Here is a 144,179-nt window from a genome sequence, read left to right on the forward strand (position 1 = left end):
TTCATATTCTACTTTGTTTATATTTCTCATTTCTTTTTTTTTTTTTTTCTGTCTGGTTAGCAATATGAACTTTAAGATTTCTAAATGTCCATATGAATCTCATATTACTAGTCATAAGATACACAGAAAATCTACACTTCTTCTTTGAAAAGAAAAATTGGAGGTGTTCATTGTACACAATAAAACATGCTGTCAATATTCACCATCCTTAGCACCTGTTTAAATTATTGTAATATAATTAATATTATTCTACTATAATTAATTATTATTAGCACCTGTTTTGCAACACTAGGATGATAGCAACATGTCCCATGTAGACAGAAGAACTGTAGTCTTTCTACTTTTAATGGTGAAACTGGGGGAAAGTGTTCTCTCTTCTTCAGTACTTAATTCGCTTTGTAAAAGTGAGAAACTTCGTTTATTCAACTGGTATCCAAAACCATTAGTCATGGACTAATCCCAAATCACAAGTTTCCACTTGGGACTATAGCTGAATAGTAAATCAAACACACATGACATAAACAAGTGTTCTTCATTACAAAGGCTTTCAAGTATAATTTGCATCATAAACCCAATCTGGCAAGCTGCACAATTTTGCAGGCTAAGAAAGACAGTGTGCTGTTTATTAATTTTCCTCATTTTAAACAATGTTATTTCTAGAATTATGTGAGAAAAGCACAACTATTACCTAATGAGTTCTTTTTTACCCTAGTCTGCGGGTGTTGAATTACTCCAAACTGTTTTGTCAGAATTCCAGATTTTAGATCTTATCTTTGTGATAATGATACGATATCAGTGTGCAACTAGGCACTAACTTCGGTTTGTCCTGTTGTTTTTCCTGTGTCCTCTGCGTATGGTTCAGTTACGCATCTCCTCTAGAACACAGAAAATCTTAGACCTTTATACTGCTTCTGGGAACTTGCTGCAAATATACTTGTTATGCAGTCTTGGAATTTCTTCCTAATCTATTCTGCAATCAAGAGGAAAGACAGTCAATATTCAGCAATTAACCTGGAAAACAAGTCAAAATTTCTTTGTTAAGCAGCCTGTAAGTTTAAAAAAATCAGAGATTCCATGTTGAAAAGAGGTGGCAAGCTGTCTCAACTTCCCTTTGGCTGTGGAAGGACTATGACAGCAGATGTATGTTGTCTGCATGCCATTAATTTTATATTTCCTTGCTTTCCAACATTTGTTTACTTAAGTAGAAACTTCCTCTTGAACGGTCAGGCTTTCCAGCATTTAAAATTTGTGAGGTCTGTGGTTTTGTATTTTATCTATGCTGCAATGTCCTTTTAAGGCATTTTCCAAAAAGGTTAGTTTCATGTCTGTTAATAATTTTTCTTTTCGTGACTGAGGCTAAGTAAAGAAGCAACATTCCAATACAGTGTGAAATATTTGGCTATGTTTATTATTAACAAGACCATCTTACAAGACAGTCTTGTTAATAATGCAAGTCACACACCAATGCATAAGCTTTTCTTCTTGAAAAACTTTATTTCCTCTGATGTCTTTTCATCTTATGGGACTACCTTACAACTGTCACTCCATAAACTACTGCTAAATTATGCAGAGGAGTTTGCAGACAGTTTTACTGTAAAGTAAATTTTGCTTAACAATCAGTTCTGTAACAGTTTTTATGAAAAACAGATAAGAAAACATTTTGTGCATGTTAATGATGTCATAAAAAAAAAAGTTGTAGGTATTAAGGGAATCACATAGCATAAGAGAATTACAGATTGCAGAGTGCATTACTATACTGACTCATTTATGTAGGATTCTCTTTTGAAATTGGGTCCAAGATTAAGGTCAGAGAAATGCTTTCTGCTTATTTCAGTGGGTCTTGCTTTTGTCAAAGATAGGATCTTCATACATTCATATAAGGTCACCTTGCCTGGTCCTATATCTCAAAATACTTCTGGTCCTGGTACTTTTTTATGGTATTGTTTTAAGTATTTTTACTAACACGATTAATAGCGATTGAAACAGGAACATCAAATCTCTACTGAAAAAAAAGTCACATGGGAAAAGCTATTAAAATACCGTTTCTAGTGACACACACTTAAGTTAGAAATTGGCATACATGCCAGATTCACAAAGAATCACTAAGACTTTTTTAAGTGGCTGAAAATAACATCACTAGCCTTTGAAATTATGGCCACTGGCCTTGAGCTAGCCTTGTTACTGACTTCCTCAATGATCAGCAACGACTGTCACTCTCAGCCCACCCTGGCCTGCTCCTGTCAACAACCACTCTGGAAATGAAAGGAGGAACACATCCAGTGCATTGCTGCTGTTTTTATCTTTTTGTCTTGTTGTGTTTCACATTCATATATTTTTCATTATTTGCAGGTGGAAAAACAGTATGCTATTTGAAGATGAAATACAGTTATTGGACAGCAAACAAAAGCACTTTTTTGTCAAGGTTCTTGAGAAAATTCTATGAGTCATCACTTATTATATTTGCATACAGCATAAATTAATCCCACACTAGATGAAGAGACTTGGGTAAAGCAGCAGCAAGACAAGGGATGCTTAATCTGGCACCATCAGAAACTTGGTTGACAACACAGATTACAAGGTGCTATTATTATTTATAGTCTTTTGGACTTCATAGTACTTTTCATAGAGGTTTTCATTTTTTTTCTGTAAATATTGACAGATTGCACCTGTACTGGCAAACACTCTAAATCTCCACATTACTGACAGGATAGGCAAGGTAGGAATTTAAGTAGACACTGGTGATATGACAGGATAGGAGCCATTGTGTTTATGGCCATAACCGAAATATAATGCAGAGAAGTTTTGGATGGAGATTTGTCTTACTAGAGAGAAAAGGGAACTAGAGCTACAATAAAAGGAAAATTTAATTGAACCTTTTTGAAAAAATGAAGTGAAAAAAATTCCTAATTTGATGTATGTGTGGTAAAGAAATAAAAAGGAGTCCCCTTGTGCCCCAGAGTTTGTCCAGCATGCAAGATGTGAGAAATGCTCTGTTCTCCAGGCAATGGAGATCTAGGGCTGTGGATATTCTTCCATCAACACTGGGTCAACATTGTACAGAGCAGTTCCAAATCAGGTTGCCAAGGGTAACAGAGAATGATGCCTTGCTAGGCACAACTGTAGTAGTTAAAAGAAGTTTGATGCAGCATGTAAATTCAGGTCTTCTTTGGCCAGTGATTCATTCCCAGCAGGAGAGATGATAAAGGCACCTCTTGCTCCAGGCATTCTTCTACAACTTTTAATTATTTTTTTTCATGTTAATTTTGTTCCAGCAAATTGATTCCAGTTTAATGATTCATTTATGGTAGTTGCTCACCAGCAAAAGCAATATTCTGGCAAGAGAAGCCTTGGATGGGTCTTCCAAATATGTCAGGTGTTAAAATACTTGCATTGCTTTCACTCCAGCACTTGGCTTCAATCCATACACAGCAGGAAGTTAACTATTCCAACTTTTCTTAAGCCTGTAATTCTTATTAATGATAGAACTAAGCTGTACTGATTTTGTGTGTAGTCCAACACCCTTCACTTTGGTTTCTCAGAAGATACAGAAAACAGCCATAACTTGTATACAGATCAAGGTGAGTAATGGATATAGCCAAAGCCAAATATGCACTGAACATGCTGGACTCAGTGTGAACACAACATAAAGATGATTTAATTGTGCTTAGAGTGGAAGCATCAAAATTGCTGCTTTCAGATTTGGTGTGCTGGTAGGCCTCTGTCTGTGTAGCAACTTTTCTTCGAAGATGACAAAATACTTCAGAAAATATTAGACCAAATCACAGAAGTAACAGAAGATTAGAAAAAGTTTCCTGCTTAGGAAATTGTGAGAGGTACTTAGGTCTTTTATCTTGGACGTCACAAAAAAAGTCAGGACTGGAATTTAATGTTTGGCAATGTGAAATCTGTGGATTCAAGGCATCTTTTTTCTCTTCTTCCTGTTTTGATTTGATTCCTTACATATGTCAAAAGTGCCTTGCTTTTTATCCTGATAATAGGTGGATCTCGTTTTCCATGTGGTGGTCCAAAATCTGTGGAGAACTTAAACAAATGCTTTACCATGGCCTGATAGAGGATAACACCTACAGAATTCAGTGGATGGATTCCTATTGAGCGGATTTTGGAGCACACCCAAGTGAAGAGTCACATTTATAACTTCCATCCAAAATATGCAAAATGTTAGTGCTTTGATACCACTTAAAAAAAAAAAAGCCTTAATATAGCTAAAAGACAATAAGATTTTGTATTCAAAAGCAAAACAATGGAGTCTCACAAGTCTTTCCCCTCCCACCCTTGCTGTCTGTATGTCTACATAATCAATGAAAGTTATACTGTACCCTTTTTCCTTAAGTATTCTCAGTTCTCTAACAAGAAAATAGACCCAATTTTTCTTTTCTAGAAAACATGTTTAACTAGTAGAGATAACCATACTACAAGTGCCATTTTAGTGAGTCTAGGAAGTTGCTTTTGCTCTATATTCAAGGACCGCAGGATATTTAGTATAACAGACCTAAGAAAAAACGTGACTGTTGTTTAAAAATGTGGCAGCTGCATTGTAGTTCACTTTTTATGCCTTGGTTTTTCTATACATTTTTCATGGCAATCTCACTTAGTAATAATTTCTTGATATAGCGCTAGTGTCAAGTCACGATCAAGACCCTTCCATTCCCCCTTTACAAACATAGAGAAAAAGAGATCTTTATTAGAAAGAGGTTGATGTGACATCTACTAGCTTATTCATGATTAAGGTTTAAGTGGACACTTCCGAAGTTAAAACTCACTCCTCTCCACAGAAATGTAACTGATTCACACCTTAACAGGCACAAAGGAGGATAAATTACCCATTGAGAGATTGTAATAGTTTAAGTATAAAGGTTAAAGCTGACTTCAGTTAAATCAATAGTAAAATCCATTTATGTCAGGGTCAGTGGTGAACCACTGCAAGTTTCCCATGCAATAACTCACCGGTAAAATTATTTGTCGGAATAGGAGAGTAGAAAGTTTCTGATCCCACAGAAATTTTCAATAAAAATGAAAGAAACCCACTAGCCAAAATTTTATTTCTCATTTTTTTCAGGTAAACATCCACTATATTCTCCATCTAAATACAGCTACACTAAAAAAACAAAACCTAAAAACCGCAATGTTTTCAATCAATACTGTACCAAAATCCACATAAGTCTCAAACAAAAGGGAAACTCTCAGTGTGTAGTATGAAATGGAATAGTGAGAGAGAGAGAAAAGGAAGTGTTACATTAAAAGAAACAGCAAAGTATTTGCAGCTGCAATTTAAAAATATTTATAGTTAACAGGCAACCTGCCATTTTGCAAATGCAGGAGAATAAAAAGGGGAATTACTGGTAGAGGAGTTATATAGAATTCAGGGTTAAGAAAGAGTTTACAAATCTCTCTAATGGCAATTTTCTCCCACAAAGATAATGTAATTTACTGAATGTCTGTTTATCCTCCATATTTTCTTTTCAAAATAGATTGTCAAAGAAGGGCGTTTCATACTTTTTGATGACATTTTATGACCCCAGATACTCTTCTTTTTTCTGTTTGAAGGTTTCCAGCACTAAGAATCCCATTTCTTCCTCAATGCCTTATGCATCCATGAGGTTTAAGAGAATATTTTGCAATTGGTGTTGAGAAAATGGAGCTCCTGTGTCATTTTGATTGCTTCATTGAGCTATAGCAAGTGTTAGTCTTTTTCTCTTTCTTTTTTTTTTTTTCCTTCAGATTCTATTAATATTTCATTTTTAAAAAGCAAAGAAAACCTTCCTGTGTTTGGAAGTTGCATTCTACTCAATATTGTTTGGAGAGAATCAAATTTCTAATTAGTAATGGAGAGGACGTTAATCAGTATATACACAAGGCCTGTTTTGCCCTTGGGCAGAACATGCCCTTGATTTAAAGACAGAATAACTGTGAGCAATAGAAAGTAAAATTTAACGAGAAGCCTTTACAGTCTCTTATAAAAATCACTAGAACTGAAGTGTTCACAAAATGCTGTCTGTAAGCTAACAATAGCTGAGCTAATGCTACCCATCCATGTTTTTACATCCCTTAGCAAAACAGATTTCTACCTGCAAACTGGTCACACAGACCATCTAAACCAAGAAAATGTGAAAAAACAAGGCTGTATCACTCTAACCCCATTTCTCCCTCTTCACCATTAGTTTCATTTAGCAGGTGAATTTTTAAGACTCTGATTGTCTTTTACTATATGTTTATATGGTATCTCATATAATGGTGAGTTGACATGATCAGGCTTTTTAGGAATCAGTATTACTAATTAGTATTTATTAGTCTTTACAATTATATATTTACAAGCACTTCCAATTAAGCACAATGCTTAAGATTCTGCATCCCCATAAATGAAAAGGCTTTTCTAGACTCATCTCTGAATAGCTGTTAACATGCTTAGGATGTATTATGCCTGTTGTCTCTGATGCCGTAAATTACTGATGTGTCATTAAAGCACTGCTGTCACTTCCTCAAAACACGATTTTCAGGGCCTGTCTGACTGTATGTGTGTGTGTAAGAACAGTGGCTAGCACGTTGTGGGTGTCACTGGAATACAAATGACTGTGATTCTATTGCCCAGCAACTCAAAATGTTGCATTTATCATTATGATTAAGACTACAGATGTTCTCCTTAGTGAGTATCGCATAGTGGGAAGCCATACTGAGAAAGTCTAGCAGCTATCTAACATCTTGTTGTCAGCTGATCGTAAAGGACTTTCCAGGGTTATAAATACCACAGGAGTCATTGTGCAGATGGGGAAATTGAGGCAAAGAAAGATGAAATGTCTTGCTTCTGAGGCTAGTGTTGGAAACAGCAGGAGAAAAAACTGGAAACTCTTTCAATAAAACTTTGTTTTAATTTAGATGTTTTAAAAGCTTGTATACTTACTGCAGCATCAGCTTTTACTAATTTATTAATACAGCTACTAACAAGCAGTATTAAATTTGCTACTTTTTTTGTGCAAACTATAGTACATGATTTTTCAAATGTATTGTAAATATATTTTCCTTAAGCACCAGGTACTTAGGGCTCAGACTGACCTCTCTTTTTCCTTGTGCAAATATTATTGCTTACTTTAGAAAACAAAATGAAGTACAGACATCTCTTATTCCTAAAATAATTTTGATTTGAGGGATTTTCAGAATTTAGAAGTACAGAATAGAACAAATACATTCTCATATGTTCTTTACTAGTTTTCCTCAATGTACGTTTTCACTTTTTTTTTACTTAGAAATCCTATACAACTGCCATTATTTCTATAGCTTTCTTCTACTTGTGACATATCTTTGCTCTCCGTTTTGCTGCCCCCAGTTCAGCAAAGACATTAAATGCAAACCTATGACTCAATGACTATAGATGCTTTAAATACAGTCTTAGCTTAAAGCATATGTGTGGGTGGTTTTATAGAACATACAATAGTGCTGCAGGTTTGGGGTCTACATATAAAGTAGCTTTTTGCCCTGGAAATAACAATCTTGTCTCCACTTTCTTCTTTCAAATTCTTCCTTTAAATATATTCTGGCAGTGAAACTATCAATTTAGCATCCTTGCAGACAAAGTTGTGTCTGTGAATACCTTTATAAATTATTTCTAAAGAGTTACTGTGTCTATAGTCTGTTGGTTTCAGTCATGAGGAATTTAAATTTGTGGTATCATAAAAGCATGGCCATCTGATATAAATTAAAATAGCAATTTTTTTTCCTTCTTTTGTTATTGTCTGTATGTTAATACTCATTGTACCATTTTCTATGCACCTTCCTTATGTATATTTTAACTTTATCTTTTCTTCTACACTATTTTGTGCTTCTGTGTTTGTTTTCCTCACAAGTAATATTTTCATTAAACATGAATTTTAAGCCATCATCAGATAGTCTGCTGCTTTACTCTTTGGAATGAAATAATCTACCTAATATGAGACGTTATGTTAAATACTTCTGTCTGTACTTTGTATGATGACAGTGTTATGCAAATGACATTGGGTGAAAGGCTGTGGGAGGGAGAAGGAAAAGAAGGTGTTACTTATTTTGTCTTTTGCTTTGAAAAAAAGTCTGATTCTAATCATCATGTCCCTTAAAAATATGTGTTACATTGACTGGGTTATCATCGATGTCCTAATGCAAAGCCTATTAGAAACCTGTAGGAGTCTGTCTAGTAACTTTAATGGCTATTGATTAAACCTCGAGTAGACAGTGTTTTGCAGTACTATTTCTGTCTAGTATTCTGAAAATATCTTTCTTATTACACTTCCTCCAAACTGTTTCTTTCTTGGGAAATAGCACGTGATTGGAACATTCAAGACTGCAATTTGAATTACACTTTTGTGTGGTTAAAGGTTACCGAGAAATCGGTCTATTTTTGACATTCAGGTTGATTTGTTGCTGCATAATTTGGATATTCTTACACTAATTGCTATGAGCCACCACGTCTCCTTTCACCTGCAATCTTCAGTGCAGAAAAAGTGACCTTGAAGTAAACAGTAACCTCCAAGCTGCAAGTGAGTATAATCAAATGGTATCTACATGTACGTGTGTGGGAATGCACACATGCAAGTACATACCACGGGCTGGAGCCACATTTGTATTTTGGTTCGAGGTGATGTAGTTTGAAATAGTTACAAGCATAGAAATGGAGCTCTGCCAATCATCACTGTGATGAACCGCTGGAGCATTTAGTGAACTAGAGGCTCATGTGATAACATTTGGTCAATTCATCATATACCTTTAACTACAATAACTTTTCTGTGAGCACTAATCTCTGAGAAGAATTCTAATGTTTCAAATTCCTAACCATTGCTGAACAAATTACTGTTTCTAACAATTAACGCTCCAAAGAAATTTTTCTTCCTTTACTGAAAATCCACAATTTTTGCCATAGTATTATATTTGCTGATGGCTGAGAGACAGTCATACACAAGTGTGTTCATTTAGATACACAAAATCCTTACTTTAGAGTCAAAAACCCTAAATCGTTGGCATGCTAGCAGAAAAAAAGAGATTTTTTTGAGGGAAACAACAGATTATAATCTTCCCTGTGTGAACCAGTATTGTATTTAACTTCTAAAAAAGGTCCAGGACATTGGGTATTTTAAATAATAACATTAATAAGGACAAGAAACCTAGTTTGGGATAATTTGGGCAATCTTTTATATTACAATGCATGTTTATTCCTCTTCTATTGGCCTCACGCTAATGAAAGGATGTGGCTTTACAGGCAGAAAGATACATTAAACAATCCCTATACTTTTTAAAGACTCTCTCAAACAGTCTAAGATAGATTTTCTGTAGCTTATGTGGCACATTCTATAGCCTTACTGATGAGCTGTGACATGAAAATTGTAAGCAGAATGTGGTCTTTGTGAAACGTATTTTGAAAAAGAAATAAGTGCATCATTGTATTAGATATCCTGTGCACCAAAAGTTGTGTTGGCATTGGCATTATCACAGCACCACAAGTGCCAAAGACTTATGCTAGCTGTGCTTACCCTTGTCCATGAGTCCTGCTCTGAAGGTTCCTGCCCAGGCCTCTTCCTTAGGAAATGCAACTGCCCACAGTCCCTTGCTGAGGACCAAATCCACAGATGAGCCCAAACACCTTATTTCACATTTTTTGTGGTTTGGATTTTAAAGCATCATCTGTTTTCCCATTACTAAGAATAGCATTATTTTTGCCAGCAGCATGACCACAATGGCTTTTACACTAATTTCTGTTTAAGTCTCATTGCTGTTTAAGCACTTTGCTGCTGCTGTTTAGTAGTTATAGGTCCCCATTTCCTGAAATGTTCCAGAAGTACAGTAGGCCATATCTCTAAATAAAATGCATAAAAAGGATTCTGCATGAGCTATGTATACTACATTGCTTTGTGTACCTTCCTAAGTTCTTTTTATAGTATAAAACAATTCTATATGGAATTGTATGTCTAAATCTCAAGTATTATAGTTTAAATCAAAAGAAAACAGTTTCTGAGAGGACAAAACAGCCAGACGATTCATGTCCCAAAATAACTGACCCAGAAACAACTCCAAAACCACCAATGTAGCAGCATCTGGAGATCTGTGAAGAACCAGATGCTGCTGCAAAAATATCTTCCACAGTTTGACATTTGGTGCTGTGACTGACGTCCAAAATACAGTTGTAAATATAATGGAACATACCACCTCCCTACTGCTACTCCTTTTTTAATAGAGAAAAACACTATATAACATAATTTAAGACTTCCAAGTAGTTTGGGAGTGGGGAAATGACAAGCAAAATGAGCATCTGTAAACAAAATAAAGCAATAATAATTAAAGTATCTTGCTGTGTTCTTGAGCTTCTAGTGATTTCCACATAGATGAACTCCCATAGAAACTCTAGATCTGACCCAAAGACCTTGAATTAATTCTCAGGTTTTCTCTAAAATGCCTCATATCAGGATTGCAAAATACATTTGTCAAATTTCAGAATACCTTGGAAAATGGGCCTTGCTTATTGCTATATGTTTACTGGACTTGGAAGTTTAGTTTTAGTGAAGGTCAGGAATTAAAATAGACTTTTATCTTAGCTGGCAATATTTATCACTGGTAATCATTTTTAAGCAATTTAAATAATCTTCCTGCTTTCACTGTGTCCCCTTGGAAATACTCGCTTTCCCTTCTCCAGAAGCAGATCTCTTGATGAGGTATACTCTCTGATCTGTTTCCGTTTTACCTATCCTGCTTGGTTTCTTCACTTTATATAAGGTTTTTCTTCTATTAGAGTCAATCTTGTGATCTGCTGAGAGAGACAGGCTGAAGATCGCCAAAACCACTCATCAAGCAGAGAAGAAAAAGAGACTGACCTCGATCATATGTTGCAAGGAGTGGTTTAGGTAGAAGAGGCTCAAAGTAGGATGAGAAAAAGCAGAATAGGATGAGCAGGATGAGATAAGCAAGTTAACAAACAGCTGATGTTTATCAGTTAAAAATAATGAGCATGCATACGGGAATATTGAGCCAATCTTCTCTGAACTCGTTTGAACTAAGGGTTCAAAATTAATTATAAGTTTCTGTTGTTTACCAAATTGCCATGCATTAAGTAGCCTTGGTAACCTGTGTATCTGCTCTGTCAGCCAACAACAACTATGAAATAATTAAAATTATTTTAGTTCAGAAAAAAATATTTGCACCAAGTCATATTGTCCTGCCTTCGCACCAGGCGAAAACTGTGCAAACAGGCAGTTCCCATGGCTCAGTCAAAATGCTGTTACAAGTTAAGGCACAATCAATTGTGCAAATGTGTAATCACTCAGGTTAGCTTGTGTGTGCTGTACGGACGCTCGTAAGGGGAGGGAAATGGGGCCAAACCTTACTGTAGGCAGATCAGGAAATCACATTGGCACATTCTTAACTTTCTTTCTATTAATTCCTGGTTTCTTTAAACCATTTTAGCCTTGAGCACGTGCTTAACTTATTCTGAGTGGTTTCCTGAATAGTTAGAGGCCACTCTTTAATTTAGGAAGAGAAGGACTATGGCATCTTACTATATTTCTAGGTAGTTCATTCATTGTACTGTGACTTACTGAGGCTTACTACGTCAAGCTTAATTGTCTTGCTGTTACTTTGTATTTTCCCCATCTGTTAGTAGCCACCTGTTATATCCCATGCTGATTCCTGATTAGGGCCTCTAGACACTGCTGCAATAAAGAATAAATAGCAGTCAAAATAATAGCAATGATTTTTTCAGGATGCAACGTATAAGTGCATAGGTCCTGCATTCATTTTGTGAGTAAAAAAATCAAACCAAAACAAAACCAGAGATTTAAGAGAATCCATGTACGTTCTTTTTTTTTTTTTTTCCTCCAGTCCAAGAGGTGTTGACTGACTTGCATATTAACTCCTCATAGATGGTTGCATTTGGTGAAAACAATGCTAAGATCTTAAAAACTGATTAATGATCTTTGGTTTTCCACTTGAGATCCTTTAGAGAGACCTAAATGTGGTCTGGAAAAGAAGAAAAAAGACCCTATAAAAACTAGTGCCTAAATTCACTAGCCATTTTTGGATAATCTTGGCCAAAGGAAATTCTCAAAGTAGCAATACATCTTAAGTAAATGGTTTGGGTTTTAGCAAAATCCAAATGTTTTCAATGATGAAATGAAAAACAAGATATTTTCAGGCATTCCTGGGACACTGAGATATGAGAAAAAAATGGAATTGACCTCATAAAACCAGCATATGTGGTTGCTTTAATCCAGGACTGAAGCTGAAGAAATGACTTGCCTCTGCACCCTCTACAATGTGCTGTGACTTAAATGCATAGTTGAGATATAAGTTTCCCAACCAAGTTCTCAGAAAAAAACACAACAGTGCCAAGAACAACTCCCCGTCTGCTGTCTGAACCACAGAACCACATTAAAAGTTTTATTTTGTTTGTTTGCTTGCTTATATTTTGACATTTTCCTTCTTTGTTAATAATTAAATTGGTTTATCATTTGACCATAAATTCATTTTTGCTTTATTTTTCCAATTTTCTTATGACTGAAGTAAACATACTAAAATATAACAAAACCACAATGAGCATTTTTATAAGTACAGCAAACGCACCCTGTGATTCTTTCCTATCTATAATTTGGAAAACTCCAAGTGGTAGTAAAGGAAGAGAGGGCCTGGGCTGAAAATATGATGGGAATTGGATCACCTCAAATTCACTTAGGACAATGGCCAGCATGGCTAACCTGGAGGTGGAAACGGTGGTAACTGAGGCTGCTGTTACAGGAACATGCAGAATGGTTCAAGGCCCAGACAAAAGGGACTTTTTGGTCAGTGTGGTGCAAATGCAATTTTAGAATTTGAAGATTCCATAGTGGTCACTTGAAGGGTGTGAATCATCTGTCTCAACTGATGTTCAGCAGTCGCTCAGTGGGGAACGGGTCTCCTTCCCTGAGATTCAGGGCTCCACATGTGCTCCAGTTATTTGTCCCCACCTGACAGCTTTCATAGCTCTTTGGATGTTCCCCTTGCATACCATTGTGCATAAACCTCCCTATAACCAGAATTCGCAAAATAAGTCCATATGCACTGACTCAGGGTGTGGTTTGGAAAAGTGATTGTTTTGGTGAGTTGGAAGTGTTAACCATGACAGCTGGTTGCAAGTATTTGGCCAGGTCTTTCTCTCTCAGTTGCACTGGAGGTCTTTGCTCATGTAGGCAGAATGCTAAGTGTGTGCTCCTAGTCTCTGCATCTACGAACTGAAATTTGCTTTGGCAACAAAGCTATTGCACCAAGCAACAAAAACCTTGCCATCCCAAGCACATTTTATGAAAGCAGTATGATTAAAGTCCATCTTAATATGGAGGAAAAAGCACATAAGTTTTGTTTTTGAGCACGGTGTCATAAGACTAATATGTTAGGGGAAAGCCAAGACTGTAGTTTATCATCCTATCCCCCGTTGCCCACATGTAGTGCATGCAACATCGTCATACTTTTCATTTATTTATTCCCGTGTGTCTGCAAGAGAGCTACAGCATGGAAAAGTTATTGCATCCCTTATATATTCCTGCCAGACTGTGTCATCCAAGGCATATATCTCCATATCATTTTGCAAAGTTCAAATGGGTAAATAATACCCATCCCTCACATCAGCTCTACTTGTCTTATCATCTTTTCTAGTATCTTACTATATCAAGAAAAAAACCTGCGATAAAAGCTACATAGGATGTGTGAACCTCAGAAGTTTAAGCAGTGCTTCTGCATTCATCACACCCACCTGCAAATTAGATCAGTCATGCAAAATTTATTTGAACTTAGGCAAACCTATTTGGCTTGAAAACTAGGCTGGCAATACTGTGGGAACCAATATATTTTGTGGTATTTCTGACACAGTCACTGCCAAAACCTTGTAGTTCATGAAAATTGACAAAAACAACCAAAAATCTTGAACTTGAGGAAAGGTTCAAGTCATTTCTTATTATATCCAGATGGGATTACTATTCCCTAGTCACCATCAGTGAACAGTAAAAATACAGAATAGCGAGATGAGTAAAAATGAAAACCCGTGTGTTTGGAGAGCCAGATTTTCAGTTCCTCATTGAGGATCAGCTCAATTTCATAGAAAAACATTGTAAAACTTGATCTTCCAATGGTGGCCTGGGTCCCAATTAAGAAAGCTTGAAGGGCTTTTCTTGAAAGTCAAACTGGGCTGTGAGGTCCTGTTTGCCCACCCCCATGCAGTCAATATGGACCATGCAGCCACTTTCTTGGAAGATGTTCCAACTACCTGCTATTCCTCCCTGTATCAGGATCTTGTATTTAGCTGTGACCAAATGTTTTCATTTTTCCTCTCCTGGTTCTTTCCTGAACTTGTTGGTTTATTTGCCCCCCAACACATTCATAAATTTTTCGTTTTCTAGGTGAGTGGCATGAAAATAATCAACAAGATCAGTTATTTGAACAATATCTTGTCATATAGATTCATGAACTAAATTTCTCATTCACCAGTTTTGCTAATCTACTTAGTGAAAAATTCTGTGTTCAGTCAAGCAGTAGACAATATATTGTAACTAGGTAGCAAAGGGAACAGTTCGAGACTTTTCAATAACCTGAGGCTAATACATCACAATGATTTTGAAAATGGTTATGACTTAGCTTATATTTTTGGAGAAAGAAAGACTCAATGACAAAGAGATTATGTTTGCAAAAATTGTTACTAACAGTTAATATTGAATTCAAAATTCTAAAATGCTCCTATACGCTTAAAGCTAGGACAATATAGCAATTAATAATTGTATATTATACAATATTGAAGAAGAAATTAAGAAAATGTTTCCAGAAGATTGACTGGTGAGAAACAGAATGGGAAAAGACACAGGAACAAGTGAGAAGGAATCTAAGTTAGAGAAGGTAGAATATGAATCTATGGAAAGTGAGTGAAATAAAAATCCATAAAAAATACCCAGAGATACTTTTAAAATATGTTAATATTCCATAGGAGGCCTAAGAGATAGTAGGGCAGTGTGTAGGATGGCACGCTCAAGGGACATGAGGACATTGTTAAGCAACAAGATTATTTTTTCATGTCAGCCTTCAGCAAAAAGGTGATGAGCTGTTAACAAATCCTTGAGCAATTTTTTGCAGGTATTTAGGTGAGGCTTTGTCAGAGGTGAGGAGATGGTATGGGAACACTACAGTTACAATTGTTGTGTTAAATAGGCTGATACTTCAGGGATGATGAGAACAGGGTGACTCTGAATCCTTCCTGCCTTATTTTACATCGTGAATGTCAGCAAGGCTATGTGTATCCCAAGCTGCCACGCCACATGCATGTTGTCAGAGCTGCTGTGTGGTAGGACTGTCCCCTGACTTAGAATCTCTCCAGATAGCAGTTTTCTGTTACCTTTTTTATCTGGTCATATTTACTCCTGAGAGTTCCTTCCTAGGAAATATTCCTTATGTGTCCCTTATCTTCTTGGAATAAAAATAGAAACAGAGAATGGCCAAACTTTGGTAAACTAATTGCCCATTACTGCCATTCAATGCCTTTTATTTTTCCAGGATTTATTGGTTCTGGGTTGGATTTTGGTTTGCAGCCTTTACATTTGCATGAACATGGTAGTTTAGTTTCTATGGTTTCAGGTGTTTGATGGTTGAGTCCTCTATGAGCTGTTAAATCAGCCTTAATCTTCACCCTCAGCATCCTTACTGCTTGTCGTCATTTTGGTGGTATGTAATTTTTTGACCTTCTAACATACTGTTTGCATTGTGTGCTAACAGGATTCTCATTAGGTCACTCCCCTGCCCCCCCTTTCTTTCCCATAACTAATTGCTAACAATGTCTTTTACAAAGCCAAATAGTCTTTTGGTGTTTGTTTTAATTTTGGATTGATATTAGAAAGAATTGTATTAGCAAAGTCTTCTATACCAGCATTGAAGCATGCAAACCCAGAAATCAACAACAATGCTGAACTCAAAGATGAATGTAGGTACGTTTGTCAGATATATCAACATTACACCATTCGCTCAAGAATTCCCTTAATTTAACTCTGCAAGCTACTGTACTGTATGGAAAGCCTTGACCTCACACACGTTTTGGTACTACTTCACTACATTCTTGGATATTTTTATGCTACATACTCTCTTTAGAACATAAAATTTATAGCGAGTGACTTTGCTATTACACATTAACAGAAACATGATATAACGAATGATATTGCTAAAACAACATGCAGTGAGTTATTGCAATAACTCCTCAGGACTCCTTGATACCCATGTGAAAGTTCTCAGCCTTGCTATGCTCTCAAAATACTCCGATCAAGTGCTGTGTTGGAAAGTGAGAACCCCCTTTCATTGCATGAACCTCTGAAAAATTACACTAAGGTGAATAACTTACATTATGAAGTTTTGCTTCATAATGAGGTAATTGCTGAGGAAAAATTATTCTTCAGAAGAAAATTTGCAAAACACCAAGAGATGTATAAAAACTGCAAAGGAACACTATTTCTTTCCGATGAGCTCTTTTGAGGAAATAAAAAATACAGTGGATAATTAGACTAAGTAGTTACAATGTGTTAAGGTACTTTAAATCCTTTTGTAAAAATCACTCACAGCTATGTTTCTAGCTCATTTTCACACAAAGAAGAGATAAACTGTAGCTATGCACTAGAAATATTAAGGGACTTGAAGAATGTGGTGATAAATGACTAATTTTCAATGTGAAAAGATATAAGGGCACAAACTGGGTAGTAATAGGGACAAGATTGTGTGTAATTAGGTGTGTATATGTAAGAAATTGAGACCATGAGGTAACAAAAGTCATAGCTGAGGTACAATATTTAAGGCAAGAAGGACTGAAAAATTCAGAGAATTTTGCTAAATTAATTAGCAGAACTAAGGAGGATGAAATTAATGTCATCAGTGTTCACCAGAAGGAAACACTAAGCTGCTCTGACATTGATAATCCTAAATTAAAGTGAACTTGATTAAATTTGAAATTAATAAATAAAAAGGTTTTTTTTGTGGACAGCTCAGCGAGATATTGTCTTAATAAACTGATTCAGTGCCAAAAAAAAAAAAAAAATTAAAAAAAGGGAAGGAAACAGGGAAAAAATCAGAAATAAATGGGAAATTTGAAAATATCAAATTTAAGTTATGCCCAAAAGATGACTAGGAAAGAACAAGAAACATATTACTTAAACACATTAGATCTGTTGAAAGAGTCCCATGTGAAGAAAGGTTTATCAAGAATACTACTGAACTAAACAGTAATAAAATGGTGTTATTATTAATAACTATGGATGAAAGATCTATTATATTGTTGTATTTTACTTTATAACTTCCTCCCCCCAGAAAGAAAATGTCTAATAGAATAAAAATTGCAAATACTTTGGTCTAAATGATCAAATTAACTGTATTTTCCTATTGTATTTTATCTGTGAAAGTAGTTTCAACAGTATTTTATTGAGAAAAATTGCTTAGAATTACAAAACTTTTTTTTGGAGGCATATACATTATAAATATTGTTTACGTACAGTGAAAATAAATACATTATGTATCAGTTCTGGTGTTTAGGTCATAAAGAGAGTGATAACCGTCCTAGACTGGCAAAAGTGCCATCAGATAAAGTACTGTAGAAATCTTTTTTATAGTATGTGAAGTATCACTGTAGGAACAGAATAAGAGATCAGGATGATTATTTGACTAAGATAGCATTTCTATTTCTCCAAGTAAGAAGTGGAAGAACATATAGACAATCAAAGGTGTGTCTTCAAGGAAGAGATTAGGCAGATTTTGTACTTGCTGCATTTAATGCAATTGAAGGTATAGCTCTTCCTGTGCCAATCTTTTTAAACATGGATTAGTTTCAGAATTAATAGAATTAGTTCCTTTTAAAAGCATTCAGATTCAACTTATGTCCTTGAATTTGGTGGGTTTATCAAACTGAGTAACAGCTAGAAAGCTCCACCTAGTTTTGAGTCAAAACAATACAAAATTATGTGGCCATATAGTTTCAATTTTAAAATGATAAATACCTTCCAGGCTTGCATAGACCTTCACAAGTGTTTGTATTACCCTTGTCTCAATGCCAAGTTGATAATAGATCTGTTTTGTTACAAACATTTCAGACCGTTTACATAGTCAAAATTAAAAGCCTTTCAGGTTTTCCACTCACAAAATTTATTTTTGAATTGTCATTGTTTAGCTTCAGGATTGTACAATGCCTAATCGTGTTTGAATGTATGAAGAAACATCGCAACTGTAACAGATCTTAGGAGGATCTGACTGTTACTGCTCCTGTGAAATCCTGATAAGACTCCTGAAAAGGCAACACACGTGCTCCTCCGAGCAGCACGGTACTATTTCCCCTATTGCAATCTCCAGCCTGGCCAGCAACTAAGCAGCAATACTGGATCATGATTACAGCTGCTGCCTGCCTGGCACATTTTGTTATCTCTTATCCATGTCCCTGTGAAATGGATATGAAGGTTTCTTCTACCTAAGTAACTGAGGAGGAGGAAGGTTTTTTCTACTTAAGTGATGGAGGAGAGGCCAAGATCCAGTGCTTGGTTAACACAGATATATTAATACAGGTATATTCCTTAGAGTTAAATTTAGAGCATTGTATTTAAAAAACCCCCAAACCACCAGATTTTTGGGCAAATAATTTTGGAAGCCAATTTACATGGACCTACTTTGCAATTAAAACATTTATTTAGTCCATTCTTTTTTCAATTTGCTTTTTCCTTGTTTTCATTTTCTTTTTCTTTTGTTTTCTCTTCCTTTTTCTTTTGTTTTCTGTTCCTTTTCCTCTTGCTTTTGCTTCTTCTTTAGCTTTTGATTTTTTTATTCACTTTAATTTTCCCTTTTTTCTTTTCCTTTTTTTCCTTTTCCTCTTCCTTTTTTCTTTATTATTTTTTCATGTTTTCTTTTTTCTTTTGTCTTCACTCTTTTTTCTTCTTTCAACTTTCTTCTTTCTTTTTTTTTCTTTTCTTTTTCTGCAGCTGCATTTTCAATCAGGGATTCATATTTTACCATTATGCTAGGATAATCCATCACAATTTTTCTGTATTCTATTTTAGCTTTCTGCTGTAAATACAAAAATCATTAACATGTCACTATGAATCAGCCCAAGTCCAGAAAGACTGGACTGAAAATTGCTGCAACAGTATACAAGATCATACACTTTCAATAAGGACAGCATGGGAATGGTTATATTATAGCTATACTGTATGTATTGTAGACTACTAAATAAGAATATAGACATATGTTTGTTTCACGTTGTAAGTTAGGTAAACTACTTTGTTGGCCTTCCTGACCAAAATCTTCTTTATTCATTCATCATCCTCTAATCTGATTTTTCTTATAAACAGAAATATTTAGTTTTGCCAAAGTTTGTTTGAAATGAATAATTAACTGTCTGTGAAATAAATTTGTTTTGAATGAGTCCCAACAGATGTGGCTTGCTTTATTATCATCTTTAGTTTCTGTTTTCTCTACAGCAAGTCATAAATGAATGAAATGACTACAGAATGACTTTGCCAGGTGTAGCTAAGTAAACAAATGACACCACATCTTAGCACTTTGAAGTAAAAAAAAAAAAAAAGCATAAGCATCCTTATTTTTTATTAACTTTTTTATTGATCATTTTAATTACAAATATGTGTACAGCAGTCCAAAGCATAACCATATCTTGTGTGGTTCTTGAGGTAGGAGTTTTGGATAGGAATAATAACACGACAATTACAGTTGTGGGAGAACAAAGTTGAACACAGTCTGCAAAGCCCTGCAGGATCAATATAGGGTTTGATAACTATGCTTTCACCATTACTGATCAAACCAGGTGAAAGTTAGTAAAGATATTTGTACCTGAGTTTCAGCAACACCCACACTGTCAACCACACAGATGTATCCTAAAAAAGAAAATCAAATATTAGCACTGTCAGTGAGAACGAGTGTCTGTTCTGCAGTTTTCCTAACTGTGGCATCTCCAACAGGCACTGAGGATTTAATCCTTTATATCAGTGGTCGCCAAATCCTCTGACTTTTGTTGCACATACAGGAAATTAAAAAGATAAAACTGAAGCTAATAAGGAGAGCAAAGTATGACCACCTTCTATGAACAATATGCTCAGTATTGTCATTCACCAGCCAACAACAGTGGGTAAGTATTATTTTGATGAGATTGGGGCTTCAGGGATTTAAGGTGCTCATTTCCAAGTAAAATAAAATACATGGGAAAATGCTTTAAAGCATCTTATTAGAGGATAAAAATTGTGAGAAATTCACTGAGCACAACAAAAGTCAGCTAAATAGGATTAAAGCACATCTTAACACCATCTTGGAAGCTTGGGGTTTGGGGGTTTTGTGTTTGGTTTTGTTTTTGTTTTTCCCACCAAGGGAATCTAGACATAGCAAGTCAGAATAACTGAACAGTTGAGTAGCCCATACAAAACACTGTAGGTGGATGTTATCTGATCTATATGTTTGAGTTATACTTAGCAAAGAGGATGTTCAGCAGATTCACAAACTTTGTGGCTAGCGTGGGAGATGGGAGTTTATTTTAAACTTTGTTGCTAAAAATTCAAGCTCACCACAAACAAACAGGTTATTTGTCATTCCTAGGATTAAACTATTCCTTTCTATTTCTAGCAGTGTAAGTGCCAAGAAATAGTACTGCCTCAAACTAGTGTCTACAAAAGTGCTTACTAATATTTTCCCAGAACTTGTCAGAATAAACTAGGTAAGTCAGATATGTCTTTATTGCTGCTACCTCTAGGTAGTCAGCCTTGACTTGATTTCTCAGTGGCTGTTACTGCATAATTTACATTTATAACCACCGGAATTAGGTAGCAACATTCCAAAAGCCCAGAAAAATAGCTTCCAGAGAAGGTGGTCCATGCACTTCAATTGCTGCTGGCTCTGAGTCTGGGTACAGGCTGGTTTAGAGGAACCAGAGAATATTCACTGCAAGAATAAGGAAACATTCCTGTGTTCATCATTCCACCCTTGCTTTATTGTTTGAACATAACTAAGTGTAACAACAAACACTTGTTTTGCAGACAAGCTATTTTTGACAAGTAGTCTTTCTAAATTTAAATTTCAGCCCATGGGTCAAGTCAGACATGGATTTATTGCTCCACAAGATGCCTTATTGTCCTAGATGCACAGGAAGAAAGCTAAGATTCAAGGCATGAGTTTAAGACATAACTTTACTAATTTAACTGCTATGAGAACAAGCAGTAATAATCTGTACAGTACAGATCATGATTCCTTCCTTAAACATTTCCAGAAGCTGCTGGACTCACATCAAACCCTGTCACTCCTCAGCTGGCCCCCAAAGCTGTTGCTTCCTCTTCCATTTCTTCCTCACCATTCCTATATGTGCTGAGTACACAGGGAAATGGGTTTTCTTGTCGTTCTACACATTAGGAGCCCCAGGATAATTCCCTTTTTTCTTTAGGGGCTGCTTTCACCTAGGCCTGTGCTACCAGTTTCAGATTGTCAAGAAAAAAGACATGGAGTGTGCAAATTGCACACCTGCCACTCGCACAGCTGCAACTTTTGAAGCTCGATCTCCTGGCTGTAATATTGGGTTCAGGCAGCTGCAAAGGCAGCTGCTCAGTGATGTGGGAAAACAGGTCCTTCCTTCTGCCATGGAGAGGCAATTAGTGAAGTCCAGAAAAGACCCAAAGACCTTATATTAAAGGGGAGCAGAATGTAAGAAAGAGCATGAAGCTGGGAGGAGGTGGCTTATACACCCTCTCTCCCATGCAGATACATCAGTGGTTTACCATCTATTTCCTGTTATCCTGTCTACATCACCCATTTCCATCATCAAACAAAAAGGAAATGAGGCACCCCAGCACAAAAACATTGTCCATTTCAGTAGGAATTGAAATGGTATTATGAAGAAAAATGTTGCCATAATCTGTCCAGTAATGAGACAGGAAATCTTGCTGCATTATCATATAAAAGTAAAAGTGTAATACATGTACATTTCAGACCATTCATCACTGCTAAGCAATAAAAACTTACTGAGTGACAAGTCCACTGACAGTAAACTATGCACTTTGTGTCCATGATCCAGTTAACTATCCAACCAAGTTAAAATCCATTGTTTTATTTGACCTTCTCTGATTTATCTGTAAAAAAATATTTAATAATTCTCACTTTATAAAGTCTCTTTATTTTATTCATTGTCCTGTGAAAAATAATAATGCATAGACTATTTACCTTTTTGGCAGAGATAATGAATGGCTGCGATGTGCCCACCCATTTCTGAGATCCAGAAATGCAGAATGCTTGATAATATGTTAGGTGTGATATTTATCTCAATATTGTCAAATTAAAACCGGAGTAATTCCATTTTCATAATTTAAGACTTGCTCCAAAGCATAAGATAAGGGAAAAAAGTCTCTTAATTGATGTCATTAGGCTTGCTCCAAAGCATAATATAAAGGAAAAGAGGCTTTTAATTGATGTCATTCACTTTGGGATCAAGTCCAAAGAGCAAACTATAGTTTTCAACTCAAGTGTATTGTTATTCATACCTATATCTTAGGTGACATCAGAAAAAAATTATTGTGGTTGCAGTTTATATTGCTCAAGCTATTATTGATTAAAATAACTGGTGATTTACCAGAACTGTTTTAGCTTTTCTTGACAAAGTCCAGGAAAAGTAATAATTAGCCTGGTTAGCTTCTGTTACTTCAAAAGAATATTAATTATTCATTAAAGGTAATATTGCAGAAAATGGTCAAAAATAAAGTGAATAGTTCAGATTTGAATAATAATATGAATCATACAGTAATTTTGAATACATTCAGTGTCTGGCATTTGCCCATCTTTTTTAAGACTCTTGCACAGCCCAAATGGGAAGAATAAATTTGTCTCATTCAAATATGTTTTATATTTATAGCAATTAGACTGCTATGTCTAACTGCCTTTTTATAACATATAGTGACAATGCATTCTAAATTAAATAACTATGTTTATAAAGCTGAGATCTTTGTCATCTCTCAATACATCATGACTTTGAAAGACGGTAAAAGCCTACGTTTTACTCCTCTGGAGTGACTCCATTCAGAGAAATAAGTTCTCACACATTGTAATAAGTGGGACAGTGAATTTGTGTTTTCCATTTACACCTGACAAAAAGTCAGACTTCTACTGATAATGTTATTTTAACTGTCTATAAGAAAACCAGTAGAGAGAATGCAAAGAAGAGTTTAAGTATTATGACTGCATTCATTCACATTTCCTTTCGGTTCCCCTCACTTCTAAATGTCAAAGCCAACTATTTCATATCAGTTACACTGATGGCAGGACCTTTGCCTGAAGAGCAGCTGACTCCATCTCAGTCCAAGAGATTGCTGAATTATGGCTGGACACTACAAAGAGAAACCTGGAGAAACACCAGCAAAACCAGTTCCTGTTGAGGGCATCTCCCACAGAGCAAACAGTTCATGTTCAGTCCTGTTGAAATAGTTATCGGACCTGAACTTAAATAAAATAATTAATCAGCAATGTCCTAATTTATTTTCCATTATCAAGGCCTTAAAGGATATTATTCTCACTGAGGATCTCCTCTCAGCCTACTTTTTAGCTCAAAACCCAAATTCTTCCAAAGGAACTTTCCCACTGAAAAATCTCTTTCAGGCTTTTATACTGCTCCTGGATGTACAGCTGCTTGGAAAGGCTTGGAAAGGTGCCATATTTCTATTTAGGATATTGTAGATGAATACTCAGTTATCATACAGTAAATCTGATACATGCCAAATGTGAAACTTACCTGGCACATAGAATAGATCCAGCATATCTTGGTACTCTAGACACACAAGTATCCTTGCCTTATCTGTATTATGCATGCAAACACCTGGAGATGGATACTGTCTTTAAATTAAATCAAGACAAAATTTCTGGCTTGAAAGAGGACATGTGTCAGGGAACCCCTATGTAGTACGTGCATATATATGCATATTTGTATAGCGTAGCAAATTGGGAAGCATAGCTCTTTGGGAAGATTCTCACATTTCACTGTCTGCTAGAAAGTTATTTAGAAACAGGGAGGGCATAAGAGCTCAATATTTTTGAAGAAAAATACTATAGCATTGATTGCGCAGCATGACCAAATAGATACTAAAAATAGATGGTATCAATATATTGCAGAAATGAAAACAGCAATAAGAAAATTATTTTTTGTCAAATTTCAACTCATTCATTAGCAGATTTTTCCAGTTTCAAGGTAATTACAGATAAAGGGGAGGTTAGTCCAACACAGAAATTATCCTTATATTTTAAACCCCTTGATTAGACTTTCAGTGAACAGATACATTAAAGACAAAAGAATACAAAATAGCATAAAGAAATCATCCGCTATCATAGGCATCAAATCTTCACATCAATAAAACAAAAGCTGAAATTACCAACTATCACATTATTCTATTTCATGGCTGTAAACAGCACTACTCAGGAAAATTATCTGGAATAGTTCCTAAATACTAATGTGAGAGTAAAATTCAGTATTCAGTGGAAAACATACAATGCAAAGGATTTAAAAAAAAAGAAATCTTTGGACACTTCAGTTAAAGGAAATATCATTCACATTTCTGTTTTGAATCCACCAGGCATTAACTTATCACTGTAATTTTACCTCGGGCCAGTAGACCCAAAGTTGCTTAAGTTACAAGGACTGAAACCACAGGTAAGAGAAATACATATTACAAAATATTCCATTCAAGATATTTCAGGTATTTTGTACATTGCTGGAATATTAACTAGTACACAGAAAAAATGCATGTGGCAGTCTATGATCTCCCTTGGTATGGTTAGACATAACATGAAAAAAATCTGCAGCCAGTAAACTCCCCAAAATATATTGAGAAAAACCCCAGTTATGTTTTCTTCTCTCTGAGCCTGCAGTTTTCTCCATGTCTTGGAAAGCAGGTGTTTCCAGATTTATATTTTCTGTGTACCTGTGTGCAGTTTGAAACACACACCAGTACTGATGCATCTGAAAGAACTTCCCAGTTGGACGTCATACATGCTCTGTACCTACATTTGTGTGTGGGCAAGATGTGATGTCCTCATAAAAAATGTGCATGAGGAACAGCAGAGCTATTGGAAGTCTCTCCAACACCCAAGATTCTCCCTCACGATTTAGCTGTCTGTGTCCACATCCTCTGCTGCCTTGCATCCTGCCCTCATATTCTCCTCTTATTTCAGCCATGGTGGCCATAAAGTTCTCTGTGTCCTTCCCTCCATATCACACACCATTTATTGAAAAATACTGTCATTTAATTTTCATTCCATTCCAGTCAACCATGAGCTGAATCAAATGAGGCTGCTCTGACATAACACTGAATAAAATCGTAACTCCTGATGAGGTGGTCTTTCTTTCTCGTCTGTACTATTTTAAATTCTTAAAGCATCTTACATCTCATAAAGCAAAAATGCATTTTTATCACTATTTGAGGAGTGCCATTTGGGAAGAGACCAAAGTAGAAACACAATTACAGCAACAGTTTTTAGCCATCTGGTGGGAATAAGTCAAAGAAAGTTCTACTGCTTTATACCAACAAAGGTAAAAATCTATTAAAGTCTGCTTGTCCCAAGTTTAAAGAAAGTTCACAAGCTTTAAGTGGTTTGTTACACATCACTTAATACATAGCAATGAAAGTCAGACAATTTGCGTTAAAATGCTGATCTTAAGTTTCACTTTTTCAAACCATCAGTATTTACTGTTCTAGTTCTTAGTTTCCCTTTTGTTCATCTGAGACTGTCTGGTTTTTTGCAAAAGTAATATTTATTGGTGGAATTAGGACTGATCTTGATATCATAAGAATCTATCAAATATATACCAACACTCCCAGTGGAAAATAGCAAAAAATGTCCACAGCCTTCAGTTATTCCACATGAATAGATCACTTCAGAACATCATGCATGTGACTTCCCATTATAACCACAATTATTTAGAAACTTTCCATTTACCTCATAATTGCCATCAACAAGCTTTGGGCGGAGTAGATTACAGTGATTAAATTATCAGCTACAGGCATTAAGGTCTTCAAAACTCAGGAAACAAAATTTTTTAAATACAGAATCACTTTGAAGGAACCATCTAAGCTTACATTACAGTCCATATACAAAACTCTTTGATATATATGAACAGTGTTTTCTGTCTTGTGAAAATCTGATGGTTTTAGAAGAAAAAAGTGTCAGATTAAAACAAACCCCCCAAATTTAAAAGCATTTCCCAAACAGACCTCTGTATGCATGTTTCAAATGAAAAAAATCTCATGTTAATAAATCAAACAGAAAACTTTTTGACATTTTTTATACGTTTCTGAATGGAAATAACTATTCCAAAAGGAAAGTAAATAATTTCACAGTCCTTTACACCTTCTCTAAAACACTGAAGTTGATACAGTATATGCAAAGTTTGGTTTAAAAACATTTTCAGACAGAAATATTTTGACAATTTGTTTCAAAGTTTTTGTAGTTAAATCTAAAGGAACCAGAGCAGTTGAAATATTTCATTCTATGGATCTCACAGGAAAAAAACTTATAGATCTGAAGATTTTATTATTAATAGAGGGTTGTCTCAGACAGGGCAGCAAAATCTCTGTGATGTTCCCCCTCCCACTGAAGACTGATTCAGTTTCCCTGATCTAGATAATAATGGTACGGTTTGCAAATAACCAAAAATTGGGTGGTGTAGTGTGATGGGTTGATCATGGCTGGATGCCAGGTGCCCACCAAACCTGCTCTATCACTCCCCCTCCTCAGGTGGACAGGGGAGAGAAAATATAACAAAAGGCTCATGAATTGAGATAAGGACAGCGAGAGATCACTCAACCAATTACTGTCACAGGCAAAACAGACTTGACTTAGGGAAAATTAATTTAATTTGTTGCCAATCAAACCAGAGTAGGGTAATGAGAAATAAAACCAAATCTTAAAACACCTTCCCCCCACCCCTCCCTTCTTCCTGGGCACATGTAGTAAATAATGAAAACAGTTTACTCTGATATCATGGTCTTCTTCATTGTTCAGATAACTAGTCATGGGCCAAGAGAACAAAATTTAATAAGTTCAAATACAATACAGCATATTATTTGAAAGCAAAAGATGCAGGTTATGTCTACAGGGTGAAAGCCTCTTCTAAAAAACACTGAATCAGAAAAGGATTTATAGGTCATTGTAGATAAACATGACAACATGGACTCACTGCAAAGCTGTGCCAGTAAGAGCTAACTGAGTTATAAAGTATTGTGTAGGAGCAAGGAAAAAACTTGATTCTGTACAAAGCACTACTGACAACTCAATCAAAAAACTATGTGCATTTCTTCTACCCATACTTCAAAGAAAGATATAAGTATATTCAGAAGAACATCATAGAAATGATCACTAGGCTGAAAAAGAAGTCTTCAGGATATGAGCTTAGGGGTCTGAACATCCGACTGTACATCTGGCTCAGTTCTGAGCCCAGGGCTCTGGCCTTCTGAGCATCTGATCCATCTTTGCCATGTCCACATTCAAAGGTCATCAGGCTCTGTTTTCACCTGGAGACAACAGCTGAGAGCTGTACATGCACCTTTCCTTAAAGCAATGGCAGATTATACTAGATTGCTTGACCTTACACTCAAAGAAAGCAATGACTTGACTCATGTTTCCTTTCTTTACCAAGCATGTAAAAAAAAAAAGAAAAAGGAAAAGTTAAGGAGAAATGGAATACAAATTTCTGTTTTGCACTCGAAATACCCTTAGTATTTGCATTTAGAAAATAACTGTGAATAACCGTTGTGCTTCAGGGCAACAACTGACCATCCAGGAAGAATCCTGCTCTCAGTCTCTCTTCCTTTCTCTTTCATTTTCGTCTGTGGAGCATTGGCGATTGGCTATAGATGGAAAAGTGAATGGGAAAACTGGCCAAGCTTGTACCAATAAATCTACGTTTAGCCATCTTAAGTCACACGGTCAGAATCAAACTGTTCACCAGATCAAGCCAGGTTCTTAACTTAGTTTGGCAGGAATCCACAAAGAGTATTTTTTTTACCTTCTAGTGTAACAGAGACCACAATCTATCAAGTAGGATCATTCCAGAATATGACTAATCAATTCCCAGGGGCAGCAGTAGCGACTGTCTCTTTGAACACAACAAAAAAATGTTAATCTACTAAAGACGTGAATGTTTTCTTCTTACTGATGTTGTTAGAATCAGTATATTGGTAGCTGAGTGAATGACCTGTGATTTAGACAACATTCAGATGATTTAGATGTCCCTCTGATTTTAAACATTGTGAAACTATTAATCCAGCTGCTGTCTATACTTCTAGAGATAGATATATTTTGTTTTTCAAGTCTAGAATATCTCTTTTGAATGTGTAAGAAGTATGAGATTTCAAAATTATCTGTTTTCAGAGATGTAAATCTTTCTTAGGCAATCTGCATTTACATTTTTGTTTAGCACCCCAGGCCGTATTTGTTATTTAATCTGCCTAATGTCAGAAGGAAGCACAGTTCTATAAAGCCATGTGGTGATGAATAACACTCCTAATGGAGTTATAAATTGAGACTAATTGGTTTACGTGATTGTTATTAAGTCCCATTTCAGCTGGTTAATGGAATTTTGTTTGGCAGGGGAACAGAGCTAATGTTATCAGATAATTTTCTTTTGAAAATGGCTTAAATTTCAGTCTTCCAGATCTGCAGGTTCTAAATAAGTCAGGGCCATTCCCCCTAAAAAAATCCTTAAATGTACCAACAGAGCACAAGAAAATTACAATGTTATCAATAAAGTGGCTTTAATATTTCAGTGCATTTTCACACCCTATCACCATGTCTTATGTTGCCTCCAAAAATGGCCAAAACATTCCAATCAGTGAAACATTTCAACAGAGACTTTAATCCCATCTCACAATTGCTTGAACGGTTTCAAATGTCACATAATGAACAAATAAATTGACTTTCATGAAAACCAGATTTGGCAGGAATGCATGAGTGCCTAGTTAAATAAGCAAACTGGGACTTAGGGGTACTTCTACCCAATTTGTTGTTTTTCAAGTGTAATAGTTCCTAAATTAGTCTCAAAACATGGACTGGTTTGAAACTTGAAATCAATATCCACATGTGATTTGAAAGCTGATGGCTTGCCTGATCATATTAAGGTTCTGAGGACTTTTTTTTTTTTAATTATCAGTATAATCTAATGATGCAAAAACACGTTGCCAAGTATAATATCCATAAAGCAATTTGTCTGCATCAGGTACTGCTGCTTCTTTTGACCCTTGTTGGTAAGACTAAGATGACCATGTTTAAGATTACGTAGAGTGCAAAGTTCATGAAGATTAACAGTACTAACATGGGTTTCCCTATTTATAAGCCTTAACAAGTTTATACTTCAGCACATTATAATGCCAACACCAGCAGGGCATAGTTTAACAATCACAGATATTTAAAAAAAAGAAAAAGAAAATGAAAAAAAAAAAGAAGGAAAAAAAAGATTGATTTATTCCTATGACCACAAGCAAGAATTAGAACTTGCGATAATAAAATCTGGAATTCCTAGAAATAAAGATTTCCTGAATCAGCTGGGTAGGTAACATTTAGGGAACATGTATGGATGTACCTGTATAAAAAGAAGGTGTTCAAAGATATGTGTGTTCCCTGCTAAAGGAGAGCTGCATGAAACTATGTCCCCAAACATAGGCAGCTGTCCTTAATTGTGACAGCAGTGCAAAGGGAGAGTGAAGGTTCTCAGACACTGCATACTCAAACCAAGAAGCTATTTATAGACCACAGCAACATCTTGAAAGCAAATCTGGAGCCAATGAAGTTTAATATTCTCTCTATAGCTATCATCACCAAGCAACCTGGCCTCTGCATAGCACACCAGCTGTAGCTTCTGAATGGCCTTCAGGTGTCATCCCACATTGAATGAATTACAGTAACAGAATCTGGAGGTTACAAAGACAAGCATAACTTTGGAATGGTGCACACCAGAGAGCTAATTATAACCAGCACAATAAATGCAAATGCAGGGTGGTGATTTTACCCATGCATGCAACTGTGGGACACCAGCATGATAGGGGGAAGGAGGGCATGGAGGGAAATACTGGAATGGTAACAGGTACTGGCAAACCGTTGGGAAATGCCACTGACCTTGGAAGAAGCTACAATTTCTCCCACATTAATATGTTATGAAAATTTCAGCATCAGCTCAAAATAACTCAGTTAAGCCTCAACCAACATATTAGCAGCACAACCAAACACTTCTTTCATTGTATTTCCACCTGTTTCTTTTTAAAGCCTGTTTGTCAGTCAGTGGGCCTTTATCCGTATCGCAGTATCATCTAGACCCTACAGTTCAGATTCACACACCCTAAAGTCTCCAAAATCCTACTATTAGTATTTAGGTTTTAAACCTTAAGAGGCTCCTAGCCATTAGAAAACACTGCCCATATGGATTTATGTGTAAGTTAGGGTGCCTGAGTTCAGGGCCCAGACAATCTTCAGATTGATGAAGCCGAAGCTGTTAAGAGACACAAGTCTGAGAATCAGTATTTTAAAAGATACCTTCATACACCTTGCTTCAGAGTAACTTTACATGACAATTCATCCTGAAAACTAGGGAACCACCTGAGCAGTCACTTTCATATTTGAAATAATCATTCCTAATTGTTTTATTAGATTCTGCGTATTTCTTTCTAAACTTCTCTGCATGTTCTTTGAGAAACACTTGTCAGACAAATAGAAATTAAAATACAACCTAATTAGAAATTCATTGCATTACCTGGTATTATTTTAGAAAGGAGAAGAAGCTGTCTCACACAAGAAGTGATTTCAGTTGCTTTCCCCATTCAAGACAAAATAAAAAAACAGTTTCAAAATACAGTAGTAAAAAAAAAATATAAAATCATACTTTAGGTCCATTGAAAATTTGCCTTTTAATGTTTTGCTACTTTCAAAGGGAATCATGGTAAATTTTTAGGTTTTAAAATCAAATAATCAAAACTTCTTGAAATTACAATGTTCTGAAATTATTTTTAAAGAAAATTGAATAAAAAGTAGGAATGATATAAAAAAAGCTAATTTAATCAATAATATGATTTCAAATGGGAACTTTTTTCAACAGAAATGGCTCTCTTGAGTGGGCTAAAAATCTCTCACTTTCATAATACATGTGCTTTTCTCAGGCATTGATAAAATTCATTTTTAATTTGCATTTTATAGTCCTTTACTTTGAATCTCTGAACATTAAGAATTAATACTTCAAGAAATCTCATCACATTACCATACTTTATCAGAAAATTAGAAAGTAATCCATTTAAAAATTGCTTGCATATTTTATACTTTTACTCCATTTTCTCAATTTGAAATTGTAATTTTGATGCTTATTATTTGATTGGTTGATACATTTTAAAAAATAGACAGCCTTTTGGATTTAGAGTACCTAATTAAAAGAGCATAAGTCCAAGAGTTTATCTATATACCTGCTGGTCCCATAAAAGGTTCTCTCTACTTATACTCTGTACTTTGTAATATTTTTACACCACCACAGCTATGACCAATGTCCAAGAATGATCAATGCTAGAATTTTGATTCTTTTTAAAACAGATAGTTTCATGTAGCAAAGAAGAAAGAGATTTTTTTTTTCCATTTTCTATAGTATTTTTCTGAGCCTACCTACTTTTGAATGTCAGTAATTCTCAGAAAATATAGGTTTTTTCAGTGTTTGACTGGCTTTTCCAAGTCAGAAGACTGTGGTTGGCAGAATAGGGATTCCTCTAGCCAGACTCCTGATTTTCCAAGATGCCAAGTGCCTTCTGTAACCTGCTGAAGGGTCTAAACGATTGGCCTTTAGAAGCAGACTCCATACGATCCCCAAATTCTTAGTTTGCCTGTTCTCCTTACAATATCTTTCCTCAAGGGGACAGTTCTACTGTTAGAATTTTAGGCACAAGTATGTTGATTTTCATGCGGTCACCACTTACTTTGACTACTCATTTTCAAATTGACATTGAAAAAGTTTATTCATTGTAATTATCCAGGAAACAGCACAGAACTTTTGGAACCAGTCTCAGTTAAGCAATGCAGTTGGAAAAGAACGTTTCAAAGAAGTTGATTAAAAAGCTCAATAGTTCAATGAATAACATGGGCTATCAAATACTTTGAAAAATAATCATGATCCTTTCACCAATATTTGTATAAAAGAGAGACAAATTCATAGCATAATGTAGTCAAACTGAATATCCATTATCCATTTGATCCAGTATAGATTGCGTTTTTGTTGCATAGAACAATCTAAATTGTTTAACCACCTCAAAACTCTTAATGAAAGACTGTACATGTGACTTGAAATACTCTTATTACTCCTGACTTTTTATATCATTGCAAATGAATATAAACATGTGAACTTAATATATGAAACAATTTGAGAGCAAGCGTGGTAAATATCATTTGACTGTCTTATTGCCCTCTCACACTATAGCCTGTATCGTGACTTTTCAGATAATAACCTGAGTTTATACAAATAAAGACATGTTAGCAAGAAATAATGAACACTCAACTCCTGTGCTAATTATTCTTAAAGACAGGCATCTTTTACAAAATACTGATTCCAAACAAATTCAAAGGAAACCAGTATCAAATCTTAATTAAAAAGTCTGTTCTGCTCTCTGCTTGGTTGTCACCTCCACATCTGCCAGAGACCAAACAGCAAGGAGGCAGGCATAGATTATAAAAGAAGGAATTGAAGAAATTATAACTAGAACTGGATTTTTTTCTCTGTGTGTGTTATTGATTTGCACTACAAGCTGCAATGGGGGAGGAAGAAGAAAAGAGAGAGGTTCATGTTGGTTCATGTTGAAACTAGACAGAAAGGTTAGTGATTCTGGCAAAAAATATTTTTTGCAGTTACTGAACTCTTATGTTTAACCTGGTCCGTGTTGTGTCCGTCCCGTCCCCCCCCCCCCTTTTTTTTTTCCTCAGGTCTCTTTCACTTCTTTTATTTTAAATCATTTCTGGATTTTGTTACAGTGTCTGCTGTAACTCAGATCATTCACATCCTTCATAACTGCCTCAGGACTGAGTACAACTTCACAGTCCTCAGGGTGCGATCAAAATTTATATCGGGAAAAACAGCAAAGGATATGCATGAGGCAAAAAGAAAAAGAGATGAGTCAGAAAAGAAACACAGCTTGCACAGGAAGGGAGATTATTAAAAAGACTGTCTTTTTGTTTGGAGGAGGGAGGAGACAGGAAAGGAAAGGGAAATCAGTAATTTCCACTGGGTCTTTAGGAAGACTTTTTTCTGATGTTGTCCCTGATGTCTTATTTTTAAAAAAAAATCAAGCAAAACCAAAAAAAACCAAACCCAAAACCTGAAGAGGGGTTAGAGATAACTACGACAGTTTTTATAGTATCTTTTGGCTTCCACAGATGTACTTTTGTACTAACAAGTCCCAGGTAACTTTAGGGTTCCTGTTAAGACCCTAATTGTTCCTGGAAGTTCAGCTACTGTAGCTCTTTCAGCCAGAAGCTTTTTCATTTGTGTTGGGTGAGATGACTGCACCTCATTCTTTGAGATACAAACTACCCATGTCTTGGTCACCATTTAATTAGCTTATTGTAATGTGTTTTACATGCAATTACCTCTTGCTGTCATTTGGAAGCTGCAGGCCATATTTCCCACCATGTCTATTTAACAAATTCACTTGCTCTGCACTGGATGCCACCCATTTTTTCTAGTTGCAGTTTAGAGTGCTGATTTTAAATTTCACAGACACAGTAATTCTGAGATCTGCTTATGTGGGTCACCATGTTTCTTTTGTGTGATTCTGCACTCCTGTCAGAGGAGGCCAGAAGAGGAAATTCCATTTGGTATCCTCAACTCTGGAACTTGCTTCTGGTCCAAATCTTTTGATTTGTTGAACCTGGCAAATATGCTGCACAGTTGAGCTTTAATTTTTTGTGGGGACTTGTGTAATGGATGAGTTTGTAAAATGCAGGGATTTTAGTATTGTAGTAACGACTGTCCTTGAGTACAACACAACTCTTTGTTTAATGAGTCAACACTAATTTAAAATTTGCTTTTATTTTTAATATTTTGTACCTAATTTTTTAAGCACTCAATGTAATTGTTGAAATTTTTTTATAAATTGAAATAAACAGAATAAAATATTTTCAGATATTGTGTTTGTTTCTTCCTTTCATAACAAACAGAAACTTCTTATTTATTAGTATTTGTCCTCCCTTCCTTGACTCCTGTGCTGAAGGATGTTTTGTATTTCATCTCTGTGCTTCTGGATTTTCACTGTTTTTCTAGTAAGGATGTAATCATCAAGTAATTTTTCATTTATCTACATTAAAACTATTAGACTCAGATGAGAAAAAGCCATGTTGGATTACTACATAAAAAATTGGTTTATGCCCTGCATTTCTTTCTGTTTATAAGCAGACACAGAGTAAGACAAAAGCAAAGTGAGCATGAATAAGCAAAGTGGAAATGCATAGCTCTTGGGTTTTCTTTTCATTTCCATTTATTGTGCGTAATGTTTTGGAAGGACAACCTCTCATTGCTAGGAAATCAGCCACCATCCATCACCATTTCCTCCTGTCTTGGTTACCTCTCAGCCAGTTCTGATTCCCTCCTGGTCTCCTCCATGTGCTCCTCCTCTCAGAGGTGAGCGCTCATGTTTCAGCTGTGATGCTAGGACGTTGGCAGTGGAAAAGCCAGACATCTCCAAAGGCCTGCAAATCTCCAACTGCTCCCATTTGCCGTGCCTCGTTCTGCTCCTTGGGGCAGCGCTGTGTCTCTAGGAGACATCGAAACTTGTGCATCCCACAAGTGGAAAGCAGAGGTTATTGAATTGTAGCACACGACCCATAAAGGTTAAGTTCCAGAGGAGGGAACAACAGGCTAGCCTAAGCCTATGTAAACTCACACTCCTGCTGCTTCTCTCCCAGCCGCCTCCAAAATGGCTGGCTGACCCATGAGGCACGTCTTTCGCATGTGCTCAGAGCAACCGGGTGGCTGCCGCGGGACTGGGGACACCTCGCAGGTGCAGGCCAGCACCAAACACAGGCTGCAGCGTGGCGGGGGCACCCAGGGCCCACAGCAGCCCCCGCTGTCCCCAGCACACACTTCTCCCCATGCTCAGGGCCACTGGCTGCCGGAGGGTTTCTCGGTGGATTCTCTGGTCAGTAAGGAGGCAGCTGAACTGTCACCAAACGGCCAACTATGAAGTTGCATCAATAGATTTCAGCTGTGGTGCAGAAACTTGAACAAAGAGGTGAATGTGGAGCTTAGAGAGGAATGAAAGTCAATGCTACCTGGCACTGAAAATGTGCTTGGCTGAAGATGTGTTCTACGTCATTTATGTTATCTCTGCATTTTTTCCAATAAGTCCATCACCACAGGACATGGGAGCTCTCTAAAACATCAGTTAAGGGCATAAATAACTCATAAACATTGCAGCACTGCTTGGATTGCCCTATTTTAATTGTTCCTCCTGTTGTTCCTTCAGAAAATTTTTGTATTTAAAGAAAATTAGTGAAACAGAAAGTTTCACAATACTCATCTGTCTCCTTTTCCTCCACATTTTTCTGCCAAATTACTGGGAGTGCCTGAGTTCTGGCTAGGAAGTGCTCTGATCTCCCTGGTAAGAAACGATACAGCTACAGAAGACATATATAAATAGTTTACAACTTCTTTAATCTGCCTTGCATGGACAGCTTGCTGTTACCAATGCTATTCTTAGTCATGCATCCCCACAAATGGGACCAACAAGTGACACTTTGACCCTAAATAGATTGATATTACTGTCTCTTGCTAAACACGCCAGAATGATATTTAATGTAGCAGGGAGTCAAACAGATCAGGACCGCATATTTAGGAAAAACTGGGTCAGGCTGACTCAGTACTGAAAAGTGCAGGATCAGTTTGGGTATTTAAGAATGTGTAGGAAATAGGGTGATTTTTCGAACAAGGCAGGAAACTTTGTGGAGTGACTGATGTCAGCAGCAGCAGCAGCATTGCCAGTGAACCACACCCACTTCTCTTTTAAGGTATTTAAAATACACTGAAACTCCTCTTTTCTTTAACCCTCAACAAGAAAAACCAAAAGAGAGTTTCCTGCAGTCTTCATAATCCTGAAGGGCAAGAATGTCCTCCAGTAAATTCACTGCACCACACCAATGCCATCAGACTCTAGAAAGTTAAAAGGTTGGGGGTAGTTAATGGATCAGACAGTCCATGATCCCAACTGACAAGTGCAACTTAAACTTTAAAATATGATGAATGAACAATCACAGATGAAGCACAGTGGTGACTTGCCTGTTCCCATATTTCCCTGCTGTCGTGATTTTACATGTTACACCATGGCAGCCATGCAAATCAATTACAACTGGAAATGACAACTCTTCCAGTAATGCATATCATCATTGTTTAAAAGATGCAAAAAGCATTCCACAAGTAACATAAAATCTCTTGCTCATCACTCCACAAAGAAAGTAAAAAAACCATTTCTACTATGCATACAATTAAACCCATGAGAACCAAACATAAGTACTCAGGATACAGCATTTCACAATGTTAACTCTACTATGTGAGTCACATGGTTGTTTACATGGTACATACAGAAATAACACTGAAGAACAAAACAGTGGGACACAAAACCTTGTACTAATATGAGACACCAAATACTCATTTTAATGTGGAATAGAATCATTTTCAGGTAACTGGGGAGGCAATAACAGCAGTTGCAAATATAACTCTCATTCTGATCATAAGTATGCACACAAGCCTCAGATGTACAGTATTTTAAATGAGGGTCTTTGTAAAACATCAACAGGTGATCTCCCGCCTTGTTGGATTTTTGAATGTATAAAATGAACCACCAGGCATAGTCTACTTCTTGTACGGTGTACCAGACATGGTCTACTTCATGTCTGGTTTTCAGATCTCTTACACATAAAGTAATAAATAAAGCTGTACAATATTTTCTTTATGAAGTTTGTCTTGCAAAATGTACCATGTGATGTTCTATAATTTGCAAACTTTCTCAGTTTTATTACAATTTTATTACTATAGGATTAGGTAAATAAGTAAATTTTCAGTTGCCAAGATATTTTTGCCCCAAAATGGGGATTATTTTTGCTCAAAATCAGATGCGTTTTTATTTGAAAATGAACCTGTGTTCTCAGGAAATTAGGGGGCTATTTTTGCTTCAAACTGTTACCACACTTAGGGAAAACACCAGGATAAAAAAAAAGGTACACTTCCAAATCACACAAAAGGACAAAAATTCCTTAAATTAAACAATTTTGTATTTAATTTCTATATTTTGTATATTTCCAGTAGTCAGAGCTTATACAAATTTGTCTGATAGGCAACCTTCCCGTGACATTACATAACATGACACACTGTCATCTTCAAAGGAGGCCTTGTCTGCATTGTTTTCCTATTCTAAAGCCAGAGAGCTAAAAGGGGGTTACAATTTTTCAAAGTGACAGGGCTAGAATATATAATTTACCATTTGCCTTTCCACTCCTACAGAAGAATCTCATGCCTGCAGTGAACTCCTGGCATGTATAAATATTTAAAATAAATATACTTCTCTCCTTCTGGCATTTCTTCAAGCTATGGTTTCCAGCCCAGATATCCAATATAAGCCATGACGATTAAATAAATATATTGTGTCTCACCAGTGGTTTTCACCATGTGCTCTCAGAGACACTTTCTGCTTATGATGACTGTTTATCAAACTCTTAGATCCAGAATCCAAAAGGTCAGGTAGTCAAAACTATACTCCTCCATCTGCACAATAAACAGAAGGATTTCATCTGCCGACACTTCAGGTGCCCCACAGCTTTATTTCTTTTTTACCTACCCCCAAAAAACAACTTTTGCTTTTTCTTTTCTAAAGCATCTGTGCCTGAGAATAAACAAAGAAAAAGCTTGCTCTGATTCTTCCCCCAAACATAGTTACAAAAGGGCTGAAGGCCACAGACCTGACTGCCTGTGCTTCACAGACAGTTACACTTCCCTTACTTACCTGTATTCAGAATGAGAGCTATTTTCAGCCCTTGGAAGATTAGAAAAGTGTATTTCTCAGGCAAAACCAGGGTAGACCAATGTGCCATTAATTGCCATGGCTGCTCTAGTGCTAGAGGATTGATTAGGTGAGAGATGCCTGCTAGGATCATCTGAGAAAGCTACTTTCACGGCTGTAGAAGAAGGTAAAAAATTCCAGCCTTGGAAAAAATCTTCTTGTGAAAGTCAGCTGCACAGAAACAATCTCGCAATCCTCAGTAAATGGGCAAGTGTAGAATGCTCACTGCTACTGAGTCTAAGGAAAGACATGCCTTTAAGGCACTGCTTCTCATACAGTGTCTTTGTTGTAGCTCCAACTTCTCTTTTTTCTGATGTCCTACATGTTATTTTATAATACCTCGTAATAAATTTTCCATGGTTGCTCTGTGATGAATAAAGACTAGATTTGAAAAGTGAATGGTCTAAAAGGTTTTTCCAAGCAAATATCTGTACAGAAGCTAGTTAGAATTACAGCTCACTTTTTCTTCTAAACAGAGGGTTGAAATTCCAAGTTACATCTCTAAATACGTATGGAGAAACTGTAACCAGGGAGAAAAAAAGGCTGAGCCGCTGCAGCACACAGGAGAGATTATATAAATGTAGAGGAAAGTTTAAATTACACATTGTGACAAGGACTGAAACAATGCCCAGAATCTTCCCCATACTGCATCTTCTATCCCACCACCAACATATTGGTTATTCCACTCTTTCCAAGTTCTGCTGCAGAACAAAGTCTGGGATTGTGATTTGTCTGGCAAAGAGTTAGCTTCTCCTTGTTTGGATAGATTGATTCAGAACCAATGAATCCTATTAGGCCTTACCTGATGGTATCATTTTGCATACTTAGGAACCTTTAGCTCCTTGTCTTGCTGTGGGTTAAAATCCAGAGCTGGGGATAGATAATGGCAAAATATATAAAAATAATTTGTAAATCCTCCTCGAATTAATAACCTTTTTCCCTGCTACTCATTCTGCTCTTTTGGGGAAGTATGATTTTCCCATTACCTCAAAATAAGCAGAGTATATTGCCTTGAATATATGAACACATTTTCATACATGTGACTTGAAAGATATCTGCAGACACAGTCACAGACAAACAAGAAATCAAAACTAGCTTGATCATAGAATCATAGAATGGTTTGGGTTGGAAGGGACCTTAAAGATCATCTAGTTCCAACCCCCCTGCCATGGGCAGGGACACCTTCCACTAGACCAGGTTGCTCAAAGCCCCATCCAACCTGGCCTTGAACACTTCCAGGGATGGGGCATCTACCACCCCTCTGGGCAACCTGTTCCAGTGCCTCACCACCCTCACAGGGAAGAACTTCTTCCTTACATCTAATCTAAACCTAGCCTTTTTCAGTTTAAAGCCATTACCCCTTGTCCTGTCACTACATGCCCTTGTAAAAAGTCCCTCTCACATTAGGTCACATCTAAGATCCATATAGGCTAGTATTCTTTCTCTTACAGTGGCCAGGAGCAAATGATTAGGGAAAATTTATTAGAAACAGGAAATAAAACAATTACTCATGACTGTTGTTAGACCTCCAGGTAATCACCCATTTAAGAACTTCCTGAGCTGGAGTTTGCATCCAGGCCATGGTATTTAATATCCCCACTATGCTTTTCTACTATTGTTTTCTCTATCATTGTTTTGAGTTAATTTGTATTTTGCCTTTCATAGCATCTCATAGCAACAGATTCTTCAATTTAATGATCGTTCTTTCCCAGTCCTTGATGCTCCCCTATATCATTTGCACCCACATTAGTTCCTGAAGACTGTACCGAATAAGGCATTGTGCTAGCTTTAAAAAATCTACCTTAGTTTCCAGAAGCAGTCTCTGTGGCAGCAAAAAGCTATAAGCTAGTTTTCCCACTCTCCTGTTCTTTCTATTTTTCATTACTTCTGAGTTTTTCCTTGTTATTCATCTTTTAATAAAATAATTACTGAAAACAAGTCCTGATTTTACAATAGTAGTCCACACAACATCATTTTAGGTTGGAAACATGTCCCATTCACCCTGGTTTTACACAGTGGGAACAAAAAGCCCTTACATTTTTATTCAAAGTCTGTTTCTTCGGTTTAATGAGTAAAATCCCTTTATTCAACCAGTATTTTGCGAACAACCTAAATCTCAAAGCATGAGATTAGTGAATATTTCTTGTAAATCCATTAATATCCAGAGATCCTTTTTCTTTTCAAAATATTTGTGAGAACTGAGTAATTTCCACAGCAAATTATGCAAATGTGCTGTACAAGGTCTCCAGCACAGCTCAGCCAGTGCAAATCCTGACCTTCCAACGCTCCTGCTGTTCCTGCTCTGGGCTTCTCTTCATCAGGCTGCCAATCATATGTTACAATGCCAAGTTTTGCAGTGCGGATAAGTGTCCACTAGAAGCCAAGATAATATCAATGAGCTTATTTACACAAGAGGACTAAAGCTAGATCCGAAGACTCATATGCAGAAAGAAAAAAGCTTCTGGACTGAATTAATTCAAAAGTAGCTAAGCTTGATGCAAGGGTTGCTAGATAAAATCTGCAGTCACATTATGCAAATGTTAGACTGGGTAGATCGTTGAGTCAAAGGAGAACATTAGAGTGATGAAATATATTAACTTCTTTAGCTCCTTACCACCTGCAATTAAAAAAACCCTCCAAACTATTAAATTTTAATTTCAACTACCAATAAAACATGTCTGGATAGGTTGTACCCCACATAAGGTTCATACTGTAGTACTTGAGATCAAGTTGGCCATTAAATGGCAAATATGCATCTTCAGAACTGTTGTATTTATAAAAATATGTATTTTTTGTATGTATGAATGCATTTGTGCTCTCCTAGGTGGATACCCAGAGGTATTGTAATAGTTCAATGAAAATAAAAACAGCTGTGCAGAAAAAAATATTACATCATGATAGCCAGTATTAAAATAATTTGCCCTTGAAATCTTAGTCGGTTCTACCATTCTGACTGGAAAAATGGGAATCTATGTTGATTTCATTTCACTAGATGACTGGAAGACATCAACTTATTACAGTGCTGAGCTTAAACTTTCTAAAGAATAATGTGTAAAAAGATCTATAGAGACACTCAAAGTTTAGATTTTATGCTATTGCTTTCTTTCCATAAGAGGCCAAACAGGGAATCAGTGAAAACTCTAACAAGGAGTTTTCCATTCTTTGTGAGGGAATTCTCTTCCCTTTTTAAGAGATTGTGCAGAGAAATGCTTTGTCTCTTTACTTATTTACTGTCTACTTTACTTAATACTAATAGATGTTAAACTGCTGATTTTCTTCTCCTGGCTTCACAGATATTTTAAGTGTAGGATTCTTTTGCAATGACAGAAAGTAAGTTCTGCTGTCAATATGTGTAGATCACTGAAAGCGATGGAATTCACACTCTTCAACATCATCTTGTTTGCTTCATAGGAACCTGGACAAAGAAATCCCTGTACATCATAAAGCTTTTTTACTCTGAAATACTATAGCATATAAAGTAAAAGACATACTGGAGGGTTATTTGGGCCTCAGAGCAGTAACAGAATCTAGTGTAAGGTTCTATCTACAGTGCATGTGGAGAGTTAATCAGTTCAGGAAAAGGATGTAAACCAGCAAGAAAGCAGGAGGGCAAACTGCTGTTAAGCAATAGAGAAGTGCTGAGGAGTCAGGTGTGTCTTAAATCCACTTCTCTGTGGAATTTAGATGATGTGCTCAGGGTTGTAGGGAAATACTTTTGTGATCTAACCCCTTATCCACTAATATTTCCTGCTCCACTACACAGATATGATATCCGCAATGAAGGTGTCCACCAAAAGGGCTCAAATTGACTACAGAACAGCAATGTAGCTGTAATGTGAGTACGAGAGATTCACTGCCGCCTAAAATGTCCCTGATCTAGCTTTCCTACCTCTACTGGTTGTGGAAATTTCCCTGGTTGCCCCCAGCTTCACCCAACTTCCATCATACCACAGCTTAAAAAATATGTATAAATTCATTAGCATTCTGTTGCTGGCACAATACTGGATGCTGCTGCAAAGCAATGAGACTAAAATAACATGCCATCCTTGGGATGGCACAATCGTTTTTGCTTACTTCCCAGAGCAGCTTGCTCTGGCTGACTCTCATTGAAATTTATTTCCCTTTCTTCTTGAAGGACTGGGACTAATCTCTGTTATGTCCTTGAAGGTATTGCCTTAGTCACATCTATAGGTAAATGTGAACATAAAATACTTTCACACTGGAGCTCTTCCATTCTGATAAAACTTACACAAATTCATTGCATCAGAAACAACACAAGATCTAGCAGGACTCCTTGTAGGTAATCTAGTAGATGGAGAAAGACCCTGGAACTGAGGGAAGTCCATAACTAGTCCTTCAGTAAAATTCCTTACTTTCATTCTAGCCACATACTCTAAGCTGAAGGTTATATAAAGGAGTATTCTCATCCTTCCCTCTCAACCCACAGATTTGGAATTCCTTTCTGCACTGACCCAAACTTAAAAAAAACCATGAGAAGTGCATGCTTAGAATGGATCCTTGCATGATGAGTACCGTTTTCTTCAGGGAAGTGCTGAACCAAGGTTTAATCCTTTAAGACAACAAAAGGATACATGACCTGAACTTCCACACCTGTGTAAGTGCTGAATCTAACAGCACGTGAAAGTTGTAGGCACCACCAACAACCAGAAAACAGTAGTTCAAACAGCTCACCTGCTGCAGTGAACCTCTCAAAAGAAGCAGCTGGATGAGGGATCAGGATCAAAACCAGAGCAATTGGGATACATGTTAAACACCGAGCTGCTTGGCTCTGACAAGACTAGGGTGCTTAGGAACTTTAAAACTGTAAAAAGAAAGGCATGTAAAGCTACAGTTTTTGGATCACAGTTCTTGACTAAGATACTGAACTTCAGTGCAAGTCCCAATTTAGCCACCTGCCTTTTTTTTAGGCCTTTAAAAGCCCTAGATCTCACCAGAAAATCTTTCTTCTGTTGTAATGAGCTTTGATCATTACATGCTCCTTAGAAGCAAAGCATTTATGTTAATAGGAAGAAAATCATCCATTTCATCATACCTTCTTTGCAGCTTTCAGCTGACATGTTATAACAAGCCAAGGACCCATTTCATTACTAAAAAAAACCCCACAGATAATAAACTTATTCCTTCTCACCCACTTTTGTGAACTGGCTATAGGAAGTGGCAGTATTCTGCAAAGCACAGCACGGTATTGGCAACAGCTATTGAGAGCTCAGCCCGTACCTCTGGATGAATTATCAGCTATGTGTGTGTTTGTCTGCTTTGTGTCAAAGTGCTTGCAAATGGGAAGCAGGTTACCTTCATATCACTTTCATAAACAGCAGTTTCGTATAAAGTGAATTAGTATTCTGCTTTTCAGTAGATTCTGTTCTGAGTTATGTAATAGCTTGCAGAGGAGGAAACTAAAAAGTAAGTGCAGGAGGGATCCATTACTACAATGTAAAACAAATGAATGATTTTAATTGCAATGTGGAAAGGATTTTTTTTTTTTTCTGTTTAAATAAAGGGAAAATACAGATGGTGATTACTCCTAGTGAGTTCACTTTCAGATTGTGCTTCCAAAATACTGCATTTAGCAACTAACTGGAAGAATACTTTTTATGATATGCTCCAGCTAGACAGATAAACACCTCCACAGTTCAAAAGCATCAAGAATATTCACAAACCGGCACACTTTGTGACTGAGCAGCTGTTCTGTACTTTAATGCTGCTGGAATTTAAAAAGGCAATAGCTCTCCTTAAAAATGCCATGCAGTTTTCAAGAATGATAACTGTTCTGCTTGGGTTTTCTTTACTTACGTTTGACATTTTAAAACAGTTATAATTGACATTATAACTGACTACCTGTCAGAATCGAATTGCATTTAGCTGCTAAACAGCATTATTCCTATTGATAGTATTGTCCATCACTGACTAGCATTACCTTAAGTGTTTGTACTGCCTTACAAACTCTTGTAACTAATAATGGCCAAATTGCCAGAGTTTGAGATTTGTTCACATTTGGAGAAGGACCAAAAACCTCATCACTTGAGAAACTTTCCTAAGACGGTTACACCTGTCAGTCATTCAAAAAGTGTCAGGTATTGCAGATAAGGCCACCCACTGTGCAATCCAGGATATAGGACAAAGTATGGTTACATCTATACTGCTCTGTGACTTTGTTTCTGAGACAATTTCCAGCAGAGGCGTCCCAGCTTGCATCCATATCCACACTGCAGACCTTCAACCCCTTTTGGCAGCTCACAGTGCTCCCACTGCTTGAGGGATTTGTTGGGCCCTTCCAGTTCAGCAACATTGTTCCTGGTCAGACAGAGAACCCAGGCTGTGACAGAGGAAAGGCCTGTGAGACATTCTCAAAATTATCAGCCTGAGTGAGACCAAACTCAAACCTCCTGGTCATCAGCTTCTCCCAGTACTCCTTGGGTGGCTCTGAGGTAGACAACAGGTAGGATATAGGAAGAGAGTTCATTCTTCCAGGAAGGTCCACAGCCAGAATACACAGATGTAACACCCTGTGCTCTGTTGTTGACCTCTCTTTACCATTCATCCTAGGTCTCAGAGGCCTTTTCCATGTCCCAAAATCACCCAACAACAAGGATGGTGGAGAATGATCCTTCCTACATCTGAGTATGATGGTCAAAAAATGTTCCTTCACCAGGGGATCAAATCAGGAGGCAAACATCAGCTACCTACTGCTTTATTTCTGGCAAGAGCATTCATAGTCATCAAGAAAGGGTGCTCCAGTAGGATCTATGTCTGCTGGTCCTGTAGAAGCAAACCCAGATGTTTGATAGAAAGGACACCATCTCTTTCATTGCTCTGGAATATTTTATCAGTGGCCTTCTGAAATGAAGCCAGGCTTAGACCATCTATACCAATGTTAGATAGGCAATATCAAGAGGAATTTCTGCACCAAATTAAGTCTACTGAAGTGCCAACAGCTTCTGACACTAACCAACAGAAATCTCAGAAAATCCACAAGCTTCTTCAACTGTCCAGCTTAACTTTCAAATTACTATTGAGCATGTATGTCCAGCAGTCCAGCAAACACTCCTCAAGGAATATTGGCCTTGGCCTTTGCCCCCTTTCAATCTTCTCTTCCAGTCTCAAGCTCCTGAGTCATCCCAGCCCTGTTCCCATGCTTGCTGACAATATTTCAAAGCAGCTCTGCAAATATTTGTTATGATCATCCCAATCATTGCTAAATGTTTTAAGGAATTTCTTTGGGTTTTTTCAGAGGCAAAGAAACTTTGCCCTTCTTTTGGGAAGAGCAAGCCTGTGAGGTGTGACTGAATACCCCTACCTCCCTTCTGCCCTTTCTTTTTCTCCAACATGGCAGCTTGATGATGAGGCCCTGGGACAGGGAAACTGGGGCCTGGTTATGTCCATAAAAAGAACAGGACAATTGGGGAAGACAATAGGTTCTTTGGGCAAAGAAATTGCAGTGCCAGAATTGCTGCCTGCAGAGTAATTCTCACTGTCCTCTCTGTGTTTAGCCCCTGAGGTCATCAGACTCAAAAATGTTAAATTTGAGAATGCTGAGAAAATAAGAACTATGTGAGTAGCTGTGATAACCTTTGAGTGAAATGTGTGTGTGTCCACCCTTCCTTTAGAAGGAATAGATGTTTCTTGCACTCTGTTCTCCTCCAGAACTCACTCAGTTTGCTATTGCTGCTCTCTTTGCAGATATCTTTCACAGTCAGAGACACTGGGTAGGCAGTAGACCTGGTGCCCCTATCAAGCTGTTAGGCATATTTCTGAAAGAGCTGGAAGAAAAGGTTCAGTTGTTCCTGCTATTGCAGCATAGAAAGCAAGACATACTCAGTACAAGACATGTGCTGTACCTCCTCTTCCTACCTCACACTGGGTCAGCATCACTACCCCATCTCTTTCTTGAAAGTTTACTTTCAATGGGCTAATACACATGTAAAAGCTGGACCAGCTTATGAGTGGACGTGTTCTCAGTAGAGATGAAGGTTGTAACAGCAACACAAAGGTAGCAAAGGACGCTTACAGGTAAGAAGGTACTGGGGGAGTTGTCCATGTCTATCCTAAAACTATACCTTACTGGGACAACCTAGGCTGCACTGAGTTGTGTTTCTTCTGTGCAAAAACAAAGGCTGAACAGTGGGTCGTCCAGCTTGCAGGATTTATCTTACTTCTCTTGTAGCTTGCTGAAACTGTAAGGTCAGGAGTGTGTGCTCAGTGTTAGAGGAGGAGAATAGCCTGAAGAATGTTTTGTATTCAGGAGAGACAAAATGGGAAGCTTGTGTAAGCTTTACAGACTTTTCCTTCCGGGGTTTGGTTTTTTTTATTTTATTTTTCCCCTTCATTCTTCTCTTCTAGCATGTTCTTTCAGCCCTAGTAGCTTGAAAACATTGCTGCTGTCTGAAGCAGCCTGTTTGCGCCGTGGCAAGAGAGGAAGGACAGGAATGGTTGGATGAGCAAACACAGCCACACCGGGTAGTTTTCCAAGCGGTCTGATGGTGACAGGAGCATTCATGTGTGCAGAACAGCCAGCTGGAGTACTGTGCCTGGCAGGGCCATTCCAGGCTCTGCCCGTGGCTTATAGCTGGGAGATTTGGATCTGCTGGCAGCTCTCATTCTGAGGCTTTGCCAGTAGTGTCAGAGGAAAGACTCCAAGTGAAAGAAGGAGAGCTGTAGCTGTGCTGTTCATCATTTGGGCAGTTGTCTAGTAATCCTTGTGAAGATGAGGCAGGCTCTGACTCTGGTCATGGCTGAATGTCTGGGAGTTTCATAGACAGTTTTGTGTAGGGCTCCTCTGTGGTGGATGGACAAACATTCTGTTGCTGCAAGGCAGTGTACTTAGCTCTACTGAGCCTGGTGCTCTGCTGCGCCACTGCGATTTTACAGGTGTCTTCACACACATTTTGTGGACCATACACCATATTCCAGTTTATCAGGTGATAAAAGATATGGGTTACAGTAGTGTCTGCATGAGAACAAGGTAGAGTAAAATATACAATGTCTTGATACACTAAAACCTTTTCTATGAATGATCTCTAGGTTGTTCTTTTTTCCCCTCTGGGGCATAGAAATAACTGGCCAGGTCATTAAGATCAGCTTGACTGAAGGTTATAAAATAATAGCAGAGGTGGATTTATTCCCTGAAGATGTAACATTTAAAGATTGCTAGACCATAGCAGAATTCATCCATTCATAAAAACCATTTGCTAACAGTCCCAGCATGCTTCCAGTGTTTTAGAGAACATGTTGAGGGAAGCAAGAGCAAATCAGAGAAATGCTGAGATTGCCACTTCAGTCATATTCTAGCCCACCTCTACCTACACATGGTGCAAAACCAACAACAAAAATCTAGCCCAGTTTTCGGAAAAATACTTTCTTTGTGTATTTTCCTTAGCCAAGTTAAAGAATGTCATTCAATGGAATTTCTTAAAAGGTGGCTAACCTAGTAAAATAATTGATCAATTTTTTTACATCTGCAGCAGAAGGAGTGACAATAGGGAAGTTTTTAAGCAGCAGTTGTGGGCTGCAGTAGACCCAGAAAGAGAACAAAGTCTTACAGGCAAAGATAAATTAATTAATGTTGCAGAAAGAACTAGCTGAGGGAACCTAAGAAAAAGTCTAAGACAGAAGAAACAGAAGTCTAAAACATCACTTGCAATTTCTTTTTGGTGCCTTTCTTCTTTGAAAAGATTACCTCAAGATTACTTCAGTGACATCGCTGACATATGATTTCTCCTTCTGGATTCACTGTTGCAAGCACTTAAATCCCTGACAGTGCAAATGGTTACTTGGAAACATAAATAAAGTGGTACATCTAGATAAGAGTATGCTAACCAAAGTAATGAATTAAACTTAAAGCTTTTTAGTTCCTAACCGAATTTTCATGACATTTCATGTTGTGGCAGTTCAGCCAGAGGAAACACATTGGGTTGGGTAAGGTTAAAAAAAATATCCCTAGAACTTGGTAGTTGGTGTCTGTAAGCTTCTAAGCACATATGAATGAATGGTCTCACATATTGGGTGTATTGTCCCATGGCACTGATTTGAGTAAGACTTTGTGGCTTAGAGGACAGAATTTTCTCTTCTTCAATTGATCTTGGCCAGTATGTTTGGACACATGAAAGCATGAAGCATGAAAGTCTTTTTAAATAATCTTCTGACTTGTGACTGTTCAGAACCTCCTCCTGACACTTTTAGGCTACTTGACATCTCATAGGACTACCTGGCCAGAGGAATTTTGTACTGTTTTCTCATGAAAATGATCAGCAAGGGGTTAGTGACTCCATTGGAAGTTAATGAAGACTTTGAAGGCAAAATAGACGAGTTGCCATATTTTTAAAAAATAAATTAATTTAGTCATTTACTCCTTCAAAGTTACAAAAATAAAATCCTCAATATGCCAGCCTTTGAGCTGTTTTCTTGATTATTCAAAAAGAAATTATTTGCTGCATGTATGATGGAAATTGCCTGGAAAATTATCTGGTTTTTCTCTCTGACCAGAATATGCACTGATCCTAGAGTACCAGTAAGATTTATCAGCAGTTCAGAAATTATTACAAACATGTTCCCAGCTGCCCACATTGATTATCAGGACTTCACAGAAGTCCTGACTTCACTGGTATTATGACTGAACTTCCAGAGCTTCAGAGGAAGAAGTCTTCAGAAACAATTCCCCCTCAGCCTACAGGATGCAACTAAATCATTTGAATTCATGAACTGCCTTTGAGAAACTTAAACCATTTTGAATTGTAAAACTGAAAGTAACAAAAAGTGTTTGAAATGCCAAAAGGGCAGCCCTCCAATGGAAAGTTTTGCTGGAGGGAGCCAGATAAGGACTCCAGAGGAAACTGTCACTACATGATTAGTGTCATCAAGTTACTGCTCTGTGGATCAGTGACCCAATCACCACAGAAACGATGAGGGGGAGGAAGAAACAAAAACTATAGTAGTTGGTGAAAAGATGTATGATATTCCCCTTTCTCCTTCCCACCCATTTATTTTTCATCCCACTTACCCATAAAGCCTGTTTTGCAAAACATTTTTAGTCTTCTTCCACTGTAGAGAGCCCAGAGTCTTTTTATGGCGCCAGGACTCAGCTCTCTCTTGGCCCAAATTTTCCCACATTCAGATTCTTCTTTTCCCAAGAGTTTTTTTCTCCTCAGACATTGACTTGTTGTAGCTATTAAAACTCTCCTCACCAGAGTATTTCCTCCTGATTTATCATCTTCAGAAAAATACAGTTAAGATTATATTGAAAGCATGAATTAAATGCTACATTACTAGGCAGTTAGCATCCATGTAGATATTCTCACATGCTGTTACTGTTCTCATTCCAGAACCTTTGTTATTTTCAGTATCTCTCCATCATGCTGCAGTCTGCCAGTGTAGACATGCCCTGAGATTGATTAGAAACGGCTGCCTCCGCACTTAATTTTCACAGATGTTCCATTCTTTAGCTGCCTCTCTGTTTCTGCTACAGCCAAGATATCTGGTTGTAGCTTGAAGACAAACCTGAGTTAGTTGTAAAAACTGTTGAGTACCAATAGCAATATAGAGAGCAACATCAGCTGAGTGTCTCAGCAAGTATGAGTATTTGCTGTGACTCGAAGTCAACGGTTCAGACATGTCTGCATAGGCTACAAACACTACCCTGACTTGGGTGATCATCAGGGTAGGTATGTTCTTAGAGAGAGTGAAATTCTTTTGGTCTGATCTAGGTTTTAATTCAGGTAATAGCATAGTCTCTCACAGAGTCTGTGTGGCAGGTACACCCACTGTGACAGGAAACTAAACTACTCCGGGCAGGGGGGAGAGGAAAAAAAGACCCAAACCCTAGAGGCTACAGGTTGAAAATTGAACTGACCAATCTGACATGCACCAGGTACACGGAAGTGTTTACCTTTTGGCCAATGGGGATTAAAATGACCACAGATCAGATTTGACAAGGGTATAAACAGGCCCCCTCTGGAGGACGTTTTGAGTCAGTCCTCCTGGGAACAGCGGGTCTGCAGTCAGGGATGCTCCCCTTGGGTGGGGACACTGCTGTAGGTAACTCCTCAAGGTTGAGAGCCCTCATCTTTTAGGTGAATGATATGTACATTTTGAGTAATTTTTAAACCTTAAGAATTCTTAAGTCGGCTGTGTAGTACTAATTCTCCTTACATCATTGAGCCTGTGGTTTACTAATGTTATTGGAGTTTTAACTAACTTTTTTTACTGAAGAATAAATCTGACTTTTAACACCTGTTGAATTTGATCGTGTGACTCTCTGTAACAATCTGGCAGATTTTCACTGCCTTCCTGTTCGTCATTGCATTGTCTGTGGGAAGGAATAGGCTATCTGTGAGATCGTTATCCTCATGGCTTTCTTGGATTATCTCATTTTTGCAATGGAAGTTTATCCAATTAAAAACTGAAGAAAATACTAAGGGCCTGTTAGTTTTTAATTTGTTGTTTTCTGAGCTCTTGCAGTGATGTAAGAGTGCCAGGGCATACCTCCCAATGGTACTCATTAAATCTGGCTGAGTGACTGAGAGGTTTGCATTAGAGTGGCAGGACACATTTTGTTTCTTTTTCTTAAGATTCTGTATCTGTTAGAATTAAAATCCAATTTACTTCAACTGTAGGGTTGTAGTGAAATCCATTACATTAAAAATCAAGGCATTTAGCTGCTAAGAATAGGTCTTTATGAGAAAGATATTTATTTACAAAGGTATGCTTTGTGATAACATCGTACCAGACAGCAAATAAAAATATGTGCGATGGATAAACTTATTTCAAAATGTATTGAAAATTATTGATTTCTTTCAGGTACCAGCAAAGCAAATACGAAAAAAAGATAGTAATCATATACAGCATGGCAAGCATGTACTTTCACTGACAGTAAATATTTTATCTTAACATTTCCTATTAAAGGTGCGCATTGTAGTGGTGAAGGGAGAGATCCATACTGATTTATGTCCTTAATAAGCTATTGGCTTTTCCTGACAAAGAAAGGGATAGTTGCAAATATCATGTACTTTATTGATCAGTGTTGATTAACAGATTTAGAGTACTTTATTTGGTAAAGGTATTCTTTTCCTCTGCATAGTGACTTTCATATGCGTTAATTAAAACTGTTTAACAAATCAATTGTGTAAACATATTGGAGATATAGTGTTGGCTAATTAAGTCACATAGATAATGATTTAAATTAATTTTTTTTTTAATCCTAGGTGGTTGATGCACAATCATTCTTTTTTTCATTACTATTCTTTAACTGAGAAGATACCAAAACACATTCTCAAATGAATGCATGTGCCTAAGTGTCTCCATCATTCTCTATAATAACAGATTTAACACATCTTCTGTCCACACCAAGGATGTAAACATATCATGTAAGACCCTTAACTTTACAAACAGCTTCTGATTTTAACTGAAAGCAACAAAAAACTTTTTTTTTTTTAATCTGAAAGCAACAAAAGAGTTTTCTTTATTAAATAACTCTTAACTGCAAGCCTAAAAGTATCATGCTATAACTACTTACGGTAACCAAACTTCAGTTAAGTGGGTTGTGAACACTGGCTAGGAACTGAGTGCAAGCAAACAGATCTAAAACTCATCTATCAGTACAGCGCCTTGGCTGCTATGTCTGTTATGACTATTATGACCAGGTATCCTATGGGAGACCATTAGAAGACCCAGATTCCCCATCCCATTAGGCAGTCTTAATGTAGTTGTGCTGCACATGGATGAAGAACATACATTTGTCCTTTGAGTTCAAAGGAAAATGTCATTGTCCCGAGCTTAGAAATTCCTCCTTATACATTGATTTTATTATCATAGGAGACACAGAGACAGTTGATATTAGAGCGTCCTGGGCTTGTAGAGTAATCAGCTCAGCTAGACTGATGTATCCAAATACCCTTGGTTTGTACAGATGTCAGGTAAATACCATAGAACCCCTTTGATTAGGGAAATCCTTAGCCTCTTAAGGAAACAATTTCATGAGAAGTGACTCCTCGAATGCTTTATTTTCCACAAGAATATATCTAGAAGAGAAAACAATGAATCTTAGTCCCAGTCTGAAACTTTAGGCAGTGAGATACCATTGAAAATCTGGCCCTGAGTCAGGAGAGCAGGGGCAGGCTGTGAGGCTGCTTTATCTTCATAATGTAAGCAGAGAAAACAATCTCTAAAGTATTATGTTTTCCATGACACAGATCGGGTTTTTACTCTTCCTTTTTTATGACATTAATACTTAAATCAGTGACAATATGAATCAGTCCTTTGTCCCAAAGATAAACCCTTAAAAACACTTAGATATAAAACCTCAAGCCAAACATTTGAATAGCCTGTTTCTAATCAGTTGGCTATTAATTGTAATCACCCTGCCCAAGACAAATAGTATTCTCATTTAACTAGTATCTGATTGGTTTTCAGTCAAACTTGATCAGTGTTCAAATTGTCATTTGAGACAAAATGAGCCTTACCACTTCAGAGAAATTTAAAAACAAAACAAACCTTATATATGAAATAGACCAATTCTTAGTTTATTTTGGAGGTTCTTTCTTATTGGGGGTGTGTGTGTTTGTGTGTTTGTTCAGTTGGTTTTGTTTTGAGCTAGACAGTTGGTATAAATCAGGACAGTTGTTCTGGTTTTAGTGAAGCTATGCACTTTTACCTGGTTGCCACACATAAATCATCTCTTGGTTAGAAGAGCCATCATTCTGCGTAAAGATGTTGCTGAGGTTATTCTCACAATATTAAAGAAAGTTTCAGGTGACCAGGAAGAGACATTACAATATATTGCAGCTTCCTACTATTTAATGGGTTGTTTCTGTGTTATTGATAGAAAATAGCACAGAAATGACTTCACAAAGTTGAGCCAAAATACAGTTTTGGTTATTTTTTACTAGTATGAGAACTTTCACACTGTTAACCAGCTATAATTCTGTACAAACATGAATAGAAGTACTAAGAATAATCATCAAAACAAAATCAGGAGAGAAGGAGAATGCGATCAAAAAATTAGCAGGGAATTTGGCTCATATGTGCTGTCTCCCCTAGAGCAGCAAACAAAATTGATGAATAAATTCATATATTTCTTTTTGTCAGATTACTTGTTAACACTAGCATCTAAGCCTTGCAGTTTTGATTCAAGATTCTCATGACAGTCTTGAGGCCAGGAAATCACAGAAAATTAATTTCAATCTTGTAGAAAGAACTGAAAAGAGAAGAATAAATGGTAAACATCAAATACACTGTCATCATAATTCGAATGCTATTCTGATTACTGTCATATGGTCTTTCTCAGGTGTCATACAGTTACAAAAAAAGAAGATGAATTGTTGATAGGATCTCTGATAAAATTCTTTTTACCATATCAACATTAACCAACAGTTTAAATACATTACAACAAGAAAAAGTTAAAAGGTAGCTATGAGATTATGTGTTACCTGGGATGAAATGGTAATAATGGAACATTATTTTCTGAACTCCCAATTTTCAGCCATCTGCTGAAGGAGAGATTCATGGATGTTATACTTGTTAAATTTAGGACTTTTTTATGTATTTAAGACTTTTCACCTTCTGTCATAAGAAAGGGAGGAAGATCCTGAAATTTGACATCCATTGCCCAGCAAAAGAACGCTAAAGTGCTTGCTGAATGCATAAAGCTCTTTCAGCAGAAAAGGAAGGTTGAACTAACGAGTTTTTCCAGTTGTGTTTAAAACCATTTCAACAAGAAATAGAGAAAATATAAATTCTGAGTTGCCAAATACCAGTTAAAGAAAAAAAAACTTTTAATATTTATTTAATGTATATATAAATTTTCTCCAGTGAAATTTCAGCCACACTATCTGCCCAAATCTTGAAAATGCTAAAAAACTTCTAACGTTATTTGTGTAGAGCAAAAAAATTACTGGTAGGCTTAGTTCAGCTGTGAAACTGTGAATCTACTCTTTCAGTTCAGTAGTAGGTCATGTTTCATGAAATGTGAAAATTGTGATTAGAAGTAGTGACCTTCACTGGATTCCATCCACTGATTTTTTTTTTTTCTCTCACTGGGAATTATATATCTGTTTCATATACCAAAAAGGCAGCCATATACAGTGAAATACTGTAACAGATTCATATACGTCTTTAAAAGGACTGTTTCATTGTATTTGCTCTTCTAAAAGCATAGGCATCACTAAGTAGTTATGTGAATAAGACGAATGTCTCCAGCCTGCATTTTAAGGAACTTATATCCTAGAACTACGATTATAATTGGACCATAATCATGGTTCAAGCACTTGAGTGCTAATGAAAAAGTGCTAGTAAGGAAGAATCACATTGAAGTTCTGTTTCTTATGTCTAGCTGTCATTTTTCCTTACACTCATTTAATTGGTGCTAAAAAAGATCTCATTTCATACCTTCAAAATCACCTATATATCCTTAAAGCTGATCTTTACAGTTGATTGAAAACCTACTAGTTGACATACACAATAGAGACACATGCAAATACAAAAGAGTTTTGTTAAGTAAATCAATGCAGGTGGTACAATGATCATAACCTACAGTGTAACACTACGCTACAAATGCTGAGGCAGAAGGCCAGGGCGGAGGGAGATCTAAAGAACTGTAATTCGTAAGTCCTTATCAGTAGACACACAATATGAGTTATATGGCAATGTACCTGACTACTTGATGAAAATAATGGGCCTCAACTGAAATGTAAAGTTCTCTGTGTTATGAAAAAGCTGTAGCATTCAAAGGATCTCATGCAAGAAATGAATCTGTGGCAGCAGAAAATTATAGCTATCTTAGATCCCATTTCACAGTAGAGAAATGTGTGAAAATTTATGGCATTTAGCACAGAGGTATGTGAGCTCTGAAAACAATTTTACTGGAAAATGAGTATGCATAAAGTTCTCCAGCTTTTTTTGTAAGATCTTTTAACATTGAATGATAACTCCAACTCCTTCCAGAATAAAATAAATAAAAAATTGGACCTTTAGGTTAACAATAAGTGAAACTTCAAAGGAGCCAATCCAGATCTCCCAGAGAGTAAGGGTTTTTTTACAGTCCTCTCTCCTACATGCACAGAACCTGGCCTCCGATTTTTCTGAGTTCAGCACCCATTTATTTCATGTACTATCATAGCACTGAAATATACTGAGATGTATTCTGCTAAAACATTTGTACTTGCAAACATACACACAGACACACAGACACTTTTCCTTGTCAGGAAACCAAGACTGTAACACCATCACTATATTTACTACAGTCCAAATTTGGCTATGCAAATATGGAGTCTTGTTCGATCTGCACAAAGAACTCCATGGCAATGAGTGGGCAAATGTCAGCAACTTCAGCGGATGTTACAAAGGGCAGACAGCACCCTTTGCTGTACCTATGCAGCACGCTCAGCAATGCTAAGGGCAGAAACTCCTAAGAACTACTCCGGCCCTTCTGTGGCTGTTTCATACAGGACTGTGATAGCAGATTTTCTGTTAAGCTGTGTAAGAGATTAAGCTACATGTGTTTGCCCTTGCTTCCCTTCAGGTGTTTGCACTGTAGATAAATGGACTAAAAGTAGAAAATAATAAAAACAACTGACTGTGGACATTTCCAAATCAAACTCATGTCAATGCATGGGGCCAATACCAGGATTTGTGGCAGGATATATAGCATACCAAATGCTGTCATGTCTCTCAGAATACGCATGTATTGCCATGTGGACTGACCAGTACTTCAGAAGATGAGACCTTTTCACTGAGTCTGTATCTTAGTATCTAATCATGGATTGTAAATGAAAAATGTTATCCTTTGGAAGCAATATTATTCATGAGGTAATAATAATGGACATCTCATTTACTTTTAACATCTTTGTGCTCTTTGTCTTTTTACTGTTTTCAGCTACAATTTCCTTGGTAATGCCAGTGGTGCTGTTTGCATTGACGTCAGTGGAGTTATGCTGCTGTAAATGAGACCAGAATTAGGTCTGTGACAGACCAACAGTGCTGCAGAGCCCACCAGATGAACAATGATATTGTTTGCACTACATATGCTTTTCCTGCAATCATTTAATGTGGAAGACAGTTTCAAACTGTGGCTTTTGCTGATAATGTTATCAGCATTCTTTCCTTCCCAAAATAGGGGATTTGGAAGAATGAATTCATTCCTATAACTTCTGATGCTATGAACTTTTGAGGAAGCATTTAGGTTATTTATGTTTTTAAAGAGGGAACTTCAAAGAAATAAAAATTGTTATCTGAATAAATAGTACAGCTAATCACATTTTAACAAGAAAATTGCTAACAAACTTTTATAAGGAATAAATCTTGAGTTTTAACATCTAACAAGCACACAACAGAATGTTGCATATCCAGGATTTTTGCAATGAGACCACTCAGGGGCTTAAAATTAAGCAAGTGCTAAGAGCTTTACTGGACCGTAGCCAAAATGCTCAGAAACCATGCAGTTTCTCTTAAGGTTGAAATAGTTTTGAGCTATTTCTTATTATACAATTCACCATCTTCCCCTGATAATTGCTCAATGTAACAAAAACCATTGTACTCAATACAGGAGCATGAGATTTCCCACTGTTGACCACTTTCCATGTTGGAAATTAATAATATATTCTTAGTCTGTGAACTTGATTCTCCTCTTCATTTATCAGCTTTATGCCAATGGAATTATAGTGAATAGCTTATTATTCCAAAAGATTTTGCAAAAGGCTTTCTGAAAATCAAAATAAATTACATTGACCTTAGCTTATAGCCTCTAATCACTGCTTTTAAATATGGGTTTACTCCTTACAGCCAATATATTTTCAACCCTTTATACGGTTGGTAAACAATTCTTGCTGTAATCTCTGTAATGCTGACATGCTCTATGAGCCATGAAAATTATCTAAATATAAGAACTAAAGCTAGAAAAAAACCACACCAAAACCCCAACTCCCACCTCTCCCTGAAATCCATAGTTACAGTGGTAGCAGAGTAGGAACAGGTTAAAGCAAAATCAACATGTTTGTTCATTAAAACAATCTGAATAACTAGAAGTAACCATGGCATCAAATTAGTAATTTAATGCCAATTTGTCTTATCTTCAACAGAAAAACAAGACAAAAAACGCCTACAATTTTTCATTTCTAATTTATAGTGTATCCATATGCTAGTACCATAGCAATTATCCAGACACTCTCAAGAATAAGAAAAAATATATTTTTTCTTCCTTGGTAACCTTTAGCTTAGCACTTCAGAATAATATGCTCACTCTAGCACAATTAGACACAATAAATATGAGAATGACTATTTTGATACTTTTTACAAAAAGAAGAAAGATATTTTTCAGAAGGAAAATGCAATATGATATGGAATTGTCATTTCTAACTTGCATATGAAAAGAATTTCAAAAGCTTTAAGATGTAAACTATCATAGTAAAATCACTCAGAATGCAGCCAGACTTAATGGATCTGCATATTTGAACAAGAAATCTCATGAGGATGGGCTTTCTTTGGCGATTCCCTGCATATCACTTGCCATACAAAATCTGAGTTGCCCACAGTTACTAGTCAGTAACAAGATTTTAAATTTTGTTCCTGTGTTTGGAAGCAGGAGGTGGTCACCACAAAAAATTCCGTGACGGACACTTTGGTATAACCTATTCCAGGTGCAGAGGAATAGCATCAACTCTCTGATGTCTTAGTTGCCTTGAGTTCAGGGAAACAATGTTAAAAGCAAGAGCAGAGACACTGGAAAAGAAGTGGGAATGTGCATGGAAAAACTGCAAGTCTTAACAAAAAGATTAATATTGCCCAAGCTTCGCTTGGTGCAACTTAGGGATAGTTGCTGACAACTTGCCTGGAGAAGTGGTGGTGATAAGGCCCCAAATACATAGAAAATTAATTGATTTGAACATTTTAAATTAACTTAAAGGTATAAAAATTTGGCCAAACCTGTAGCCAAAGAGGAAATCATGGAAAAGAGTATAGCTGGAGAGCAGAAAGATTGTTCACTGGGGATTGTCCAGCAAGAGAAAATAGCTGGGTGACAGTTTCAGCACCTGATCTATAGCTCCCTGAAGTCAGTGGGAGTGCTTTAATGGGATTTAAGGTCTGGGAGAACAAATTAAAACCACAAGCCTGGAAGCTGACCTGCACTGTCAGTACAAGGGTCAAAGGGTGGCCCTTTGAGAGAGAATGGTGGACCTTCAAGTGGCCCCCAAAAGGAGTGGATGTAGAGTATGCAGGTGGATTTTCTCCCAAGTTCTCCCGTGCAGATTCATGCAGGGGGACACAGGACACCTCAGAAACCAGTGCCTCTGGTATTTCATCATCAGTGCTAGCTGGTCTGCGGAGATCTGCTGGTACTACATGCCGATTGTGACAGCTGCTATCCCAGTTGTCATACGGGCGACTGGAAGGAGCTCCAGCACTCAGAGCAAAACCTGCTGAAGCTTGTAATCAAGCTTTCTGGTACAGATTAGTACAATCACATCCTGTGGAGAGTAAGCACAGATGGAGACCTGTAATACATGTTCACCGGTGAGTTACACAGACACGGACAGGATGTAGCTGACCTCATGCTCTTGAATTTGTCAAGAGCCACTAAAATTATTATCAGTGAATTTGTGCGTCCGACTTGTCCCCTGAGAAAGAGAAAAGCTCTTCTCTTCAACCACTCATTCACCATCATAAAGCATATTCTTTAATCCCATGAGAAATAGTAGCCTGTGGGTTTAACTGTGAGCCTCACTTAAAAGTTTGTAGGAATTCAATCTTCATAAATTTACCATCAGAGCAAAGTAACTTGTTCTGGCAAAAAAAAAAAAAAAAAGCCATCCCAAGCCACTTAAACAAACACAAGCATGACCAAAATTCAGTGGTGATAGCAGGGCTTGCTTTTTTACCATAGAAATGTCAGCAGGCCTTATTGGTAATAAAACTTTATTTCCTGAGTAGTATAAGATATAAACTTACAGAGAAAAGGTTGGAAAGAAGAGCTGGCGGATGGGTGGTACTCCCTCCCTCAGAAGAAAACCTTGCACAAATGAGTTTTTTTCTGAGAGAAGCTCTGTCTTGCTTGCTAATTTCCAGAGGAAGCATTTATTGTACTACAGTCTCTTTTCCTTCTACTTAGTCTTTAAGTGCAGGACAGTTTAATACAATGCTCTATTGTGTATATGTGTATATTTTTAATTGCAATATATTTTAATGGAATGTATTTTCATATATTAAATAGCAGTAAAGTAACACTTATTTCATCCCAGGATTAAGGGTTCACTAAAAATCTAGTAATATTTTTATTTTGATGTGTTAATATGAATAAGAAGAAGGCCAATACCTTGTTTTAAACTGGTGTGACATGTATGTGAGAAAACTTGTTTAGCTGATTTATACAGAAATATGTAAACACACATAAACCCACCCAAACATTGACGTGAACAGGCTTGTAATTTCCCTGGGCAGTTCTGACTAGTGACACAGTTCAGTTTAATGTCAACCTCATGTATGTTGATGAGAGAAGAACTGGCCTCCTGGAAGTAAGTAGGAGATCACCACATATTTACACTGCAGCAAGGCAGAAGAGCAGAGGTGAGCAGGGAAGAATAACTTTTCAAAAGGTTTTGTCTGTTTATGGCATCTGAGATACTCCAGTGTACAGATACATCCTAGTGTCCAGCTGCTGGTCCAGAGCTCATGTCTTGGGTAGGTGCTGTGTTGTACCTGCCAGCTCAGATGATTGGGCTAGATGCCCCTGTTTAAGTCCTCTTTGTGTTCAAACACAGCTGGAGATCTAGATCTCACACCTTGGAAAGGTCACAGCTGGGTGTTGGCTCAAGGCTTATCTTCCTTCCTAGCATGGTGGAAAGCACCCTCCCTGGGCTGCAAAGACTGCATGTTTTCAGTCCAGTGTGAATAAGATAACTTTCAGAAAAGTCTGTCCAGAATTTCCAAGTTAATACTCACTGGACACAGATCTATATCACTATTTTGTTCCCATTTTCTCTTCTACATTTAAATCAAAACTTTTATGTAGTTTAAGTGCAGTTGTAGCAGTATATCATCTTTTTTTTTTCATCCTTTCCTCTCCAAAGAAATTATCCTTTCAAGGTAATAATGACAGGATATTTCTTAGTGAGATATTACTTCAAAAATGAGGTGTAGTTCCTCTTTTTGATGGTTCTAAAGGATAGGGTATTGAGAGGAACTATGTCTATTTGACCAGCTGGAGTTTTGCCTAACTGGTCACAGGAAAGTATTGCACAACCTGATGTGTCCAGTACACAGGAAAATATAAATGTCTCAGCTTCCCAAAACTCTGCTAGAAATCATAAGACATTTTAAGCTTTTAACTGATACAGACATTTCTTACTTAAGATACACATTTTTAGTTCAGATTTATTAACAAAATTTGAACAGCTTAATCATGCTCAAAGTCAAAATATTGCCTCTGGGAGTCAAATGCTTTCTGTCCTGAGCCAAAGCTGACCTGTGTGTGTGTGTTCCAGATACCATAGGCTCACTGCTTTCTGGTGGGAATTCTTTGCAACATGCAGCTTTTATTAAGGTTAGGAGTTATTGGATCAAATGTTGATGTAAATTCTCATCCTAAAAAAATAAATGAGAATGCCTATTTAAAAAAAAAAAAAACCACAACATTTATTTTACTGGAAACATTTGTTTCTCATTTTAGATGTTTCTGGTTTCACATTGTTCTGCCTTGTGAAGTTTATTTTCTTAGTATTGATCATTGCAGCTTCTAGTTGAGTTTTGTCATTGGACTATATTGAGAAAAACCTGTATGTCTTTGTTTTAATCAAAACCGCAGGATGTGAGAGAACTTGCTAAAATCCATCAACAGCAACCTGTGTGGTTGTAGGACACTGCATATTAATATGCTAATTCATGTGTGTTGAAAACCCTCCAAGTTTCTACCAGCATATCTTGGAAAGAAAATTGTCTCTCAGCCACGGTTTTGCTTCTCAGTTTGATTCTGAGCAGAAAGCAGAACCATTATGGATCTTGCTTAAATTACATCAAAATACATTTGGTGTTAATACTTATGTTCAGGAATGTTTGAGAATAATGGTGCTGACATGAAGAGAAAATAAGAATTCTGTCCAAAAGATATTTTACAAGGACACTTTGCTGCATTATTTCATTTTTACACACTTCCTTCCAGTGGTTTCTCAACTTTACTTGTGATGGTAACAGGAGTGGTGATATAATCTGAGTAAGACTTGTGCAGTCACCAGGATGGAGATATTGAAGTCTTGTTAAGTCTTCATGAAAACTGAATGGCTTTTGATCTAACTCTCACGCAGTCAGTGGAATTCTGCCAAATGGCAAGGGTGAAATATCTGTACTTACCCAGTCCTAGGAGGACTCCTTGTTTGAAGCTGACAAGATGCAAAGATTACAGAAAAATAGAAGGCTGTAGCAGAGGCTTCCCCTCAGGCTTCCTATCCCGAAGAAACACCAGTCTTTTCCAAGGTCTCTGTTGGCAGCTAACTGGTGGAATAATAGTTTTTTATTTGCAATTGGACAGATTTTATTTTGTTTTGATTCTCTACAGACAAAACAAAACATTATAGTGAAAGAAATAGGTTTAGATTATTTTATTTAAATAAATTGTCAGATGAATGTCATAAAAGCCTGCCATTAAATTTTATATTGTGTATAATAATGGAGGAAAGTTTAATTTTGTATTAGTTGGGTAACATCAATTATTTCAAAGTCTAAAAATTACCAGATATAGGAGTACATTCCAACAGGGTTTGGCACATGAAGTTCCAATTCCAGCACCATAAGCAGAAAGTCAGGTTTTTCTAAAGAGTATTTATCTGTTTCTGACTACTATATAAAGTGATCAAATTTAGTGCATAATACCACTGAGAATAATAAAACTATTTCATTAACATGCTCATCTGAAAGTGCAACTAATAAAATTTTTTTTAAAAAAGTATATTAAGTATTAAGGATGCATTTCTGCATACATTTATGGATGAGAGCGTAGCATTCACATTGAATTAATAAATATAATTTACACTGAGGATCTTATGTCTTTCCTGTGTCATGTAATCTATTCATAAACTACTGAGGGAGTGTAAAACTAGTGGGATTACATAGCATGGAACTACTGTGGAGAAAGCTAGATTCTGAACAATAGTCAGGCTTCATTTGTGTTTGAATTTGTCCAATAAAGATGCAATCAAAGGAGAAAAATTAGTAGACTGATATTCAACTCTAATTCATACTCATCATAGATAATATCATGAATCAGTTGCATAGGTAACATGAATCACTAAAATGCAGTTTGCTCAAAATATCAAGATACGATACAATTACAGAGCTGTTTTGATACATGATGAACTATAAGGTTTTCATTGTTGCTTAGAGTTTTTATTATACTAAAGGTTTCTTCTTTTGATTTAGAGCTTATATATCATAAATTATAATTACCCTTTTCTTACATTAATTTGTCCATCTGCCCTTCATATATCCTTTCATATAAGAACTTGACAGGTCACAAAAGCATCATGAAGCACAGCAGAGGTCATCTGAAGTGTATGAGCCTTAACTGGTGGGTGGTTCCAACTAATGGGAAGAAACAGATATAAATACTTTGTCTGGTTTTGTCCCATTTCTCAGGGACATAAGTGCTGATAAGGTCAGTAGCAAAACACTACAATACGTGAATCTGAACATATGTTGTTTGTTTCTGATTAAGGCAGAAAGTGTAGGAAAGAGAGCAAATATAATTCAATAGTCTGTATTTATTTGTATATGCAAAAACCTACCTCTGTTTGGATGTATGTAAAATATAAGTGAATCCTGTACTGTGATTAAGATGAAATCCAGGGAGTACTACATCTAAATATGACTCTCCCTGCACACACAAAGTCATTGTGCAGGAAACTACTCACATGCATATGAGAAAGGATATCAAAGAAATAATACGCAACCTCAGCTATGCTTCTTATGGTGCGTTTTAGCAAGCAACTCTAAATAATCTTTAAAGTGAGTCTCTGATGTCCAAGGTGATTGAGTCCAAGGTGGATTTAAAGATCTAGAGCTTGACTGAACTAAACCCTCATTTGCTCTGTACTATACAACAGCTTACAAAGTGCAGGTTTTTGGAGGTGCTTAATAAAAGCCCATTATTATCTCTCACATATAAGCAATAAAAGATATAAGAAGGGAAAGGCCACATCTTTGTGTTCAGTTCCTTGGCAAATAACTGGAATGCTGTCATCTATATCCAGTCTTGATGCAAAATTTGCAGATGAATAATGGGAGTTTTGCCTGTTCAAGGACTTTAGGCTGGGTCTGGCTTACCAAAAAGCACAGTGCAACTCATGCTGAGAAAGATAAACAAATAAGGTAAAGGGTAGTTCCTACCCCATACTTCTGCATCTGAGCATTCCCAGAGTTGAGTCTGGGGGGTAACTCTTCTTACGACGGAGTTAAAAATCAGATCTGAATTTGTTCAAAGCATTTGGATCTGGTAATTTGGGTCAAACTCATCTCTATCTAATGCTAAAATGCACTGGATTTCCTATGACCTCCTTTTTTTCTTTCAAGCCTGCCAAAGTCCATGGAATCAAAATCACTATAAACAAATGAACTGAAACCAGAGACAATGAAAATTAGTTACTCTCCAGATCCCACACAAGATGTTTCCAAAAGGCCAGGTAGGTGAGAACTATTTCTTAAGAAGTAGAATATGGGGGTAGGTGAATTCCAGACTAATCGGTTATACCAAGATTATGAAAACTTCTAAAAAAACCATAAATAGCCCTGGAGTGACCACCGAAAGCAACAGGCTGAAAGACACTTTGGCAGAAGAAAATGCTCAGGCAGTTTATAAAAGTCATACAAAAATATTTCTTAATACTTTCTAAGTCCTCTGTCAAAGGATCACTGCTCTTATCAGCACAGAACTTGTAGTGTATCATGCAAAGAGCAAGAAGTGGAATGGGGTTATTATCTTAACTTGTGACAGAAAACCCAATAAATCTCAGAGAAAAGGCTACAAGTGAATTATGAGGGCCTTATTGTCTTATTTATACAATGTATTTTTCTTTGTGTAAGAATGATGGTGTTGATTTAAAGGTGTAGAGAGAAAGAGAAATGGAAAATAGGAAAAGTGAAGTGGAGGGTTTTTACCTTCTACCAAAAAAAGTAATGCTTACTGTTTTCTTTTCACACCTCAGGAAAAATTTAAAAAGTACAATTTTATCATCTGTGGAAATGATGACTGTGGTACAGCAGGCAATGTTTTTTGTTTTTCACAGCCTTTAGCTATGTAGCCATCAAGATACGCTGTCCTATGTCTATACTGGGAGCGTTCTGAGCTCCCTGGCCTTGTCATTGTCGTAGACATGCTGCAGCTCAAGCATGAGAATCCCTAAACTCTAGTTGTCCACAAGTGACTGGATTACAAAACACCTTGATTCACACATCTTCCCAGTCTAGCCAGGCAGTTTAAGTGTACTGCAATGAGAGTCCTACTCCCCTCGGACAATGGCTGAACTTGGGGTAAGGCAGTTTTTGAAATAAGCCCAAAGTTTACTTACTGAATAAGGGGTGAGTGTGTTCATGAGACAAAGCTTGAGCCTGCCTCTGTCAGTGTATCTAAAATCTCAGATGCCTAGTGAAAGCATGCCTCTCCAGGGAAGCATCTGAATAACAGTTTTAAAACAAGCCACACATAATTGCTCTGCATTGTGGGGAAAATGCAGTAACCATTCTGGGATTACCTGGCTTCTAGTTCATGGACCATTGGAATGAAGGCCACGAGAATTTCAGCTGCTTCAGAGCAGGCGCCTCCTCAGTTCAATACTTTATTCTCCACTAACTAGAATCATTAAGCATGTACTTCAGCCTCATGATGCTGAAGCCATAGAACCAAGCCAAGACCAAAAAAGAAAGATTAACGAAAAAGAGATAGACAGGCCTTCCTAAAAATGGAAAGCTTTAAAGGAGTAATATTATTTTATAGGCACTATATTTTTGTAATAATTACTACATATAGACTTACTTTCCCTTAAAAAATACCAATGTATTCTCACAATTTATTAGCAATTAAAATACAAGGAATAATCACAGCTGATATAGTATGATATATTGCCACTGATATAACTTGTACCTACTAAAGTTCTGAGCAATATAAGTACCTACTGAATTCCAGAGACACCTATGCAGTATCTGAGATACCTACAGCCTCACTGACATAAAGTTGGGTCTCTGCACAGTTATATTATCGCCTCTGCCAAATTTCTTCCTTAACAAGTTACAGTATTAATTTCTGAGCACAACTACTGTGCTTGAATACATAGGTGGATGTTCAATGTGTCTCATTTACAAAATATTTACGTTTATGTTAAATGTGAGACTGTGGCTTGTTTTAGTTTAAGAAAAAGCCTAACAAATATTTTTCTAAAGGATTCCACTCTCTTATCAACAATAAAGTACTCTAGGGTGTCCCACAAAAACTTACTATGTTACTAAAATTGCATACTCTAATATTGAGATTGGTTCATTTTAGCCTGTGGACTGCATCTCCAGGATGGGTAAAAGGATTCTGAGACACTATTTCCATTTTTCTCTGTCCAAGCTCTTGGAAAATATGCTTAGTTTGCAACTTTCAACCAACCTTTCATAGATGCCAGGAACCACAGTGAGATGTTTTTAGGATGCCTGTGAGGAAGGGCTGGTTGAATGTGAGGTCATGATATGAAATATGTAATCAACTCCTTTCCAACTAGAACTCCATCCATTTAAAACATAAAACCTGTGGTTCTTACTATTGCTTTTTCTTTTTTTTTTTTTTTTTAAATGCATCCTTTGCAGCAAAGCCAAGCTGGCTCTGTCTCCTACTAAAACACTCCCCCAGAACAAATGAGCATTTTTGTGAAAGCATGGGGATAGTGGCAGAATTATGATTCTGTTGGATAAAATCTTTTTGTTTTAAATAGTTACCATTTTTCCATGGAGAAATCAGACACCTTGTTGGTGTTTTCTTATAGTAAACATAAGGTCACTGAAAGGAAACAGGCTAGATGGAAGATCACCATGGTATTAAATTACTTCCATCTGCAAACTCTGTAAATCGTGTAGACATAAAAAGAGAAGTTATGATAAGAACTCTGAAGTGTCATGTATCTGGACTTTAAAATGTTCTTCTGCTAAGGACTTTATTCTACTGCCAAGATTAAGAAACATGAAGTCATGACTCAGGAGCTGGGCCCTGTCAAAGGCATTCTGCTCTAGAAATGTACTCCTTCCTCTTCTTTTTCATTCTCTATAGGAAAGATGATCTTGGAATACTGACTGTCCATTGTGATTTCTTATTTAAGCATTTTCTTAGTTCCTGCCTTGACACTAGTTCTAAGAAAGACCAAAGCTGGGGAAAGTGTTAGAAAAGTACAAACTTATTTTCTTTTTCTATTTGTTAATTGCCCCTAAACAGACAGCACATTTTCTTATTTTTACTTCAGATATATCTCAGCCTGAATCCAAACAGGCTGTTTTCTATCTACACAGTTCTGCAAGTGCTGAGGACTCATATGTGCAACTTTAAGCACCTAAATTACTTTGCATTCATAGCACTTACATTAAAAACGTGGTTTTCCAATTTCATCACATGTGTTTTGGTCACTCATTTCACATGGCACTCTCTTGCTTGATGGATATATGACTTCTAAAACTATACAACCTTTCAAAATTGCTCTGTAAAGATTTTTACTGTATCATCTCATGAAAATATACGTTAATTATGCTTCCTTCAAAAATTGTGTGACATACAAACACAAGGTAAAATGAATGCTGTTCAAAAATTTTGCAGTTCCTTTAAGTATTTCTGGGAACAATAATATACAGATCAATAAATACATTTAATCTCCATTCTTTAATCACTGAGTAATTTCACTACTACAAAGAAAAATTCTTATCTCAGTTGTGATTTTCTTTTTTCTTCTTTGCTTCCTTTAAGGGAATTTGCTTACAATTCTTCAAAGGTGCATTTTTATACAAAAGGATTAATGTGTTTTGTGGATTTCTATCAGTTTAGAACAGCATGTTCATTGCAGTTCATTGCATGCACTGAGAAAAGTAGACATGTGAATTAAAGTTTTTTCTCAAGGAGGTCCTGCATACTTGCCTAACAAAATACACTACAAATGTAACAAAAACATATATGCACAGACCACAGATATAAACATTTTACAAGGGTAACTCCCATTCCTGTCTGTCTTCTCCTTGTGTATCAAACAAATTACTGTAATGTAACAAAGGAAAGGCTGTTCCTTAAGTTGCTTTTCAGTTGGAGCTTTGTCTTTATCTATGCACAGAGAGAACAAAAATGTTTATTTATACATGTGGCTCTTTATAGCTGCTACTCAAAAAGTGCTGCGTACAAAACATCCAGGATTTCTCCAGCAGAAGGAACACAAACGCACACATTGAAGATAATGACTATAGGTGAAAGTTCCATTTGGCAGTTGTCCACACAGCCTGAAGATATTAACAAGGGGACTTTAGAGAGAGATGCCAGATTTCTCTTCATCACTACCCAAAGCATTGTTAGAGAGATGTCTGGCTCCAGGTTCAAGAATTTCTTTCCAGCTAAAAAGAACTCCAGGAGTTTTCTTTGATTCTGCCTTTGATGGGCCCCCAGTAGCCCTCCCAAGGAGATGATGATGAAGGACAGTGATGAAGAAGGTTAGACATTTTTTAAGGAAAGTTACACTCTCCAAAGACCTTCAGTCTTGAGGACTAAGCTAAGAAAAGAGGAAGAAAAGATATAGACCAACGGGTCCCTGAAACTGATGCCTCTGACTGTGTTGGAAGAGTATCAGAATTACACAGTAGGAACAGAACTGTTCTTTTTAGTCAAACTGTTTTTCATTCAAATTCTGGGTTCTTCCTGGATATTTTAGCAGTATAGAAAATACCTTCTCTCTTCGGTTCAAATTGTTTGATTCTGTCAAACTTTTCCCTACTTTGGTCTCCTCCACAGTTGATTGGTTAATAACACTTGAAAAAGATTTGCAGGAAAGGATCATTGAATCTTAGGTTTTCCATGTCATTTGAAATAATTGGAAACAAAGACATTTTCCTTCATTCATTTACCTGAAAGGCCCATCTACCTTCTTAGTCAATACAAGAATGGTTTTTAGTCTGGTAAAACCATACAGTGAAAGCTAATGAAAGTTATTTCATTTAGTTGCCAGCAGAAAAGCAAGCTGTCTTTTAGAGCTTGCAGGAGACATATTGGAATATTTCCATGCCAAAATAGCAGTTGAGATATTCGTATAAAATCTTGTAACTACTGTAAGTGGATCATGAAGGAGAAAGGCAAAGTATTTTAGAAGTGGCCAGTCAGTGACCTGTTCTTTTACTTGTAACTTCTGAAATTTGTTCCAGCTATTGAACAGTTGAAATATTTATTCCAACTGTTACACCAACCATTACAATACCTTTGTTTCTTTCCAACCTGTTGTTTAAAACAGGTGAAAAAAAAGGCTTTTCTTCGGATGGAAAGAGTCAGTTACCTACTGAGAAATCCTGAATTTTAAGCTAAACATCTCTATGGAAAACTATGGGGAAAATAACTACCCACAGAAATATGGCCAAGTGATCCTCCTGTAAATTTTTTACCTCTTTTAAATCAGTGACAGACATATTTACCATACCAAAATATAGATATCCATAGCACAAGTATTTCATCTGAACTTGCAAGCCTCAAACCCCCTTATGATCATTGAAGAGGATCAGCAATTTTTTGGTAAAATTAATCTCAGCCTATTGTAAATGCCAAAAAGAAGTAAGAAGGTTTTCACTCTTGATAGACTATTTCTCCTTTCTTAATATTCTGGGTCTATTTTCTAGTGAAAAACTGCTGACACCACAAAATTATGAGCTTGTCCAGATTGTTGCACTTGTAGTGCTATGTTAATATAAATATAAACTGAATGGAACTGGAAGGTAAACTGCAGTAACAGTGTTCTGTCTCCTGTGGTTTCCTGTGTGTTTGTTGTACCCAATGTTGTCTTTTGCCTTCCAGTATGTTACAGCTCTGCAGGACAGAGACTGACTCTTCTGAGCTGTATGTCTACCATAGAATGATACCTACTTCTAGCTGTGACTTAACAAAGTCATAGTAATATCGCCCTATCTGTAGGTGGTAATGAATTGTTAGTCAACACTTTGGAAAAGGCAATTGAAAGATATGTGGGGTTTTATCTATTAATATCTCAGTATTTACAGAAAACATTTTAAAGTAGACCTTAAAATGCAGAGCACTGGGAACAAGAACAAAATGTAGAGTAGACATGAGAATGCATGTAGTTAGAAAACTTAAGTAATGATTTTTGTGATAAGAAAAATATTGTAGATAGACTATAACTGGTTTGAATTGGAAAAGATTATAAGTATTGGGAGATAGAAAATAAATATGTAAAGATAGGAGGTGGGTTTTAGGAACAACTATATCAAAGCTAAACAAAAATTTTATTTATTTAAGGGTGATTTCACTCCAAGAGGGCAAATAGAGACTGCTGCGGTTTTCATGTGTGTGTATATATATATGTATAGGTATATTTTATATATACTATATACATGTATACATATGTATGTATCTACCTATTACTTGACATATTTTGGCAGAAAAAAATGAGTCAACTTTCTGGGCATTTTTATTTTAGAATAAGTATTATTTTTCTCAGTGGTGAACCTTATTTCAAGAGCACTCCTCTAAACCATAGTGCTTCCTCTAACTCAAAATCTTAGGATCCAAAATTATAAGATACAAAGTCTTAAGTTCTCCTCTCTGCTTACCGTTCAGACTGTATTGCTGTCTTCTCTGAGTTACTTCCCTGAGTCCCTTAATTCCCTGTAATTCCTTGTTCTCAGAGTTTCTTCCCTGCTTCTTCATTCATGTCAACCCCCCTCCACAAATTTGACTTTTCCTTTAAAGGCCCTCAAAGCTTAATTTCATTAATTATAAGTATGAAGTTAATACTTACATATTTATCAACTTTATACACATAATTAACAACTTCTTAGAACATTGATCTCTGTCTTTCTTTCATCTTTGTTTCCAGTATTTAATTAATTAATCCAGCTTTTAACATTACACAACTTCGTATTTTCTCTTACACACACAAAGAAGAAAGAAGATATGGAAAAGTATCCCACTCTCTTATACTCTCCTTCGATTATTTCCTAAAGACTTTTCCTTAAGACTAACTTAATTATTGATTGTTACTCAGCAGCTGGTAAGTCTCAAGTATCAATCTCCCTTTGCTGTGTTTGTCTCTTACTCTTCTCACTCTTACAGTTAACTCTCTTGAATCTTCTTCAAATTAAAAAAAAGTACATAAATAACTAAAATGTATAAACAAAACACCAAATATACACAGAACTGTTCCTGGTTTTCCTCATTTCTCTTTTCTTATTTGTATCCTCATTCTCTAGCCTTTATTTCATTGGTATCTTCTGAACTTCTAACTGCACAAGGCAGAGGACATTTTATCATCCAACCCTTAGAGTTACCTAGCTTTTACTGCAGTCCTCACTCACTACCATGATATAAGCATTTAGTATTAACATTTCTTTAATGACTAAACAGTACTTTTACTCTCCGATCAAATAGAGAACTCTGTTATCCAGAGCTGTTAATACAGTACCCTAAGTAAAAAGTTAATAATCAGTAGATTAATCAATTAATAACAAGTAATCAGCACCTTAAATAAACAAGTAAAATAAATATTTTCTTTCTCCCTTACTCTCTTGAGCCCATGAATTCCATAGGGAAGGCACATAAAGGCAATAAAAGTTTATTATTAAAATACATGGGTTAAAGGGGATTAGAGAGAAAACGAATCAAAGACATGAAGTGTTTTCATTGTGCCTGCTCCAAGTCACTGCAGAATTTCACTTTCTGTCTTATTTATTAAGCAAAAGACAAATTACCCTGATGTCAAGGAAATATAGCAGGGAGGAAAATGAAACAAGTGGCCAGTGTACTTAAGTATTTCATGTTGTTTCCCTGTAGATACAATTTGCTTTTAAGTTTTGCTTTCACATTTCTTAAAAAAAAAAAAAAAAAAAAGAAAGAAAAAATAAAGCAGACTTTGTGGAAGCACTTCAGCAATTAAAATTCCTCTTTTTCCTGTCAGCTTTAACAATCAAGGTTTGCAGCAGCACTGACATCAGTTCAGACTTATTACCCCTTTGGCAACTTGTGCTTTCTGGTATCAGAGAAACGTTGTAATAAAGTGGATCATTATTATATTTCCCTCAGTTTTTTTCATAGGTTCATAGAGATTAGCACTAGAAGGAATCAAAAGATCATCTTGTCTGACCTGGTTTATATCATAAGCTATTACCTTTCATAAAATTACCCTATTTTGAACTCTACCACTTCTCTTTAGTTAAAGTGTGTTTTCATAAAGCATCTCATCCAGAAACACATCCTGCCTTGATCTGAAGACAGTAAAGAAGTCCAGTGCAGAATCCACTGTTTTGTTTTGACAAATTGTTTTTCAAAAGTGCTAATAATTCCAAGCAATTTTTTCTAGATTTTCCTCAAAACTTTGGGTGCCAGTTTTATTTTCCAATATAAGACCCATGCACATGTTGGTGTAAAACTCCTAGACTGGTTACTGCTCATTTTTCCTAATTCATTCTTCCAAGCCTTCTATTATCTCTTCTTGTCACAAGTGTCCCAAGACCTCCCAACATGTTGTGACCCCAAGTGTCTTCAGAATTAATATTCCCTATGTCTGTAGGTAGGACTTCATTCCTCATTCTTAGATAATTTTGTTTGCATAACCAAAGTTGTCCTTTTTCTTTATTATGGATTTATAACTTTTCATTCATCTAGTAAACTCATCTTGAAAAATTCCTACTTCTTATTCACACTTCTCTATTTAGGTGTTCCTCTGTATCAATCGTATTCCTAATTTTCATTAGGTGTGACAAACTGACTCCTTTGAATCATGGCCTATTCCTGTTATTTCTGTTGATTTTCTTTTATTTGGTTACACTGAATAGAAGTTATGATCACTAGCCAACCATCAATTTCTAGCCCAGTGATTATTACACTGTCTTTATCTCTTGTGATGAAATTTAAAATAGTGTGATCCACACAAATAGCTTACATCACAATACCTTTTGTGTTAGAAAATTATCCTGTACGATTCCTTAAATACTTTAATGTTGTTTTACTACTACCTGAAACCTTCAACACTTCTCTGAATGTGAGTCCTCCACTGTACAGTTGGGTTTTTTTCTGCACAGTATGGAAAAACAATGAACACATCATAGTTTTAGTATGAGTCTGTGGTCTGTCATAAACTCCTACAGATCTCCTGTTCTGGACAATGTTCATGAGCATGCTTATCTGCAGCTATTCCAGGATTCAACCATCCAAACTATTAATAGTTTTACAATAGGTAATACCCGTCATAAAGAATGCCACCTTTTATGCCCTCTGTCTGCTCCGTTTTTTCTATAAAACTTACAGCCTGTGATTTTAGAGTAACAATCATATGAGTCACCCCAGCTGGATTCACTGATTCCATCCACATAACATTTTTCTTGCCAACAAGAATTTCCAATTTGTCTCACTTGTTACCCAGATTCCTAGTATCTGGATGCTGAAAACCAATCTTTTCTTTATGTTCTTCATTGTTCATGATGCTCCAAGTCTTAGTTTTTACGTTGCTTGCCTTCCTCATAATTTCATAGTGTGTAGTTAGGTCTTTGTTAAAGGGAGTTTACAGCATAATGTAAACGAGGTTGTCCTGAAAATATTCTTTCTCTATGCCCTGGTAGTAATGCCCACTTTTAGGATATGAAGACTACCAGCTGGCCTCTGCTAGGCAGGAGAATGAGGCTGTTTTACTTAAGTCAAAAATCTTGCAGAGCATCTCAAATGAGTAAAGCCCTTTAACAGCTCAATACACAAAAAGAACTTGCCTCAGACACGAGAAGAAAGAACTTTTAAAGTTCCCCTGATGTGGAGGGAGAAAACAAGTACTCTGAAGACTAGTCTTAGACATCAGGTCTAACATACACCATTTTCTACCTCCAGCACTTTAATGAAGAACAAATGCTGCTGAGTGGGGTTCACTGCCTGAGGGCCCCTACCAGATTGCTGGATGGCTTAGTGTATTTCTATGTAAAGCATTACTTACATTCTGCATTAGAAGATCTCTTATCCTGCTGCACACTTCGTGTGCTTTTGCCTGTTGCTTACAGGGGGCTGGGGGCATGGGGAGGAGGAGAAGGTGGAAATGAAAAGGGAGACAGGATGTTTGCTCATGAACTGCTTACCAGAGAACTTGTCTTTCAGTAGCCACTGTCAGAACCTGGTAAAAACATGCCTTTGATTTTTTTTTTCTGTCATGAAACATGAAATGTTGCCAGCATACATTTTTCTCTGCCAAATATCCAACATATTTTGCCTTTTGTGGAACGACTGAAACTGAAATCATATCCCTATACGACTAGGGTGATGTTCCCTACATTTTCAAATCTATCTTGGACTTCTTCCATAAAGATGTTATCTGATTTACGGCAGTACCTACTGCGATGCCTGTTAGGCACTGACTCCCCACCTGACCATCACCAACAGCTGCAGAGGAGCAACAAAACTGGCAACCTAATTCCAGTGAGTGGGAGGTCAATGCAACATCTGTCTTTCTTATCTTCTGCTTATTTGCACGACTGCACTTTTTTTCTCTTTTGCTGGTCAAAGAGTCTCTCAAGCATTTCAGTAATGCTTGCTTCACTGCATGTTTTGTTAGGCTGTCAGATTTCTGTAGCCCATTTAGAATTTGTTTTATTTCAAACAGAGTGGGTAAAGTGGATGCAGATTTTTTGGCTTATGTATTTCTAGTATATCTCCTACAGTTTAGATTATGATAATAAAATCAGTAGGAAGCAGGTTTATGCAATTTATGTGTATGAAAAAATGAGTAAATATAGTTGCTACTTCTACTGAGATACATAGTCAAAAGCATGTCTAATACAGCAACAGCAACACTAAGAAAGAGAACAGTATATAAGTATATACATAAGCTTCATTGATACTTGTCTGGTGTATCTTTTTCCCTAAAGACTTATACTCTGTCAGTGCTATGAACTGATAAAGCAGTGTTTCGGACATTAAAACAGAGGAATCTGGGTAAAATTGCTCACATCTCACCATTAAATATAAAAGGAAGCCTAAGTAGCCAATGTTAGAACACACACATACCTTCAAAGATGATTTCTGGATTCTCCACGTTCATTCAAAAAAAATTGAAATTGCTGAAGTTTAAATAGTAACAAGTTTAATTACCATTGTTGGTGCTATAAGCTGTGAAAAAAAATCTACCATTCTCTGCCTCTATATTGTCTACAAAGCACAGTTGCAAGGATGTGGTAAGTGCCAGACTTATCTCTCTACCTGTGAAGCATTCAATCAATGTCACTGCTCCTAGGCTGCCCCTTAGAGCAAGCTGAGATGTGGGTACTTGGTGCATGGTCCATCACATTCACAAGGCAGCTCACAAGGCAGCAATGTGAGCAGAAGCAGGGGGCGAGGACTTGCTTCTTCCAGGGTAGACACTTCCATTGCAGTGCAAGAGAACATGGTGATACTGATCATTCAATGAATTATTGTTACACCTTGATCTTAAACTCATGTGTCTGTGGGGTATAGGGAGTTGTGAGATAAAGTGTAAAGAAAAGGTAGAATAACATGTCATTATTTATTTTTTTTTAAATTGCAACTTCATATGACACTTTGCATTACATTATCAAATCAGCATCAATTAAAACTAAATAAAATGTATTATATTTTTAAAAATAGTTATTACATTAAACTTAATTTTACATAACTCAAACATTTACATATGCCAAAGTTTCTTCAGTGTACTTCACTTGACAGGCATTTGTATTGGGTTTGCATGGCAAGGTTGTGGTTGCTGGGGGGTTACAGGAGTGGCTTCTGTGAGAGATGCAGATGGGTTCTGTGCCCCTATACCCTGATGGCACCAGCATACGCTGTGCACCAGTGTCTACCAAAGTCTTATGCTTCTGTGGGTCTGATGTGCCAGGCCATTGAATCCACATAGTCCAGTATACCCACTCATCCCTCTCCTCCTCCTGGCCGAAGGCAGGGACCCTCTATTGCTGTTCCTCATCAGAGTATTCACTGTCTGACCCTTGCAGTGCCAGACCAGAAGTCCCCTTACCAGAATCAAGGGAGGTGATTTCAGTTCTTCTATGTCTGGGAGATCGCTGATTGCCTTCTTGGGTCTCTACAGCATCTATACTGACAGTCTTCTTAGGTGATCCTTCTTAACAGCTGTCTTCCCTCTCAGTTCGTGTACAAGGGTTTCCAGCTTAAAAGTGGGTTCACCATCCACTTCCTCATGTCCTCCCCTTGGTCACACAGGAAGAACCAGCGTGCACCACGCAGCATATGCCTCAGGGTCCCTTTCCCTCTGACCAGGGCAGGAGAGGACTGATTTCTTAGGGTGTCCCTAACAGCCAAGGGACTGTCCCATAGGGATGAGGAGATACAGAGGTTTTTTTCAAAGTTTTGGAGCCAAGACGACACTCTCTCCACAGTTGGTGTAACAACATCTGGGCAATACATCGCTGCCAAGATGTTAGAATATGATGCTGGGGCACTTTGAATCATGTTCCTCCACATGGCCCGTATGCACAGGACATCCTCTGGATCTTTGGAGACCTCGTCACCATCTAGATCACTGTAGAGGACTTACAGCACCGCTAATTCTCTCAGGTACTGGATGCCTTCATCTGCAGTAGTCCACTTTTCTGAGGAGTTCACAAGATCTTCCTTGAACAGATATCTTGCCCTTACACTTGAGAGGAGCTGCCTCCAGAGACTGCAAATTGCTGCCTCTTTTCCAATTCCTCTCTCAATTTCCTCGTTTCTAGCAAGGGATCACAGCTGTTGGGCTTCCTTACCTTCCAGCTGCTGACTGTTGACCCTGTTATGCCAGCATCGGAGCATCCAGGCAGCAACCTGCTCACCTGGCTGGCAGCTGTAATCTTTCTGCATGTCTCGAAGTTCTGATGAGATCAGGGACCGTGTAGCTTCTGCTTCCTGTCTAAGTTCTCTCACTCTTTCCTCCAATTTCTTTGTCAAAGGACTGGCTTCTTGATCAAATCTTTCCTCTCTTCTTCCCTTACTAATCGATGATATGGACCTATTGATCTCCTTTTCCACTTTTTTACTACTGGGGCAATTACTATAGTTGTTGTTGTTTGGGTCCCTATCTCAAGCATTGTGTCCTCAGATGCAGTCTGGCATCAGAGGATGCCTCAACCACAGTCCTCTGAGAGTGCTGAACTGTGGCTCGATAGGCACAGGCCAGGCCCTGGTACAGTGTGAGAAGCTGCCCGTTTTCATTGGGATAGGCAAGGCACCCCTCTATCAGGTGGTGCGTCAGTTTGCCAGGGTTGCTTGCCTGTTCAGGTGTAAAGTCCCAGGTTATGGGAGGTGATAACCATCCTAGCAATCTGCCCAAATCTTTCTATACACCTTGCCACCCAGCAACCAGCCGCTTGAGGGCACATTTCAGTATCGCCTCACCCAAAAGTTGTCTCCTCTTACACCAGGAGGAGACCAGATTCCACAAACCCCATAATACGTCAACAGCATTAATTAGTAGTATTAAACAGCTCACAGAGGGATGAACAAGAACCTTGGGAGCCTGCATAATAAAACCATACACATCAGTTCCAGGTAGGGAGAGGGAGATGTATTCCCTCATCTTCTCCACAGGACAGCTCCACCAGCACAGCAAGGCCATCAGTGCCAGGGCAAAGCACATAGCTGTTATTTGTATTAACATGTTCCCAAACTCAGCAAAATAAAGACATAAGCAATGCAGCCAACAAACTCTGTGACCCACACAGGAGCTTGCCACTTAATAACTATTTTAGCTATAGCACGCTTAATGCAAAACTGCCGTTGTCGTGCCCCACGTTGGATGCCAAAAAGGACTGTGGTGGGTTGACCCTGGCTGGACACCAGGTGCTCACCAAAGCCACTCTATTGCTCCCCCTCCTCAACTGGACAGGGGAGAGAAAATGTAATGAAAATCTCGTGGGTCAAGATAAGGACAGTTTAATAAAGCAAAAGCAAAGGTTGCGTGCGAAAGCAAAGGAAAACAAAAGATTTTATTCTCTACTTCCCGTCAGCAGGTGATGTCTGGCCACTTCCTGGGAAGCAGGGCTTCAGTACATGTAGCAGCTGCTCCAGAAGAGAAACATAAATAATGAATGCCCCCCCATTCCATCTCCCTTTACTTAGCTTTTATGGCTGAGCTGACATCATATGGTATGGAATATCCCTTTGGTCAGTTTGGGTCAGCTGTTCTAGCTATGTCACCACCCAAGATCTTGCCCACCGCCAGCCTGCTGGTGAGGGGCGGGAGAATGTTGGAGAGACAGCTTTGATGCTGTGCGAGCACTGGTCAGCAGTAGCCAAAACGCTGGTGTGTTATCAACACCTTTCTAGCTACTAATGCAGAGCACAGCACTGAGGGCTGCTATGGGGAAAATTAACTCCATATCAGGCAGACCCAATACAGCATTACCTAAAACAAAAGAGAGGGAAAACACTAAGGCAAAGACTATAGGTGAAAGTAAATGGGATTGGAAAGGAAAAAAAATCATAAAAAATACAAACTTCTTAGAAAAAAATAAGAAAGTCTGTGAACAGAATAATGAAACAGTAAGGAAAGATGGAATTTACCAAAACCAAAAAAGAGTTTGAAATTTGAAATTATTTTGAAATTATTTTGACTGAAAAGCAAAAAGAAAGAGGTATTCTACTGAGGCTGTGTAAAGAAAGAAACCAAAGCAGCTTTGAATTAAAAGCCAGAGTAGATAGGAATTTCTCTACTAAACATTATCCAGCTATTTCTGCATTTAGTTTTTGAAAACAGGCCAATATTGGCAGTCAAGGGAATCCACAAGCTGCACAGTACAAGGCATGCTAGAAATACCTTCCTGATAGTAGTGGATGGTGTCCAGAACCTATTTTTCCAATGAGAAAAAAGAAGGTAAATGCAGAAACCAAAAATTTATGCTCTATGCCTGGGAAATATACAAGTATTACATGTTTTATTATTTGTGGAAAACAGTCCACCTGAGTAAATATTTCAAAATTCAATTGAAAATAAAAACAAACAGAGGAGTTTTGAGCAAGCATAGGTGAATACAGGTAAAGAGGAGTAAGGAAGAAAGAAAAGTGAAAAGTAATAACATACCTATAAACCTGTGCAGAAAGTATAGGTCTATGTACCTAATAGACCTATACAGGAACCTGTAGCCTAACAAAGTCAAGCACAAACAAGGCAAAAAGCATAGAATGACGTAGGATAGGTGTATACTTAAAGATTTGAATGAATTTGTCTGTAATAGCACAGAAATTGTTAGAACTAACAAAATTATAGTGTTGGTGAAATATTTGCTAAAATGCGTGCTTTAATAAAGCTGGCTGAAGGATAGCAGAAAATTTTTGGAGAACATACGGCATGAAACCAAAAGATAGTGCTGCTCGAGACAAGAACTAAGTTTGGCTGGCTTGAGCTATTTATGATTGAAAAAGTAAGATTGACCCACACCTGGCTAAAATAATTAGGATGTTTTTTATTAATTCCAATGAGTTTTGGATATGTTTTAATGAGCTGGTAAAAATTTGCGTGACACAAAACCAGAAAAGATGTCCAACACAAAATAAGAGAGAGAGAGAGAGACTAAATCTAAAGAAACATAGGGAGTATAGGAACAGAAAAATGTCTTGTGCAACTGTCTGCATGAGCGGGGAAACGAAGGAAGAAACAATTCTTTCAATAGTCACCTAAGCTGTAGAGCACAGACCAAGCAAGACTTTAGTCATTACACTTTAAGTTTGCAGATTTCCAAGTTAGTGTATAAGACTGATCGAAGTGACTGATGTGAATTTCTCTGTAATCTGCTCTACAGAAACATCAATGTTAAATTTTGTTTAAACCACATCCAGTAAGACTTGTGGAAACTAATCGACTGTGAGGAGAAGGTTGTAAGATTTTACTGAGGTGCCAGGATACAGCTTTGATTAATAGGATATTAAATAACACTCAGTAATTTGACTGGTCATGAATTAATCTCTTTTCTTCCTGTTGATAGATCTCATACCTCACTTATCACTATGTCAGACAATTGATATAAGGTATTAAATCATTTTGAACATTTTTTTAGATTACTCAATTATAAACCTTGTGACTGTTTTATCTCATATCATTTGTTTGATGACAGCCCATTACATTAAAAAGTCTAGAGGAATCTAATGACTCAGTTATGAAAATTTTGCAGTTAGCAGTAATTAGCATGAACACCTGGTTGTAAGTAAAAGACAGAAAAAGAGTTTCTTAGAGAGATGCCCTCATTACAGAATAGAAGAAATATCAAGTTTTGCTGTTGGGAAAAAAAAAAGTACAAATCCAGAGAGACCACTGAAAAAGGTGGAAAGACACATTGGAGGACAGATCATATTTTAACCTGTAGTGCTTTATTATGACAAACCATGAACAGAAATAATAAAATGACAAAAATATGTGTCCATGGAAATGTCCAGAATGTGCCAGAGTGTATACATTCCCATTCAAGGACAAGTCCAAAAGAAAGGTATTTAATGGAGGAGTAAAAAGTGCAGTGAACATGTTATTTTTCAAATAAAGCATGCATTCATATTAGGCAGGTTATGTAAGTGAGTGGATACACTAATTTTTCAAGTGAGTAGGAAATTTTCAGCTGTATTAAGGTCCACAGAATTTTGCTTCAGTTTGAGGATAGTTTTCTTAAGCACGGATTAGATATGTAGCCTCTAATCTTCCATTTTAATTGACTTAAACTGACTAGATTTGTCCTGATAGATCACCACTGAAATCAGCTAAGCCTGCAAATATTTATATAGAATGAATTGAAGGACCATGGGTTTTCTGCCCCAAGATGAAAGGCAGGAGAAGGGAAACAGAGGAGAAGCATGATAGGTCCTCATTACTTATATCACACTGCATTGTTTCTGCAAGGGGATCCAGAAGGGATCTAGTACTGCTCCCAGAAAAAGAAATGAGAAATCAGGAGACCCACACTCATCTGTTTGCCCTGTAGGCCCAGGATCAAGATGTCATGGTAATAATTGCCAGTGAAGAGAATGAAAACATGTAAGAACATAATTAAATAGGAAAAGTAAAATAGTATTAGAAAATCCGTAATAATGACTAACGTAACTGACATCTGGCACCACTTTACATTTGTATAGAGTAATTGAGCTGACTAATTGAACTTGTGTTTCATACTTTTCATGACAAGGCTTAGTATCTAAAATTTAAGCATAGGAAATTTTCTGAAAATATAAAAATATCCAGAATTTATATTATAATTTCCAGGAAGTGCTGGAATGACTCATGACCTTGTGAGCTTAGTAGTCCCAAAACATATAATTTGATTATATAGACAGTAAAATTACAGGCCAAAATTGTCCTTGATTTTATCTCATTTCACCATGCAAACTCACAAACTTCATTTCCATTTTTTTCTCCTTTTTGCTTTCATGGGGCTGATTTTACTTTGTGCAAGTAAAGCCAAAGAGAGGATCTAGGCCTGAGAAAACATTATCTTAGAGCATAGTGTCCAAATTCAATTTCCTTAGGCAGTATCAACATAGAACTATGTTGTACTAGTTTAGAGGCAGACTCTGATCTTGAGCTTTCGATGTCCAGCTGTTCTCCATTTCCTCTAGAGAAGAGGTGGTAATCCACCTTGGTGTGTGTCATTTCGAAATAATTTGAGTCACACACCGCTATTATGATAATCAGAATCTGGAATTAACTGTTTAAGATGTTCTGCTAGAAAAGGAGAAAGTAGTTTAACAGTGCATTACATACATGATATTAAGCCAAGTTAAAGAGGAAATCTACTGCAAACACCAGTGTCAAATTTCAGCAAATAGTGACTGACCCCATTCTGAGAAACCCATAACTACTTAATACACAGATATCTTCCTGGAGTATCTTTCGTATATATAGCTTCCTCTCTGTTAAGATAACTAGGCCAGCCTAGCAACTTTTACGATAAAACATTTATCTCCATATAAATAATGTTAAAAGTACATCTACACAAGACCACAAGACCCGAGGCTCTTCAGCATACAGCCACTGGTATAAAAAACCCCCAGTAGCACTTAAACAATGATTCAAAGAGAAACTCTGTTCACCAACCACCCGCAAACAAACAAACACAATTCACTGCCCCCCTCAGACTTAATGGAAAACTTACTCTCATCCATTTCCAAACTCCCAGACAACACAGACGTTTTGCACTATCTCCAGAAGAGGCTTTTAGTAGTACGTGGGAAAAATAAAGGCCCAAATATGTTGAACTTCAGGGAGAGGTGATATAGCTTGATTGTTTGGGCTCTATACAGTTATAGTAGTATGACAACAGAAGAAAGACTACTCCTTAGTAAGGGCATATGCTTTATGGGTCATAACGAAAACAGCTGTTGACAAAGGGATATCCAGCTCGGATACCAAAATACTGTGTTACATGCTCACACAGGAATGCTTAATTCAAGGTCAAGACGCTGCATTGTGGAAGAGCATAAAGCTGGGAATGCTTTAAAACTATATCTCCATGTTGATTTTTTCTAATCTTGCAATAAGGAAGTCATAGATAATATGGCAAAGTTATCTGACAGACTATAATTTCCAGTTAGAAGCTCCGAAAGCTAATTAGGTGTATTGCAATATACCTTCACTGAAAGTAACAAAAGCCAAGAGCTGTCCTGAGTTTGAATTCTTTAAACTGATGAAGAAGACACGTTCAGTAAAATGATTGATATCCTGCCTGTCATCCTCCATGTACTTCCCCAAACCATCCTGATCACATCAGTCTTATAAAGGTCAAGCTGGACTCATTTTTCTCCCACCTCTTGAACCACCAATGAGAGATTAGATTGATCTTTGTCTCAGCAATTCCTGATACAAGTAGATGACAAGGTAAGCCAGTACAGCTTCGCGCAACGGTAAGCAGAAGGCTCCTACTCTCCCAAGTCTTTCATCTGGTGTGCACTTACAAGGTGTAAAATTACAGAGACAAATTTCTTATGCATGATACCCATGGTACCATTTAACACACAGAATGTGGCTGGAAATAATGGAAGATAACAGACTGGCAGGCCATATTCCAAAGAATACGTGGTCTTAACAACGTTACAAGAAGGAAAAGCTTTTGATGTAAGGTTGTGACATACACACCTCACACCTACATATAAATGAATGTAGCGTGGCTCTGTAGCAACACAATTTAGTAAGGAATATAAGTTCTCCCTTTTGAGGCTTGTGGCAAATCCCCAACTGAAGTTTATATAGTCTGTTTTAAATTAATTATTCTATGTATTTGTATGTAACTCCAAGCTTAAAAGATGGTTTACATTAAAGTACCATTACATTAAGAAGAAAAGCAATTAATTTTAAAATAGTTGTACAGAGTGCATAATTACCACTTGTCCCGATTCAATATCGGGGAGGGTTCTTAAACGATCCCGAGAGCGAGATTAAGACACAAACGAGGTCAGATGCTGTACAACCTTGCAAGTTTTATTTCCTATAACAACTGATAATAGCGATAGAACAGAGGGAAGGAGAAAGGAAAAAGAGGCAGACCTAAGCAAGAAAACGGGAGAGAGAGAGATAGCAAGACTAGTTACCACCACCACGAAGCCAGCAGCGTCCTGTTGACTTGGTCCTGATGCGGGTGATGGAGGGTCCAAGTCCGGGTTCCAGCCAAAGTTCCAGTCCCAAGAGCTGCAGGTGCTCTTCAGTTGCCTTTTCAGTCTCTCCAGTGTCTTCCCCCATCTTGAGAGGGGAGTACGCAGTTCTTTTATTGTCCCGGTCCCCGGGATTTCCCCAAAAGGTCCACCCCATGTTCTTTCATGGTTGCATGCCCAGGTATTCCTGGTGGTTTCCCAGCTTGGTAGGCACTGCTAGCTTCAGGTGGGTATGGTGGTTTCCGCAGGGACTTTTTGCGCGTACTTCCCCACAGCGACAGAATGTCAAGGCTCTCTGCAGCAGCAATGTCGAGACCAACATTTCCAGCCAACACAGTCTCTTACACCACTCCAGCTGCTCAGGGATGGGATTCAACAGAATCAATACCACCTTAGTGTAGTCCGCAATTCCCATTTAAACCCTTGGGGTCATAGTATCCACTGTGAAGGCATTTATGGGCTGACTGTCCCTGAGCAGCCTCACCTGAGTCTCCCCCCACCCTGCCCCTGGCCCCATGTCAGCCCAGCTGGGTTCATCTGTCCCTGCCCCAGTGATGCTGGAGGACTGCTGGTACCAGATTCTTGTCTTCTGCTCCTCCTGGACAGACCCTGGGCCTGGTTTCTCGCCTTGCTGTGTTTGCTGTGGGACCTTGTCACTGGCACCCTTCTCTACCCATCATGGTCAGGTGCTTCTTGGAGCACCAACTGTGCTGGGTAACCCTTGGCTCCTAGCTCATCCTCCCACATGGAGCAGCCCGGCACTCATTGATCCCTGGTACACTTGTCCAGGTCCTTTGAAGTTGCCAGGAGCATAGACTTTCAGCCACTTGAATCCAAGTCGCCTTTGTGGGAACTTAGAAAAATCTGTCGAGTTCAGGACTGGGTATACACCCATCAAATTTCAAACAATGTTTCAGTCTCCTGTAGGATTTTTAATTTCATTTTGTTCTTCTGGGGTCATCTTAACTCCCAATTCTTTGATTAGAAAGGGAAGTAGGAAAATTTGGTACTTTGAATACTTTTCTTGTGATTCGTCAATGAATTTATGCTTTAGGATACTGTTTTATTTACAATTTGCTCCCTCCTCCACCTGAGACGCATGTTCTCTGCACAACAATTCACAATAAAAACATTATAAACTGCAAAAACACCAATCTGACAAAGTAGCTTATTGCCATTGGTATGTGATTGCTGAAGTAACAGGAAATATTTGTCACAAGTGTTTCTGCTATAGTTGTGAGAAGCCCTGTGGGATACTTTTCTTAAATGGGGTTAAACTACAACATCACTAAGATGAACTGTTACTTCATAAATAGTCTTAGATGTAAAACGTGTTGCTTGATAAAAGGTCCAAGTGTATGCCAGAGAAATGATGAGAGAAAAAGGAATGATGTTACTTCAAACAGCTTCTAGCAGCTGCTGAACAATGAGCACCCTGAAGCCCCATTCTTCAGCAAACTCCCAGACTGCATATCTTGTAGGGTTAGAAAGAGGAGAGGCTTGGAAAAGAAGACTGAATGAGACTTCCTTTCAGCCAAGAATAACACAGAGAACATACAGCAGCGTTATTGGATTCTGGATACTTCAGCACCAAAAGATTTCTTTCCACTGCGCTGAATGAATGGAAGAAAGAAGGAACTTCTGCTCACCTTGATGAGCTAGGGTGAGAGCTCATTAAAAAAAGGCAAATCAACTCCTCACCTGCCCTCTGTAAAATTACACTCACTGGGATGAACAGAAGACATTCCTACTTAGAGGAGGGAATATTTCTTCACTGTTGTGTCACCTTTGGGTCAGCAGTAGGGCTCACTGGAGAAAGGTAGAGGCAAGTGTCCAAGCACTGCCTGTGAGGATTCTGTTTCAGGGGTTGGTGCATCTTTCTACATGGGCCATAGAGCTTCCCACTCTTTCTCCCTATACCTTCTCTTCTTAATGGCTAGAATATAGGACATGCAGATAAAAACTCACATATTTTAACAAAAATATTTTACTTCAGTAATCCCATTTTTGTTTTGTGGTTGTCTAGCTGACTCCTTTTACTCCAAACTCTCTCCGTTAATTCTTGAAAACAATTCAGTTTAGCTTCAAATTTAATGTCTAATGGTTAAAACAAAGAGCAATAGAATTATGTGTTTGGCAGGGTGATAATGGTGGAGGAGTGATCACCTAAATGTCCTGTATTTGTTTCTTTTCCTCTCTTAGTGCTAAGATTCAGGAACAAGAACCTTGGCTTTATTATACAGGAATGAGAACAAGTAAACAGGATAAAAGGGGAAAAGGAAAGCAGAGAACTGTGCAAAAGCTTGTTGGCATTACAGTGAATGATATTACAGTTTTGTGACCCAGTCATGTTTGTTATTAATAAAGTATAGTTTTAAAGAAGTATTTTAGATATAAACACATCTGTTATATTAACAATGGATACCAGCTTTGACTTCTAGTTCACTCCACAAGACACTTTCTTAAACTTAAGGGAAAATACATTATGCCTACTCTTTCCTATACAAAGGTGAAGTTTACAATGAGAAAATTAATGCCATCTGTTTATAGTTTATTGTACTTTGTATTGCTAGCAGTTGGTTTATACTCACAACAGAATATTAAACACTGATAGAGCTGTGGACTTAACAGCTGAGCCTATTAGTGGTTATACCTTTTAATATAGTTGATTTGGCTATAGATTATTAGGAAATGTTCTGTCACCTGTAAGGCATGGAACATGAAATGGTTACCGTTTGAATCTTTGTGGACTATTAATATAATACGGTAGACTAAATGTGGCTACTATGAGATTGCCTCCAGCTGTGAAGGAACCAGGTTTGATATTCCTACGTTCCCTTCCATTCTTATGTTCCTTTGTTCACTATTTTGGTACACTAATATAGATGAGACAGATTTACTGAAGTGTAATGTTAAAGGAAAAAAAATCTTTCATTCGTGGATGCATCTCAGAAGGAAAACACTACATTTCCTGTTCAAGCCAATGTAGATTAAAAATTTCATTCATAAAATAACTAAATATATTGGGGGGAGTATGATAGGGTAATTTGGTTGATATTAGTCTTTCTGCTTCTGTAGTGGGAACTGACAGAGAGATTTTAAAAGTTCCTTTGATGGAAATCAACTATTAATTTATTGTTAAGACCAAAACCAATCGCATACTTTACCAGAGCCAGAATATCCACACAGAGGAGAGAACTTCTTCCTTCTGCATAACAGCTACAACTACACCCCAAGGTCATTCCTACTACTAAATTCACTAGGAGACACATCAATAGTCTTTTCTTAATGCAGAGAGGGATTTTCATCGTTAGAAAATGCAATAGCATAAATGACTGCCTTGTACTACTCCCACTGAACTCGATGGTTACAGCAAGAGTGGGAGTGGATTTATATTTGAAAATAATTCTACTGTTTATGTCTTTGACACTATTATCTCTTGATCTCTACCAGGTTGGGGTTTTTTTGTTGATCTGCTGTATTTAATTAAAAATAAGATTATTATTAATATTGAAACTCCCTAGTTTGGTAAAGTGGCTTCTTTCAGAACTGTACTGTTGAAGATATTAAAACTTAATAAACCTTTGGTTATTAGTTGTTCAGCTTATGCAGGGACCCAAGATTTTTCCTATACCTTGGAATTCAACTTTGAGGTTCTTGGTCCTCTTTATGTCATGATTTCACAACATCTTCTATGATGAAAGAGTCTTCTGAGCCTAATGGCTTAAAAAAGAGGCAAGCTCTTTCTAAAGAACAAAGAAAATATGCCTACTCAAACCAACAAAGAAATCATTAGGTTTATGTTTTTCTTTACTAATAACCTTGCATATATTTGAAGGGCTACATGTTGAATAAATAGGAATAAACATCATTCTAGACCTCCCAGGAACATGCCTAACCTTGGCAAAAATTATTAGGTTAGGTTATGTGACAATTATTATTTATCATTAGCATATTTATTACTTTATTAATATTTTTTTAATTTGCATGGATGTAAAAATTTAAAATCTGCATCTATGAATTTATCAAATTATTTTTAAAGTAACTTGAAATACATTTTTAAGATGTTACAGCATTTGTCCTTCTTTGGTAACAATTTCACATGTTTGTTTTGGAAGTTAATGGTGTAACATATGCTTCTGTCAGTGGTATATCAACAAACTGTATTTATACTGCATTGTATGTTCTCCTAGCCCACCACAGCTGAGGTCTGATTGAGACTATAGCCTCAAGTGACTATAAACCAAACAATTATTTTTGAGACTAATGTGTATGCTTCCTAATGATTCACAACATTAAACTCTCACTTGGCAAGACAGAAAAAACCTCTCTTTTTTTGCTCTAGGCATAAAAATTCTGTGGAACATTTTTTTAAATGGTCGTGGGTGACCAAAATGCAATTTAAAACTTCAATGGTATTTGCTCAGGGTTGCTTGCTTACTTGTAATTGTTTCCAGAATGTTTGTTTGGAAATTTGTTAGATTATGTATCACACGCAATAACTCTATATGCCAAATTCACTGCTGTAATACTTGGCACTGCAATTGGTTATGCTTATTTCAGCACCACTTAAAATAGCTAGTTCTTTATGTAAGCGAGAATAAAGGTGATTTCAGCCTATGGTTCTTTTTTCTGCATGTTATAGCACTACATGAGTTGCAGCAGGAGTTATTTCTGACTATAGATTTTGCAATTTATTATGGTCACTTTTTCTCCTTGATAACAAAAGTAAACCTCTTCCCCCCACCCCCCTTCTTTCTTTTTTCTTTTTTTTTTAATAGTTTTTTTTTTATTTGAAGTAATTTTTATTTTTGTGTCTGGAATAGACTTCAGATTATTGTAACAGAGAAATCATTTGCACATATAATATATCTCAAATCTAAAGCAAGTTTCCTACCACCTGAAACTAATATACCTCAGACATGATTTTAGAGTATTTGATTTTTAGAGAACAGCAAGAATTACAGCAACATAAACATTAAATTTGAATAATAGTTTGTGAAAAAATATATTTTTATGTTCTCTGTTGATGTTCTGAGCAACAACTACATGTCTGTTGGAATTCCTGCTGATATCTGAATTTATAGACTCAGAGAATCATTTAGATTGGTAGGTACCTCTTGAGATCATCTAGTCCCATCCCCCTGCTAAAGCAGGGTCAGCTAAAGCAGGCTGTCCAGGACTGTGTCCAGATGGATGATGAATATCTCCATGGATATCAGGAACTTGGGAAGAAATCTCCTAGGGGCAGGTTCATTCTTCCAGCAAGTTAAATCAGCTAGTGAGTGTGAGAAAAAGATGCTCACATCTTCCCCAACATCCCAATGTCCAGAGAGATACCATTACATTGTAGTAAGTGGCCCTATTGCAAAGTCTGGTGTTTTTTTCTTTTGCTATCTGGAAAGACTCAAAGGGTATTACCCTGCCCTGACTTGTATTAGAGGTGAAGAAAAGTGACTTTAAGGAGGTCTTTACTTTCCTCCCCTTAATACATCAGCCAGCCAACCCAAGTGGGAAAGTGCTAATTTATTACTCTTTTTTGTCTTAATGTTGTAAGACAATGCTCCAACAGCAGGTAAAATGATTAAAGGGTGCTAAATATTAGCACAGAAAAGCTGTGGTGGCCTTTCTTAATCTTCTTGATTATAAAGCTAGGAAACATTTCAGGTTTAATGTCTTTGCTCAGTCAAACTGCATCCTTAATTCTAAGGAGGGGTGGGGGTGGTGCTGGTATCTGTTTGAAGACATCATAGGGGTGGTGAGGCACTGGAACAGGTTGCCCAGAGAGGCTGTGGATGCCTCATCCCTGGAAGTGTTCAAGGCCAGGTTGGATGGGACATTGAGCAACCTGGTATAGTGGAAGGTGTCCCTGCCCATGGCAGGGGGCTGGAACTAGATAATCATTAAAAGTCCCTTCCAATCCAAACCATTCTATGATTCAATGATTCTATGGATGGAGACTCCACAACATCTTTGGGCAGCTTGTGCCAGTGTTTGACAACCCTCACAATAAAAAAATGTTTCCTTGTGTTCAGGTGGAATTTCATGCATTTTAATTTGTGCTTCTTGCTTCATGTCCCACCATTGGACACTGCTGAGAAGAGTCCAGGCTGAACAGTCCTGGTTTTCTCAACCTCCCCTCATATGACAGATGCTCCAGTTCCTTAACTATCTTTGTGTAACCTGCACTGGACTCCAGTAAGTTCAAATCTTTCTTGTACTGGGGAGCCCAGAAATGGGCACAGGACCCCAGATTTTTCTCAGCAATGCTGAGCAGAGGGGCAGGATCACCTCCCTCAACTTGTTGACAACGTTCTTCTTCATGCAGCCCAGGACATTGTTGGCCTTTTTTGCCATGAGGGTGCATTGCTGGCTCATAATCAACTTGTTGTCCACCTGGACTGTGAAAGGTAGATATCTATGGATGACCTAGTTTTCCTTGGGAGAGATTTTTCATCTCAGCCTGAGACAGAGATCTAGAGAGGTATAGATGCATCATGTTTACAGGGGTTTATTCCTCTCTCTGTAGAAAATGACTAGACAGATAAGTCAGGTTGTAAGGATGTTGTACTGGTCTGGCTGGGATGGAGTTAATTTTTTTTCATAGGAGCCCATAGGGTGCTGTGTTTTGGATATGTGACTAAAACAGTATTAATGAAACATCAGTGTTTTGGTTATTACTGAGCAGTACTTGTACAGCAACAAGGCTTTCCCTCTTTCCCACTCTGCCCGCCCTGGTGAGCAGTCTGAGGGCGGACAAGAAGTTGGGAGGAGACACAACCTGGAGAGCTGACCTAAACTGGCCAACATATTCCATGCCATGCTCAGCAACAAAAACTGAGAGGAGGAGGTTTTGGGCAAGTAGCCATTGCTTGGAGACTGCCTGGGCATCAGTCTGCTTGTGGGAGGTGATGAGTGACTACCTTCGCATCACATTATTTTTTTTTCCTTCTGCTTTCCTTCACTTATTAAACTATCTTTATCTTGACTCATGCTTTTGCTCTTCCTGTTCTCTCCCTTGTCCCACTGGGGCTGGGGGGAGTGAGCAAGCAGCTGTATGGTGCTTACCTGCTGGCCTGAGTCAACACACCCCAGATGTCCACACTGTAAGTCCACATTTCCCATCCCTCCTACCATTCTAATTTCCAGGTAACAGAAGATTTATATAGTTTGGCTTACTAATTTCCTGCTAAGAGCATGGAGTTTCCAACTGTATAAACATTTTATATGAACAGTAGCTTTTAATAAGGAAAATCCAGATCTTTTAATTAAAAATAATCACAAAGACTTAGTGTGGGAAACCTTTGAGTGGTATCAGCTAAGACAGTTTACCTTCTCTGTCAAAACAACTAAAATTGTAGGCAATTTACTAATGTGATTTGCATAACTTTTCAGACTATGTTAAATAAGTTAAATATGTATTATTCATGATAATCTACTGCAGAAACATTATTGTCAAATAGACACTCTGTTGATCTGCCACTGTCATATTTGTAATACAAACCTCAGAAATTCTTCAGAATATAACTATTCAGAAAGAATAGTTATAAAAGGAGCCAGAATGGGGTACTTCCCTTAAGAAATCTAGAACTTCAGTAACCTAGAGACAGAAATTTAATTAAATAGATAATGCATTAGCTGTTCACTATTCCCAAAGCTGTACGATAAAAGTTATGAAGAAAATAAATAAAAAGTATGTGTTTTAATGCAACACAAACCTGAAATATGTTTCACCACTTTATTGGTTCTATACAGCTGAAGATTAAGTTTTTAGCTGAAAGAGAATAAAGCCTATTAGATCCAGAATACTGTATCTGTAGCCTATCAGGTTAGGAAATTTTACAAGCGAAGAAGGACAAAGCTTAAAGGGCTCTTCTTGCAAGTTGTAGTAAGGACTGCTCACCTGAGAATGTCCCTTTCTGAACAATAATCAACACATGAATGCAGTTTTCTTTTTCCCTATTTTTAGATAATTTTAGAACTATCTACACCTTAAACTAAGGGAATTGAAGGTAAGCATTAACACTTTTGTCCATGAACACAGATGAAACATAAAAGTAGAAGCCAAGCAAGAGTTAGTACTAAGTAGTGCAAAATCCTAATTGTGAAATATGGTTTGATTTAACAGGAGTCAGTCAAATGCAGAGTAGAAAAGATATTAATAAGTATTCCTCTGAATGACAAAGGTGGAAGTAACAGTTCTTTTGACCTATTTTATCTCATGAGGTATTCACTATAAACAAGTTCTCATCTTTTATTACAAGTTACATTTCTGCAAATGATTTGTTTTTCCAAAATTGTCTACAAACGAGGCTGCATTTATTCATACATGATATTTATATATGAACTGATACATTACTGTGAGAGCAATCATAGTAGAATGTACTCACTTGTATATCTTGTACAAAATTGAAAATGCAAAATATACAAATTGAATATAAATGATGACTTTCTCTTTGCCTTAACCAAGAATGCATCAAATATGTTTAAATGTGATGCACAAATACAATTGTAATATATTTCTACCTGAGCAAAGGAAGATAGGAGCACATTTTAAATATTCTGATAGTTCCAGGTGCTGCTTATCACTTGCCATGTTGCATTTTCTAATGAACTTGCACTTGCATTTCTCTTTATAATGATTAGGTCCCTTTCTCAGGTATGACCTTCTCAGGTATGAAGGTATGACCAAGCTTACAATTTTTTCTCCTGACCATAAGCTTTCAATTTGAATTCCAGCTACTCGAAGGTGAATTACCTATCAGGCAAAGAACATTTTTCTTAGAATAATGAACAAATACATTTATATAATCCACTATCAGTCTATAGGTAACTGCAGAATATGCAATCAGTTCAAGTGCTCAGTTTCTAAGGTTGTTGACCCAAATCCCCCTCTTCTTAGGGCTGTGCTTGCTGGAGAATTTACTCTGTGCAACTTGTGTGGCTGAGATTGAGTTAACTTCCTTCATAGAAGCCTGTATGGTGCTGTGCTTTCCATTTGTGGCTAAAATAGTGTAGATAACACAAATATTCTGATATTTACTTTCCCTATTAAACTTTCTTTATCTCAACCCACAGATCTTCTCACCACCTTCTATTTTCTTCCAGTCCCCCAGGAGAGGTGTACAGTGAAGCTGGGTGGGTGTTCACCAGGATCAAACTGCCAGAGTTACATGATTTTTAAGTAATCTGCAAATATCCTATGACTGGGGAAGAGCAATACCTCTATTCATAAATAGAAGAAAAAAAAAAAAAAAGTGTTCCAAGCAATTCTTAGTCTGTTAGCTTGACTTCAATACTGTTTTAAGTCATACGGTGAATTTTGAAGGAAAGAGTAATTTAGAATACGATGGTAAATAGAGTATGACACATTTTCAGCATGATTTTATGAAGGCTATATTGTATCTAATAGTATCATTTTCTCTGGTAAGATTTGTTAGATGGCTTAATACTGTGGAGTTAATCTATCTAAATTTAGGTACAGAAATTAGATAGTGGCCCATAGGAGGTTCTTATTTCAAGTAGGAATGTCAGGTTTAATATGAGTGCTACAAAACAGAGAAGGTACCCAGAGAGGGAAATAGGTGAGAGTTTTTGTAATTTGTGAACTATACTAGTTGGGAGTTTCCACTAATACAGAAGATGACAGGATCATTGTGTAGGAGGAATTAAATGAAGATGTCAACTAGTGCAAATTAGAATGAAATTTAATAGTACTAAGTGCAAAGTTATGCATTTTCTCTATTTTGTGGAGACATATTTACAGGCTTCCATGGCTTCGCTTCTTAAAACAAAGGCCTTAAGAAGAGAGTATGATGGCATTTCAAACACATTTGGAGGATAAATATCAAGGTACAGATGAACTACATAGGTTACAAAATAGCACCAGCACAAGATCAAAAAAGTTATAAATTAGTCATGAATATATTTTGATGGCAAATTAGACGACAGTTTCTAACCATGTGAAAAGCGATATTCTAGAAGCATACCAATAAGATAAAGGAAATCTGAATGATTTCAAGATGGAGTTTGATATGCTATGGAAAGGGTGAAAAGAGGTAAAAAATTAAGTGTACAGTGTGAGCCTTCAGATAGCAAATCTAAGTCAAGAGGTTTGATTTAGAGACTGGGACAATGGTGTTACAGTCAGGAAATACTGGAAGATGGTATTAATCTCATTTGAGTGTAGAGCATGGTCTACTTCCTCAGTTAGTCTGGGACATTTGTTAGCAAATTCTTCACCTTTGTGGGATCTGGGACATTAATGATAATTATCATCTATTCTGTCTTCCTATGATACATTAGAGTTGTGACTTTGGTCTTTTACTGCACATTTAAATTTGTTATAGCATGTTGGGACATGCTTCATGGCCACTCTTGTAGGATGCTGAATAAAGTAGATGTTTTGTGGTTCTTTCTAAACTAGACATATTGTATGGTTGTTGGCCTATAGCTCGTTGATGCAGCTTCTCTCTTTCATTCTTGCATTCTTTTACCACCAAAGTTCATCAACTCTATCAAACTCTATCAAGTTCATCATCTACCAAAAAGAGTGTCATGTGTTGGAATTGTTTCCCAGCTACAAGGAAATTACACATGAAAACAAAAATATAATCTTTTTATCCAAGGTGAGATTTTATTAAATACTTATCAATATAATACTTAATTGACATTATTTATTATTTGTACTGTAGTACTAAGGAGATGAGAGCAAGGATCAGGAGTTCTTTTTACTACATATGGTCTAAGATCCTAACTTAAACCAGTACCTTTTCAAAATAATTTCTAACACAAATACAAAATGTGAACACAAGCTGTTGAAGAAGTGGTACTGTGAGATATTACCTAGTTCGGTTTTGTTTTATTTTATTTTTCACAGAATAGATGCATTTTTGGAAATCCTTACCCAAGTGTTACCCGAGGGACAAATAGATTTTGGAGTCTAACAGATGATCTTACTTGTAGTCTAAACAATTTTGAAAATGCTGTAATCACTCAGAATTGTTACATATTTAAATAAATAAAAGGTAAATCATCTCTGAAATATAGAAGCTATTAACTTTACTGAGCACTTCTTGCCAACATTTACATGCAGATATGGAAAAATGTTTGTCTTGCTTGAACTTAACACTAAAGTCAGAATCTCTGCTGAAAGAGAGAACAAAAGGAAAATGTGCATCCTTATGGCTAGAGTGGCATTCAAAGAAGTAAATATTTCCTGTAATGTTATGCAGAAATGGAAAAAAGCTTTACTTACCCTTTCTGGATTTCTTTGTTATTCCTACAGTATTCTATTTTGCACAAGTACAAAGGATAAACAAAATGTATACTCCTTTAAATGTTACCAGCCTCAAAAAACAAAAACCCAAACAAAAACAAAACAAAACAAACCCACACCAAAATACCCACAAAAAAAATCTGTCATCAATTAAGCACATTTTTTAAACTTTTCACAAAGATTTGTTTTTTATAAGCACAAAGATATGATGGAAAATATTTGGTGCTCACAGAAAAGCTACCTCAGACGTCTACTATCCAGCAGGAATACTTGATCAGCTATACAATAATTACTAAATTTGTAAGCATATGCATCACTGCTCTCAGGACTGCTCAAGCGTAAGTCTTAGGCTTGTCAATAGTTTGAAATTCTCTGAGACCAGTGCTATAGATCTGTGCTTTAGAAGACAGATTATCTGCCTTGTGGTCTAGCTTATGACATGAAATTCCCACCTTGCCTGGTGTCTGACATGAGTAAGAGCCATTTCTTCAGTAAAAGCTAGCAGAGCACAAAGTCAATGCATGACAGAATTAGTACCCTATTTAGAGCCAGACAGTAAATTGTTAGCACTGTGTAATAGCTAATATAATAATTTAACTGGAGTATTCTTAACATAATATGGGCTCATCAGTGACCACAAATGTTGAAGGTCTCTGATTTCACAACTTGGCTAATGAGAAAACACCTTCTGGGACATTGGGCTGACACTGGCTACATAAGATGATGTAACCTACTGAGTCAACAACACCAATCTTTCTAGGTTTCTCATGTTTCTTGGAGAACTTTGCATTGGATTTACACGGCAAGGTGTTGGCAGCAGGGGGGTTGCTGGGTAGCCTCTGTGAGAAGTGACCAGGGGCTGCCCTGTGCTGGACACAGCTGCTCCAGCTGACTCCAGTGGACCCACTGCAGGACACAGCTGGACCCATCAGCCATGTGGGTGGTGCCTCTGGGAAAACGTATTTAAGAAAGGGCAAAACACTGCACAGCAATGTGAGGAGTGAGAAAAAAAAGTGTGAGAATTATAGAGGGAGCTTCGAGGTCAGCGAAGAAGGAAGGGGAGGAGGTGCTCCAGGTGCCAGAGCAGGTATTCCCCTGCAGCCTACAGAGAGGACCATGCTGCAGCAGATATCCCCTCTGCAGTCCATGGAGGACCCCGCACCAGAGCAGATGGATATTCCCTGCAGAAGGCTGCAGCTGGTGGAGAGCCCGTGCAGGAGCAGGTTCTCCTGACAGGAACTGTGATGCACAGAGGACCCATGTTAGAGCAGGTTTTTTCCTGAAAGACTGTAGACCATGGAGGACCCACGCTGGAGCAGGGGAAAGATGTGAAGAGGAAGCAGCAGCAGAAAGGAGCTGTTATGGACTGACTACAACCCTCATTCCCTGTCCCCCTGCACTGCTCAGGGCAGGGGGGAAGTAGTAGAGGTGGGAATGAAGGAGTGAAGCTGAGCCTGGGAAAAAGGTGAGGGATGGGGGAAGGCGTTTTAAGTTTTGTCTTTGTTTCTTACCATCCACCTCTATTTTAATTGGCAATAAATTACATTGATTTTCCCCAAGACAAGTCTGTTTTGCCCATGACAATAATTGGTAAGTTATCTCCCTGTCTTTATCCTGACCCCCAAGCTTTTCCATCTTATTTTTGCCCCCTGTCCTGCTGAGGAGGGGGAGTGAGAGAGCGGCTAGGTGGGCATCTGGCAGCCAGCCAAGGTCAACCCACCACAAACTTAAACTCAGATATTAATGATTTGTGAAACTCATAAGTGGTTTTGGTTTTTTTTCCTGAAGCTGGACAGATCAGAGACTGTAAAGCTGTTAAATACTATAGATCTAGCAAACCTTGCACAGGATTCACATGCCAGTGTTTATCAACAGTATTCAATAGCCTGTTGATTGTGATGTGGAACAGTAAACACGCTGAGATTGATTGTCCTAATTATGCTTTTCCTAAAATAAGAAAGTCACACTCACAGTATAGTAAAAAGAACCTGCAAACACATACTTGTACCACAGAAACCCCTGATTTAACCTAAAGCAACTTAAAACTGTATTTAAATAGAAATATAGAAAATTTAAGTGCTCTTGGACAAAACCCATGGCAATCAAAGACAATTTTTAACAGCAGGTAGGTCCTTTGCTTATTGAAGTAAATGGGAGAACTGTTATTTACTTGCGTGAATCACCATTTAGGCCCAAATCTGCAACAGTATATGAGAGTGAATTCAATATATTTTGTTTAGTACCCAATAGACCCTGAAAACATCATGTTTGTCCATGATGCATAAGGTTAAAAATATACATATTTAATTAACATCTAGACACCTTCATTAGAAAAAATGTCTTTACTGACCCACAGCTTATTACCTAAAGAGAATGATAACAAACCTCCTTAGCCATAATGTCACAATAGGTGTGGCAAGAGGCTAAGTGAAAAAGATGGGGGGAGGTAAAAAGCAAAAATGCTCAGTTAGCAAATCCTTTGTTACTCTAAGAAAAATTTGAGAACTTCAAGTGTTACTTTAATAATTTTATTTCTTTAGATAAATTGATTTTTGTTTTCCACAGCTTTCAGTATAAAAAAATTTACTTTTCCAAAATATATAATTTCTTATTTATGTCATCATAGTAGGTCCAAAGGAAAAATGTATTAATTTTGAAAACATACTGGTTTGGATATTCCTTTACCTAAACACTCAGGAAACAGGTTTTGGTTGAATACAGTTTTCTCTGAAATAACACCCTCAATGACTCCCAAGTGATGTCTTGCCTTTCTTCATTTGAGCTTTTGTTTCCATGTCTCAATTTTGTTCATTCCCAGCACAATATTAATAACCTGGAAGGGAGCCAAGAGGTATGTCCTTGGTTTAACGAAGTAAAGTAATTAGAATATTAAAAGCACAACACTGGAATAACAAGATGATCTGTGAGAATTTTTTCTAGTTCAGTTATGGCTTGATAGCAGAAGTAAAATATTGCAGTACATCACAATTTTTCCTGATCAGAAGAGTGACAATCTGCAGAAGTTTCTAATCTTTCCATGTGATCACTTTCTTGTGGGCTTCTGGTCTTAGAAAAATATTAGCACGAATCCTGGGAACGCTCCATTATCCTGAGTTCAGGGAGCTCTGCACTTCTGTTAATTTCTTTGCTGCCTTTCTCATCTTAATCTTTTTAGCCACCAAAAAAAATTCCATATCCTGGACTAAATTCAAAACTTCTGGTAAAGTTTACAATTCACTGTATTCACCTGTATCTCATTGAAAAGTCTTACTTGTGTAATGCTCCCTAAAGCTACCCTGCAGGGCAGGAGGAGGAGTAGGATGGAAAAGAAAGCCATTAACAAAAGAAAGGAAGAAAATAGGAAAATAGTGATTTGAACAACAGACAAAACACAGCTTTTCTTTTTCTTTTTCTTGAATGTTCTAATCTACAAGATAGTGAACGTCCTGAGCACTCAGCACTGGGGAAAATTCAGATTTAAACTCAGCCTTGAAGTTTGAACCTCGAGCCCATCTCCAGTCCAAATGGACACTTCAGTGGCCCTCCTGTGCTGAGTGCCACCCTGGATCCTCCCACTATTCCTACATACACACAGAGTGCAAATGCAAATTTTCATTTTCAGTCCTGAAAAGCCTGCCAGAGCTGGTACAACAAATTACGGGGTAAACAGCTGTTGTGCTCCTAACCATGGCAAGCAGGAATGACATGCCTGCTGCCTTCCCCAAGGCATGCTGCCATTCTCTGACTGATAACTAATGGGAGAGGGGGGAGGAGGACTGCTCCAGCATGTCAGCAGGCTTTGCCCACTCAGCCCAAACCCAATAGAAGCCACTCAGTCAAGTGAGACATCACTGGTCTGTAAAACACATCTGTGTCTTTAATTACTAACTTGGAAAAAACAATAGTGACCATATTAGTATGCTGGCTGTGGAGACATAAATGCTCATTATAAAATATTCAAATGTAATAGAAAAAAGAAGAAATGGCTTGTGGTTAAAAGGCTTCCTCCAGGCTATTGAAATCAGAATGTAATACTTTACCTTGGTGGAATTAATTACTTTGTTCTCTCCTTTTGACTGAAATGTTACTTATCAATTTATTAATTATTAATTTATTAAATTTAGGGTAATAGATGTTTAATGTCTTTCCAAACAGTGCAAATAGACCTAAACAAGGGGATTTCGGTTTGTGTTTGTGCAACCATTTTTCTCTCCACCAAGATCCTGAAACACACTTTTGTAATTTTATTGTTATTATCACCATAATTATTACTATTGTTTGTGTAGTGTTTAATGACTCTACCCCTGTCTGTTTGAGGCAATGAACATCTGTAGCAAAAAACTATGGACTTTGCCTCCAGAAGCCGTGTTGAATGAAAACAAAAATGGACAAGTTGCATTACAGCACAGAAGTTAATTTTGGGGAGAACTTCTTAGAATGTTCCTCATACTGAAATAGTTGCTCATTTTAAATTTAGATAAAGCTGATGAACCCAAGTGGAAGGCTTTCCTAAAGCACAACTTCTGTGAATTTCTAACTGAAAGTGTGGCTAAAAACTGAAGTTTTAGAATAAAAGATATATGTCCCTGTTAATTCTCACATTCTAAGGCAAAAAGATAGCAGTACTGATATTGACGCAATGCTATTTAATTTTGTTTATAAATCTTACACCCCTCATTATCTTCCTTGAGTCATATAGTTCTACTGATTTCTTTCGTCTTCATTTTTCCCTGCTACGCCCTCATCTGTTCATTTGAAATATCATCCTAAACTAGACCCAATAAAGAGCGCAGCCAACAAATGCAGCTTTTACAACCAAAAGTCCTCAATAAGATTAGAATACCCTAACTGTCACAGCTATGCAATGCAGGATATGGAATATTCCACTCTCTCCAGCTCCAGTATATTCATAGCTTAGCTTTGACAGTATTCATAACAACACATTTAAAGTATTACTTATGTCACTCAGGAGGCCCACAGAATTAGGGGATTTAATAATACATAGCTCTATATCAACCACATTATAGATCATAAAAATGCCATATCAATAGTATCTTGCTATATTGAAAGATAAGATAGTTTACATTATCATGTCCACATAATTGTTATATTATATGGCTAGCAAGACAATGTATGTGTATATGTGTGTGTGCACACAAGCACATACATAGATATGTACACATAAAAGCACTTTTCACAGCTCCTTAGAAAATTTATGATCATCATCTCTAGTCTCTAGATACCAATTTTGCATCCTACTTCACTGTCAAGTCTGAATAATCTCTGCCTAAAATCATCACTGAACACCAGTATGAGACAAAACCTTACTCAAACCATTTCATTATACTACATAATTAGACAGCATTATCTGAATCCTGTCATTTTGGCTATAGGTATTGGTAGAGCTTCAAAATAGGCATGTGAATGTTCTTAGCTCACCTAGCACCTTTTCATTCAGTGAGTGTACAACTGCCTCCTAACTTTCTTTACATAAGCACAATGCACTTAGAAAGTATCTAAGAAATGTCTGTCTAATTTTAACTTGTTATAAGGAAGAAGTCATTAAAAAATCAGCTGAGTGAAATGCTGATTTGTTACCAATATTACCTCAATGTTTCATTCAATGCAAGGATTTAGAGAAAAAATCAATCTAATTGCTTTAATTTTTAAAATGACTAAGGTACAGATAATTTAATTCAGTTTGGGCTTTATCTTGATCTGTAAATACATAACTGAGGAAAGAATCTAGTTCATTAGGCCATCCAAGAAAGTCATATTGTTTTGTGTTTTAGCTGTACAATTCACTGCTTGACCACGAATCTGTGCTTCATTAAGATCAAGTTGTAGAGCATGTGATTTTTTCCAGTAATGGTGTATCATTTGCCAGCAACAAAGGAGGCATTGTGCACAAAGCAGAATTAAAAAAAGACCAAATCTGAATCCTTGAGGTACTTTTTTTTTTTTGGTTCTGTACTAAAGTAGAAGTAATCCAGTGTAACAAGCCAATCTGCTTCCTCTTCATGGATTCTTTAGCAATGAATTACTGATGTTCTTTTGCTCATCATTTTAGGATTTTTAGGCAACTGAAGGGTATGATCTACCTTGTCATATGCCATAGTCAGGTAAAATAGCAATATTGTAGTATATCCCACTGGGGGTGCTACTAGAGAGAAAATGAGAAATTAATATGTGGCTGTAATATATGCCAAGGTAGCATTTGCAGCAGTTAATAGACAGAAGATTAAAGTATAGAAAGCTGGAAAGATACCAGCTTTCACAGGTCCTGTTAATAATTCTTGCTTCATGTCACAACATTATCACTCTGCAAGAATTCCAGGATACAACTGCACTAAGATCTTGTTCCTCTCCCTAGAGATATGGATTACATGAAAAGACTTTTTCCAGCTCAGCTTGATGGGCAAATTTCCACTCCATCTCTTTTTGTTTAACTTGTCCTAACTTGTACCAGCCTTATGAATATTGAAGAGACACTGTTAGGATTCATAAGCCTAAAATTAAATCTACCAACTTCATCTGGTTTGCAAGCATGACACACTGCCCCTCTGCTCTGTCTGTCTATTTTGTTGCTGTGAGCAAAAAAACCCAATGTGAATTGCAAGCACACCTCTCTTGAAACCCAGTGGTGTGTCAGTGTGGGTGCCAATGTGATTTGCATATCTGAGGAACTTCAAAGGAATAAAGAGTGAGTAGAGCATCTTTTTGTCTTAAATCTGTCACATTTTCATCAGTCTGCTTTAGCTTCCCGTCTTTGTCTGTTCTATGGTTGTATTTCAGGTAGGACACATCGTATTCTTTCCCCTTTTCCCTAAAAGCAGCAGCATGAACATTGAAACATGCAAGGAAAACATCTCCTTACTTGTACCCAGAACCAAAGCAGCCTCCAGAAAGCAAGAAAAATCATTACAATGAAAGTCTTGACCAAACCCTTAATTTCTGGTACAGGGCACACCGAATTTCCCAGAAGAAAATGTTTACAGTCTTATTGCCATATAGGATCAGTCACAATAGAGAATATGAAGTGTAAGTACTCCACTGAGGAAAATTTAATCGTCAGGGTTGAAGAAAACTCCCTTTATGAAGTGTGACCTGAGATTCCTCAGGGGCTTGCATTTCAGCAAAATTTTGTTGCATTTTCTTGAAGGTGGTAACAACACCAAAGGTGTTCTCTGGCATCAGAGTAAAACCAGTATCGAATCCCTGTACTGTGACATAAATTGATGCTGGAGTGTCTCCACAGAACTGTTGCAGTAACAGCTACATAATGTAATAAACATTTTATAAATATTTTATAAATAATACTAACTTAGAAAAAAAACCACAAATCTTTTCACTAAATCTTACTCTAGAGTATTTATTTTTCTCATTTTTATTAAGAACACCACATCTTACAGAACATTGCAAAAGTTGGGAAAGTTCTATAATACTTACTAAAAAGTATTATATTCGAAAGTTTCACCTTAGCTGTTCTTAATTCAATTTAGAATAGAGGGACTTGTCTATAAAAAGTCTTCACTATGAATGTTATGGAGAAAACTGGACTTCATCTGGAATGAATCCATGTTTTCAGTCTCCCCAGCAATCTTCACTTTTTATATATACATGTGTGTGTGTGTGAGATAGAGATATATATACACATATACGCATATGTGTATGCGTGTGTATGTATTTAGAAAAATGTAAAAAAAAGCAGTTAAGTTTTATACATCCAGACGGTCCTTGCTGAGAACTGCACATAATGGCATCGGGGAAACTGGAAAAGTCCTTAAACAAGGCAGTCTCAACTTGGACAAAAATATAAAAGTAGCATGCTGCCTGTAAATCAAAAATTAAAACACAAACAAAGAGAGCTTGCATAGAAGAAATTTAGTTAGATACTGTTCTCAAGTAGTGAAACTGAGAAGCAAAAAGTTGTTTTATAAGCAGTTGTATGCAATAAACTGAAAATAAATGAATTTAAACTTTTTTATGGGAATGACCCATTCCATAAAGCAACATATATTTGCTAACTTGGAAATGTCATGATATTTAATAACCTTGATAATCTTTTGCAAACCAGAGAATATCTTTGAATTTATTAATCTGCTTGGCAAAGTTCTACATGAAGCATGAAGCAGAATTTCGTACAGACTTTTCTTCTAGGTAGCTGCAAATTCTAACTAGAGTTCTTCTGAGTAGTTGGAGCACTTCTAAGGAGTCTGTTCTGTGTAGATTCTCTAGTGTTTAATAATATCTGAGTTATGAAGCTGGTTTTGCATCAGTTTGGGAAGCTGTGTTGGAGATTTAGAGAGTATGCCTAAACACGGGTATTTAATGCTTTCTGAGATATACTTGTATCTGATACAGTCAGAGAGGGCCCTTCTGTTATGGTAGCTGGAGGCTAGGCAGGAAACTCTACGATAGCACAAATATTGGTACAGCCCATGCTCAGGCAAGTAAATCATGCCCAAAGAGTCTCCCTCCTCCATCTAACCTAGTTTTTATGCAACTTGGAGAAACCTAATACATCTGAAACTTTTGCCTGTCAAATTTTGTTTAAATCTGTCAACAGTTTCAAACACACAGACATGATGGTGTCCCAAGACTCATTTTCTTATGAAATCATGCTCAAATACCACACTGAAATAACGTGCAAACAGTCCAACCCACAAATGTTAGGTTAGGAACAAGCATGAGGAAATAAGCTCCATTCAGCTTCTAGGAGTTCTCCGTGAACTTCAGATGCCCCTCTAACATCTGATTAGCCTTAGCAAACTGCAGATGCTTACAGAGAACTACAATAACAGCCCAAGAACTGGTTGGAGTCCCATGGGGCTTTGCTTGGTTTTCTTTTTCCTTCTCTTTACACAGCAGTGAACAGCTCATGTTCAGTATCTATCCTCACACCTCTCATTACTCAGACAGGACTGCCTGAGCTATTACTGTAAAAAAGTGAAATTTACACTTTAGGGGTACTTGCTCATGAAAAGTTTGTGCTACGTATCTTTTGATACATTGCTTATGCATGGAAAATAGATCTTCACTTGTGCCCAGGTCAACAGTACACCCTGTAAATAATGACGTTTATATCATCAGCAATGACTATTCAATCTCATAAGGCATTCGTGCCTCCTGTTCACTAACACTTTGCAATGTAAATAACAACTGACATCAGTTGCCCACTCTCCACAGATCCCCAGGAAAATTCTGTAGTATTGTTAACTCAGCTAAGATATGTTATCTGTTATTTTATTTTGAAGGTTTGTTTGTTGTTTTTTGGGTTTTTTTTAATGGGGCTACTATTAACCTACTTTGATGTGTGACTGACATGTCAGCCTGACCTAAGCAGTGTGACTGGGATTTGTATGTGTTGGCACTATCAGAGCATTAATACAGAAAGAGGCAATTCTGTCTGCACACTACCAATTAATTGAATAACAAGATCTGCTGTAATAAAAAAAAAGCAACCAAACAGTCATTTTGTCATGATTCCAGTTCTTGTCCTATGGTTTGGAAGGTGAAATTAAATAACACAGAAAAAACCTGACTGTTTCTGAAGCAAGAAGCTGTAGGCTGTTTTATGGGAATCTTTAACCATAAACCACCTACTGAGCCCTGTAATTTACTTACACTGCTTACTGGGAAGATGGTGTCCTAGGGATTTTAACCTGGCATCCAAAGGGTTCCAAGGCCTCCTAATTATTTCCAGAATATTGTCAAAAATATATGGGGAAGCAAACTGAACAGGAAGGACAGAATGCCCAAACAAACGAGTTACTTTACCAGAAGGAGAAAGTCTGACTTTTTCTTTTTTTAATCACTGGTTTACAAAATGTGAATACAACTCATTTTCGTCAGACTTTCTGAGTTTTTTGATCTGGAGTTTAGATTTGGATGATAAAGAAGTGGGAAAGGGAAAGAAAAATATTACAATCTTATTGTCATATATGAGAGACTTAGATTTCTTAGTCCAGGGTTTTTCCTCACTATAACAAGAAAGGAAATAAAAAGACAAGGCGGCCACAGATTTCTTCACTTGCTTGTGCCAGTGAGAGCAACTTCTGTTTGCTACACAGCAGATGATTGTTCATTTCTTCCATTTTTCTTATGTTTTACTGTTAATAAATCCCTTTTATACTCCTTCCAGTCTAAAAGTTCCTATATTTTATTCTAAACCTTTCAGACTTACTAATATTTGTTTAAAAAAAAAATCATAGCTCATTTCCTCTGAAAACTCTAAAAAGTCATCAATGCTCATTCTGTTTTTCCCAGGTTGCATCTTCGGACCAATTCACAAGGAAGAGAGCTTGGTATCCAACTCCACAGAGAACAATTTGGATAATTTATGTAAACAGACATAAATATCATGTAATGTTTAAAAACACTATAATAACAGTGGAACTATAGAGAGAGATCCTAAGTCAATTGAATTGCCCTCTGGAGATGCCTATCTCTTTCAAGGAGCCTTGGATAACTGGAAGCAACTCCAGGTGCCTCAATTAAGTGCTTAAGAGTTAAGTGGGATGAATCCTGTCCCTGTCGTGTTTCCTACTGAAACATGGATGTTTTTCAAATAGTTTTTAAATGTAGCTATATAATAAAGCCTTTCTTCCTCGCTCTTCATTGGAAAAAATACCATTACCAGGTTGGAAAACAGGTTAGGGCATCTGATTAATAGGGCACAACGAGGTCCCAAGACTTCAATGAACAACTTACATAGCTGAAGACTGGCTCTTTTGCCATTAGCTCTTTCTTAGATTGATATTCAAGGATAAATTGTATTAACAACTTTTTCCTATTATTTGTCAGATAATAATTTATCCCTTTTGGGGGATGTGCAAAAGAAAAACCATTTTTGAAAACAATAAGATAATAATCTCTGAAATTCTCTACAAATTAAAGCCGTATTGTGCTTTGTCTCAGTTGATGTTCTGAAGAATAACAGAATCCTGATTTAAAATCTTCTGTCTCTAGCAATCCAATTTTTTTGCAACTGACTGTGGTACGCTGGTCAGTAATATGTAAGAAAATGCTTTCTGGAAAGTTTTCTTATACACAGAAACTAAGCTACAGGCTTATTCTACATTCTAGACAAGACTGCATGAATCACCTTTTTTTCCTACTTCCTCTCTTTCTTTCTGGCTCTTCAAAGAGGTTTGTTTCTCTCACAGATCCAGAGCCTGGGGATTCACATTCTTTCCAGTAGTTCTGTTTTGTTATGTATTAACTTTCATTACTTCTATTGCCTTCACATGAGAGTTCAGTGATACACAATTATTTTTAAGAACATACTGCATAACAAGGCATTAGTACTAATGCTTCATTCAAAGCATTTGTTTAATTTTCGTAACGATGACTAGAAACTGTGAGTTTACCATAGGCTAATCTAAATACACATATGTTATATTTTGATAAACCTTTTGTGAGTTTCAAAGATGAGAGATATCCCTCAGTTGCTGTACTGGTAATTCTAGAGTTAAATTTCAGACACAGATGACAAGATCGTGCAAGACAACTTTAGTTCCCCAAAGCTGTGACATGGTGAAAGATAATTCACTGCATCTCAGGTAGCTGCATTCCAGACCGGGGATTAGGGTTTTTTGGGGGGAGGGGTTGTTTTCATTATTACCAGTGTCTTGAACTGTAGGCAAAAGCAAACTGAAAACTCAAAGCCAAATTTCAAGTGAGACATACATTTCCTCAGTAGTGTTCCCATTTAAATAGAGCTACAGTGAGTCACGCTGGACCTAAATGTTACCTGCAAACCTATTCAAAACATAGGGTTTTTTCAAGCTATAGCTAAATCCCAAGCCTGTATTTGACACTGTTGTTGAACCTTAATTACAACTGAACAAAACAAACAAAAAAGGTTTAGTTTGTAGTTGAGAGCAACGGCTTAGTGAAATGTTAATGTCCTCTAAAAGGACTTTGTTTATACCAGTGAGGATTTGCAGGGTGCCCATTGGCAGAGGGGCTTCAGTCACACCGTCTCCCCTTCCCCTCCACACTCTGTGCTGTACCCGCCTTTCCTTCTGCACTGGGGGACTCTCTGTGCAGCTCTGCCCACCCCAGCAAGGACCTGCTCGGCACAGCAACTGAGGTCTGCCTAGAAGAATCTCTAGTTAAAAGGATCCTAAGAAGAAGGTCTTATTAGATCCTGCAGCATTAGAATGCATTTTAAAATGTATCATAATGTCAGAGTCTTATAAAGTCACGATATCAGGCTGTATCGTCACTCAAATTTCAAAAGAAAATCACTCCTTGCTGTCCTCCTCTACTCCTTCTTAGGCTGCTCTGGATATTCTGCCTGTGGATAAGATCTCAAATTGCTCATCTGATATCGTTTAAGGCTGGGTAAACATTTTTTAAAATCTACCAAAGGCACAATAACTGTAAACATCCTATCAGGCAAGAAAAGAGTTAAATACTGTGTTGGACTCAAAAGTATAAATGATTGCATCAACCGAAGTCTATGTCAAATATGATGTGATTTGCAGAGCTGCACGTGAGAATGTCAACTTTCTTTGTTCCCCAGTGTAGTTTAGTGACAGTGACTTTATACAGTCTAGCAGCAGTCATGAATATTCTCAAGAGTAGGTGGGTGGCACATTCATTGAGAGATGTACAGTGGATTGCATACAAAACCAACAATATTTTTTGAATAATGTTATTCAAACTGTAATAAATCTGCCATCACTTTACATATTTTAAGCTCATTTGTCTCTATTTGAATCTTAACTATGTTTATCGCAAGCTATTGTTTGAGTCAAGGCAGCATTATTTTCTTAGCCAGAATCTCTGAATTTGTCAAAATAAATATATTTTAGGCTAATTTTTAACCCGAAATAACCTCCTTACTATATAAACAAGTGAAATAACCACAGTAAAGCATGATTGATCCTACATGTATTTTTGTTCAAAGTAAGTGTCCTTTGGGTCAATTATCAACCTTAAATGTAGCATCCACAGGAACTCTGTAAAAAGCAGGTTCCTTCTAAAGAAGACATGAATTGTCTGGCCAATCTGACAATCTATATAAAAACCATTTAGCAAAACCGAAATGATCCAGTTCTGGCTTGCTCTGTAATTTGAGACATTATAACCAGAAACCACTACAGTGGTGGTTTGGCAGATAAGCACAAGGAAGGGACTTGTGGTTGAAACATAGGCCTAGAAAAGTGGAAACACAGGAAAAGTGTTTTCTATTCCTGGTCTGGGCACTGACTTCTTCAGTAGCCATGGGTGACTTAGGGCTCCTGAAAGGTGAGTGTCCGGGGATCCCAGTGACTTCATCTGGGATGTGGTCACTCACCATTTCTGAAAAACAATCCTTTGCCCTCTCTATAATTTAGTTTCCCTGTTTATGAAATGATGTTTAGAGATGGTCAGTTTGGGGTTGAGGCAAAGCAGTGCCCATTATTTTATCTCTTTTTAATAATTCACCCAGGGCACAGGAATAGAATAAGGAAGATGGACATACAACAGTAATAAATGAATTATTCACAGTTTATTTTCACTATTTATTAATGACACTACTAATACAAAATGGGCTGTTGATTACCTTCTAAAAACTTTGATGTTTTTTCAGTCATTAGGCACAGCAGTGGGTTTGTGCCTTTTCAGCAACCTTGTACTTCAGGAATCAAGCTCCTCTCCCAACTCCTCAGAACAGGAATTGAGAAATGGTGGTTTATAGTGCACTAGGGTTACAACCATCCTCTTGTGAACATCTTTTATGTCTGCATTGGCTAGAACAGCCCTTTCTTAGGCTGATACTTCTTATAGCAATTCTTTCATATTAGAAATTTTTTCAGTGTTCAGTTCATATATATGCTTTACAGTTAGCGTCCCACATTCACGCATATATACTCAAGCTCTCTCTCACACACACGCACACAGTGTAGGTGCATTTGTAGCTATACACACATAAAAAAAGATCTAATTTCATGTATTAATGAAAAGAGGAAGACGTCTGGAGTAACTCTGGATTTCTTACCAATTTTACTATAGATACAGGATTATTTAATCAGCTAGAAACCCATTTACTTTGGCCTAGTAGCACACTTCTTACACAGTAGCCTATGACAAATGACGAGTATCTCACCAGTACCTAGAAATCTTTCTGTCTGATATTCTTTTTTCAAGAATCTCACCTGTATTTTCAGGTGCCAATGGTAAGACTATAAATATAGAATATAGAATATTTTATTAGTTTTGAGATTTTAAAACTTCCTCATCACCCTCTCAAAAAACTGTCACATCTGTAGTTACCTTTATTAGCAAAGATCTTAAAATATGGAATGATATATTAAAAATTGTGAAACATTTACTACCTAAACATAGTCTAAATCACTTCAGTGGTTCATATAAGTCTCCCCAGAGAAAAACATTATTAATAAACATAATTAATTTTGTGAGGCAATGTATACAAAGTTATGCAACAGTGAACTCATTAATTTTTGTTGAAATAATTATTTACTAATATTCATCTGGTTTCCCAAGACATGTTAATGAATTGGAAAAAATGTTTATGTTGTATGATTGGCTGAAAAATGGCTACTGGCTTCTGCCTTCTAAAATAGTACTCCCTTTTTATGATTTCAAACAGAAATGCTAACTCAATTGCATTTGAGTTAATGCAATTTTTTAACAGATAATTTATTTCCTGAAAACTGCACCTTTGAGTCAGCTGAAATGAATAATAGATTTACATAAAAATTATCAAATAACTTAGGCTAAAATGAACATCTGTCAGAAAAAATGTCATTTTGTCATTTCATTTTAAAGTAATATCTTCATTGGTAGGGTTGCCTACAACTAATTTTTGAACAGGTTAAGAAAATGAATTAAATTTTAATTTGTGATGCCTGAAATATGTTTGCATTTGTTTCACCAAGGAAATTTTTTTTAATGTGATATAATTTTAAAAATATATTATCTTCTGTAAGGTACAACATAAATCTTGCGTTATTTCCACGGTTTTGCAGCTTAGGCTATTTTCTGAGAATCTTTTTTCTCTGTTTTCTAGACTTTTCTTAGAGTAAACTGTTCCATCAGTAACATGCAATAGATCAGAAAGGGTTCCTCTGACTAATGCTTTCAGAAGGTATCAATTTGTTAACTCCATAGGGAATTTCTGCAGAGACTGAAAAGCTCAACACTCTCAAATGTTGAGATCAACATTTGAAAAGCATATTTTAATTGTATCCTTTCACCATCATTCTGCAAAAGATTCTTTACACGTAATTCTGCCTTTCCATTCAGAGACTACTGTGAGTTGACAGTGTGAGAGTTTCTTTTTTGCATTTTTGGTTTCCTGCTTTATGTTGCCCCTTTTCTGGCATTTGCTCAGGTAATTTTGTTCGGGGAATGTTGACCCAAGATCAAATCATGTTAATGGGCTTCATCAAGGGTCAGATTCAGTTGCCTAAATGCAGGCATCTCATGCCATTTTTGCCCTCTAGGGTATCCAGAATATTGGTAAGGAGCTGGCAGATGAGGCATGGGCCCCTCAGGATACCTGTGCCTTCCTGGAGTGCCTGATGGAGGTCTGAGACACATCCTTAGAGGAAAATCCTAAACTAAGGAAGAAATAACATGTGCAATTGTTTTCTGACAACATGTATTTTTGACTCTTCTGCTGAAAATGCACAATGCTGTAATTTTGTCTGTTTTGCAACATGTAAACATATTTTTAAGAACCTTTGCTTCAAATTTTAGCCTCATTTAAGGAAATGCAATCCCTATGGAAGTACCCAGATCACATTTAATGCTGATGTCAGTGATGACATAGATGCTAGTGTGAGTAATAAAATAGGGAATTGCACTAACATGGGGTTCACCATGTTCATACAGTAAAATGGAACCTTCATAGTCTCTTTACAGTCAATCTTCCTCCCTAAAATTTTTCAGCATTATGAGGTCATATAATCAGACAGTTCTCTAAGATTGTGTTCACTAAAACAGAAAGCTACAGTTACAGAAAGGTTTATGTCAGTAAAAATAAAATAAGACACAAGAGAACTGTTTGCAGATGAAGTATCATTAAGTCACTTATCCATAAAGGCACTAAGTGACAGCAATAGAAGGTAGAAAACAAGAGGTCAGGGTGTAATAAAAGTAAGCCACACTGTTTTTGTTGAGTTTCAACACATGTACTGTAAGTTTTATGAATTTTAAGCATGAATGGAATGCTGTGCTTGGCTAATTGGGGCTTCAGATTGGCTATGGGCCAGTCAGGACTACAGGGATTCAAAGGCTAATAACACTACAAACCCGTCTATGTTCTGCAGTGCTCACTATCCAGTTTTAGAAAATGACCAGAAAATTTGGGACAGCTATGGTGTGTTGAAGTTTCCTCTTGATATTTGAAGATAGATGCTATTCATGTTCTGGTTTTGTGTCAATTAATTTTTTCAATACCAAAGTCTTTATTCTTTGTTCCAGAAATTGTAGAGGCCATCACGATTACAAAAAATCCTCTGAAAAATTCAGGGATTTTAAGTGTTAGGCTGACAAAAGCAAAACTGTATTAAAGACGTCAATAACTCTGAAAGTTGGTATAGACTGCTGGAAAATTTGGGTTTGGGATTTTAAAGAAGATGATATATAAATCAAAATAAAGTAGGCTCTTAGAGGTGCATTTTCTTTATCCAAAGTAATAAGAATTTAAGTGGTACTAGAGGTATTAAATACTAAAAATGTTTTAATTGTGAGACTTTTTTTAACGCAGCTATTTCTTAAACTCCATTTCAGAGCCTTGCTTTTGTCTTAAAACTGGTTTTCAGCGGAATCAATGAAATCTAGTTTTCAGAAAACTGAAAAGTAAGAATTAGCTGACAAAAATACAGCTAGAAACAGTAAGCAAGATTATGAACTTTAACAATTTATAACAATTACAAGTATTTCTGTGAGCAGCAAAACTAGCAAAGCCAAGTTTCCTGCAGCTTTACATCTTACGGATGGCTTACCCTTTGTCTCACAGTGTTTGAATGTTCACAGCAGTTTTCTCCCACACAGATTCTCTTGTGTCTGATAAACTATTTGAGTTCATGTAACACAGGATACTTTTATGAACTTAATCCTACACACACACACACACGCAAACAGCACAAATCTTGTAACTAATTCCGTAGCAACTTATTTTTGTTACATATAATCAGACACATTTCTTGTTGAAATGTCTGACCCTAATTTTAATTCATTGTGTTGTTTTATAATTATACCTAAGTCTCTTTTGGGTTCTCCAAATCATCCATACAACCGTACCTTGATTAGTGATCTTTAAAAGGCTAAAATAATTCTGACTAATTGCAGTACTTTGTTTAGAGTTAAGATCATAGCAAGAGAACAGGAAGAAAAAGAAATACACAGGTTTTCTATTTTTTCACAAAGGTATATTCAAGTAAAAAGTAAAATCTGAAAAAGTTAAAATGCTGGAAGGAACCCCGCTGAAGGAGCAGCCAAGGGAATCTCCTGTGGCTCTCAGATGTACAGCATTTGTCCTGAGACTGGAGGACTTAATCCCACAGATCAACAAACAGCTCTTCCTTCTTCTTGCCATGGCATATTTTGTCAAAAATGCTAATTAAGCTGTATTTTTTGCAGTGACTGTGGCTGTTTAGAACAATATAACACGGGATATGCACTGTACATTGCAGTGGAGTTCAAATAGTAAAGCTAGGAGTGAAGAACACTTCTGAAGACAGAACAAACAAGGAAACATGAATATTACTTCTGATATTAATGCAATTATGCTGTGGATATTGTCTGTAAACCCATATCAAGGATATGGCTATGTACCAGTAGGGGCAATAGCGATGAGTAAACCAGTATTACCACAGACTCACTGCTGAGGCATTCATTTGGTATTCAGATACAGCAGGGGCAGGCTGAACTATCATTTGGGAGATGATACCTCAGCCAGCACACAATGACATTTTCAACCTTTCTGCCTGCTCCCTCCTGCCCTGAACTTCTCATTACACCTCCCATTTAGCTCATTCGGATTGTATTACTGGTAATGCTAATATCTCCATATTTCCTCCAAAGCACATTTTAAAGCAATTATTAGAAATTAGCTTCCTATTTCACTTCTCGTATCAAAGTACAAAGTACATCATTTTAATATAATTAAAAAATCCATTGGCAGTCAAGGCGTGCCACAGATGGAACGCTAATCAGTTCATATTTTCCTGATGAGAGCTACGTTTCTGCTCAATTTTGACCTGAAGAAAGTAGCAAAATGGACAAAATAATTAACCCTCCCGTGCTTTCCCTGAGGCTGGAAAGAGATGCAATGACATAGTATGAACAGGCGTTAAGACTGGAGAGGTGCAGGCGGCACAATGACTACTCTGTGCGTGGCAATGACACTCAAGATGACAGGATTAATTATATCCTGTCCACGTGAACTCATGAATCTTCTCATTCTGTAAACCTCACAAATTGTTAATTTCATTTCTAAATTTGATTTCTAAATATTCAGTGAATTTTGCTGGTTTTCCTGGTTTAGTTTAGAAAGAAAGATAAATCACAAATTCTATAGCTATCACCGAAAGGTAACACACAATGTTGGGGTTTCGGTTTTTTGGTTTTGGGGGTTTTTTTTAAGTTTCACTATATCTGTCTTTCAAAATCACTGCTGTTTTCATGTGTGGGAAAATATGCAATCAGGGAATAGGCAGTTAAACACTGGGTAAACTGATAGCAGTAATAAATCTTGTGTACACAGAATGAATCTTAAGTCTAGGGTAAAATAGTAATACATTACCTGATCAGTTACAGAAACAATCAGCTAGGATGAAACACAGGAAAGCAAATACTAGATATACTAGATGAAAAAGGTTATAAACTGAGCTGTTTTCTTGAGTGTATTGGAACTCAGGTTATCAGAGTTAGAGATTAAATGGGTCAAGCTAAAGCATCTACCAGAATTGACATTCCTGGAGTCTCTGTGGGCAGATCAGGAGACTCGAAAGAAGTTGGCCAAGCATCAGAAAAGGACCTATCTAGTCAACATCATTAACAATCGTGATTTTATCACTGGGTTCCCAGTTTTAATCAGAAAGATATAAGAAAATAAGCAAATTTGAGGGAAAAAAATCCTTTATTCCACTATTCACACAGCTGTAAACTTTCCAATTCATTCTCTTAAAGCAAGTTCCAAATGAAGAACAACTCATTAATTGCTTCCCAAGATATAATTCACAAGTACAGTTTCCAGGAGAGGGCTCCAAAGCAACACTAGTACTCCAGGGAAACTGCCCGGATGTCACTGTCCCACTCTGAGAAACAGTTAATTAGTGATTAATTAAAAGGCTCATGCCCTTCTGAACCCTGTCTAAAAATTTGAGTGTGTCCTACACTAAAATGGAAAAATGAAAGCTATGAGATAACATGGGGTGTTAATGTTTTGACTTAGAACTATATAACTAAAATGGAAATACGAAAAAAATGGACAAAATTATAACAAACCCTCATTAGGGGTTTTTTTTGGGGGGGGAGTATAATATACATATATAAACAATATGAATATATCAACAATATAAATATATAAATAATATTAAAAGTAATTACATACTACAGAATAAGAAAACAATTATCCCCCATATATTTTCCTAAGCCATACATTTCTGTGCAAACAGAAGCTGTCTAGTTCTTCTAGGGGAGTAACAAATAACTAGACTGTAGTCTACACTCCTCAACAACTGGAAAGAGGGAACACAGAGGAATTCAGATACACATATGAGATATTTGAATAGTTTTTAACTAATGACCAAACCAAGATAGTGGTTGAGACAAGCCTTTAAATGAAATGTATCTTTAAATGTTTTAAAAACTTAAATGAGATATAGCTTTAATTAAGATGTACTTTTAAACTTCTTAAAGTATGCCGTCTTTTCCCAGTAATTCTACTACTATTGAGTTTAAGATTGTTTCAGGGGTAGGTAGTGAATAGCCTGAATTTACACTTAGGATATACAGTCTCAGTCAAACAAATAAGATTTAAATTCAAAAGTTTTCTTAAACGTTGAGTGTTTTGATTCTGTTTCATTTAGGTCCAGCACAGAATCAGATTCAAGCTGAACAAGGATTTAGGTTTGAAACCAGGATCTAGGGTTTGGCCCTGTCTCCAATTAATTGTGTAAAGCTGGCTCAGGGATTTTTAAAAGTCTCTGCTGAACATTGTGAAAGATGGATGAGGTGAAATTCCCAGGCACAAAAAAGAGAGAGGTGTAATATGTTACTGTATAATGTACTAAACTCAAAGACACAGCTTATTCCACTCAGACACAGCCAAAAGAGCCACTGATGCCAAAAATCCTAAGGAAATATAAGGTTAGTTTTGAAATTTTTGGTTTACTTCCAAATATTTTCCATCTTCAGGCACACAGCTAGCCAGAGCCTATAAAAAGTGTGGAAACCTAAACACTAAGGCTGCCATGCTGACCTCCCGTTTGTAACACCCTTCATGTGATGGGAAAGGTTTCCCCATGCAGTCCCTCCAGCCTCTGGAGCTGCAGGGTCTGTTGCTGGACCTCACATTGACTTCGTTAGGAGATTGTACAGACAGAGCAGCTTGCAGAAGCAGGCCACAGGACTTGCTAGTAAAGCAAACTGGGACACAAAACGTGTATGCCTGTCATACACTGGTCCGTGAGCAACTGCTCAGAGGTGCAAATTTATGTCAGCTGGTGTCTGAAGCAAGAGGAAGGTAGAGCTTGGGACCTGGACTCGTGCCCTTCAGGAACAGTATTTCTCTGCCTCTCTGAGGAGTGTTCTTGCCCGTACACTTCTCTAATTTTGAGGAAAACACTATTTATACATTTTAGATGCTTCATGACAGACTCACCCAGCTTTCAGGTGGTACATTTCAAGTGAGTTAATGTACTTTGGAGTTTGAAAATCCCTTGTAGTAACAAGTATAACAGATGCCCTCCAAGACCTATTGTGAAGCATGTGCATTTTATTAATGCTTATATCATGATTTACAATGCAATACAAAATGCTGTGTTACCGGATGGGCGATCTACTAGTCAAAGCGGTGAATTTCAAAGAAAAGACACAGAGGTTACCATGACAAAATCTATGTCTTTTGAAACGTATTTCCTCATTCTCAAGCTTCACTAGTACAGTCTAAGAAACCTAAAGCACGTCTCTGGGCAAACAGCTATTTCTTTTCAGATACTTTCAGACTTAAAACCTGACTCATTATAAAATGGCTTTGGATCATTTCAGTTCGTCTGGTGAACCGCCTATGAGGGCTGAGTCAATCCATCTGAACCCTTCTGCTCATTCCAACTGCTGTTTAACATTTTGATCTGACAGTTTAATGCTGTTCCATGACAAAATATATGTTCCCACTGAAAACAAACATTTTTCATATTAGCAATAGAGACAACTTCAAGGGATGAGGTTATCATGAGGCAATTACACCCCAGAGGGATTACAGGCACTTATATCATGATAACCTTATCTTCAGTGTGCCTTATTAAATAATTACAAGACTGCCACAGCCAAGTATAAATACCCATAAGCTTCTCAGCTATGGGCTTATCACTAAATAAAGGTAAATATTTATGTGAGCTTGCCAACCTCTACCACTTGTGCTAAAGTGTCTAAACAGACCTCAGCTTTCCATTTAAATGATGACAAACATTTAATGTTGAACTTGTTTTGCTCTAACAGGATGTTTGCCAGTAGAGTGGGACTTGCACTGAAGACTGAGCTCTTTCTCAAAATTCTCAGAACCTTTTACATTGGAAGAGATCCCTACAGGCCCACTCACTGCATTATGAATCCCTGCCGAAGTCCTCTGAAGTGCATAGGCCTATGATGATAAAGTTTATATTAAGAATAGCTCTGACTCAGAAAATCATTGCTCATAATTTTGTTTCCAGTGCTGTTTTCAATATCTGCACTATCAGTTACTCTATAACAAACCATGTCTTCTCATTCCACCATGTAGTTTGGCAGAACTGTGCAACAGGTTCTCCTGGAAAAGTAGAAGGAATCATTTTGTGTGCATACATATTCAAATTTCAAAACCATTGAATTTTTTCATGTTCACAGACCTTTCCTCTTCACTTTCCATTAAAATGTTAGTGACTGAATTTACTGGCAAAAATAAGTTTTAAGCTTCAGTGATCCAATACTCACCAAAAAATAAATTAGCAATGATATGTGATAAATCCAGCCTGCACTGGTTGATTTTATGACTGTAATTAAACAGGAAAATAAAATTCTAAATCATCCCCAACACTGATTTTTTAATGTGTCCAGACATGTAGTTATATTTCTTTTGATTAAAAATGCTTCTTTCTTTATGTTATGCTAACAATAGCAATAATAGGTAATAGTAATAAACCATAGTAAGAATAATGTCATTAGGCTACTCCAGTTCAGTCGTGAAATTCAGATGCAACATATTTCCAAACTGCTTACAGAAAGAGATAAATGTCATAAGCAAGTCACGAGTACTGGGAATAGTAAATCAATCTGAGAATGGCTGGCACTGAGAGCAGACTATGTAAAGAGCTGTTTGTGGCAAAAGTTTCCCATGTTCCCTGATATACATAAACCAGCAGATTTTACAGACTGTACAATGAGAAGCAGATTAGGAGCAGAATTCCTTTAGCTATCCCACAGGCGGGAGTGGGGAGAAGAGAAAACTATTCTCATAAATGAGGAACATGGCAAAGGAAAAATAGTCCATGTTCTCTTACAGAGCATAAGAAGGGCAAAAGAGTCAGAAAGCAGATATTTTGTTACATGGAGAAGGGCCTCAAAACTGTGGTTTTATGGCTTCAGTGTTTTATAATATATCAGTAGATGTTAACATAATTAACAATGTGACCCTAGAAAAAAAACGTAGTAAGTGGTGGGTATTTGCCCCAAAAGCAGTGAAAATTTAACCTGATTGAAATTTAAATCAAGGTAAAATGATTTGACTTCTTTTGGTTTCCTGTCAACAAATCACTGCCTTCTGGGCATGTGACATACATGAACTTTTCAAGTAATTCAACATGTTGATAGGTTTCCCACATGCAGTAGTCATTTGAGATAAAATATAACCATTTTATCACCTTGAAGCATAGATCCTACTTGTTAAAATGGACACAAGTTTTAACTTACCACCTATTCTGTGCCCAAATGTTCACTTTTTTTTAAGAAGATATGCTTATTCCATTCTTAAAGACAGATCTGGTTAGGAGAGGGATATTTATGTATTTTATTTAATTTTCATAAATCCACAAATCCACAGTGCCTAGAACTGATCAACATATCCTCTTCTAATTGCTTACAGACTGACAGCTACCACAGTATTAATCACTCAACTTGCTCAGTACGACAATGCAATTTACAGGTCTGTGGTCCCCTGTGTCCTCTTGTTTTCCTTTCTGAAAATAACTCAGAGCGTAACAGTAATAATTTTGTCCAGGGTTTTTTTTTTTTCCAATTTCTTGACTAGACTTTCCTGCAATGAAATCTCAGAAATAATTGACTCCTTTGCCTATGTGTTCAACATCACATAAGGAGTGTAATAAAGCTTTCCTTGCCTGAAAACCAAAATGTTTTCCTATTAATTCTTTTAATGGATAATTCTGTTAGATTTAGACCGAGATTCCTAAACCTGGGTCATAACCTGAAGGTCTTCATATCCTCTCCATGCATACAGTAACTATGTTTTCCTATTGATACCATTCTGGAAAGATAAATTAGACAGCTTAACTCCCTTGAGAGAGCAGGCAGTAACTTTGCACACCTATAATAGTCAAAATTCAATTTAAATTCAGCAGGGGGGGAAAAAAAAAATAAAAAAAATAAAAAGATTGGCAGAGCAAAAGGACTTCTATCACAGATAGAATGAAAAATGTGATTTGAGTAGCCCTGACCTGCAAGTTACCAAAAGGGAGCATTTACTTTGTGCTATGCTGCAGAGATGTCTCTCATATTTTCAGCAGATGGTTTGGTCCAGTCTTTTCTTCTCAAAGACTTTGCTTTTGGGAGCGCTGCCCATGATAACCAGAGAGCATGAAACGGATGTCAGCAGTATCATCAGCGTGAGCAAGCCCTCCCCCTCTCCCAGTCGGTATCACGACGCTTGTTCCCACCCTGTTACTACTCCTTCAGTGTCATCTTGCTGGAGCACTTTTCTTTAGAGTCAGCTGCCCAGGCTGGCTCCCTGTGCAGCTGCACAGACAGTGGCACTGGTGCAAGGGAACAGCGGTGCACACATAAGAATAAGCAGCCAGGCCCCAGGCTGGAAAAGAGGGAAGAGGAGGAGAGCAAGTGGTCTTGCTACAATGAGTCAAACCACAGCACACAGAGCCCAAGACAATGCTAGTCTGCGGAAACATCACCAGTATTTCCTGGGAAGGCAAAGACACAGTGCATGAGATGGAAGGTTTGAAAGAAGTGATATGCCATCCCATTATGGTCTCTAATGTGAACAGTGCAGCTTTTCCTACCCATCTGCTTTCCTTCGTACTATAATGTAGACTGGAGATAAAGGGGCCTGTGCCACTGATTCATCTTTGAAAGAGAGGCATATCTATGGACTAGAGTATGTCCATGATGGTTTTTATACATTTCTTGGTGGGCCATACTTAACAAATTAGCATGGTGTTACCAATCTTACACTGTCTATATTCACTTTGAAATAGTACTGAAATCGTGTTTCGTAACTGAGTTAAAGTTTAAAATAGTAAAGTAGAGTTGGTGGAAGCTGGGTATGCTGTCCTCTAGGCACTATTGAGTAACATATTCTATGTTGTGGTGAGAAAATGATGAAAAGGAATGATCAGTTCTTCAAGCCTCAAGCTACACAGTAGCACAGGCAGTTTTTGCTGCTTTGCTACACTATAGGCTGTGACTGTGCCTCAAGAGAATGAGTGTTTTGATTTACATTCTGAGAATTTTTTGTTCTCTGAACTGTAAAGAGATGCAAAAAAATAGAGAGTGAGTGATTTTTCAATATTGATGCTATTTTATATTGATCAATAGGGTGATTATACAGGAAATTTAGGTAACAAGTTATAAAGCTGTTCTGTGTAATTTTACCAGTATTTCTTTGCATGAACTGCTCCACAGGTCAAACTGATCTGAACTCTCTCATTTTCCCCCATTCCCATTAGTTCTCAGCTCTCTCCTCCTTACCCTCAAGTACCATACATATTCAGTATAGCCTGTATGCCCAGCTCACACTGAGTAGCTCATTCATTATCTGCGTCTTTTTCCCTGAGTGTACGTTCAATAATAACATCAGTCATTCTACAAATAGCACGCCCAACTACTCTGTAACTCCCCTCTTTCATAGCAGGCCCTTGTCTTATTCTTCTTTCCATCTGGGAGAAGGGAGGGAGACAGCACCTCTTTTTTTATTCTTCATAATTTTCACAGCTTGCACAAATAGTTGGTGTTCTTGAAGACTTACTTAGAAACTGGCAAAATAAGCAATAAGAGCTGCTTATTCCTCCTTGAAGTAAGTTTTGGCTAAAGAGGAAAAACTGGTGGGACCAAACCCACTTCTTTTATTGACCTCAGCTCATGTATTTTGTATTTCAAGTAATTTTCCCTCTGAGAGAGGCTGGCAAAGAATAGCCACAGGTAAGGCAGTTTTATGTTAACTAAACTGTCTAAGGGGAAAAAAAGGTAAGGATGAGAAAGCCAACATACTACTTTAAAGTATTAAGGATTTTTTCTGAAGAATCCTACTTGTATAATAATGATAAGCTATTAATTTACTGAAACTCTTTCCTACTGTCTAGAAAATTTGCCCAGTTTCATCCTTTAAAGAACATATAATCAATAGAAATCACACTAGCATCAGAGATTTGTACCATTGGTCCCAAGTATCACAAGCTAAAATCTTATCTATCTGAATCTTTAATTTTGTGAAGAACTGTACCATACAGCTTGGGAGTGACAATTAAAGACCTGAAATGGAACAGTGTGGGGTAAGTACCCCAAATCACCACACCTGAAAGAGTTGGTAGCAAAATTATTGCTTTGTTTCATTATTTGGTTAGCACAGCAGTGGTTTCTGTTGTCCGGTTGTCACTGATGTCAAGAAACTACTGAGTAGTAAGGTTCAATCTAGTAGGCCATAACCTCTGTTGGCCCAACCTTTCTGTGTCTGCAGTAGACCTGTGGCAAAGAACAATAGCTGCAAGTCTATGTGTCTTGAGTAAAAGCTGCATGATTTTGTATGTTATGGATTTGGCATCCTTGTGGGTCTAATTTGGCTGTTAATTCATAGCCTGAATAGGCAGCATCCGCACAGGTGTGGCCCTATGAAGTTTTCTAAGTCAGTGAGAAACACTCTTCCTGCTCTTTAGAAAAGGGAATAGTCATTTTCTGATGGCTTTTAGAAGTAATGAATGATCACTCTTTATGTTGGTTCAGTTAACTCTGGCTAGTAAAGAAAGTCAAAGTTTTGCCCAGCTATTTGACTGACCACTCGCCAGCTGCTTATTTGAGGGAAGAGTAGTGCCATCCACTTGCTTGGATGGGCTCTATGACTAGCACTTGCAAACTCTTCAGGATGGTAATGCAACTCAGATTATAATCTTGCCCTATGTATGCAATTATTTTCCCCACAGAGCCTGCAGTAGTATTAGAAGGGCAATTAACCTGGTTGGGGCTTTCTTGTAGTAACTGTAGTGAAAAAACTCTCCAATAAATAGCAAAATGCAATTGAACTGACAAAAAAAGGAGTAGCAAACTGCATAGCTACCTAGCTGACAATGTCCATTTAATCAGTGAAACTCCTAATGTATATTTTAAGAAACCAGCATTAAAGTAGGACAATTTATTTTGGAAGATGCATGATAAACACATTAAAGTTTCAGCACAGTGCCTTTCACAATTCAGTCAAATATGGATTTTTTTCTGTGTTAGCTGCATATTTAGTTCTTTAAAGAACATCCAGTTTCAATGTGTTTCTGGTTTTACATTCACTAGGGACCTGTGTGAGGATCTGGAGTACATACATGAAACATTCAGGACCAAATGGACCAAAAAGATTACAACACTAAGGAGGACACCTAAATGAAACATTTATGCTGCAATGATGTAATCTAGTAATTGTCACACACACACACACACAAAAAGTTGATTTAAAAATGGAAATGACATCTAGTCTCACAGACTCTCTTTGAAAATGAGGGTTGTTGAACAATTTCAGGATAGTTATTAGCTAATAATGTGTGCAGAGGCATCACAAGATATTTTACGCATTTAGACATCTATTTTGATTTCTAATGCAGCTGCTTATGTTGGTAACTATTCATCAGTGTGAATAAACTGTTTTCAACCTGTCTCTTCAAATTTTGCTCATTACAGTCTAAAAGCTAACGCATTCACTCAAAGGGAGCATTTTGTATAAAATTTATAACAAATTAGTGATTTTGCAAACATTACCAGATGCTTGCCTCCAGAGCATATATATGCTGGTTACCTGCAAAATAAACAATAGCTCTCAATTTCAACAGTGTGCAGTTTCAAGACAGTTCACTGTTCAGTATCACTGAAGGACAGATTTAAACATGTACAATACACATACTGAGGCTAGATTTTTAGGAAGACTAATATTTAAAGTCATGAGCTTTTTTGACAGTCAGACTGCCTTGTTTGAGCCTGAAACAGGTACTGGGTCATCTGAAGTTTGAGCTTTGAAAGGGCTTGCTAAAAAGTTTGGAAAATCAGGAGATGAACCCAAGAAGTGTGGTTAATTTTGTACTTCCACACCAGGGTAAAAGGAATGGTGGTTGCTGCAGGGTCCTGTGCCTGATTTTAATTTAGCATTAATTTTTAAAACATTATGGATGTGACTTTCAATTTGTGTATTAATTTATCAGGCTTCTTTAATTTAAGCCAGTAAAAGCTAGCTAAGCTGACAATCTCTTTTGACTGGAACCCATCTTTTCAGATCTGGTTTTGTTGCATCATGTACTTGAAGGCATCATTCACTTTGACAGAAAACCATGTTTAGTCAAAAGCAGCAGCTTTCAACGTTCAGTACTATGGGTCCAAATGATCTTAAACCACTTCACAGAGCTACAGTGATGTTTTTTGTCATCTGACAGATGGATCATAAACTAAAGTAAGTGGAAGATGTAAACCTGACTACGTATTTTGGTATCTACAGAGTGTACTAGTCTGGAGGTAATCCCTTTATGCAAGGAGGAGAGATTCAGTTCCATTTTTTTCCAGGAGACTGTCAGAGTCACTACTGGATTCAGTATCACAGCTTTTATTATGGGGGTTTTCTGCTTTGAATTTGCCAGAAATTTAGCCACTCTGCCAGGTGGTTGAGAAATACCTTTACAAAACAAGATGACATGTATTAGTCATTCAAAACATAATATCTAAGCTTAGACCAGAGAGAAGTAAAAAAACTTTCATGTATCTGCTGGAGGTAGAACAGCCTATCTACCCAAGGCCAAAAGAGCCAGAATTTCATTCTGTCGACTGTGGGAAGCATTAAAATTCGTTGCCAACTCTTTTGTTCTTTGTTTCATGCTGAGCCTGGATACTTTAACATATTTCATCCCCTCTGGCCAAAAATTGTTTAAGTATAATGTTTTATCATATCACCTTATAGTGCCTATGGAAAACGACTTGATTACTAAGGGATGATTCTCATTAGAGCAGTCATTGTTATCAATATCACTCTCTCTTTTCAGAAATAAAGAAACCTTTTTAATCTCAGTAGATGACCAGATAAAAAAAGGCATAGAGGGACACTACTCACATGTATTCTTCACCAAAAAAAAAAAGAAAAAGAAGAAAAGAATTCTATATATTGCCTATGACAGTCAGATCAAACCATGCAGTTGTTTTGAGTACTGGATGTGTTAGTGCAAGCACCGGATCTGTTGGTACAAACACTAACACAGACAACACTTAATTTATTTTTCTGTGTATGCTAAACCAATACTGTATTTGTACTCTCAAAAAGTAAACAGTACATTAAAAACAGCCTTCATATTTTTCATATGTTTGTGGATCTTTTAAATGTACACGTGAAAGCAATACTTTGTAAACTCTGTTACAGCAAGAGGAATATTCCAATTAAATCCCCTTTCTCTCATAAAAAAATGTTGAAACAATTCCTTCATGTTCTACTGTTGGGTTAGCAACTTCACACTCATGCAATGTTGTTCAAGCCTTTTCATGCCTCACCTAGCAGTAGTAATTCAATTCAATGACTCTGTTGTACTCCACATTGCAGAATGTCAGAATGTGTTTCATGCAATGTCAGTCATGTGCTAATTTGACAAATTATTTCAGATTCAAATAGTGAGAATCCCTTTGAGGATATTTAAACCCAAAGCACAAAATACACATTTGCTTCCCAAAACTCATGTTTTTTAACCCCAGAACTAGAATGAACTATGTCAATTTTACTACAGATGTCAATCAAGTTATGCGGGGATTCTTGACCTCCATTTTGGGAGGAAAATATACCTACAGCACATATACTATATGCTAAAACATCAGAGGACATTACTGATTTTAGGACACTGACAACTCTAAGCTTTGAAGAAATGTTCTCGCCATACTAAAATGTATGGTGTCTGAAAACACAGTCCCTATCTCCCTGTAAAAGTTACGTGAACTTAAGATTTTTAATTTTTTTTAATGTGATCCAAAACTCAGTGAAGTTAAATATAGCATTTCGATTTCTGAATAGAATACGAATAATCTGATAACAGGAAAGCAGCTTTTTTCTGTTACTCATTGCTAACTTACCATGCTTGATTATGAAGGAAGCAACAAAATTTTGCACACTGCAATGATCTCCAACTTATCTTTCATCAGTTATTGCTAGCAAAGACCAACATAAATCTTTAAGTAAATTCAGAAAAAAGCCTCAGAATTCCAAAAAATGTTACATATCTTAAGCCATAGATGTTTTACCAAGGTAATTAAAACTTCCTATAATAATTTCCTTTCCTGAAGAAATAGATGTATCTGAAATAATAGAGACAAACTGGATAGAAAATGGAACCTACTTGCTAATGGACAAAAAAAAGTTATAAAATTGCTGGATTCGTATTAGTTGCAAGTTAAGAAATTCCTTGAGGAAGCAAGAGAAGGAGAGTATATTCTGGTAACATAGTAGCTTTTATTCTTCCACAAGCCACATATTCCCCATGACAGACCCCTTTTTTCCCTACATAGCCTCTGCAGAGGGCCCCCCCCCCCCCTTTTTTTTTTCTCCACTTCAGGTTTTCCACATCTTGGGATGAAGCAGAAGGCTCACATTGGATGCACCCCTTCTACTACTATACTGTTATAAACCTTCACAGAGAAAAGTCTAGAGCTGAAAGGTCATAACTCTAACTCCTATTTCAAGAATGTAATCATTTATAGGAGCTGCAGAAAGGTAATTTTCATAATAATAAATACAGTTTAACATGCTTATAGCACCATGAATCACCTTTCAATCTTCAGCATTATGAGCAACAACTGTACAGCAAATAGCATTACCTCTCTCAGAGCCATTGATTCCATCTACAGCATTTATATCATCCAACAGCCTGACCCTGAAACACGTGTCATGGGATTTATATCAGATGTTAACATGTAGGAAGTTTCACTACATAATCAAAAATTGAGACCTGTAAAACTAACCTTAAACACCATTGACAGATCTGTTGTCCATTCAGTTCACTCTCACCTCATGAAGCTAAGTACAATCACACATATTTAAAAGATCTTGTAAAGATGATAAACACCACATAAGTGTTAAAAAGCCCACTAGGGAGCCATCAATTTGAAGAAGGGAACTCCAGAAAAAAGCATGCATGTATATGTATAAAACAATCTCAGCTAGAGGGAGCATATGATATATATCTAGCATAATCTCCCCAGATTCGTAAAAAAACCCCACACTTCAGACTGAAAGGAAGTTGGTTTTCTCTAGAAGATAGCACAGCTGGACATGTATAGTCATAGAAGTTCTATTATTTGTGGATGGAATATATTCCACAATGGGAAATACTTGCTTTTCCACTAATTTTTAGATCTGATTAAATGTTAAAAACTACTCTGTGGAGGGAATCCTTGTCCTCTTTTTCATTTTTATTTTCTAAAAATAACTCTTTTCAAGGTTAGTTTCAAAAAAAATAATACAAAAAACTTTACTTTGACAGAAGTTTTTGAAATGTCCTTTTCTGCTCATCACTATCCATCATATTTTTTAGGGTCATGTTGTGTCACATCTGACATAACTCAATGTGACATTATAGTTCATAACCCAATACATTCCACTGAGTGATACTGTCCAATGAGTTTGTGCTAGAACTATAGAGAGTAGTGCACCAAAAAAGCAAATTGGGTAATGAACAAAACCTTCAGAAGTCCTCAGATGGTTTCTGCAAGGTTCCCTGTGAGGACTTGGTCTTCATTTCTTTCCTGAAGGAACAGGCAAGGAAAGTAGAAATTTAATATATTTAGAATCACAAAAAGGCCAGATAGCCAACATTTATTCGGTCAGCATAGGGGTAAAACTTTCATAGCAGGACCCAGAGCTTTTCTTACATTTCTTTATTATTTGTTGAAAACATTAATGTAGTTTGTTCTTTTATGAAAAAAATTTGCTACTCTATAGCCATGGATCATCCAAGGCCTACCCCATGACTCTGCTGTCTTCTCTGTGGTCAATTAACTGTGAAGATCCTACAAGACCTTTCCCAAGCCCTTGCACCTCCAGGACTTTCTGTAAAAGATGGTCAGATTTCCACGTGCAGTTAACTGGCCCTATGGCTTGTAGTTTATAACTGGGCAAAATGTCATTGAACCTACCCCACAGTTGCCTCACATGGTCCCACTTTCTTACCTGGGATTCCAGATTTATACAGCTTGCAGACAGGCAGCAGTGGGAAGTAGTGGGAAGCACGCCATGCTTTCTATGATCCACCAGCCTAGACACAGAGACACTTATCCTTAAAAGAAAAGTTAACATTTGGAACATCTCCAGAAGGAGTAAAAGAACAAGCTGACCGATCATTCCAGTTAAACCTCAGGGAACAAGGAAGGTTTAAGTAAACATTTCAGTAACAGGGACTTTTTGGTTGCCCACCTTTATTCCTGAGAGCAATACCAAGCAAAAAGTCCAATTCATTAAGGACCAGAGTTACAACCATGCAGTGTTCATAGCTAGGTGAGGTTTTTGAAGTAATGCAGCTGCAGCACCCAGCAGTTCCCACTGCATCACCTAAACCCAAAGGTTATTTCAATATCTGCTGAGGTAGACATTTCTGCCCAGCTAACCACTAATCTTGTTGTCTAATAAATAACAAGGTATTTCTTAGTTTTCCTTAAGTCATACTAAGCCTGTCCCATTGTAGTACCCTCAGTCATGTATCATCTGTTCTGACCAAAAGCACAGCAGAAAGCAGAACATTTTTCTGTGAGTTAACAGTTTTCAGTTCCTCAAAGATGTTGATGTATGTTTTGTTAAAAAAAACCAAACCAAAACAACAAAAAAACCAAACCACATCAAAATACTGTTTTCATTGCCTGGATATTTCTTTGATTTTACATTCTTCATCTAACTGAGGCATGCACAGTTCTAAGGACTGCAACTTCAGAGTTTGATAAGGGAGGAAAAAGGACATTTCGGGCTTGGATCCTACTTTGGTTCTGCAGATTCTTAGAAATCAAAAGATCCCAGTAAGAAAAGTTGTTAAGCTTGAGTTAGTTTCCCTGGATAAGGTACCTATAATAAAAACAATGTTTTGAGATGTAGGTTCAGACCATGACAATGTAAACCAAAATGCATTTACATCAACTTCTACTTTTTAGAATTACTGTTATGAGCAATTTGAACATGATATGAAAAGATATCAGGTCTTCATCAAATATAAACAGATGTGTATATCACTAGTCGTAAACAAATATATTCATTAAAAATAATTTTAAACACACTCTGTAAACAAATATTTATGCTGAGCAGGTAGAAATGTTTCACTAGTTTCACATAAAAACAATAGATTTGAAGACATTTTTATGCTGAAAAAGTAATTTTTAGGTATGTGCAACAGTGCATAAATGCACTTGGAAAAACATGAATTTATATATCTTTGGGTTTGGAGGAAGAACAAGTACTCACATGGTCTCCTCAAGCACTGGAATTTATCTGTAAGAAGCTTGCCAGAATAATAGTACAAGGAGTTGCTGATTTTTTAATGCCGTTGTACAGCATAGCTAGTGAAATATTCAGTGAATCAAACTGCCCATGGATAATTCAAAGCTAACATCTTCTGGATACCAAATCCCTCATCCAAAACATCCTTTCTGTTTTAATGGGTCATTTTTTTTATTAATTTGAAAAATATCCAGGATGACTTTCTTAAAAGAAAATATCTGTAAGTAGGTTCAAAGAAGTGTATTGTAGCACAGACCTTATGGACTTTTTTTCTGAATTCCTCTTCACTGTTAAAGCAGACCCAAACTGCAATAACTGGAAAAACAGTGACACAGTAAACAAACCAAGAAAGAAACAGATCCATTGCAGTCAAACAAAACTGCATAGACAGAAAAAGTAAATGTTTGCATAGTATCATACAGCAAGGCTATGTCCTGGCCTACATTTAGGCCTGTTTCTAAGCCTGATGATTGCCAGTTTAAGAAAGGAATAATACCCTTACAATGACTGGAGTTTAGACTACTAGCCCAAAGGCAATTTAAACACTAGGGGCAGACCTAAACTTAAAGTCTAAATCAAGATCCACGTGTCCCAAATGATGTTTGCTTTGATCGGATATTATGGCTGTGATCCTTTTCTTCCTGCAACCTAGATACTAAATTTCTTTATTTCAGGCAAAGTAAGTGGAAGTGAAGGGATGTCGTGGTTTAACCCCAGCCAGCAACTAAGCACCACACAGCTGAGCACTCACTTCCCCCCCCACCCAGTGGGATGGGGGAGAAAATCAAGAAAAGTAAAACTTATGGGTTGAGATAAGAACGGTTTAATAGAACGTAACAGAAGAAACCAAAAATGATAGTGATAACACTATTAAAATGACAATAGTGATAATAAAAGGATTGGAATATACAGTTGGTGCACAATGCAATTGCTTACCACCCACCAACTGATGCCCAGTTAGTCCCCGGGTGGCGATCCCCCCACTCCCACTCCCCCCAGGTTAAATACTAGATGTGACATCACATGGTATGGAATATCCCTTTGGCCAGTTGGGGTCAGCTGTCCTGGCTGTGTCCCCTCCCAACTTCTTGTGCCCCTCCAGCCTTCTTGCTAGCTGGGCATCAGAAGCTGAAAAATCCTTGACTTTAGACTAAAGATTGCTTAGCAACAACTGAAAACATCAGTGTTATCAACACTCTTCTCATACCTAGCTCAAAAACATAGCACTGTACCAGCTACTGGGAAGACAATTAACTCTACCCCAGCTGAAACCAGGGCAAGGGGTGAAACCTATTCCATTAGAAGTATTGTGTTTCCATGTGGCTGAGCTGTTAAATTTTCATATGAAGTGTAAACATCGTTCTGCTCCAGTCATAGCCTGTATGGGAAAAAGCAAAATCACTGGACTACTTTGCTAGTATTTGTTCTTTTTGCACTATTGGATTAAAATAAGGAGACAGGTAGGTGTCAGATTTTCCAACATAAAATTCCCCAGACTGGAAGACTTAACAAGAAATACAGTGTAAGGACCTTCTCTTCCTGTCACTGGCTTAGGGATATGTTGGGATGCTCAAAGAAGAAATAGTTTTCATCTGCATGGCCATTTAAGCGCACCCCCCACTCTTTGACTGACCTTACTTAAAACAGCTGGTAAAGTCCCATGGGCCCAAGGGCCAGTGTTGCCTGGTGAGATAATCAGAATGTTCCCTATAGCTCCTCATGAACAATTGTAACTTGGCTAAAACCAGAGAGAGAGAAAAACAGGAAACAAGTGGTGAGTGTTGAGTTTCTATACCTGTTGTGTTGAAATAAACTGGAATTCTGCCCCTGGATTCAGTGTCCAAATTTTTACCCAAAACATCTATGAAAATGACAAAATAAAGTGCAATACATAATACTGCATGTGAGTGAAGAAGGTAAACTTCAATTGCTAGAAGTTTTGCTCCTCATTCACGTTGAAGGTAACTGTGCACTTTCCACAAATAACTCTGAAACCTCATGTTACTTGTGGAGAAAGAGGAAGCAACTTCCCTGTTTTTTCATGACCTTCTGAGGTCTCCAGTTTATATAATTCTTTATTTTATCCAAATATTCACGTGAGTAAAGAATTGTAATGAGGCTTCTCACTCTTTCATATTAGGGAGCAAACCTTTTAAAATCAAAGGTGGCATACCAGTGTAAAGATGCTGCAAAGAAATATAGAATCAGTGATGTATTCTAACAAGGGGTGAAAAATAAGCATACAAAGCATTGCAAGCAATAGGGCCATGAAGAAAGAGCATTCCAAGCAGATGTAGGATCATTAGGTTAAATATCACCAGCTACATAGCACCACTTTGGCAGCCTAAATCATATAGGAATTTTTGGGTTTACATCCATTTTTAAAAATGTAGGAAAAATATCTATAAAAAAATTACAAGTATATACTCCTTTTTTCTCCTGGATGTCTGCAGTTATATATCACTTCTAACATTGGCCTCGTTTCTAAAGTGTTTGCAGTTCCTATTAACTTCAGCCAAAATTGTCATTACTCAACTTGGTAGTGTTTGTTGATCTTCAAACAGATCTCTATGACAAAGAAGATGCAACTAAAGAGAGTTTTGAATAAAGGAACAAATAAATAGCATATACATGACGAAGGACAGGTGAGAGGTTCTGCACAATACCATGCCTGGCTAACAATACAGTCTGACTGCAACACCATCTCTTTGAAACCAAAATGGTCCTTAGCTGTTTCAGGGACAGTTACAAGCACCTTTGAAGATCTGCCCTGTGAGAAAGCTGTGAATGGCCACCCTGTGAGAATAACACCTAAGGGAGCAACAAGCAGAGTGCCAGCCTTTTGTCCTAGCTAATAGACAGAAGCTAGCAATCAGGGTTTCCACAATTGTCTTCCATCGTAATTGTCTAGCACAGAAGGATAACTGTGATACCCTTCACCACAAATTTTTTTCTATGGTCATTGGCAGCAGCAAAAGCTTATTTGTAGTCTGACACGAGAGTAATCTCTCCTCCAGGTAAGAGTCTTAGTGTTGTCTTTCATCTTTGCCTGGACAAGCTTAATAGTTGCCTTCTCTCCAAGGCCAGTAACCACTTTCTGATATGTTGTCAAACTTTCACCACAGTAGGGAAGACACTCTGCAAGTCTCCTCAATTTTCAGTAGTCCTGTGCTTTCCTCAAATTAATCTGTTGTATGGACAGTATTTAATATAAACAATTCCTACTCCAGAAAATATTCATCTGCTGAATGGTTGAATTCCTGAAAGGATATCTCCAAAATTTATCTGCTGATGTCCTAGTTCCTTCCTATTTAAGAAATGTCTTGAAGTCAGAAGACGTCAACAAAAATAAAGTAAAACTATGGACATAGACTTGGATTTAGGTTGCAGTCTCTGATCAGGCAATTTCTTATGGTTTTAGGTTTTATAAACCAAAAACATTTCTAGATTCCAGGGCTTGTATGAAGAACAGAATAACAGGCTACAACACTAACTCACAAAAGGAAGAAAATTATCCTATAGTGTGGAAGTGCACCTATAATAAGCAGTGCACCTTCCCATTATGGACCATTTGCATAGTAACCTGTCTCTGTATATTTATGTAAGTTTGCTATACTGTGGTAGTTTCCCATCCTGGGGAAGAAGATTGAAATATTTCATGCCTTAGAAAGATGGCTGCTTTCTTGAATCCCATGATTATGCTGGAAATCTCATTTTAACAGACACATTGTCAGTTCCATCCTGCCACTGGAAAACATGGGAAGTAAAATTTCTTTCTAAGGGTAGCTGTTTTGTTCAGACCTTATCAGGTCTTTTTTTTTAAGGCTAGGAGCAAAATTTTTTCTTATTTAGGAGAAAAAATTAGTAGAAGTTATAATTAGATACAAATTGAGTAATCATCATTGAAATAACACATTTGACATCGCTTCTGACCTGTAGTGTTTTTAATCAGGTGGCTATTATTCAGAAATCTGAACAAAAATTAAGCTGATTTCTTTAAACATCATCCATCGTACCCTGACATCTTTTCCCTGTGCATTGCCACTGAATGAATAAGTATTTACAGTGCCATTTAACAGTACGCTTGATAAAACTCTCACCTCGTATCTCTGCTATTAAGAGTTAAACTTAAATCCAACCTTTGTATCTGCATATGGAACAATTATTGATGACTCCTTTTAAAAATAAATGGAGGTTTTAAATATTAGGGAAAAAAAAATCATAAAGATTGCTCATTGAGCTCAGAAATTCAGACATCAGCAAACAGAAACATAATCATGCTCTACCATTTCAGCTCTGCCTGGGAAAGAGAATCAAACATTTTTTTAAACCTAAAAATAGATTTTGAATAATTTTTTAATTAAAGCCATTTTATTAAAATTTTGTTGGACAGCAGAATATCACTGGGCAAAATGTTTTTTTCTGCTTGCTGTGTGCAGTTACTAGAAGCCATAAAACTGAGATGTGCAGAAGGTGTAGCGCTGAAGGTTACAATGTAGTAAACCATTAGCATAGAACACATTTCCAAAAACTCTTTTCAGTTCATATAAAAGAGTGACATCTATTTCCACCTTTCATTCAACTGAACTCTTTTTAAGAATAGGAATAATGCTTCAAATGAACTAAATTTTACAGTACGGCATCTGCAGAAACTAAAATTTAGATATATTACAACTGCAATGTGAAGATAGTTTTCTAGCATTTATTAAGGAAGCAATTTGTGAGTATGAAGCTGAAATTGTGATTACAAAGAATTAATGTTTTCTGTTTGAGTTTACTGGAACAGATCGATGGTGGCAATGTCATCCCCTGTCATTCCCATGTCTCCAGAATGCCATTTACTGTACCATGTCTTTCCTACTGAGAAGCAAACACTGAAACGTCATGTAAGTTTTACATTGAAAAATCATCAAAGTTGTACACTGACGCTGAAAGTTACTCTTCTGAGCTTTGTATGAACAGTAGCCTTTTACAATCATTCATCATGCCCCCTTCACTGCAGACCTATTGATCAGGCAGATGTATAAGAGAATAAAGAGAAGTGTAAGCCATTTCCAGTTACAGGTAAATTGATTCATTAAATCTGTCAAAGAACAAAATATTGAAAGGCATGACAAGGTTCTGCAGTCACCGTTCAGCCCAGACAAGAATGTTATTTATATTATATATTGTACCCATTCAATTTTCTAAACTGTTTATTTGACATTAAAATATAATGTAAGGAAGATTAAAAAGGCCAAATTCTGACATCCTCACTCGAAATGAATAAAGATTTTTCTGGAGGCAGTGAGATAATCCACAGCACAGAATTAACAGGCATAGGAAAGCAGTATATTAATGGGGAGCATGATAACAAACTGCAAATATTTTACATTCATAATCACTGCAGAGTGAAAGAAATTATTAACTTTGATAAAATGGTGTGTGTGTGTATTCTATAATCAAAGAGTGTATAATTAGAAATAATGACAATAAATTAGAAAATATCATGAAGAAACTGCTGACAATCATATTAATTATCATATAGGAAATTCTTCAAACTGAGTACTGATTACTTAGCAATTTCAATTTATGTTGGATAACAAAAAGATAACAGCAGTAAACCTACAATTCTGGTACTGGCAGTGAATTAGAGTCAATAACTTAATGTACAGGTATCTTCTACCACCTTTCATTAAAGGACATTTGAGGGAGGAATGAGGTATCAAAAGAGTTACTACATTGAATTATCTTTTCATCATGTCTCTCACTGAATAATTTATCATCTAACTGTATTTATGAAGAAAAAAACCCCAACAACTTGGAAACTTCCTTTGCTGCTAAACCAGGCTGAATTCTTTAGCTATGTCTAAAATCATGTGATTTTTGTTAGTATAAGTAACAGTGTGAGAAAGACCTACAGGTTATACAGGATGGGAGAATAAAACATGATAGTGTAAAAAATTACTTTTAGTTACTTTTTACTGGTCCTTATAGTGGAAAACAATTGAAAAACAATCTAAGTTATGAATATAGATCATATTTTTGCTTCATAGGAAGTACAGGATGCACTGCAGTAGAATCCCTTACTCAGTCACAGAATTAATGTTATGTGTTGTGAGATCAGACAACCCATATAGGAAATATCTACTTAAAAAAAGATAGAGGGGCAGCGTGGCTTTCTAGCTTTCCAGGCCTAGCCTGAAAATTCAGTCTAGTAGATCTCTAAACCAACAATATTTACTATATAAAAAATTTATTCTCAAATTATATGGCCAACAGGGTGGGTAATGCAGAGGATGCAGGGAAATTTGTAGTCAAAATAGTCACTAGATCTTTTGCCCTCAAGCTCCCTCCTGCCGCTACCAGGACTACTTCAACTTCCCTGCAGTGCAGTTACTCCTTTCAAGTACTTCAGAAGATGAAGAAAAGCTGCAGGTGGTCATTTTCTTCTCTCTTCTAATACTTTTCTTGCTTTCACAAGTAAATCTAAGAGATATTATGCAAAACTTGAAAAGCTTTGAATTCAAATTAATCTAACTTCATCAGCTCTGAGTGTTTTGTGAAAACACAGGCTAAAGCTCCACTGGTTTGGATCCCAAAACACAGGTTTATGGCTCACCAGGACCAAACAGTAAGTGTAGTCATGACTGCAGCTAAAAACTACAGACCCAGTGAAACAGTTGAATTCCTTCTTAGAGCAAATAGATGTTCAAACCAGTGAAGTGAAAACTGGTCCTTCTGGGGTTTGGACAGAAGATTTGGATAAAAGTAGACACGCATGTTACATCTGTGCTGCTGACTGTGATTCAGGGTACTGCCAAGCCATCTTCAAATTAGCTAGCTGAGATACCAGAAGCAGGCTTGCTGAGGCAACACGGACTTTAAAACCAGATGCCTAGCCCACATGAGAAGCAGAATAAATTAGCCCACGCAGAGTTCTTTGCTGCTTTGGCAAAACCATTTCTTGTATCTTTAAGCTACACTACAGTCTGCAGAGCAGACATGCCCACAGGCAAAACATAAGTGACTCAATATTAAACCTTGAAGGTTAGAGTCAGAAGTACATCTGAGAACATATGGAGGGTGGTATTATGGGTAAACACACTGATGATGTCTAACAGTCAATGTGCAGGTGGACATCAGGTGATCCTTTTCGCCAAGCCTTCAGCCTTAGCCTGGAGACTTTGGCCAAATACGTTCACTTCCGCACTTTATTTTTAAAAGAGGATGATTGCTTACCTATATATCCCATAAACGTTTGAGAAAATTAATGCAACATTTTTATGTCACACCAAACCTGAAGCAAGTCACCAAGTCTGTATCAGGTTACCAGTAAGGGATGAACAGGGAAGAGCAAAAGAACAGGACAAGTTCCCAGGGCTTTCTCCCAGTGAACTGCAGACCCAAGGTGGATGCCAAACAATGTTTCTTCCATAAAATTTTAGTTCACTTTTTGAACCCATACAAACTTATTAATATATGTCATGTCCTGCAGTGAAGTTAGTGTGAAAAAGTACCTCTTTTTTTTTATTTTTAATTGCCTTAAACAGCTCTTTAGTGATTTCATTCGATCTCCCTAGTTCTTACAGTGTAGGCCACAAGGAGCTGTCCTTCCCTACACATTTTCTCCATGCCACTTTGATTTTTGTACATCTATTAAATTCTTCATTGGTCATTTCTTTTTCATTCTAAAATAGGACATTCAGGCAATCTAAATAGAGCCCAAGTCTGCTCAGTTGTTCCTTCTTATTGTTCCTATTTTCCTTGTTCAGACTTTTTCAATTCTCACACCTACATTTTTGAAATGTGGGCTGAAAACTGTGCATAGTATGGAAGATGTGCACATTCTGATCCATGGACTCAGTGAAATTACAATGTTTCCAGTTCTGGGGTTTTGTCATTTTTGTAATTATTACTGAATTTGCATTATGATCAGTATTTTTCATTGTGCTAATTTTTCACAGAACTATTATAAATCCAAGATTTAATTTCTGAATTATGACGATTGGTTCTGAGCCTATTATTGTGTACGCAGATTTGAGAATTTTTTCTGTCACTTTACATTTACATTTATTCATCATTTTTATTCCATTTTATGACTCATTCAAAATTGTATGATTCTTCTGCAATTTTTTGATGATAACTCAAATTATTACCCTGATAACCTGATATTGCTGACAAATGTTTTTAGCTCATTGTTCATTCACTTTTCCAGATGTTGAAGAACGCACACCCAGCACAGATTCCTGTGGGACTTCGTTCTCTCCTCTATGAATACTGCCCTTTTATTTCTACCCTTCACTTCCTACCTTTTAAACAGCTTTTTTTTACTTGTGACTATATTCTCTCAACCCATAGCAGACTACTTTCTTTAAGAGCAAAAGCTCTTAAATATCCTCACTAAAAGGTAAGGGACATGGCCAAAGGTGGGTTTGGGTTTTTTAAAATTAAAGTATATTTTTCAACCCAAGGTATATCTGAAACATATTATTAATATTATAACTATGATGATGTAAGCAATCAGATAACAGGAATGTTAATAAGGCAGTCAGTTGGTCCAGTATAGTATCAAGGAGTGAAAGAAACCATCAATAACGGTAAGGATGTTAGAAGACACAAACACCTTTAGCAATCTTAACCATTGAGGGGAGTCTTAAGACACTTAACCAAAGTGTCTTCTTTCAGGCAATAAAAAAGTTGTGAATGGCTTTTGACTATGATCATGAAATGAAAGGTGCTTAGAATAAATGAAACCATTTAAAGTTTAGAACACCACTAAGATAACTATCACTAGAGTAACATTTCCATTCCTGAGCTCCACAGAACACAGTGGAAAGCTCCTGGGGACAATGTACAGATGTCCCACACCTGGAGACGGTGTACAGTTCTCAGATAACAGCAAAAATTTATAAAGTCAGAAGACAATTTCAAAAGTTTATTTACTTATTGAATATTCACAAAAAGAATGCAGATTTAATTACATATTGTTACACACTGTGTAGCTATATGTTTTTACATGGTTACACATAAACTGACCGCAAACTAATGATATGTAGCTAGCAAATTAATACGCAGGCATCTTATGACTGTCTATCACTCAGTTTCTATTAGAAGGATATGACAACTTCTTAATCTTTCACTATTCTCATATAAAAGTTTACAGGAGACATAAACTATTCAGCTCTGATTCCAGATCATTCTCATCCCAGTGTGGTGTTGAGATCCAAGGACTGACTTCTTTATATCTAGAGCTTGTTCAATTATCATTGAACAACAAGACAAAAGATGTAAATCTTCAATTTTATTTTCTGTGAGTTAGAAAATGTGGACTTCTGCTATATGTTACACACTGGAGGGGAAATATATCTGTACAAACAAATCTGACAGATTTTTTGTGTGCACTTGACCAAAACTCCTGCAGTCTGATTATCAGCCAATACACTCCAATCAAGTTCTTGCAAAATTGAACTTGTGTATACATATACCTTTAGCACTTATCTGACAGGCAGATGCTCTGGCCCTAAACTGAGAAAGCTGATTTCACCTTTCTAAATTCTCTATTACATTTGGCTGTATCTGAATTCACTTCATGATGAGTGAATTTCAGTTCACCAAAAGTGAGAGCAAAAAGATTATATTCTTGCCTTGCTTTGTCTTGCCTTGCCTTGCCTTGCCTCTCTTACTCATACAGTTTTGAAAAGTCCTGTTTCATTATGAAAATTTGGACAGAAATGGATCCTTTGAAAAGAATGTTAAGAATAAATCTTACATTATCAAGGGCAGCTGTCTCTTGTTGGTCTGTGAAAGTAATCTTCCTTCATATCCTGATATCTCAGACATAAGGAAATGATTCACCTTTGACACAAGAGAAAAATGTGTTTAGTTCTAAGGCAGCATTTTTTTTTAATACTGGGATACATGATTGAATTATATGCACTGGTATTCACATAGCCATATGGGTCAAATAATAAAAGTAATTTTGTAGATTAACATAACAAATATTTATATATCTCATTGCTTTTGAAAGTGTAAGTTTCACAAGCACGTATTCTGTTTTATTCCAAATTCATGAAGTTCTCTTCCCCTCTCTCCCAGGAGCTAAAATAAAAAAACCAACCAAATATTCTAATAATAAAACTTGTCAGAGAAGTGGACTGATATGTATTTTCTGGAAAATAATACTGTTTAAAGATGAAATCAAAGCAAAGTCCTCTGTCAGTCCAAAGACAGTGTGCTGTCTTTGATACTATCCACTCCCATAATCATAATTCTAAGACAGTGAACTGAATTTGATCTCTAGCAAGTCACTAAGCTTTTGTGCTTGATATAAGAAAACTAAAAATTGATTAAAATATTTTACTAAAGTGGTCTGTACAATAGTTCAGTTTTCCAAACTCTTGATATCAATTAGAGAGATTTAGATATGAATTTAATGCCACTTCAGGGACCATCCAAGATAGATGTGAAAAAATCCAGTAAACAATGATTTTAAGGAAAATATTGAAAAATACTTTTGTGGATTCAATTTCAATAAAGACAGAGAAACTTACCCTAAGCACTTGGAGTAAAAACAGTTGTAAACTGATTGTACATTCCAAACCAAACCCAGAATGCTTGATAATTTAAAAAGAGCAATAAATCTAAACGTTAAAGTTGATTCAGTGAATGTTTTCTTTATTCATCTTCCATTCCATGTGAAGAACATCTCAGGACTATAATGTCCACTTTAGCAAAGCAGTCCACCATAAGCTCACATGAAATTTTTAGCTAGAGAAAAAATTTATTTAACTGAATGTTAATGATATTTTACCTGCATTTCGTAAGCATTAGCCATAAGTCACCAACTAGAGCAGAGCAAAATGTAACTAACAAGATGGTCAGAAAAACATTAACCCAGGGACATTTTCATGAGGAGTGTGTATTCAGTGTTATATAGCCAGTCATGGTACAGCAAGAAGCTCCTGGCAGCTAAGCATTTGCAGCCTCATTCTGGCTACCATCAAGATGGTAGATTTTTTCTTTCACAGACAGGAGGAAGAAAATAAGCATTTCTCCAGCTTCTAAATATAGGGTGGTTGTGTATTTTTCCTAGCTGATGCTCCTGAACCATTCAGATATAAAGAAGAATATTTCCATTCCCCCTTTTTGGCTCTCCATTTCCATTAAAACTCTTAGGACTTCTACATTCAAGGTGTGATTTCATTTGTGTTGCTTTGTATATCTAGATCTAGATTTTGAAGATTATAATGTTGCCTTTTCCAAAAGAATTACTGTTTGGGAAATGTTATTCTTTCCCCTTTCTTCAGCTGTGTAAGTGGTAGAGTTGCATGAACAGAAACTCAGTACCTGGGGACTTAATTATTATGGTCCTAATTCACCACACTCCATCAGTGATTACACTGTTACCAGTTGTATTCACGTAGATACAATTCAGTATTTTACTGCTGCTGGCAATGGTAATGCCAATGGCATGCGAGGCCAGGTAAGGCGAGGAAAAAGGGAGAGGAAGGGAAGGGAAGGGAAGGGAAGGGAAGGGAAGGGAAGGGAAGGGAAGGGGAGGGGAGGGGAGGGGAGGGGAGGGGAGGGAAGGGAAGGGAAGGGAAGGGAAGGGAAGGGAAGGGAAGGGAAGGGAAGGGACCTCATTACAGAATCATTAGAATTAAAAATATGTTGGGTCCCAAAGCAATGTGAAAACTACTTCCTAATCACTGTTATTTAATTCAGCTGATGATCTTTTCACTAATCACGAAGTATTTTGTAGAATTCTTGTTTTAAAAGCTTCACATAGGCATGTCACCATTCCTGATGATAATCTAATCATATATCTAAACACATGAAAAACATTGTCCTTAATCAGAACACTGCCAAATCTTATATTTATTTTCATTAAGTACTTTTAGAATACAATAGTCAGCATAGGGACAGGGCAGGAGTCCTTTTGTTTCTTTTTCCTAAAATTATATTTTGTTTTGAGAAAGTCATTAATCTGGAGAAATAATTTAAAAAATAGACAAAGAATAGCATTTATTGAATATAGTTGTGATAAAGCTTAGAGAATGGAACTGAAAAGTTTGATTTAGCTTTTTATTGTTGCCATAGAGCAGAGTAGGCTGGAAGAAAAGAATTATTTTCCATGCCAAATAAATCTCTCCATACTAAACTGCTATTTAGTTTTGGGGAGACTTTTTCCCTCCAGTCACACTATTATTTGAATGACTTCACCCTCTCCATAGACGATTAGAGCCTGGAATAAATTAGGATCCAGCTTCATATCATTCCTTGTCAGAATATTCAGCCTCACTGGCCATCTTTTAGGCAGAGAGCTCACCCAGTTCAAAAGTATTCAATGATATAAGCATGTGTAAGATACTACATCTTCCCTAGCACGGTACTAACTAATGATCACACTGTTCCCTTTTGATGTCCATGTGGAGGGTCTTCTGGAGTCATTCAGTAAGCAAGGCCTCCCAAAAGGCATTCAACTTCAACTGTGCATGCCCTAATTTATTGCAGAATCAAGGCAATTGATACCCAAGTTTCCACTTTCCAAATAATAGCACAAATTTCTTTGTTAATGAATAGTTTCCAACTAAGAGCACAAATTTCTTTGTTATTCTTTATGCCTCCACTTCATAAGATCATGACCTTTAGGAGCAGAGGGATGCTACAGCTCCTTGCCCCCCAGCCATCAGATCCTCCTCTCTTTCAGGGGAGCCCTCATTTGCCAGAAGCTCACATGCCAATTCATATCAGCATACCCAACTTCACTGTGCATTCCCTGAGCTTTTCAGCATCATCAGCCTAGATATGCCCTACCACTAGCAAGGAAAGAGAAAAAAAGAAAGAAAAGGCAGCATACGAATACCATGAGACCAGAATTTTTATAATGAAAGTAAGGGCTATTCACACAAAGCATAATTAAAGTGAATCTCATTGCCACAGGATTTTATGGATACCAGAAGAAAGAAAAAGATACAAAAGCAATTACAGAAATCCATGGAGGAATGGCCTATTGAGAGTCTATCTAGTAAATACAAAGGTGTTAGTTCACTAACTCTGTTAGCCACAGATTGCCAGAACCTACGCTGGAAGAAACACTGTACATTTCCATTTCATCACTGTAGTATTTGCCCTGTTCTTAACTTGTTTCTCCAAGTATCCCCCACCAACCATTGTCAGAGACAGGATATCACCTAGACAGATATGACAAATTCCTTTTTGTGGCCGCTGAGGGCTCAAATAATGGAAACAAAACCATATTTTTGCTAGCTATTCATTGCAGGACTATTGAATGGAGAACAATCTGTTGTCAGCTTGATTATCTTCATGAGAGCAATGCAATGGTATTAGGAATATATCGAAGTATAAAAAGCCCCTTAGAATGCATAATATAGGAGAATATGCTATAGCTGTATCATCATTTGATCTGAAGACTGAAGAAAACAGTTTTCTTCTCTTTGCTTCAAATGCCAAAAGAGTTTCAGAATTGTATTTCATTTTGTCAGGCTTGTATGGAAATGTTGAGGAATGTCTCCGTAACCTACAGATGAAAGGATCCTAAAATCTTTTCCAGCTATTAGAATAATCTTTTGGATGTAAGGTAAGGATTTCTCAGCTGCAGCTTTGGATTCCTTATGCATGAAAAATATGGGGATGCTAGAGAAATATTTTCAGGGTTTAGTATGTCATTAACAAGCTTTTTTATTAGAAATTAAAAACCCCCAAAGTATAATATTGAAGGCACTGAAATGTATGTAGTTACTTTTTCATAGAAGGAAAACATTACAAAAAAGTATTGATGTCATATACTTATGATTTGTCATAAGTACAACTAACTACTGAATTAAGGATATGTAATGTCAAAGGAGAAAGCTATAAGGAATTTCCATTCAATATTACATATTGTCACCCAAATATCTGACTTCATGGTTGGATTTTAGCAAACAAAATTATTTTTATCTGATTCAGCCACTTCCTCTGCAAACAAGTGTGACTTTTCAAGAAATCATAAATATTATAGAAGGGTCAAAACTTGTCAAAAAGTTGAATATGGAATGTTTAAGGAATATTGTGTCATGAACGATTTAAGGAGGTATGTGTGTATGTTTCAGCAGCTTAGTGATAGAAATGTTCTCTCAATACTTTAAAACTTGTGACATTTATTATATTCACTGCTGTCACAAATGCAGCAGTGGAACACATATAATAAATACACATACATACATATGTTCCTTGTATAAATAGACTTGATGAGACTGCAGAAATCTACTAAATATTCTGTTGAGGCTAAACTTCTAATTAAAGTTATTTTCCTTCTATCTGAAAACAGTTTAACGGATCTTTTCATTACATGTTTATTGTTAGAAACAAAAATGTATTAGATATTTAAACTGACAATACTATGGTTTTAAATTCTGAATTGACTTTACAACAACAGAGTTGTGAAACTGAAGTCAAAGGATGGTCATCCTAAGGCAATGAATTCTGTATAGTTAATAGACCACAATTTGGAGCTTTTATCAGATTTTTTTCTTCCACAAGCATTAACTTGCAAGTTTCACAAAAAGAATCATGTATTCGGTGGCTCTGTTGACAGCCTGGCTATAGAAGCAAAAGCAGGTGAGAAGGATGTGTGTATTCCTACACACATTGAATTGATCCGGTTCAGGCTTAGTGACCTGAGCACACAGAAAGATGTGCTTCCTTGAATTTTGGAGAAAGCTGAGCAGACTGGAGCAGAGACAAGCACACCAGCACTATCTCTTTGGAGTCATGCTGCAGATGGCTATGATACTGCTCAATATTTCCAGGCCACGTGCCTGGGAATGAACAAGTGCTAGAATGAAACTACGACCTGGCTTACTGCGTCGGCAGCTACCATTTTATCATTGAACCTGTTGCAACAAATGCTTTTTACCCCAAGTCCAACACCAGAAAAGGTGAGTGTGTTACATAAAGGTGATACGGATATTAACACAGTCTAAAAGTCTGCTTAGTAAGTCTGCTGTATGAATGCTTTATTGACATCTTTATTCAGAAATAGATGAATATTTGAATTGCTGGAGACTGCCTATTCCAGCCAAGGTGACCTTCGAGGAACTTGCTGCAAAGGCCAACTTCACACAAACTCTGTTACACAGTGGTGGTTACAGTCTGAGTGCCACACAGGTGCAGTATGAAACAAACACAGGGCTTCCCATCTCCTCTGTCATGAGCAGATCCCCAGAAAATACCTCTCACAGGTAATTTAGACTGGTTGTGTGGATGTGGTGTTTCCATGGAAGGAGAAACATTGAAGTAGAGCCAAGGTTCATGGGAACAGTTCCTCTGTAGTTTAGAAGCAGTAAGGGTTCACAAGAAGGTAGCAAGGGCAAGGTAAAATACAAACACAACTATTTTGTTTTCTCTACAACACAACTGTTGTACCTGGAGTCAAGTAGTTCTCTGAAAGCAACAAGAGACCACCATTTCACTTTACCTTCACATTCACTTTACCTTCTACAATTCCAAACCAGGATGAGAGTAAGCAAAAATGAGCAGCCATTCCAGACAGTAGAGTTATTTTTTTAATACACAGTTTACTATTTAGCAACAGCTTATTATGTTTTGTAATCAAAGGATGTGCTGAGCAGCAATAAGAAAAGCTGACTGATTATGTGACCTGGGCTGCTGCACTTTGGTTCAGGTCAGCCATTCTGGGAGGAAGGAAGATTGCTTCTACCTGAGAGCCTGGGTGATGCTGAATTTGAGAATGGGCCAGACAGATTTGCAGGGTGAATGAAAGGACACAGTTTAGAGTTCATTGGTAGTAGACTTGCTTGTAGTAAAGCCACAGCTAAGCCTCAGTGCAGGAAGAGAGAAGGACACATTCTTAGACACCCTGAGCAGACTATTTAAGCTTTATACCTTCAGAAAGCCAAATGTGTCTGCTGGAAAGCCAGACTAGAAGTAAAGGGATTCTCTTCCAAGGGTACAATGGACAAGACAAAGGTCTGTTTACAATGGTTCTTATTTTATATATTTGAACCAGAAAGTTTGAGTTTCTTGCTGCTTAAGAGGTTTTTGTATTCTGCTTTAGTATTTTTTATTATTTTAGCTAATAAAATCTAGCTTTGGGAATTGGAAGCCTTTTGAGCCTGTTCATCCTTCCTTGCTTGTAGGAGAAAGCTACAGTGATGCTACTTTTCTGAAGCTGCATGAAGACATATTGACAAAACAGTGTTAAGACTTAAAGACTGCAGTTTCAGGTCTTCTGCGAGAGGCAGAGTCTGACTTTTGACATTTCATATTGTGAGAGACTGAAAGGGTTAATGTCTCAAACATTGTGGTGGGGCAAGTTCTGCTTAACAACGAACTCTGCATAAAAACAAACCCTGCCTAGCAAGGAACCACAGGTGAAAAGAAGCTGATCAGCACCCATCAGCAACAGGAGGGCAAGGGCATGCTAGAGGGTGCACAGCTGCGTGTTCTGATGTGCTGAGCAGGGCAATTCACCATGCTGTTTTGATATGATGTTCTGATATGCTAAGCAGAACAGTTCACCGTGCTGTTCTGATATGCTGTTTTGATATGCTGAGCAGGACAGCTCACCATGAGTGGCAAAAGTCCATGTCTGCAGGGAAGGGGAATTTACTCCCCAAAGGACACCTAAGCCCAAAGGCTCACAAACTGATCCTTACACCTAATTAGCCTAATGAGTTTGAGTGCCCACCCAAAGGAGGGGCAAGGATGATAAAAGGACACAAACTGAAGCCCCAGGTGTGCAAGCCCACTGGAACTGGACCCCTTGGCTGACTGGACCAACACTGGACCCAGGACTGGTGAAATCTTTCTCTCTTC

This window comes from Aquila chrysaetos, chromosome 1, assembly GCF_900496995.4.
Source record: "Aquila chrysaetos chrysaetos chromosome 1, bAquChr1.4, whole genome shotgun sequence".
Lineage (NCBI taxonomy): Eukaryota > Metazoa > Chordata > Aves > Accipitriformes > Accipitridae > Aquila > Aquila chrysaetos.